Genomic DNA, 144,179 nt, shown 5'->3' with positions numbered 1-144,179 from the left:
GAGATCCGGCCACAGCACTCCAGCCTGGGCGACAGAGGGAGACTCCGTCTCAAAAAAAAAAAAAAAAAAAAAAAAAAAAAAAAAAAAAAGCAATGAAAAAAAAAAACCTCTAATCCCTGAAATGGGATGGTTTCTAGGATATACTGGCAGAAAAAAGCAAGGTATAGTATATGTTACTTTTCATGTGGGAAGGAAGGGGAAATATATGTAAGTACCTGAAAGACAAACCATAGACAAATAAGCAAGATTACTTACAGGAGGAGAAAGAGACTGAGAGAGGAAAGAGATTGAAGCTTACCTATACATATGTCTATTATATATTATAGTTTCAACTTTGGAATTATGGTTTACATATTAGAAAATTAAAAGAAAAAACAGGCTTATAAGGACTGAAATAATGTAAGAAAGCGTTGTGATGGTAGGTGTAAAGGTGACACACAACATCTTATGTTCAAGCCTTTGCATGGAATAATGACTGGGAGGATGTACATTACAATGCTCTGTGGTTGCTTTGAAGAATGGGACTGGGTTTTCTTCTTCTTTCTACTTGCTTATATTTTCAAAATTATCTTTCATGAGTCTGAGTTCACTTAATAATGGTGAAAAATAAGAATGTGTTTTTAAGAAGACATGGTTGTGTTATGCATGAGAAAATCTGGCATTTGTATGGCCCTTTTAGAGTCTGTTCACTCTCATATGTAACCAGCCACTTAATTCTCACAATTCTAACAGGCAGACATTGTCTTTAAAATCAACAAGAAAGAGGCCGGGCGCTGTGGCTCACACCCATAATCCCAGCACTTTGGGAGGCCGAGGCGGGTGGATCACGAGGTCAGGAGATCGACACCATCCTGGCTAACACGGTCAAACCCTGTCTCTACTAAAAACACACAAAAAAATTAGCCAGGCGTGGTGGTGGGTGCCTGCAGTCCCAGCTACTCGGGAGGCTGAGGCAGGAGAATGGCGTGAACCCGGGAGGCAGAGCTTGCAGTGAGCTGAGATTGCGCCACTGCACTCCAGCCTGGGCGATAGAGCGAGACTCTGCCTCAATAAAAAATCAAGAAGAAAGAATAATACTCGAGAATTGGACTCTGCGATCAGTGCTTTTTGCCATGGTTGCTTCCATCATTTTGATGGCCTTTGTTTTGCTCAACTTTGGAGCATCCAGTCTCTTCCTCTGGCCAGAGGTAAGATGACAGTGTCCCAGGAAGAGCCCTGAGAATCCCATGAAAAATCTAAGCAGGTGAGTTTTGAGACACATGCATCATGGAAGACTCAGAATGGCTTTGATAAGCATTATAACCTTCCAGATTAAATAAACCGTCTTCCAACAGAAACCAATCTTTGAGAAACAAAGAGCACAGAAGTAGCCCAAGAAATGTAGCAGCTGCATCCAAAGGAAACCTCATTACAATTTAAAGCACTGGGCATTTTTGACACACGAATCTGGTTATTAATTCTGAAATGGCCCAGGAGCAAATACGATCTGCAACAGTAGAAGTTTCATTCCTTTTACTCTGCAAGTGATGGGATCCACAAAATGTCAACAAGCTGTGAACACGCACACAAAGATGGGAGAGGCAAGGGGAAATGTTCTCACATGTCCAAGGGACAGGAGCCGGGCTCATTCTGGGAACTGAGGGATAAGAGGACAGACCTTCACAAATCCTGCTTAGAGTAGGGTCCCAGAGCTCCGGGGAGAAATGGAAAAGGAATTTTTGACATGTCAGCACTGTGAACATTACTGATTTGAAGAGAGAGACCAAGGGTGCCTCAACCTCTGGGAGCTCTGCCTGGGCAGGAATTGCCTCACCCTCAGCATCTTTTCAATGTTCATTGCCTTGTAAGGTTCATGTTTTGTGAATTGCCTGTTCATATCCCTGGCCCATTTTTTAATATTGGGTTGTCGTTTTTTTTTCTTTTCTTTTTTTTTTTTTGTGACAGGATCTCACTCTGTCACCCAGGCTGGAGTGCAGTGACCGGATCACAGCTCACTGCAGCCTTGACCTCCCAGTTTCCGAGTAACTGGGACCTGGCTAATTTTTGTGCTTTTTATAGAGACAGGATCTCGGCCTGTTGCCCAGGCTGGTCTTGACCTCCTGGACTCAAGTGATCTGCCCTGCCTCAGCCTCCCAAAGTGCTGGGATTACAAGCGTAAACCATGGCGCCCGGCCTGTCCTTTTCTTATTTGTAGAAGTTCTCTATTGTAGCTATTATTCCTCTGTGTAACATGATGTTAAAATAGGGCTCTTTCAGCTTCAATTCTAATCTTCAGTCAGAGCTACTGATATGTTATGTACCAAATACCAAAGTGAGAGTGAGGCTGGCTCTCCCATGCAACATTTATTTATTTATTTTGCCTTTTGACCAGGAAACACATGCAGAATTTACAAAGGAAATTTCAGAAACACACTAGTTCAGTAATTCTTAGACTCCTCAGTCAGATCAAGAATAATTAAAGGGTAAGAGTGTGGAGAGAGAAGAGACATTTCTGAAGAGATTTTGATGGAGAGAAACGTGTTGCTGCACTAAGAGCAGATTCCATCCCCTCTCAGCTTAGGTGGACAGGGTTGCTTTCCCCTTTGCCTGAATCCTAGGGAGAATGGGCTTCTATGACACTACTCAGGAAGCTTGATATGTCTGTCCCTACAGTTGGGGGTCACCATGGACCAGGGTCTGACTCCTGCCTTAGAAACTCAGAGAGCCGGCAGGAAAATGAATTGCTTAGGTGGCAGAGACTGCTGATGTACCAGCAACCTTCCACTCTTGGAGTTCTTCAGGACACAGGATGCATCAGTGTGTCTATGGACAACATGTGAGCAGGCTGGGCGCAGTGCCTGTGGTCCCAGCTATTCAGGAGGCCGAGAGGAGAGGATCGCTTGAGCCTGGAAGGTCGCGGCTGCAGTGAGCCATGATCACACCACTGCACTCAAGTGTGGGCAACCGAACGGGACCCTGTCTCAAAAAATAAAAATATGGGCAGTGTGGCAGAGGGCTGGCATGGGTGGTCTTAGTCCTGTCCAATAGGTCTACTTGAAGGAGCAAAGAGAACCCAGTAGAAAGAAGCTAGAGATGAAGCCCAGTTGGAAGGAAACACAAGCAACCACCCACAATAAAACCCATCTGTCAGAGTCAAGGGAACCGCAGGAAGGAGGTCCCTAGGAAGAGAATTTCCTAAGAGATCATGACAATGCCCATGAAACGACAAAACATGCTTTAAACTCTACCAAGCCCAGAATTCAAAGCCAGGTTATGAGAGGACTTTTCTATCCCATTTGCCATTCCTCTGTTCCTACATCTGGGCCTTGGAAAGACAAAAACTGGGCAGCAGGCTCAAAGTTGGAGGAGTTGAGAGAACCCACAAGAATGAACTAAAGAAAAACACCAAACACCCCCTCCCTGCCACCCACCTGAAGCAGACCTAAGTTGGAGGAGGAAAGAAATTTAGACAGCAAATGAAGTTCATAGTTTTTATTAAGATCTTGGATGGATAATTCAATTTATAAATTGAGACTAGGCTTATGTCTTAAAGTGACTCTAAGATTTATTATCTAAGAATGAATAGAAAAGTCTTGGACCTGCCAGAGTTTTCATCCAGGAGCAAAAAAAGATTATCCCACTGGAAAAAATGGGTTTTTTTTTCCCCTATGGTATTTTTGTTACAGCAACCCACTGAAATTTTTAAAGGAAGCTGGAAACAAAAAAAGAGAAGAAGTTGTGTTTTGGTTCTTCACCAGTGATGCTTGTCCAAAATACTAAAATTCATCTATTATAAATATTTCACCTCTCCTCTCTCTTAGTCTGTCGTCTTTTAACTTATGAATGGTGACTTTTGTCAAAATAAGCTCTATATTTTAATATTAAATGTATTGTTTTCTCATTTTAAAAATATATGAGGCCGGGCGCGGTGGCTCAAGCCTGTAATCCCAGCACTTTGGGAGGCCGAGACGGGCGGATCACGTCAGGAGGTCAGGAGATCGAGACCATCCTAGCTAATACGGTGAAACCCTGTCTCTACTAAAAAATAAAAAAAATTAGCCGGGTGAGGTGGCGGGCGCCTGTAGTCCCAGCTACTCGGGAGGCTGAGGCAGGAGAATGGCATAAACCCGGGAGGCGGAGCTTGCAGTGAGCTGAGATCCGGCCACTGCACTCCAGCCTGGGCGGCAGAGCGAGACTCTGTCTCAAAAAAAAAAAAAAAGAAAAGAAAATATCCATACATATATTTATATTTAAAATGTATATGTATATATTATACATTTGTCTATATCTATATATAAATGTATGTGTATATATTATATATACATATATTTTCTGTGTGTATACATGTTTATACATGTTTATGTGTATACACACATAGAAACATATATGTATATATAATATATACACATGAAAATATATGTATGTATGTGTGTATACATCCATACACATATTTTAAAAAGAAAACAATACATTTAGTATTGAAATATAAAGCTTGTTTTAACAACAGCCACCATCTATAAATTAAGAGACAACAGACTAAGAGAAAGGAGGTGAAATATTTATAATAGATGTATTATATAGAGACAAAATATATTTATATACACATACATGTATTTTTGGAGACAGGTTCTCTGTCTGTCTCCCAGGCTGGCGTGCAGCCGTGCAATCACAGCTCACTGCAGGGTCAACCTCCTGGGCTCAAGTGATACTCCTACCTCAGCCTTCTCAGTAGCTGGGGCCACAAGTGCACATGACTGCGCCTAACTAATATTTTTAAGTTTTTTGTAGAGATAGGGTCTCACTGTGTTGCCCAGGCTGATCTTGAACTCCTGGGCACAAATAATCCTCCTACCTCCCAAAGTGCTGGAATTACAGACATGAGCTACTGTGCCCATCCTCCTATTAAAAATATTTTAAAAGAAATACTGTGCCACTTGGGAGGCTGAGGCAGGATGATTGCTTGAACCCCGAAGGTGGAGGTTGCAGTGAGCCAAGCTTGTGCCACTGTACTCCAGCCTGGGCGACACAGCGAGACTCTGTCTCAAAAAACAAAAACAAAAAACAAACAAAAAAACAGAGAAATACTATGATGGTTAATTTTCTGTGTCAACATGGCTGGGCTAAAGGATGCCCAGATAGCTGGTAAAACATTATCTTTGCGGGTGTTTATGGAGATATTCATATCTGAATCAGCAGACTGAGTAAAGATCATCCTCTCTCATGGGGATGGGCATCATCTAATCTGTTGAGAAACTGAATAGAACACAAAAGCAGAGGAAGGGAAAATTTGCTGTCTCTATGTGAGCTGGACATCTACCTGCCCTTGGACAGCAGAACCCCTGGTTCTCAGACCTTCAGTCCAGACTGAATTATACCACTGGGTTTCTAGGTTCTCCAGTTTGCAAACACAATATCATGGGGCTTCTTGGACTCCAATATCATACGAGCCAATTCTCTAAATAAGTAAATCAATCCTATTGGTCTGTTTTTCTGGAGAACTCTGAATAATACAAATACTTTCCTTTTAATGGTTTTAAAGTTTTGGGCCAGGTGTGGTGGCTCATGCCTGTAATCCCAGCACTTTGACAGGCCAAGGTGGGAGGATTGCTTGAGCCCACTAGTTCAAGCCAGCCTGGGCAACATAGTGAGAACCCACCTCTAAAAATAAAAGTTTTAAAGTTTTGTGTTTTTTTCATGCACAGATGTTTAATTCAGCTGGAATTTGCTTTTTTGTGTATGGTATGGGATAGAGATTTATTTTTATCTTTTTATAGAAAATCAATTTTCCTATTACCATTTATTGAACATCCACCCTTTCCCACTGATCTGACAGAGCATGCCTGTCATATAACAAGATCTTACAATATTTGGGCTCTGTTTTGGGGCTCTTTGTTCTGTTCCACTGATCTATGTGTTTATTCTGCGTCAATATCTACCATTTAAATTACTCTAGACTTATAATGCCTTAATTTCTGGTACTAATTCTTCCTTTTCTGAATTAGGTTTGAATTGTCACAGCTGTTCATCTTCTATATGAATGTAAGAAATGTTTGTCAAAGGGCTATGAAAAAATTTTATTGGGAATTTTTGTTAGGATCACATTGAATTTATAGATCAAATTGGGCAGAATCGCCATTTTGAGATTACTGAATCTTTCCTTTCATAAACGTGGTTTATTTGGTTTTTCTTATGTGACTTTAAATGTATTTTTATAGGTTTTTAAAATGGGAGTTTGCCTTTTATTTCTACGTATCTTATTTGTCTTGTTAATGTGAATGGTCTCTCTCTTATTGTTTATGTTCCTTTTCCTTTTTGAGACAGGGTCTCACTCTGTCACCTAGGCTGGAGTGCAGTGGCACGATCATGGCTCACTGCAGCCTCAACCTTCCCAGGCCCAGGTGATCCTCCCACCTCAGCCTTCTGAGTAGCTGGCACTATAGGTACACACCACTACACCTGGCTAATTTTGGTATTTTTTTTCTGGAGAGGAGATTTCGCCATGTTGTCCAGGCTGGTCTCGAACTCCTGGACTCAAGGGTTCCTCCCACCTTGACCTCCCAAAGTTCTAGGATTACAAACATGAGCCACTGCACCTGGCCTGTTGTTTCTGTTCTAATTGGCTCTTTTTTTTTTTTTTTTGAGACAGAGTCTTACTCTGTCACCCCGGCTGGAGTGCAGTGGCACAATCTCAGCTCACTGTAACCTCTGCCTCCTGGGTTCAAGTGATTCTCCTGCCTCAGTCTCTCTGTGAGACTTTTTTTTTTTTTTTTTTGTATTTTTAGTAGAGACGGGGTTTCACCATGTTGACCAGGCTGGTTTTGAACTCCTGATCTCAAGTGATCTGCCTGCCTCGGCCTCCCAAAGTGCTAGGATTATAGGCGTGAGCCACCATGCCTGGCCTAATTTTTAATTTTTTGTAGAGATGAGGTCTCACTATATTGCCTACACTGGTCTTGCACTCCTGACCTCAAGTGATCCTCCCATCTAGGCCTCCCAAAGTGCTGGGATTACAGGCAGGAGCTACCCTGGCCCCAGCTGCATTTATGTTCTTAAGATTGTACTTTAACTTTCTTTTGTTATACTCTCTTTATCCAGTTTTGATATTAAAGTTACGCTATCTTCACACAAAATAAGCTGAGTAACTGTTTCTCTTTTTCTTTTCTCTGGAACAATCTGCATGATACAAAGGTTACCTTTTTTCAGGGAAAACCGGCCTATAAAACAGTCCAGGCCTAGTAACCTTTGCATGGGCATTTGGGAGGCAGTTTTGAATACCTAGTCAGTTAATTTTATTAGTCTATTCTGGTTTTCTTTTTTTTTTTTTTTTTTTGAGGCGGAGTCTCGCTCTGTCGCCGGGACTGGAGTGCAGTGGCCAGATCTCAGCTCACTGCAAGCTCCGCCTCCCGGGTTCCCGCCATTCTCCTGCCTCAGCCTCCCGAGTAGCTGGGACTACAGGCGCCGCCATCTCGCCCGGCTAGTTTTTGTATTTTTAGTAGAGACGGGGTTTCACCGTGTTAGCCAGGATGGTCTCGATCTCCTGACCTTGTGATCCGCCCGTCTCGGCCTCCCAAAGTGCTGGGATTACAGGCTTGAGCCACCGCGCCCGGCACTATTCTGGTTTTCAATGTTGGTTGGGTCCATTTTGGTAATTTATATTTTCTAGGAAATTATCCATTCCCCTAAGTTTTCAAATTTCTTGGCATAGAATTGTTGATAGCATTGTTTTCATCAGTTGTGCCTGATACAAGGAACAAGAACCCCTGTTTCAATGAAGGGAGCAGGGAGCTTACAAAATTGTTGACAAGGCTAGAGAAGTGAGCTCTAGAAATGACTCCTAGAACAGTCTAGAGCTGTCTAGAAGAGCTGCCAAGTATGGCACCATTAGTAAAGTGGAGCCAGGTGCGATGGCTCTCACCTGTAATCCCAGCACTTTGGGAGGCCGAAGTGGGCAGATTGTGTGAACTCAAGGGTTTGAGACCAGCCTGGGCAACATGGCGAAACCCCATCTCTACTAAAAATACAAAAATTAGCCAGGTGCAGTGGCACACACCTTAGTCCCAGCTACTTGGGAGGCTGAAGTGGGAGGATCGCTTGAGCCCGGGAGGTGGAGGCTGCAGTGAGCTGAGATTGTGCCACTGCACTCCAGCCTGGGCGACAGAGGAAGGCCTCATCTCACTAAAAAAGTAAACAAACAAATAATGGAAAGTAGGGAACCAGATGCTGCCATTGGGACAACTGAGTTCAAGTATACACGGCCATGACTGCAATCCAGGGTCACAAAGCCATGGTTAAAACCACCGCTGACTCTTAAGAGCTGTAACTAGATATGGCACTGCTGATTCCAGCTGCTGTTGAGGCTGCTACAAACAACTCCCCAGACCCTCAAAGCCGGATCCTGGACTCTGAGTTTGGCAGCAAAAAAAGTCAGTCCAAAGTTTTAGGATTATGGCCATTGCTTCCCTTCTTCCAACCAAATGTCACACAGCTGCAGCTAACTAGCAAAATCTGATTCTCACCTAGAAACCTAATTGAAATGCAGTTTTCAGCTTTGTAATCTCTGTAGTTAGGCAAATACCATTGCAGGAGGTAGAAATAACTATCCAGTGCCAATCAACTATATCTAATACGTCTGGAATCACATTTTATAGATCTCTACCATACATACAGTTATGTGCACTCTCTTCACCTAATATTGTCTATCTTTGCTTCCTCTCTTTTTCTCACTTTTGGCAGATGTCTATTTTGTCTTTTCAAAAGACTTTGCTTTTGGTTTTGTTGATTTCTCCTTTGTGTTTGTTTTCTGTTTCATCAATTTGTGATTTTATCTTTATTCATTGGGTTCAGCTTTTTGTTCATTCTGTAGCCCTTTATTTATTTATTTTTTTTTCTGAGACGGAGTCTCACTCTGTCTCCCAGGTTGGAGTGCAGTGGCATGATCTCGGCTTACTGCAGCCTCTGCCTCCCAGTTTCAATCTATTCTCCTGCCTCAGCCTCCTGAGTAGCTGGGATTACAGGTGCCCACCACCACATCTGGCTAACTTTTTCTTTTCTTTCTTTCTTTTTTTTTTTCTTTGAGGTGGAGTCTCACTCTGTCGCCCAGGCTGGAGTGCAGTGGTGCAATCTCGGCTCACAGCAAGCTCCGCCTCCCGGGTTCACGCCATTCTCCTGCCTCAGCCTCCTGAGTAGCTGGGATTACAAGAGCCCGCCACCACACCCGGCTGATTTTATGTATTTTTAGTAGTGACAGGGTTTCACCATGTTAGCCAGGATGGTCTCGATATCCTGACCTCGTGATCCGCCTGCCTCAGCCTCCCAAAGTGCTGGGATTACAGGCATGAGCCACTGTGCCCAGCCTAATTTTTGTATTTTTTAGTAGAGACAGGGTTTCATCATGTTGGCCAGGCTGGTCTTGACCTCCTGACCTCAGGTGATCCACCTGCCTTAGCCTCCCAAAGTGCTGGGATTACAGGCGTGAGCCACCACGCCCGGCTCATTCTCTAGCCTTAAGTTGAGCACTAAATGACATGTTTTCAATATTGTTGTTTACTAGTAACAACACTGCTTTATCTGCATCCCACAATGTTTGATAGTTAGTGTATTTTACAGGGTTTCATTGTCATTCAGTTCCAGATATTTGGTACCTTTCACTGTCCTTTTTTAACGCATTTTTTTTTTTTTTTGAGACGGAGTTTCACTCTTGTTGCCCAGTCTGGAGTGCAATGAAGTGATCTCGGGTCACTGCAACCTCTGCCTCCTGGGTTCAAACAATTCTCCTGCCTCAGCCTCTGGAGTAGCTGCAATTACAGGCATGTGCCACCACACCTGGCTAATTTTGTATTTTTAGTAGAGACGGAGTTTCTTTATGTTGGTCAGGCTGGTCTTGAACTCCCCACCTCAGGTGATCCACCCGCCTCGGCCTCCTAAAGTGCTGGGATTACAGGCGTGAGCCACCGCACCTGGCCTAATGCATTAATTATTAAGAAGTGAGGCAGGCTGGGCATGGTGGCTCATGCCTGTAATCCCAGCACTTTCAGAGGCCAAGGCAGTGGATCACAAGGTCAGGAGTTCAAGACCAGCCTGACCAATATGGTGAAACCCCATCTCTACTAAAAATAAAAAAAAAGTAAGCCGGGTGTGGTAGTACATGCCTGTAATCCCAGATACTCAGGGGGCTGAGACAGGAGAATTGCTTGAACCCATAAGGCAGAGGTGGCAGTGAGCTGAGATCATACCACTGCACTCCAGCCTGGGTGACAGAGTGAGACTCTGTCTTAAAAAAAAAAAAAAAAAAAAAAGAAGGACACTTTTGGTTTACAAACATAGTGTGATTTCTGGGCTTTCATTTTATTGTTGGTTCCTAATTTTATGGCATTGTGATAAGAAACATTCTATGTGATAAAATTTCTTTAATATTTGTAGTCAATACTTTAAAAAAAATTATCTAACTTGCATCAGAGAGTGGTCCACTGTTTAAAAAAAAAAAAAAACTTCACATCATGCTTAATAATAATTCATATTCTCTATTTGTTGGGTACATGTTTCTATACAAATCTACCAGAATACATTTGTCAGTCATCTTTTCAAGTCATTAATATCATTGTTTTTATCTGCTTGATCTTTTTTTTTGAGACAGAGTCTTGCTCTGTCACCCAGGCTGGAGTGCAGTGGTGCTTGTGGCTCACTGCAGCTTCAACCTCTTGAATTCAAGCAATCCTCCCACCTCAGCCTCCTGAGTAACTTGAACTACAGAGGAGCACCACCACACCCAGCTAAGATTTTTAGAGGTGGGGCTTTACCATGTTGCCCAGGCTGGTCTCAAACTCTTGGACTCAAGTCATGCTTGAGTCCACTGCTATCACGCTGGCTGCAGTAGGGAGACGCGGCCAGGGCTGCTCACTCTGTGGAGTCAGCGACAAGTGGGAGCCCCACCTCTTCTGAACTGGTGGGGTGGGAGCTCCCCAGGTGCCGCCACAACCATCCAAGTTGTGGCTATGGACCCAGGCCTCCTGCTCCTCCAGGGAGCCCTGCTTGGGGGGCAGCTGCAGACCCAGGCCTCCCTGTGCTCTTGCGGGGGCCAGGAGCAAGCAGGAGCCCTGCCCTCCCTGGTGCAGCTTCAGACCCAGGCCTCCATGGAGCAGGCAGGAACCCCATCCCCCCTCAACTTGGGCAGCTGCAGCCACCCAAGCTGTGGCTGCGGACCAAGGCATCCCTGCACTCTTGGGGGCCCAGAAAGCCCCACCTGACCATGCAGGCTCGGAAATGCCTGCTCCCACTGCCTGACTTCTCCCTGCTGTTGGTGCCCACGCCAATCTCAGAGCAAAGCTAGGGCAAAAACAGCCAGATGTACACATGCCCAGGGCAGTGCTGACACACCAGTCCCCTGCCACCTTGGCCCCCTCTGGACTTTGGGTGCCTATGAGCGTGGGAGGGAAGCCAAACGGGGGCTGAGGATAGCTCAGCACTGGCTTGCAGAAGCCCCTTGGCAGGAACAGCCTGGGCGCCATGAACAGCAGCAGGAGGCAAGACAGGCTCCTGGGTGGAAGAGGGTGAGTCCCCGGTGAGGCCCCACCTTCAGGCCATGTAGGGCCTGAAGGCTAGGGGCTGGGCTGCCTGTCCCGCAGATCGGAGTGGGAACTTGTGGTGCCTTTTCTGGGCCCGCTCATGGCTGCTCATGGAGCAATTAGTGTGCACTTCCTCCCCTCGGAGGCCCATAAAAGCCCAGGTTCAGCTAGAGCTGGACAGACCTCAGGATGACCAGCTGCAGAGAGGAGCTACCCACTCCAGGGCCTCCTTTCTGCTGACAGCTGCAGAGATTTTAGGACAACCTACCTGCAGAGAGGAGCTTACCACCCCAGGTCTCCTCTTTGCTAGGAGCTGAACACTTGTTGGGACACCCTGGCTGCAGAAAGAAGCTGCCCCCTGTGGTAGACTAAGCTGTTCTAGTGCTCAATAAAGCTCCTCTTCATCTTGCTCACCCTCCACTTGTCTGCGTACCTTATTCTTCCTGGTTGCAGGACAAGAACTCGGGACCATGGAATGGTGGGCTAAAAGAGCTGTAACACAAACAGGGCTGAAGCATGCCCCTCGCTCACCATGTTGCTGGTGAACAGAAGGAGAGAAGAGCTGCAGCCTTTTGATGAGCCCAGATCTGGGAGCTCCCTGAGCTAGGGATGTGACTCCCTCTTTGGGGCCCTGCTGTTTCTGGCATCTCCAAGCTTCTGAATGCTTGTTCCCCGATGCAAGCCATAGAAGCTGCTTATGGTGCACCTGGCCCGGCCACAGCCTCACACAGAGCCAGTGCCTGTGCCAGCACCTGGAGCTGCCCACCCCGCTGCAGCAGCCAGCATGTCTGACTGTGTGCAGTGGCCAGACCCCACAGTCACTCACACGTCCCTTGCCATTCCATGTCTGGCTTGCTCTTGGCAAGTGTGGGACCCAGGCCGGTAGCATGAACCAAACGCAGCCTGCCAGGCCAAGTGGGTGAAATGAATCCAGCAGGCCTGAGCAAAACTTGGGGAAAGGTACTACCGGCCACAGAGGTTTCCTGCCAGAAAAACGACACCCCAAATATCCTATAATTGCCACCACCCAAATCAGTCTCCCTCTATGCTGGAAATACAGGCATGAGCTACCATGCCTGGTGATCTTTTTTTAATTAAAAATTGTTTTTCAAATATTTTTAATAGATAATCCATTCAAAGCATTTTTTAAGGCTGGGCGAGTTGGCTTACCCCTATATTCCCAGCACTTTGAGAGGCTGAGGCATGAGGATTGCTTGAGCTCAGGAGTTCGAGACCAGCACGGGCAACATGGTGAAACCTGTCTCTACAAAAACGTACAAAAATTAGCCAGGTATGGTGGTGTGCACCTGTAGCCCCAGCTACTTGGGAGGCTGAGGTGGAAGGATTGTTTGAGTCCAGGAGGCAGAGGTTGCAGTGAGCCGTGATTGTGCCACACCACTTCAGCCTGGGTGACAGAGTTCCTGTCTCAAAAAAAAAAAAAAAAATTTTTTTTAAATTATACAGTGAAAAAGCTTGCTCCCACCCTGTCTCCTTAAACCCAATGCATCCCACTCCCAGGTAACCTCTACTCTGCCCTAGTAATACTTATTTGGCTATAATGTGATTGGCAACTGACTTTTGGTCTCCTAGCCAGCCAGCTGCCTACACTCATTGCAGTCACTTCATGAAGCTTACAGTAATGTGATCACATAATTTACACCACTCGATTTTTGGGCCCCACTTAGAACTTGTGGGTTTCATAATCAAATATGAATCTATATTTATTTTCCCACACCCTTCCCACACAAAAGGTGGCATACTATATATACTGATGTGTACCTAGCTTTCTCCATTCAATAATATTTCTTGGAGATCTTGCCATGGGTAGATAAAGAGCTTCCTACTTCTTTATTGTGGTTACCTAGTATTCCATTGTTGAATGTCTCAGATGTTATTCACTTGGTCATATTTTAGGAGCAATCAGATTATTTACAATCTTTTCTATTATATACAATGCACAATGAATAACCTCATACGTATGTCAATTCACACATGTGTGGGTATATCTGTGGTATAAATTATCAGAAGTGGTATTGCTTGATCAAGGGATACATGCATTTGTAATTCTGACAAAAATTGCCAAATTGAATTCTAGAGAGGTTGAAACAATTTATACTCCCATCCAGTTTTCCCCAAAGCTCTACCTATGGAGTATATTATTAAACTTTTGAATTTTTGACAATTTGATAGGTGAAAAATGGTACCTCAGTCTAGATTGAAATTGCTTTTCTCTTATTGTGAAAGGATGTTGAGTATATTTTCATGTACTTAAGGGACTTTATATTTTCTGTGTAAAACTGTCTGTTCATATGCTTTGCTCATTTTTCTATTTGTTTGTTGATTCTTGTTTTATTGATTATTGATCATAAGCTCTTTTATTTTTCAAAAAAAATTTTTAAGCTTTTATATAAATTAGGGGGCCTGGTCCTTTAGGATGGAGTTCCAAGTTGTTTTTTTTTTCCCTAAGCTTTTCATTTGTCTTTTGACTTTGCTTCCTTCTTTCTTTCTGCAATGCAAAACTGTACAGTCAAGGCTGGAAAGTAAAGAAGGAATTTTACTTTATGCCAAGTAAAGAAGGAATTCTCCTATGTTTCTTTCTAGTACTTTTATGGTTTTATGTTGTACATTTATCTTTCACCTTTAACCACTAGGAGTTTTTCTGGTGTATGCGTTGCAGGAGCCAATTTCTTTTTCCAGGTAACTTCCTGATTGTTTCAATACATTTTATTGAGTAGTCTATCTTTTATTCACTGATCTGAGATAGTCCTCTTAACATATATAGATATTTTCTCATGCGTTTTAATCTTTTTTATTTTCTATTCTGTTTTATTGATATGTCTGTTCATTGATCAATGTTCAATTGAGGGCTGACTGTTTTAAGATCTGGTAGGCCCAGTTCCCTTTCATTGATTTACTTTTTTCAATTTTATCCTCACCATTCTTGTTTATTTTTCCATAGGAATATTAGAATCAGCACATCTAGTTCTAAACAAGTATTATCAGCATTTTTTTTTTTTTTTTTTTTGAGGCGGAGTCTCGCTCTGTCGCCCGGACTGGAGTGCAGTGGCCGGATCTCAGCTCACTGCAAGCTCCGCCTCCCGGGTTTACGCCATTCTCCTGCCTCAGCCTCCCGAGTAGCTGGGACTACAGGCGCCCGCCATCTCGCCCGGCTAGTTTTTGTATTTTTAGTAGAGACGGGGTTTCACCGTGTTAGCCAGGATGGTCTCGATCTCCTGACCTCGTGATCCGCCCGTCTCGGCCTCGCAAAGTGCTGGGATTACAGGCTTGAGCCACCGCGCCCGGCGTATTATCAGCATTTTTATTGCTCCTACATTACATTTATAAATTAAGTTAGGGAATTGAAATCTTTATGAGGCTTAGCCTTCTGATTCAAGCACATGCAAAGTTTTTCCATTTGTTCAGGTCTCCTTTAGTGTCCCTCAGTGCTATTTTTTAAGTTTTCTTCATAAAGATCTTATACTTTTTTTTTTTTTTTTGAGAGAGAGCGCCTTACTCTGCCACCCAGGCTGGAGTGCAGTGGCATGATCCCAGCTCACTACAACCTCCACCTCTAGGGTTCAGGCAATTCTCGTGCCTCAGTCTCCCTAGTAGCTGGGATTACAGGTGTGTACCACCACTCCCAGCTAATTTTTGTATATTTAGTAGAGATAGGGTTTTGCCATGTTGGCTAGGCTGGTCTTGAACTCCTGGTATCAAGTGATCTGCCTGCCTCGGTCTCCCAAAGTGCTGGAATTACAGGCATGAGCCACTGTGCCCAACCAGGTCTTACACATTTTTCATTAAACTGATTCCTAGTTATTTGTACTTACTACCATCAATTGGTGCTCGACCTTCATTCTCATCTACTTCTCTGTTCTCTACTAAAATACAAGGCTGAAAGGCAAATCATCATCATCATCATCATCATCTTTCCCAGACTATGTGACAGCGAATTCTAGGTATGTTTTAGCTTTGATGAATCAAACACATACATACAAGAGCAGGAAGATGGAAAAGACGTGCAGCCCCTTGTCCTCCTGCTGTGACGGCTGGCAAGCCAGGTTGAATTGACTGCTCTTGGACTCAATATTCCAGTGTCTAGTCACTACCTTTGTGGATATGAGAAGATTGTGGTGGCAGCAGCAGTGACCGCTTCCTAACATCTGAATTACAGCTATGATGATATGACTTTGAAATCATGAATCCCATGACAGTCCTCAACTTTATGTATCTTCTAAAATTTTATCTAACACTCATAGAATACATACTAGCTGCCAGAAACTGTTATAAGCAATTTTTCAAAATTATATATGTGAAGACTTAAACTAATTCCAGGCCTAATGATATTGGAAGCAGCTAATTCCCCATCTTCTTTTGTACTTGAAATTCTTGGAGTGACTTTGGTTTCCTAAACTGATTCAAGATTCTTTAGTGTCACTATTACACTACTAGGGTCACCTTCTGTCATTATACCTTATGTTTGTGTGTGTAAAAACAGACATCAATTTTTAGATAGTGTGTTAAAATCTCCCATTATGATTGTAAATTTGTCCAGTTCTATTAGGTTTGTTTTATATATTTGAAAGCTTTTATTGGATATAAAGAAATGCATGATTCTTATTTCTTGGTAGACTGTTTATCTTCCTGTGAGATAAAATAACCTTTGTGCATATTTCTGCTTAAATGTTATTTGGCCTGATCACATTATTTTATCATTTATATTATACTATAATATTGTCACACCAACTTTCTTTATACTAGTAATTCAGAATTTTGTTTGTTAAGAAAGAGACACATTCACACGGTTCAAAATTTAAAAGGGTACTCAGTGATGTTTTCCTCTCACACCTCACTCTCAGCTCCCCTGTTTTCTTCCCTACTGGCATCTGAAACACCTTTTTCCATTCCTTTACTTTTAATTACTATGTCACATTTTTTAGAAATGTTTCTTCCTTTTTTATTTATTTTTATTTATTTTAGAGATGAAGTCTCACTCTGTCACCCATGCTAGAGTGCATGCACGCTGGAATGCACTCATGCTGGAGTACAGTGGTGCAATCATAGTTCACTGCAGCTTTTAACCCCAGGGCTCAACTCCTGCATAGTTCACTGTGGCCTTTAATTCCTGGGCTCCTACCTTAACCTCCCAAGTAGCTAAGACTACAGGTGTGTGCCACCATGCCTGGGTAATTCATTTTAATTTTAATTTTTAAAGACAGGGTCTCACTACATTGCCTAGGCTGGTCTCAAACTCCTGCGCTCAAGCAATCCTCCCTCCTCAGCCTCCTGAGTAGCTGAGATTATAGCCAAGGAGTGTTTCTCATAAATAGTAGTTTTAAAATCCAGTCAGAGTCTCTGCTTTTAATAGAGGAATTTAATATCCATATACTAATAGTGATCACAGATATACTTGGATATAGATTTTCCATCTTGTTTTTTCTATTTACTGTTCTTTTTTTATTGCATTTTTCTTTCTCTCTTGCATTCTACCAGATTGATAAAATTTCCTTTATTCCATTTTTCTTCTTCTAATGATTAAGAAGTTATATATTCTATTTCTAGTCTTCTAATCATATCACTTACATTTTAAACATTTTATTTTGTATTTGTATTAGTCTGTTCTCACACTGCTATAAAGAACTACCCAAGACTGGGTGATTTATAAAGGAAAGAGGCTTAATGGACTCACAGTTCCATAGGAGGGAGGCCTCAGGAAACTTAAAATCATGCGGAAGGGGAAGCAAACATGTCCTTCTTCACATGGCAACAGCAAGGAGAAGTGTCCAGCAAAAGGGGGGAAAGCCCCTTATAAAACCATCAGATTTCATAAGAACTCACTATCGTGAAAACAGTATGAAGGTAACCATGCCCATGATTACATTACCTCCCACTGGGTCCCTCCCATGACACATGGGGATTATGGGCACTATAATTCAAGATGAGAGTTGGGTGGGGACACAGCCAAACCATATCAGTATTTTTCCAGCAAAGTCTAAAGCTAACCAGTATTTCAAGTGTTCTGAACAAAACAATGATCTTAACATTCTTTAGCTTTCTTCTGAAATATCTCCCTGTTTTTGGCCTAGAATGTAATTATCAGCTTGCCTTTAAATACACACACAAAAACTGTTGTTGTTGTTGTTGTTATTATAATTATTATTTTATTTAAGGTTTGTCAATATGTTTTACCAATTTCTCTTTTTCACCTTTTCTTGTGGCATCATGCTCTTTCCTTTTGGATTCGTTTTTCTTCTAGCTGAAGCAGTTTTTAGTTGTCCTTTCAGTGAAGGTCTGTTGGTAGTAAGTTCTTTTGGTCCTTGTGTGTGTTACAATATCTCTATTATGCATACACTATTGACAGTTTAGCTGAGTATGAAATTCAAAGTTCAAATTATTTTTTCTCAGTACTCTGAAGGTGTTATTTCATTGTTTTTTGGCAATGATTTGTGCTAAAAATAAGCATACTGTTATTATGATTGTCATTCCTTTGTAGATAATCTGTCTTTACCTCCTGGTAGCTTTTAAGAGGATTCTCTTTATTTCCAATATTTTGTCATTTCACTGCAATGTTCTAAATGTACTTTACTTTCTTTTTCTTTTTTATTTTTGTGCAATCTGTCTCAGCATTTAGTGGTTTCAACCTGATAATTTGTGCCCTTTTTAAATGCTGAAAAATTCTTAGCTATTCTATCTTCAAATATTGCTGTCTTCACTCTATTATTTCCTTCTAGGAAACCCTCGTTTATGTAGGCTAAAATGTCTCAATCTATCCTCCATGATATCAACTGATTACCTTTTTGTTCTGTACTCTAAGAGCTGTCTTCAGTTCCATCTTCCAGCTTACTAATTCTCTCTTCAAATATGTCCAGCCTAGGAATTTTAAATATCAACGACTATCTTTTTCACATCTACCTGTTCTTGTTTCACTGCCTCTTGATCTTACTTCACTGATACCAGTTCATCTGTTATCTTTAAACATTTTAAGTATACTTTTTATTTTAATGTCTTTTGGATGGGCCTATTATTTATATTTCTTGATATAAATTCTCCTATTTGTTGGATTTGTAGATTTTCCTTAATAGGGCTGAACCTCCTCAAATACTTTGTAATTTATGTTTGAGAGCTTATCTTGGGAGATTTTTCCTTGTGCCCTTTCCTATTAAGTGATTTCTGTGGTGCTGTGTTCCATCCTAAGCAGGTACAGGGATCTGAGCTGGCCCCCACATTAGGGCTCAGAGGTGTTGCCCCATTTAGATAGCACAATTCCAGATCATGCACTACCTTATAGTGAGGTCTCATATGTATAGATGTTTCCCTTCCTCCATGGCCATAGACAAATGTCTTATTTCTGGTTATAACCCTATAGTAACTGTATTATTGCTCCCAAATAATCACTGCCCCTTCCTATAGGAGGAATGTATTTTCTCATCCCAGTAACGTCAGGCCAGGTTATATGACTAGCTTTAGGAGTCTCATGCTTCCATGATTTTTTCCTCTGATACAGAACAGCAACATACCAGGTAAGGGCATATCTTTCATCCTGGATCCTAAAATGAAGAGGATGTGGCACAGAATTGTGGCCAACCTGTAAAAGACATGTAACATGAACCAGAAATAGACCTTTGTAGTTGTAAGGCATTAAGACTTGGAAGTTGTTAGTTACTGCTGCATAACTTAGTCCAAAGTCTGACATAAACTTTAAGCCATCTATATAAAAATACAATTTAGGCACTCCAGCCTGGGTGACAGAGTAGACTTTGTCTCAAAAAAAAAAAAAAAAAAAAAACACCCTACTTGGCCATAAAAAAGTCACAGCAATGTGGATAAACCTGAAAGACATTACGTTAAGTGAAATAAGCCATGCATGGAAAGGCAAATATTACATGGTCTTACTGACTGTAGAATCTATAACACTGTCCTCATAGAAGTAGAGAGTAGAGGCTGGGCACAGTGGCTCATGGCTACAATCTGAGTACTTTGGGAAGTCGATGTGGGTGGATCACTTGAGGTCAGGAGTTCAAGGTTAGGCTGGCCAACATGGTGAAACTCCATCTCTACTAAAAGTACAAAAATTAGCTGGGTGTGGTGGCATGCATCTGTAATCCCAGCTGATTGGGGTCCTGGCACGGTGGCTCACGCCTGTAATCCCAGCACTTTGGGATGCAGAGGTGGGCAGATCACTTGCGGTCACGAGTTGGAGAACAGCCTGGCCAACATGGTGAAACCCGATCTCTACTAAAAATACAAAAATTAGCCAAGCATGGTGGTGGGTGCCTGTAATCCCAGCTGCCTGGGAGGCTGAGGCAGGAGAATCATTTGAACCTGTGCAGTAGAGGTTGCAGTGAGCCGAGGTTGCATCACTGCTCTCCAGCCCGGGCGACAGAGCAAGACTCCATCTCAAAAAATTTAAAAAAATTTTTTTTTTTTGCGTTTAAAAAATATTTGCATTTTTATCATAGTATTTATCATTTGTAAGTATGTGGTTGGGGAAAGGTTTGGAGACAGGGTGTCATTCTGTCACCTGGGCTGGAGTGCAGTAGCATGATTATGGCTTACTGGGGCCTTGACCTCCCAGGCTCAAGTGATTCTCCGCCTCAGCCTCCCAAGTTGCTGGGACCACAGGCATGCGCTAACACACCTGGCTAATTTTTGTATTTTTTCTGGAGACAGGGGTGTCGCTATGTTGCCCAGGCTGGTCTCGAAATCCTGGGCTTAAGTGATCTGCCCATCTCAGCCTCCCAAAGTGCTGGGACTACAGGCGTGAGCCACCATTTGTGTTTATAGAATAGTATAGAAAATTACAGGCTCACTGTTCTTTTTTTGCATAGTAAAATATCCTGACACCAAGTCAGGCATGGTGGCTAACACCTGTAATCAGCACTTTGGGAGGCGGAGGCAGGCAGATCATGAGGTCAAGAGTTTGAGACCAGCCTGGCCAGCATGGTGAAACCCTGTCTCTACTAAAAAATACAAAAATTAACCAGGCATGGTGGCGTGCACCTGTAGGCCAAGCTATTCAGGAGGCTGAGGCAGGAGAATCACTTGAATCCAGGAGGTAGAGGTTGCAGTGAGCCGAGATTACACCACTGCACTCTAGCCTGGGTGACAGAGCAAGACTCCATCTCAAAATAAATAAATAAATAAATAAATAAATAAATAAATAAATAAAGCATGTAGAATTTCATTCCATTTTAAGGCTAATAATATTCCATTGTATATATAGACCACATTTTGTTTATCCATTCATCTGTTTATGGACATTTGGGTTGTTTCCACATTTCAGCTACTGTCACTGTGCTTTTCTTGATCTAGAAGTAGCCAAAAACATACTATTAGAGAAAAAATACTGCACAATAAACCACAACCAGTGGGTGCCTGTTGAGTTCAATCTGGAATGAGGAAAACTTTTACTCTTCATTTTGTATGTTTCTTTATTATTTAAATTTGTTACAACAATTTTTATGTAATATTTAAAACTAGTAAAGAGTTTTTAAAATAAATGCTTCCTTTTGATCAGAAGAGAGATGCTCAAGAGAGATAATGAATCACTGCAAATGTGTGGGTTTAAGGTTTTTTGTGGTTAAAAACATGTATCATAAACTTAACCATCTTAACTATTTTGAAGTGTGCACACAAATGTGTTTTTAAAATTATTAGGAAAAACCTGGGGAGGCTCCACTGGTAGTCAGCCAGCCACAGAATCACCATAAATGAAGAGCAGTTATTAAAAATTAAAATCACACCACAGGAAGCTGCATATGACCAAATGAGACTCTTGCACATAATATTCACTTTTTCTTCCTTTAATTACCTTAGTCTTCCACATCAGATTTTATGGCTCATAGTGATTAATGATTATTAGTAATAACAGTCCTTTTTGAACAAAGCTGAAGCTTATCCCAGCAGTGCATTCTCTGAGTCTAAATATGATTAAGAATGTACTAAATTTCTGCCTCATTTCAGTAGTAAAATGTTACCCTTGCGTAACTGCTCTTAGTTTTTAACTGAAAATGCTACTGTGTGTTTTAGCTGTTCAAACTGTGTAATGTTTCTGACAGGCCTGTGGAAGTTCTCATGTGCTGCTCTTTCCCAGGTGGTTAGAATAAAGCTCAGATGGTATTTCTTTTTTTTTTTTTTTTTTTTTTTTTTGAGATAGAGTCTTACTCTGTCGCACCCAGGCTGGAGTGCAGTGGTGCAATTTCGGCTCACTGCAACCTCTGCCTCCTGGGTTCAAGTGATTCTCCCCACTCAGCCTCCCAAGTAGCTGGGATTACAGGCACCTGCCACCACGCCCGGCTAATTTTCTGTATTTTTAGTTAAAGAGATGCAGTTTCGCCGTGTTGGTCAGGCTGGTCTTGAACTCCTGACCTCAGGTGATCTGCCCGCCTTGGCCTCCCAAAGTGCTGGGATTAACAGGCGTTAGCCACCATGCCGGGCCCTCAAATGGTATTTCTTAATATCCTTGCAAAAGGCTAGACTTAAGGAAGTGGAAACTTGGAATCAAAGTTTGCTAAACCAGGGCTGGAAAGCCCAACCTTAGCACTCAGCTACTCAATACAGCTTGAATTTTCAGCCTTCTGATTAAAAGTAAGATCACCTACTTATTTCATGTTCTGGCTCTGCAGACATAACTTCGACAGAATAAAAGAACTATCCAAGACTGACAAACAGCAGCAATGAGGAGAAAACAGGTCATGCGCATCAGGGTTAAATCGCAGAACTGATTTCAAGGCCGGCACTACTAGCAAGAGAGCAGCGACTGCCGGTCAGTCTGTTTTTTTGTCGTTGTTGTTTTGTTTTTTTGTTTTTTTTTTGAGACGGAGTCTTGCTCTGTAGCCCAGGCTGGATTTGGAGTGCAGTGGCGCGATCTCGGCTCACTGCAAGCTCCACCTCCCGGGTTCCCGCCATTCTCCTGCCTCAGCTTCCCGAGTAGCTGGGACCACAGGCGCCCGCCACCGTGCCCGGCTAATTTTTTTGTATTTTTAGTAGAGACGGGGTTTCACCGTGGTCTCGATCTCCTGACCTTGTGATCCACTCGCCTCGGCCTTCCAAAGTGCTGGGATTACAGGCGTGAGCCACCGCGCCTGGTCTAGCCGGTCAGTCTGTAACCAGAGATTTCCACACTACTATCTGCATAGTCTACATAAAATGAGGACTGGGCTGGGCGCGGGGGCTCATGCCTGTAATCCCAGCACTTTGGGAGGCTGAGGCGGGCGGATCACCTGAGGTCAGGAGCTCCAGGCCAGCCTGGCCAACATGGTGAAACCCCATCTCTACTAAAAATACAAAAATTAGCCAGGCGTGGTGGCGGGTGCCTATAATCCCAGCTACTCGGGAGGCTGAGGCAGGAGAATTGCTTTAACCTGGGAGGCGGAGGTTGCAATGAGACGAGATCACATCATTGAACTCCAGTCTAGGTGACAAGAGTGAAAAGAGCGAAACTCCGTCTCAAAAAAAAAAATAAAAATAAAATAAAAGAGGACTGTGTTAGAATATCTATGTTTGAATTGCAGCTGTGCTACAAAGAGCTAGTATGCTTTTGGACAAGTTACTTAACTAACCTGAGACAGTTTCTTCATCTGTAAGAGGGGGTTAATAATAACTACCTTACAGAATTAATGCAAAGACTATGCAATATCACGTGAGTGGAAGTGCACTAGAGAGGCTAGTCATCACTGCCCTTCCTCAACCTCCTTGGCACCTGATTCAGATTCCAACAGGGGGCCAGGCGAGGTGGCTCACTCCTGTAATCCCAGCACTTTAGGAGGCCGAAGCAGGTGGATCACCTGAAGTCAGGATTTTGAGACCAGCCTGACCAACATGATGAAACCCCATCTCTACTAAAAATACAAAATTAGCCAGGCATGGTGGCACATGCCTGTAATCCCAGCTACTCGGGAGGCTGAGGCAAGAGAATCACTTGAACCCAGGAGGCAGAGGTTGCAGTGAGCCGAGATTGTGCCACTGCACTCCAACCTGGGTAACAAGAGCAAAACTCTGTCTCAAAAAAAAGAAAAAAAAAAAAAAAGACTCCAACAGGGCCAATATTCACAGTGACAAATCATTCTGACCTCTCCAACAACCTATCGGTTTAGATATTTTGACCATTTAAAAAAATTGAATTGACCAATTTTTTCAATCTAAGTTCCAGGTTGGATCCTTAGCCTAGACCACCCACCGCTCAAATGTATGTTGTTAGAAACAAAAAGGGCAGTTTTATGAGTAAGAATGAATCACCATAAAACGACAGGCTACCACACAAAAATGACTCAATGAGAGCAGAACACAAATCATGAAACAGTAGTATAAACTGATCTCATTTTTGAGATGTTTTATCTTGATATACAGATATATTCACAGAGAAAAAGCACAAAAGGAAATATGCCAAAATGATAAAAATGATTACTTGAATTTATGTGTTCATTCAACATTTACTGAGCAACAATTATGTGCTGGCCTCTGTGCTAAGTGTTGGGGACACAGTAATTAATCACACATATACGGCTGCTGTTCTAGTAAAGCATTTATAATTCAGAAGTGACAATAATAAAGAAAGATCAATAGGATGAGAGAAGATGAACCTTATCTATTACAGGGTTCAGTCAACAAGGCCCCAAGAAAGGAACATTTAAACTAAGACCTAAAGGATAAGCAGGAATGAGTCAAACAGCAGAGCAGGATCGCGGGAATAGCATGACAGATTACTTTTATTTTCTTCTTTTTGATTATCTATAATTTATTTTTTCTTAATGAACAAGAGTTCTTATTGTTCTTTTGGTAATATCTTCCTACTCTAAGGCCTAATATGTTTTCTGATCATACCAAAGGTTTCAGTCAATTTCTCAGTGTTTATTTGGGGCCAGCTGTGGGCCCCATACCCTTCTAGCCACTAGGAGTTGCAAATGGAGAACAGAGCAAAATATCTCAGAATTTTAGAATTGGGGGGAAAACCCAGAGAAAACATCAACAAATTATCTTAGTCAAGAAACAGACCCAGAGAGACGAAGCATTTTATCCAGGACCACAGCACAAGAGCAGTCAGCCCTACACAATGGTCAAATGCTTTAACAAGTTTGTTTTCTGTTTCCTCCTTAAACTACCAATCCAATATGTGGTTTTTTTTTAAGCTGGTTGGTTAGTAACTAAAAGTGATTTTAACATATAGTCATTGGTAACCAAGATGCTGTTACAAAAGACACAGTGAGAAGCCATTGTTCATCTGTTGCATTAATAAAATAATTTAATCAGGTAAAAGCCAATGTTTATGAGGGTGTGGTAAAACCGACAGTATCAGACATTACCGATTGCTACGGCTTGAATTTGTCCCCCGAAGTACATGTGCTGGAAAGTTAATCCTCAGTGTAACAGTGTTGAGAGGTGGGACCTTTAAGGGGTGATTAGGACATGAGGGATCTGCCCTCATGCATGGATTAATGCTGTTATCTTGACAGTGGTTTTCTAATAAAAGGATGAGCTTGGCTTCTCTTCCCTCTCTCTCTCTCTTGCCCATGCCTTCTGCCAGGTTATGATACAGCTAGAAGGCCCTCACCAGAGGGCTTGAGGGCCTTCAATCTTGGACTTCCCAGCCTCCAGAGCGGTAAGGCAAATAAGCTTCTATTGTTCACAGATTACCCTGTCTGTGGTATTCTGTTATAGCAAGAAAGAACGAACTAAGACACTGACAATACTCCGAATCAGTACATCCCAACTTAAAACCCGTGTGATAATGTATTTCAAAAGCCATAAAAATGATAGGACTCTTTGGTACATTTCTGTGACTCTTATCCTAAAGAAATAGATAACTTCTGGTGTACCTAAAGGCAGACAATTAAAAGTAATGGCTATGGGGTCTCTACAGTAGGAGGAAAGAGCTCAGAGTTTAATATGGATGATGTTTATATTTCCAACATATTTATAGCCATAGTTATGAAGAAGCCTGTAACCTGCATCTGCACCCTAAGCCACCAGAATGGCTTTCTCCAAAGCCCCCATAAGCACCTAGTTGCTGAATCCAGTGAACATCTGACTGTGAGGAGGCATTTAACGCCCCACCTCCTTGTTGGGTCCCTCAACCTCCTTTCCTCCTCTTATACAGTTTGGTGGTCTCCAGGGACCAAGCCTAGGTTACTTCCTCCATTCCCTCAACACTCTTACAGAGGGATTTTTCATATCTTTTTCCAAACTAGCTTCCACTTCCATCTACAAGCCAAGGATTCCAAAATCCTGACCATTTGGACCACTCTAAACAGAACCTCTCCCCAGTGCACAAAGCCACCAGTCAGCTTGATATTTCCATTTGGATACTTCCCAGGCTCCTCAAATCATCAAATCTACAATGGAACTCTTTCCCCCCAAAAGCTGCTCTCTTTCTATCTCTCTCTCATCATTGCTACTGAAACCACTCCCATCGCTTCCTCTTACTTGAATGATAACCACAGCAATTCCCTAATAGGTCGCACTGTCCCCAGTCTCTCTCCACCCCTGACACAGCCGACAGAGTAATCTTCCTTAAGCACAAACCCTGTCATTCCTGACTTAGGTCCTTCAATGGCTCTCTGCCTGCAGGGTGAAGCCCACCTTCTTGGCTGGTACATGAGATTTTTCCTAATCTGACCTCTGCCCACCCAACAGCACCCCTCACACACTCTCTTGTCTCTGCACTTACCCAACCAAGTGCAACTGCCAAAACATGCCACTTTCTCTTGCTTTGGTACATGCTGAACCCTGTAAGTGTCACAGATCGTCAAGGGTCTGTCTCCCTAAACCGAATTTAAGAATCACTCCTCTAGGAAGCCTTCCTTGACTCCTGAACTTTCTTCTGCAATCTCACAGCATCTATTTCACAACCTTTACCCTACCTGTAAATGTCTTCAATGTTTTATTACTGGTCACTTTCCCCAAGAGCTCTTTATGAATGGGGAGTGTACCTTCCACATGTGTGGCTAGAGCCTCGCACAGTGGGAAGTGAGGTGAAAGGAAAAAAAAAAGCAGATGATGACAGTAACTTATTACAATGACAGGGAAGTATGTACTTATTTTTTCCTCTCCCTGTTTTCCATATTGTCTAGTATGTGGATTATACTATTTTGATACATTTTAAAAAATGAATTCACTTTGAAGATATGTCCAATCTCTCCAAGCTAGCTCCAATAAAATAACTTACTGCCCATGTAAAGTCAACTTCAAGATCCTCTTTCCCCAGAGCCTTTAGGCTCAAGACCCTCACCTCAAGCTTTACTAATCCAGGATTCTACTTTCCACAAATCCTTCAGGATTCTACTTTCTGCAAAGTAAAAAGGCTTATTTCAACATTTTCTGCAGACAGAACAACCACCCACACACCAAAAAATTCCTTGGCCTTGAAAAGGTTACATTGCTCCTGTAGCTGAGTGCCAAAACTCATTTTTGGCCAAACATTCGTCAGAACCTCACTGTATTCACAGCCTGAACACAAAAAAATGAGGTGCTCCAACAACCTTGCCACAGATTTATAGGGGACAGAGATGATGGGACTTCTGACTGATATATCCATCACCTTGTCAGCTTAAGACATCAATGAAAGATGGGGGTTGGGGAAAGACTATGAAAATTCCCCCTCCATCCCTTTTAAAAAAAAAATACCCAAAACATTAATTATCTTCTCAGGTATCCAAAAGTTCAACCATGCACACTGGCTTTTAATTCTTTTACATTTGTGAAAATAATCCAACCACATAATGTTCAGTCTGACATTTGCTATTATTTTTCCCTAAAAGAAAACAAAAACCTGATTAGTTCCAAAAATAAAATATAAAGAAGAACTCAGATGAGAAGCAAACCCTGTGGCTTAGAAACCATTGCTCTGATTAACAGCACATAAGTGTTACCTGACGAATGGGTTCCTGTCTTAAATGCAATTATCACAAATTTCTTGTGATTCCCCACTGTTTTTATGGTTTATGCCCAGCTCTCAAAGCAACAACTTTAATAGCAATAAATCAAAGAAAACCTCTTCTCGGTACCTGGGCCGACTGCTTCACGTCTCAGTCAGCAGAGACGCCAAAGGGAAATGCAGGGCCCTGGCTCCACAGCTATCCAGGAAGGTACCTACTTCTCCGCCCTCAGAAGTCCTTGCATCCATCTCTGAAAGGGTGAATTTCACAGTTAACTCCATCGACAGGGCCTGCTGCGACAATCAGGACAAGAAGGGCCTCTGTCCTCAGGAAACCCCCTCCTGGCGCTGTGGGCCTGCTTCCCGGGGATGCAGCCGCCATGCTGTTGGTAGGGGCCACACAAGGTACTTCCGGCAGGGCGGAAGCGCCACCGGGTCAAGGGGTCTGGGGGCAGCTGCTCCACCGCTGGGCCACTGTCACGCAAGAATATTCAATCAGCCAGCCCGGCCAACATGGCGAAAATCTGACTCTACTAAAAAAAAAAAAATTAGCCGGGCGTGGTGGCGCGCCTGTAGTCCCAGCTACTGGAGAGGTTGAGGCACGAAAATCACTTGAACCCGGGAGGCAGAGGCTGCAGTGAGTCAAGGTCCCGCCACTGCACTCCAGCCTGGGCGACAGAGCGAGACTCCGTCTCAAAAAAAAAAAAAAAAAATCAAATCAGGAATTACTTCCTCCAGGAAGTGGGGGTTCGGGGTGTAGAGTTCAGGCAGAAGAGAAATGGAGGGATGATGGGCAGTGGGAGGAGGGTCATGTCCTCTTTTTACTAGGAGAACTGAAAGGGGCTGGCAGGCATCTTTGTAACTGAGAATATACTATAAACAAGCAGTAGTATTTAGAAGGTATAATTTCCAAGATTTTTATTCAACTCAACATGTACTACGTGCCTATGGGTACCCATCATCATCACCTGGAAACTTGCCTCCCGTTGATTAATTATATTCTTACCACGGAGAAGAAGAATAATTAAAAGGGAGGAAAAATAGAATATGAAAGCAGGTCAAAGAAGATCAAATGACTGATTCAAGGCCACCTGACCAACAGAGACATTGTCACCTCCAGGAGACACCTTTATGCTTCATTCACCAGTAATTTATTGCAAAGTGAAGTTTTGGTTCAGAACAAAAGGGAAGTAAGTCCACTAAGAATGAACTACTGTACACAGATTAACGAAGCTGATGCAACAGATAGTAGCATGTATTTAGTATCAGCTGTACGTGGTTCTCAAAGTCAAAATTTATTAACTATTCAAATGTTCAAGCTGTACAGACTTTTTTCAGATGTGCATACAACATACTTATAACAAAGTTAATTTTTATAAAATATTATTTCCTTAAGAACTGAAGATGCTAAAAAGCTCCAACCACAAATTAATCAAATATTTGATGCCCATTTAAAGATACTATTAAAGATCTGACAAATACTAAGTAACACAGCTGAATGAGGGAAGTTATGACCCAAATGACTGCATACTTTAATAATCCCATGTTAAAATAGAAAACGTCACATAAATTGAGCTGATTTGAAATCTTTTTATTAGAAAATAAAAGCTATGTCCATTTAAACCATCATTCCTAAAACAGCTACCAAACAATATAATTATTACCATAAATCCCAAATGATAATACAATCTTTTCTATCCACATTATCTTCCCCATTGGTTGATACAGTACATCTGATCCTTCCATGACATATACAATGGCCATTAAGGATGACAGTTAACAGTAGTTATGTATATACAGTGAAAATACTAAAACTGACCACACACACAATTAAATAACTACTCTCATTGAGGATAGGGTCAATAAAAATAGTGGTTAAAACCAATACATATTTTATCTGTTCAATCACTTGCTGTCTTTAGCAGTAAAAGTCAAACAACACACACGTATTAATTTTTTCCATAAAATCTTTACATGTTGAAAACACTTTTTAATCCAGGTACAGATAATTAACAATGAAAAGACATTTCATCTTCTTTCTTACATCCAGGGACTTTATCAGACTTGCATTCACTAGGTGCACAGAAAGAGCAGTAACTGAAAAGGCAATTTGACCATAAACTGTTTGCAAGACAGAAGTGTTCTATTTTAAGGCAAGTATCTTTATCACACACATACATAGCAATTTATCCATTGATTAATTTTATCATATGACAGTATCAACCAAGAAACTGAGGTATAACTTTACTCAGTATAAGTACAAATGTCAGAAAATGTAGACATTCTCAATGTACTTAATATATTTTACCCATAACTAGAGAACTCTTCTCAAAGTTCTTATATGCACAGAAATAACCAAGATTCTCAATTCTAGAAAAAATACTAGAAATTAAATACTCTAATATCTTTGCATAAGGCTCTCCATATAAGGCTACCTTTGATATAAGGCTACTTCGACGTATTTTCTGAAAATAGCAAAAATGTGCACCAAAATTCAAGGTATTCTGAAACTAAAGAACGAGATCTTGGTCTCGCGAGGGATAGTCACGTTGTTAGTTTATTGATCGAACTTAAACTTAAGCTAAAAATCAAATTTAAAATGCATCAAATAAAAACGTTTCCTGACAGGGAGCGCTGGCTCATGCCTGTAATCCTAGCACTTTGGGAGGCTGGGGCAGGTGGCTTTGCTTGAGCCCAGGAGTTTGAGACCACCCTGGGCAACATGGCGAAACCCTGTCTCTATAAAAAAATGCAAAAATTAGCTGGGTGTCATGGCATGTGCCTGTAGTCCCAGCTACTTGGGAGGGTGAGGTGGGAGGATCACTTGAGCCCAGGAGGCTGAGGCTGCAGTGAGCCATTATCCAGCCACTGGACTCAAGCCTGGCATCAGAGTGAGATCCTGTCTCAAAAAAAAAAAAAATTATTTCAACATAAAACTGAACTATCATTGTATAAAAGTGGTTGAATGCATAAGATACTTTTTAGTGCAAAACAGACATACATTATTCTTTACATCAATAAATAGAATATAATCCATAACTTGGTATTCATAATATATGTTAAAAATCTACATTCTGTTACCTTTACAAAAGTAAACCTGTTCTTCACTTTCAAGTTAAAAATGGCCTAAAAGTTTATCTTTGGAGATTTCAAGTCAATGGCTTTCTAAAATGAAGGATAATACAAATCTAAGTCATAGACCATTTGGTACATTAACATGTAAGCCATCAGTTTGGGGCCCTAAAAGGAAAAAATAATTAACTACTACAAAAAGCAGAAAAAATGTACTCCAGATTTATGCTCTAGTCCAAAGACTTATAGTGTCTATGTATTTTTAATTATTGAATTGTCTGATGCAATGACATTCAGTGCTAACTGAATTCACATTCAAAATATTTTCCTTAAAATGAAAATAGAAAGTATTCATCATCCCATATATGAACTATTAACAAGGTAGATTTTGTTTTTAAGTTTAGCCAAGGCATGGTGGTTCGCGTCTGTAATCCCAGCATTTTGGGAGGCCGAGGCAGGTGGCTCATTTGAGGTCAGGAGTTCGAGACCAGCCTGGCCAACATGGTGAAACCCCATCTCTATTAAAAATACAAAAATTAGACAGACGATAGTGGCGCACGCCTATTATCTCAGCTACTCAGGAGGCTGAAGCAGGAGAATCGCCTGAGCCTGGGAGGCAGAGGTTGCGGTGAGCCAAGATTGTGCCACTGCCCTCCAGTTTGGGTGAAAGAGACCCTGTCTCAAAAAAAAACAAAAGAAAAGAAAAAGTTTGACAATTACTGCACTCATTTCCTCTACCAAACTCTCAGTGACATTAAGAGAAAAAAACTCTAATTATTTTCACCTAATAATTTAATCAAGTACTCTAGGAAAATGTTCTTCTAATGGGAAGTTTGGTAGGAATTGCTTATTACATTTCCAAATTAGATCAAAAGAAGGGAAACAAAAGGGGATTCAAAAAGACTAGCTAGCTTAATAAATCATAACAATAAACATTTAAACAGCTGCATACTAAGTAACCAGAAAGATCCACAACTCAAATACCACTTCCACAGTGATGTCAGGTGTCACCTGGTTGTGGGATCTCCTGCTGATTCCTGCAGAAACAGGCACGAGGCTGGGTGTGGTGGCTTGTGCCTATAATCCCAGCACTTTGGGAGGCTAAGGTGGGCAGATCACTTGAGGTCAGGAGTTCAAAACCAGCCTGGCCAACATGGTGAAACCCCATCTCTACTAAAAATACAAAAATCAGCCAGGTGTAGTGGTGCACTCTTGTAATCTCAGCTACTTGGGAGGCTGAGGGAGGAGGACCACTTGAACCCAGGATGGGGAGGTAGCAGTGAGCCAAGATCATGCCACTGCACTCCAGCCTGGGCGACAGAACAAGACTCCATCTCAAAAAGAAAAAAAAAAAAAAAGAAAAGAAAAAGTTTGACAATTACTGCACTCATTTCCTCTACCAAACTCTCAGTGACATTAAGAGAAAAAAACTCTAATTATTTTCACCTAATAATTTAATCAAGTACTCTAGGAAAATGTTCTTCTAATGGGAAGTTTGGTAGGAATTGCTTATTACATTTCCAAATTAGATCAAAAGAAGGGAAACAAAAGGGGATTCAAAAAGACTAGCTAGCTTAATAAATCATAACAATAAACATTTAAACAGCTGCATACTAAGTAACCAGAAAGATCCACAACTCAAATACCACTTCCACAGTGATGTCAGGTGTCACCTGGTTGTGGGATCTCCTGCTGATTCCTGCAGAAACAGGCACGAGGCTGGGTGTGGTGGCTTGTGCCTATAATCCCAGCACTTTGGGAGGCTAAGGTGGGCAGATCACTTGAGGTCAGGAGTTCAAAACCAGCCTGGCCAACATGGTGAAACCCCATCTCTACTAAAAATACAAAAATCAGCCAGGTGTAGTGGTGCACTCTTGTAATCTCAGCTACTTGGGAGGCTGAGGGAGGAGGACCACTTGAACCCAGGATGGGGAGGTAGCAGTGAGCCAAGATCATGCCACTGCACTCCAGCCTGGGCGACAGAACAAGACTCCATCTCAAAAAGAAAAAAAAAAAAAAACAGGCAAGAAGCAGCCTCATGTGCCAATCTCACAGAGTTGCTCCTTTGCAAAAATGTCCTAACAGTTGGGGGAAGAATGTGGTATAAGGGGAGAGGAACTCTAAATGTAAATACCAAGATAGATGCTCCTTTATTTGAAGATATCTAGAAATCTGCTTATTTAGTAATTAGCTGAACATGCCAATGACTTCAATTCAAACACTTACCCTTCTAGAGACTGTCACAAATCAGCCATGGCCTCTGCCCACAGAACGATTCATTTTTGTTATAACTGTGACTAATCCCAACAACAATTAGAGCTTACAGTAAAATTCATTTTCTACTCTTGAGTATACCAGACAGGTCAATCACTGTGACATCTAAGTACTTGCTACTTCCTTCTCATCATGTCGAATCAGCAAAATTTCATTTACATGGTGGGCCAGGGTGTGACTCTGCACAAAGTCTTTGTGGACCATGGGATGGTACTTCCAACACTTCCTTCTAAAAGAAACTGCCCTGCCCACAGCAATCACCTCACCCAAAAAAACTGCTTCCCCCAGGGCAGGGAGCCTAGCTTATAAAACCTCTCCCCAACCCAGGTGATGGTAAGACTCAGCTAATGCTACTCTGGAATCTGAAGATGGAAAGTACAAAGAGAACCAACCAGTGGACCTCAAGTAGAGAAGATATGGGAAAAGAAGAGATACAATGCAGGTGAGAGTGATGCCAGACCCTGAGAGGGAGGAGGAAAGAGAACAGAACCACCAGACTCAGCCAGGCAGCTGCTCTTGTGTCCTTACAATAATCACTCCACTACCTCCAGTGACCCGTATTTTCCTGTAACTACTGAGTCTATAAATACAGAGAGAATGATACATTTTTGAGAGACTGCTGGCTATAATTTTTTTTTCTCTAAGCAAATTTTATTAAGATAACCAACTAGGGGGGCGGACACAGTGGCTCATGCCTGTAATTCCAGCACTTTGGGTGGCCAAGGCAGGCAGATCACTTGAGTTCAGGAGTTCAAGACCAGCCTGGGCAACACAGTGAGACCTCATCTCTACAAAAATTTTAAAAAATTAGCTGAGTGTCATGGTGCACGCCTGTAGTCCTAGCTGCTTGGGAGGCTGAGGTGGTAGGATTGCTTGAGCCCAGGAGGTTGAGGCTACAATGAGCTATGATCGTGCCACTGCACTCCAGCCTGCAACAGAGACTGTCTTAAAATTAAATAAATAAATAAGCTAACCAACCAGGATCAGAGGTTTATTTTCAAAATACTTAAAAATATTAAGCATAGGCCGGGCGCGGTGGCTCAAGCCTGTAATCCTAGCACTTTGGGAGGCTGAGACGGGCGGATCACGAGGTCAGGAGATCAAGACCATCCTGGCTAACCCGGTGAAACCCCGTCTCTACTAAAAATACAAAAAACTAGCTGGGCGAGGTGGCGGGCGCCTGTAGTCCCAGCTACTCCGGAGGCTGAGGCAGGAGAATGGCGTGAACCCGGGAGGCGGAGCTTGCAGTGAGCTGAGATCCGGCCACTGCACTCCAGCCTGGGCGACAGAGCAAGACTCCGTCTCAAAAATATATATATATATATAAAGCATATTAAGCAGGCCAGGTAAGGTGGCTCATGCCTGTAATCCCAGCATTTTGAGAGGCCAAGGCAGGAAGATCACCTGGGCCCAGGAGTTTGAGTCCAGCCTGGGCAACATAGTTAGCCCTTGTCTGTACAAAAAAAAATAAAAATTAGCCAGGTGTGGTGGTATGCACCTGTAGTCCTAGCTACCTGGGAAGTTGAGGTGGGAGGATCACTTGAGCCCAGATGGTCGAGGCTGCAGTGAGTCATCATCATGCTGCTGCACTCTAGCCTGGGCCACCATGTGAGATTCTGTTTCAAAAAAACAAAACAAATAAAAAAAACCAAACCAAAAAAAGTATTAAGCAAAAATAAAAGACTGATTTTTAGGCCAGGAGTGGTGGCTCACACATGTAATCCCAGAACTTTGGGAGGCTAAAGTGGGCGGATCGCTTGAGGCCAGGAGTTTGAGACCAGCCTGACCAACATGGTGAAACCCCATCTCTACTAAAATTTTAAAAATTAGCTGGGTGTACACACACCTGTAATCCCAACTGCTCGGGAGGCTAAGACACGAAAATCACTTGAGCTGGGAGGCAGAGGTTGCCGTGAGCCAAGATCATGCCACTATACTCCAGCCTGGGCAGACAAAGCGAAACCCTGTCTCAAAAAAAAAAAAAAAAAAGAATTATAAAACATTAATACATTTTTTATGAAAAAGTTGCTATAATTTTCATTACTCTATAAATTTTAGGAGCTATAGCCATTACTCAAACAGCCAATGACTAATAATTGGGGATCCTGCTATTCCTAAGAATAGGTGTTATGAATAGCACTGAATACATTTATTTTACAGTTATGACAAAGTACATCTCTCTTTGAAAGCCTTTTTTTCCCTGAACATTTTAAATAAATATGTAACATTAAAAATGTAGTGTGCCCAAAATCTTAGATCATAACTCCGTTAGGTTGGATATACACATTTGCATTGAAGATTAATATTTGCCTAGAACATTCACAAGATTTATTTAAAATGTGGCCATTAACCAAAGGCCTTTGGGGCATATGTACAAAATTAGAGAACTGTAAGTATTCAGTCAAAAACTACATTAGAAATATTACTCAAGCCGGGCGCGGTGGCTCAAGCCTGTAATCCCAGCACTTTGGGAGGCCGAGACGGGCGGATCACGAGGTCAGGAGATCGAGACCATCCTGGCTAACACGGTGAAACCCCGTCTCTACTAAAAATACAAAAAACTAGCTGGGCGAGGTGGCGGGCGCCTGTAGTCCCAGCTACTCGGGAGGTTGAGGCAGGAGAATGGCGTGAACCCGGGAGGTGGAGCTTGCAGTGAGCTGAGATCCGGCCACTGCACTCCAGCCTGGGCGACAGAGCAAGACTCCGTCTCAAAAAAAAAAGAAATATTATTCATGAAAAAATGTCAGTGGGGCTCTATCTAAGAAAAGTTAGTCAAAACCAGAAAACTCACAAGTGAGCTTCCAACCATTTGAGGAAATGTTGCTTACAGATAATATTAAGTTTTTCCTCCACTGATTTTAGTAACATAATTCCCTAAAGGAATTTCACAATGATTACACACATCATGATGAATTACATTTAAAAATGTGGGCTTAGGGCTGGGCATAGTGGTTTCTGCCTTTACCCCAACACTTTGGGAGGCCAAGGTGGGTGGATCACCTGAGGTCATGAGTTCAAGACCAGCCTGGTCAACATGGCAAAACCCCATCACTAATACAAATACAGAAAATTAGCTAGGTGTGGTGGCGCATGCCTGTAATCCCAGCTACTCGGGAGGCTGAGGCAGGAGAATCGCTTGAACCCGAGAGGCGGAGGTTACAGTGAGCCAAGATAATGCCATTGCACTCCAGCCTGGGTGACAGAGCAAGACTCTGTCCAAAAAAAAAAAAATCTGGGCTTAGTATTAGTGTAAAGGACCCTCAGAATGGGTCTTTCAAGGGCTTTTTACAGGATCTCTCAGAGCATATTTGTCAGGGCGAAGCCAGTTGATAGTCATCTCTGTATACCCCACAGTGCCCAGCACAGAAGTGACACTTGTTAGGCAAATGCTCCTGCTTTGTGCACACAAAGGATTAAAATTCAACAACAACAACAGCAACAAGAAAACTCAAAACTTTTCCTAGGGCAATGCTGAAGGTTAATGAACCATCAAGTCTTGTTTTTGGAATACCTCCTCCATCCCAGTAATTCAGTGGTACTTGTGCTTACTGTAAGTACTATGGAAAGATAGGATTAAACACTGTTAGGAAATCTAGTTCCCAGAAATTCAGAGCTGTTTGTCAGCTCTTCTCCCAAAATATTCACAAGATAGGTAAAGGAAGAGAACTAAAAGAACTCTAACATTGACAATTCAAGGACACAGAGGCACCTTGTATCCACAACCTCCAGCATTCTCCAAGGATCTTGAAATAACTGAGTTTGAGAAGCATGAGGTCAGGTAATAAAGAGGCACTACAACAAACCAACCAACAGAAGCAAGTAATCTTTTATCTCTCATGTCTCTGTGTCTCTGTATCTTTAGGCAAGTGAACACAAACTGAAATTAACTTGGGTTAATGAAGAGAAACAGTTTAATGAACTTAGAAACCATTAAATATATACCAATTGAAGAACTGTTTAAAAACCATCAACAAGTACTTCTATGGCTTTGACTTGGTAAATCTGTTGTAGAGATTTTAAAACTCACTTCAACAAAATGTATTTCCTGATATAGACAGTACAACAACTCAACTCACCAAGTCTGTCCATTTCTTCATTAAAACTCAGAATCCAATATGCTTTTATGATAAAAACACTCAACAAACCAAGGATAGAAGGATACTTCCTCAACCAAGTAAAGGGAATCTATGGAAAAACCCACAACTAACATCATACCTAGCAATGAAGGACTGGAATTTTTCCCCCGAGATCAGGAATAAGGCCAAGATGTCCACTTCTATTTGACATTGTACTGTAAGTTCTAACTGGGGCAATTAGAAGAGAAAGAAGTAAGATACCCAGATTGAAAAGAAAGAAATAAAATTATCTCCAGTTGCAGATGGCATGATCTTATATATAGAAAACCCTAAAGAATCCTTAAATAACTATTAGAGCTAATAAAGCGTTCAACAAGTATGATGGTTAATTTTAGGTGTCAACTTGACTAGATTATGGAATAGCTAGAGAACAGGTAAATTAAATTATTACTGCTGGGTGTATCTGTGAGGGTGTTTCCAGAGATTGGTGTGTGAGTCGGTGGGCTGAGTGGGGAAGATCTACCATCAATGTGGGCAGGCACCATCCAGTTGGTAGAAGGGCCGGGGTGGTGGCTAATGTCTGTAATTTCAGCATTTTGGGAGGTCAAGGTGGGCCTATCACTTGAGGTCAGGAGTTCGAGACCAGCCTGGCCAACATGGTGAAACCCTGTCTCTACTAAAAATACAAAAGTTAGCCAGGCGTGGTAGCACACCCCTGTAATCCCAGTGACTTGAGAGGCTGAGGCAGGAGAATCACTTGAACCTGAGAGGTGGGGTTGCAGTGAGCTGTGATGGTGCCACTGCACTCCAGCCTGGGTGACAGAGCAGAACTCCATCTCAAAACAAAACAAAACAAAACAAAAAAACAATTGGCTGAAGGACCAGACAGAACAAAAAAGACAAAAGGTAATTTCTGTTCTTTCCCTTAGAGCTGGGGACACTCTTCTCCTACCCTTGCACATCAGAATTCCAGGCTCTCTGGCTTTTGGACTGCAGTAACAAAAATAAAATACTTGGGTAAGTTAAACCAAACAAATGCAAGATTTGTACACTGAAAACTATAAAACATTGTTGAAAGAAATTAAAGAAGACTTAAGTGAATCGAAAGGCACCTCATACTCATAGATTAGAAGACAATATGAATAAGATGCTACTACTCTAATTTATCTACAGATTCAATATATTCACTACCAAAATTCCAACTAAATTTTTTTGCAGAAATGGACACACCAATCCTAAAATTCCTAGAGTAATATAAGGAATGGCCAGGCACTATAGCCTACACCTGTAATCCCAATACTTTGGGATGCTAAGGTGGAAGGATTGCTTGGGCCCAGGAGTTCAAAACCAGCCCGAGCAACACAGGGAGACCCATCTCTACAAAAAAAATTTTTTTTAATTAGCTAGACATGGTGGTACATGCTTGTGCTTCCAGCTGCTCAGGAGGCTGAGATGGGAAGATCCTTTGAGCCCAGGAAGAGGTTGATGTTGTGGTGAGCTGTGATCGCAGTACTGCACTCCAGCCTGGGCTGGAGTGAGACACTGTCTCAAAAAAAAAAAAAAAGAGAGAGAGAGAGAAAGAAAAAAGATAATAAAAAAGAAACAAAGAAACGTAATGGACCCGGAATAGCCAAAATAATTTTTAAAATGGAATTGCTTGAACCTAGGAGACAGAGGTTGCAGTGAGCTGAGATCACACTGCTGCACTCCAGCCTAGGCAACAAGAGTGAAACTCCATCTCAAAAAAAAAAAAAAAAAAAAAAGGAAGAGAGACTCATACCTCCTGATTTCCAAACTTACTACAAAGACAACACAATCTTTTGTGTTGTTCTGGCATAAAAATCGACACACAGATCACTAGAATAGAATTGAGAGTCTAGAAATAAACCCACACATCTATGGTCAGTTGATTTTTGACAAAAGTGCCAATACCATTACATGGGGAAAGACTGATCTTTTCAACAACTGGATATCTACATGCAAAAAATAAATAAATAAAACTGGACTCCTACTTCATAACATATACAAAAATTAACTCACAATGTATCAGAGACCTAAAGACAGGCATTAACACTATAAAACTCTTTAAAGAAAACAGGGCCGGGCACAGTGGCTCACACCTGTAATCCCAGTACTTTGGGAGGCCAAGGGGGGTGGATCACCTGAAGTCAGGAGTTTGAAACCAGCCTGGCCAACATAGTGAAACCCTGTCTCTACTAAAAATACAAAAATTAGCCAGGCATGGTGGCACATGCCTGTAATCCCAGCTACTCAGGAGGCTGTGGCAGGAGAATCGCTTGAACCTGGGAGGCAGAGTTTGCAGTGAGCCGAGATCGCACCATTGCACTGCACTCCAGCCTGGGCGACAAGAGCAAAACTTCATCTCAAAAAATAAAATAAAATAAAATTCTTAAGAAAACACATGGAGTAAATCTTCATGACCTTTAGTTTATTAGACATGACATCAGAAGCAAGAGACAAGAGAAAAAACAGATAAATTGGGCAACATCAAAATTCAAAACGTGTGCTGCAAATGATACATACCACTAAGAGAGTGAAAAGACAACCCTCAGAATAAGAGAAAATATTTGCAAATCGTATATTTGATAAAGATCTAGTATCCAGAATAAACAACTCTTAAAATCCAGCAAATTTTTTAAAAACCTATATTTTTAAAGGCAAAGGGTTTAAACGTAGACATTTCTCCAAAGAATAGATGAAAAGACGACCAAGAGCATTAGTCATTAGGCAAATGCAAGTCATAACCGCGGGGAGATAACCATTTCATACCCACTGTGATGGCTATTATTTTTAAAAAGGAAAATAACAAGAGTTGGGGACGATGTGGAGAAACTGGAACCCTCACACATTGCTGGTGGGAATCAAATTGCTCAGCTGCTTTGGAAAACAGTTTGGCAGCTCCTCAAAAAGTTAAACATTAGCATCTAACCTGGCAATTCCATTCCTAGGTTTATATCCAAGAGAAAAAGAAACCCTATGTCCACATGATAATTTGTACATGAATGTCATAGCAGCATTATTCATAACAGTCAAAAAGTAGAAAGAAGACAAGTATCCATCAACTTATGCATGGATAAACAAAATGCAATCTACCTATACAAGGAAATATTATTCAGTCATAAAAAGGAATTATGTACTGATACATGCTACAACATGGATGAACCTTGAAAACATGACACGAGGTGAAAGAAGGCAGACACAAAAGGTCGGCCACATATCATATGACTCCATTTATATGAAATGTCCAGAACAGGCAAATCTACAGAGACAGAAAGTAGATTAGTGGTTGCCAGGGGATGGGTGGAGTGGAAATGGGTAGTGACTGCTAATGGGCACAGGGTACATGAAAATGTTCTGGAGTTAGATAGTGGTGATGGTTATATAGCTCTATAAATATATTAAAAACCACAGAACTGTACATTTTAAGATAACAAATTTTATGGCGTATGAATTATATCTCATTTTTTTTAAAAAAACACGCATTGTTAGGACCACCCCATATTTATTTAGTTCCACTTTTAAACTTCCCTAAAAACTCTTCCTAGATAGACTAAAGCTTGTCTACAGAGCCACAGTGCCAACAACACTGACTGGTCAAGGTAGTCATGTACCCAAGAACTACCCTCATTTCTTTCTCTGGCCACTCAGTTGCCTCTTGGCATGGTGAAGACATGCTTAACACTCACTTGTGGGATTAAACAGAATAGAGTGTGAGTCGCTGAACTGAGAAAGGGCAAAGCAGAAAAGAGCTAGAACAGGGAATAAAAAGAAGGTATCCATCTATCATCCCAGCTACCCCTTAGAAAACTTTTGTGAGGACCATAAAAACCACACTTTCTCAGTTGACAAAATTCCTCATCCTTAGGTCAAACATTATAATTCCTCAAATCTGATTTTACACATACTGGCTTTTTAATAAAATCTGATTCTGTTTTGACCCTTACACAAGAATGCCCTTCTCAAAAGAACTTGCTCTTTGATACATGCATGAAAAATGAAATTTTTTAAAAATTTTCTTTAGGGGATGATTGATAACACAACAGAGTTCCTGTACATATCTATCATTGTATAAAATATGGAGACATTTATAACCGGTTTTTCCCATACGAATGTCTAGAAACTCACCTATTACATGAAGTGGGGTGTACCTAATTATTTCTTACATGCCATACTGTTCCTATCTCTACCTCGTACTACAGCACAAAAAGATGCATACATAAAAAATACATTTAAGAAAAAGACACACAAATATTTGTGTGCCCAGTTTCTGATCTTTTTAAACAGGGTTAACTGGGAATCTAATAAAAAGTGGTTTTCATTAAATTAATATAAGTCAAATCTTAGAAAGAAAGCAACCATGACCCATCATTCTAACTTTAAAACTAGAAAATTTATATGATTTGTATTTTTATTGTTTTTAAGAGCCTTCTAAATGGTAAGAACTACTGAAAAAAAAATATAGGTAAGAGATTAAGCAGTTTATCTCAACAAAACATCTGAAGTTTCCACCTCTGTCCTAGGAACAAAAATAAACAACCTTCACATAGATCTGAAAGCTAAGCCTTACACAGATCTTATGATTTCCATTTTACTTCAGAGTATACAGTATAAAAGCCTGGGTATGGTTTAATTATTTTATTTTATTTTTTTTTGCCAAACAGCACTGACCTAGGTATGGTTTTAAAAAATAAATATGTGGGCCAGGTGCGCCGACTAACTCCTGTAATCCCAGCACTTTGGGAGGCTGAGGTAGAGACCACCTGAGGTCAGGAGATCGAGACCAGCCTGGCCAACACGGCAAAACCCCGTCTCTACTAAAAATACAAAAATTAGCAGGGCATGATGGTGGGCACCTGTAATCTCAGCTACTTGGGAGGCTGAGGCAAGAGAATTGTTTGAACCCAGGAGGTGGAGGTTGTAGTGAGCTGAGATTGCACCATTGCACTCCAGCCTGAGCAACAAGAGTGAAACTCTGTCTCCAAAAAAAAAAAAAAGTGTATCACTGCGATCACATAATAAACGTTCCACTTTTATCACAGCTCAGAATTTGTAACTATAAATATTACTCTCTACTAAGAAAGTAAAATTATCTTGTCCTCTATATTGTAGAGAAAGACAGCATGGAATTCCATCAGAGTTATAAGATCGAGGTTGTAATATGCAGTTGAAAAACAATACCTAAATGGAACAAATCATCAAATATTACTACAGCAAATGTCATTGCTTGAGCCCAGGAGTTTGAGACCAGCCTGAGTAACATAAGGAGACCCCGTCTCTACTACAAAACAAAAACAAACCAATACACACTACAAACCGCCTCCACTCTGTCATGGGCAGAACTATAGAATTATTTCCAAATAACACAAATAACTGAAGTGGGGGTGATCCTATCTAATATAAAATTATGGGAAATTTTAGTTTTAGTTTTAATACAGTGCTGCATAAATAAGTACACCAAAGCACTACTTCAGATATAAATAACATAGAATCACTTACTCTTGGTAGGTGAAAGCCAAATAACATTCTCCCTTCACTTTCATGTACTAAATGTTATTATTACATTTGGTACAGTCTTGTTGATATTTTAAAAGATAAACCAAAGAATTCCCACCAAAGCTACTTAAAATGTATTTGTTTAAATTACAGCATAAATGCAGATTATCAAGTTCAATTTTCTAAGCAAATAATAGTAAGCTGACAACTGAGCTTATGCTGATGGTCAAAAGGTCCAGTACTTATTGAGAATATTTGGAAGATACAGAAAAATCTGAAAGTTTGGGCATATGTTAACCACAGAATGGGACAATATAATCATGCTTCTGGATGACATTTAACAAATTTATGGAAGGCCTCACTGCAAATGAGGCAGTAAATCATTAGTCTACTTTCAGAGGCAGAACTGATATGCCCAGGCCTCTGAGTGCAGATGGGCTCTGGAAAACCAGGAAGTGAAACACCGTATGAAAAAACGCTGAACAAACAGAGAAGTAAATGGATGCAACCTTTCCTGACCAAAATGGAACTTTCCAGAACATTCCATTAAAGCTTCAACCCATGTTACTTGACATTTCTCAGCCTGGTTCTGAGAATGCCCTAAATAATGCAGTGACAACTATCAAATACCTGTACTTATTTGTATACATGTGGATGGGTGCACAACTATAAGGTAATTTTTAAAATTCTACAGAAAATCTGAGTTCCTTATGCATTTGTCTCAAGCCCTCCTTCTTGACATCTAAGGCTTCTAAAAGCAATATATATCTCTTTTATATTTTTATCATAAAAATAAACTATCAATTATATATTATTGTACATATATAATTTTTTTTGAGAGAGAGTTTCCCTCTGTCACCCATGCTGGAGTACAGTGGCATGATCTCAGCTCACTGGAACCGCCACCTCCCAGGTTCAAGTGATTCTCATGCCTCAACCTTCTGCGTAGCTGGGATTACATTCATGTGTCATCAAGCCTGACTAATTTTTTGTATTTTTAGTAGAGACAGGGTTTCGCTACGTTGGCCAGGCTGGTTTTGAACTCCTGACCTCAAGTGATCCACCCACCTTGGCCTCCCAAACTGCTGGGATTACAGGCATTAGCCACCATGCCCGGCAAAATAATTGCTTCTTAATTCAAACTTAAAAAAAAAAGAAAGAAAGAAACAAAGAAAAATAAAAAGAAAACACATGGGGAACGCCAAAGCCCTAAAGAAAAATTTTTCTTTTTTTTTTTTTTTTTTTTTTTTTTGAGACGGAGTCTTGCTCTGCCGCCCAGGCTGGAGTGCAGTGGCCGGCTTTCAGCTCACTGCAAGCTCCGCCTCCCGGGTTCACGCCATTCTCCTGTCTCAGCCTCCCAAGTAGCTGGGACTACAGGCGCCCGCCTCGTCGCCCGGCTAGTTTTTGTATTTTTAGTAGAGACGGGGTTTCACCGTATTAGCCAGGATGGTCTCGATCTCCTGACCTTGTGATCCGCCCGTCTCGGCCTCCCAAAGTGCTGGGATTACAGGCTTGAGCCACCGCGCCCGGCCTCTTTTTTTTTTTTTTTTTTTTTGAGATAGACTTCCACTTTTATCACCCAGGGTGGAGTACAAAGGCACGATCTCGGCTCACTGCAACCTCTGCCTCCCTGGTTCAAGTGATTCTCCTGCCTCAGCCTCCCAAGTAGCTGGGATTACAGGCACCACGATGCCCAACTAGTTTTTGTATTTTTAGTAGAGATGTTTTCACCATGTTGGCCAGGCTGGTCTCAAACTCCTGACCTCAGGTGATCCACCTGCCTCAGCCTCCCAAAGTGGTGGGATTACAGACTTGAGTCACCATGCCCGGCCGAGAAAATATTTTTAAAAGAAATCTTCCATGCCTTCCGAAGTTACAAAATTCTTAAAGGAAGTATATCCAGAGTACTAAGCCAAAAGTCTGGAAATCAAGCTTCTGGGACCTGACCTGACACTAGAGTGACCATGGCTAAATTACAACCCACTGGGAGCAGAGTTCCCTGGTTGCTAACATTTGGATTGGACAAAAGGCATACAACTGGGCCAAAATAGACCAGAAGGTTTCCACAACCCCCTTAGTTCCAACTTCCTATGACCCTATAAAATGATTAGACTATATTTGATTGAATTGTATATTGCACACCATAAGGGAATGTACATTTATGAAGAGTCAGAGGACTCGAAATATTCTATGACACTATGCATTAAGTTTGGAGCTACACAGCTGAATAGTAATACAGGGCTAGGAGCTTTCAATGTTTTATTTTTCATTTCTATGGAAAAGAGGTGAAGTGGACAGAAGGGATGTCTGAAATTCTATCCTGAGGCTTTAATATTTCAAATATTGTTTTGCATCTTTTTGTCCGTTTTCTTTAAAAAAAAAAAAAAAAGGAAAAAGGAAAATAAGCTGCTATTAGCAAATACCAAGCCAACAGGGAAAATTCTCCCAACACCAACATCCAAATTAACCCCATCTCCACCTCTTCCAGATCACAGGACATCTGGACAAAGGTTTAAAAGTATTTGACTTATTGACAGCCATTGTGGAAATAACTTTTCAGAAAGTACGAACCTACAAATGGGTAGTTATAAGTAACTAAAAAAACCAAGAACAAATGCAACTGTTTCAATTAGCAACAATGACAATACAGTAAAAAAAGTCTTGAATTTGTTCACTTTCTAATGTATTCCCTAATTTTGTTTTTGTAATCCTAAAAATCCCATTTTAGAGAATACAAAACAAGTTACAGACTAGATCAAGTCATGTAAATTCAGGTGTGGTAAAATCAGATTAAAGATTAAGAGACTAGGGCTTTTTTCCTCTTTGGGTATTTTAATTTAGGATAATGTCTGACTTACTGGTACCAATATAGATATTAATGAAAACATTTCTGCCACGAAGACTGAGTTATAAGAGATGTCTGTAAGTACAGCTAAGAAAGAAGTGATACTTAATGGTTTTGTTTAAAAAGCAGCAACAGGCCAGGCACAGTGTCTCATGCCCATAATCCCAGAGCTTTGGGAGGCTGAGGTGGGAGGAATGCTTGAGGCCAGGAGTTTGAGGCCAGCCTGGGCAACATAGTGAGACCCCTATCTCTACAAAAAAAATAAAAATACAAAAATTAACCAGCATGGTGATGCACACCTATAGTCCTAGCAACTTGGGAGGCTGGGGTGGGAGGACTGCTTAAGCCGAGGAGTTGGAGACTGCAGTGAGCTATGATCACACCACTGCACTCCAGCCTGGTCAACCAAGCAGAACTCTGTCTCTAGAAAAAAATAAATAGATAAATAGTGATAAAAGTAGTAACACTTTGGGAAAGTTACAAGAAAATGCTGTTCCTAAAAAAATATAACATCCATGAAGACAAAACCCTAATACATATTTTTTCATTTATGAATGAACTACTCTATCACGTCTCATCGTCTCCTTATAAATGGGTAGCTTCACTGCCACTAGCATTTATCCAACATGCTTCTTTATGAAAATCGGTCCTGTGGAAAGTCTGGAATCACCAACAAGAGATTTTACACTTGTTACCTAAGGGTAGCATGAAATCTGTGTGTGTATTTGCACATGTACATGCCATATATATATATATATATATATACACACACACATACATATATATATATAAAACTATAGATGTATGCTTCTCCTTGTCTCTTCACACAGAAGTTTCTCCCCCCAAATCAGTCAACTGTTTGTGCCCAAGTCTGTAACAGACACTGTCGGGGATATAAAGGTGTATGCATGAGAGAGGATCCCAGCTCTCAAGACAGTTATAATTTACTTGGGAAGATAGGACATATTCACATAAAGTGGTACCAGTACCAGTAAAATTGATGGATATCATATTTTTATTAGTAATATGGAGGTGCTGTCATCTGCACATTGTTTGCATGAACCACAAAGCTTTAATCCAAATAGGTAAGAAAAAATAAATCCATGCCATTTATTTCAATTATATTAGAATACAATAAATATACAATAAATAATCGAATTTCTTTTGAGTATGTAAGAAATAGCATACCAGCAGTAGTAGGGAAGATAAGGCAAGATATTTAATGGCCAAAGTATTACATAAGCTTAGGAAAGGAAATTAAGGAAAAGAAAACAGTTTTGCTATTATTACCTCAGCATGACAATGACAAAGAAGTGTGATTTTCCAGGCTTTTCTCAGAACCCAGAGGTGTGTGAAGATTAAACTGCTAGGCTAGGTTTCTGGAGATCCAGGTGTTAGCCCTGACTCCTTCACAATTATATCCTCTCCTGCCCTGATTTTCTATCTGTAATAGTTGAGGTCTGAACTAGATGATGGCTACAATTCCTTTACTGAACACTTCTGGTAACCCTTTATTTGATAAATATATCCAGGTCCTTCATCCTACCCACCACTTCCCAATCCCTGTCTTCTCTACCCCTGACAAAATTACTGTGTACAACATTCAATTTTTTATGAATCTGTCACTAATTATTTGTGTTTATATATACACTAACTTCTTTATGGTAACTGGCTGAAAAAGTGAAATTCTAATTCCTATTGCTAAAATTTAGTTACTAAACAATCATCACTTTTACATTATCTAGTCCTAATAATCTAGCCAGATTAACATGGAGTATTAGTCAATATTCTTACAAGAAGGGTTTTTCTGTAGCTGTGATTCACAATGGTTAAAGATCAGATCAAATAATTATGTATCCATTGCTTTTACTGGCTTAAAATTGACTTAGGTACACAGCAACTAAGAGTACAGTAATATTTAATTTCTTCCTTTTATGACAATCCAGTGACAACACATAAGTATGACTTTGGTACTAAAAGGTTATATAAATATCCTTTCATCTGGTAAGTCTTATTAAACCTCTAGTGTTTGGGGGAAGAAGTTAAGAGAAGAAGAGATTGTAATATTGAGTCATCTCAAATTATTCCTATTATAATTTTTATGTTGGAAGTAGTCTTGTTTGGACATCTAAATATTAGGACAGTTATCACCTAGGAACAGCAACGAATTCAAATATTATCCAATAAGATGCTAAACAACACAAGCTCTCATTAATTCTTAAATACCTTTTGAGTCATTTCAGTAAAGAGATAAATCCAAAATGGAAAAGGGAGAACATACTCAAGCTTCCATGAAGCTGCACAGTAAGGTGAATAATTGGCACAAAAATAAAGCAAAGAATTGAGAAGTATGCTGGAAAAGTCTTTCAAATACTATTCTTGCTTATATCTAGCTCTATTATACAGTTTAAATTTTGGCCAAATTTTTAAAGTATTTGTTAAACAGTTCCTGCATGTGACATATGTTTCCAGGATACTTCTGACATTGATATGAGAAATTATAAAACATTTAGAAATGAAAATGTTACTCTCAAACAAAAAACACTGTAAGTTCCAAGCTTCTTCTGAATTCATAAGATGGAAAAACATTTGGAAAATTGTACCTTTCTGTTTTAAAATGTTCAAATAAGGTATTTTTAAAAAATATGTAATCATTCAAGGAAATGGGAAAACAAGTCCAAATAAAACCAGGTCCTAAAGTTTACTCTAGGAGTCATTATTCTTCCTTTGCAGTCTCAATTCTATTTACTCCATAATAAGTAAACTGTTTTATCCCTTCGGCTGGGAAGGATAATTTCTACCCTACCAAGATGATGACAATGCCACTGCAGTGCTCACCCAGCAAAAAACACATAAATATGAAGTAGCATCAGGTCTTTCTATGAAGTGTATGCAAGAATTGATTTGCAATGCATTAATTCAGGAATTCAGCAGAGAGGCTCCTACTATACCTAGCAGATCTAAACTTGAGCTCATGATAACACTGCACAAAGCTATGGTAGATAAAAGTGATAGGTAATGCCAATAGAACAATTCCACTGACAACACAAACTCCTCCAAGAATTCTTCCAGGCACTGTGATAGGATACATATCTCCATAGCCAACTGTAGTCATAGAGATAATCACCCACCAGCAGGCAGCGGGAATGCTGGTGAAGTCCTTGTTGGATGTTTCCAGGTCCAGCCCATGTTCAAGAAGCTGAGAAAGTGCACTAAAGATTGCCATGGCAACACAAATGAAGACAAGTAACATAACCATCTCTCGGTAGCAACGTTTGAGAGTCAAACCGAGTGTCTGAAGACCAATGAAGTGACGGGCAAGCTTAATCACCCAAAAAATCCTCATCATTCTAAGTACCCTCAAGGTGACTCCAGCCCTCTGGAGTTGAGAGTTCTCGCCTGTAAACACTGTCATCAACACGGAGATGTAATACGGCGTGATTGCCAGTAAATCTATGATGTTCAGGGGTCTCTTGACAAACTCACACTTGTTTTTGGAGACAATGAACCTCACGATGCACTCCGCAGTGAACCAACCTATGCAGATAGCTTCAATTATCCTGTCAAGAGAACAAAAGAAGAATTGATCATTTTATTTTTAAGCATTTTAATAGCTCTTAGATTTCTTCAGATAGTACTACACTGACATACTAATTCAGTTATTTTTCCAGAAAACATAAAGAACAGACAATGTTACCAACATCATCAGATCACCAGGACACACGCAACAGAACAACAAATCAATTCAGATGAAAATTAAAGGCCGGGCGTGGTGGCTCAAGCCTGTAATCCTGGCACTTTGGGAGGCCGAGACGGGTGGATCACGAGGTCGGGAGATCGAGACCATCCTGGCTAACATGGTGAAACCCCGTCTCTACTAAAAAATACAAAAAACTAGCCGGGCGCGGTGGCGGGCGCCTATAGTCCCAGCTACAAGGAGGCTGAGGCAGGAGAATAGCATAAACCCGGGAGGCGGAGCTTGCAGTGAGCTGAGATCCGGCCACTGCACTTCAGCCTAGGCGACAGAGCGAGACTCCTTTTCAAAAAAAAAAAAAAAAAAGGAAATTAAGGCCAGGTGCAGTGGCTCACGTGGGTAATCCCAGGTCTTTGGAAGGCTGAGGTGGGTGAATTGCTTGTGCCCAAGAGTTCGAGACCAACCTGGGCACCACAGCAAAACCCCATCTCTACAAAAAAAATACAAAAATCAGCCGGGTGTGGTAACACACAACTGTAGTACCACCTACTTCAGAGGCTGATGTGGGAGGATCACCTGAGCCTGGGAAAGTCAAGGCCAGAGTGAGCCATGACTGTGCCACTGCACTCCAGCCAGGGTGACAGAAAGAGACCCTGTCTCAAAAATTAAAAAAAAAAAAAATTGAACTTGATAAAGTTCTTACTTCTATGCTGCAATACTATTAAAATTATTTTTTTACTTGCCACTAATACTTATAAAAAATATCTCTCTTATTTGGTAGTTTGAAATTAACTTATCCTTAGTTGGCCGCAACATGAAATTTAACTTACTCTTGTAGGACAGTGGTTCTCGGCTGTGATACCAGTTCTGAGGTGGATTGGAAGGGCATTATTCCCACAGAATGTGGACACATCTAAGTTTTTTGATGGGCTATTTCTTGGTAACTCACAGTCAATGCAAGATCATTTCCTAAAATGTGAATCTTCCTTCCCTTCCAATAGGCTTGTATGGGAGACACTGGCAGTGAGCAAGTTTATGGGGTACTGGGTGAGTGCCCTCACCAGGAACACACCAGGTCACAACCATTCTAAAAAGGCTCCCAGCAGAAACAAGGCCAAGGACTCCCACATTGGAGCAAAATGGCCACTAGGATTTTCCCAAAGACCACAACTACTTTGTCTTCCATCATCATTTTTACACAGCACATATTTTAAAAAGACTACATTTTACCTAGAGCAATATTTACCAGCCTTTCTGCATTACTGCATGCACTGAAAATAATTGCATGTATACAGCACACTGAAGTTAAGGGTAGGATTCCTTTTTTTTGAGACGAAGTCTCACGCTGTCACCCAGGCTGGAGTGCAGTGGCGCCATCTCAGCTCACTGCAACCTCTGCCTCCCAGGTTCAAGTAGTTCTCCTGCCTCAGCCTCTCCAGTAGCTGGGACTACAGGTGTCGGCCACCATGGCTGGCTAAATTTTGTATTTGTAGTAAAGATGGAGTTTCACCATGTTGGCCAGGCTGGTCTCGAACTCCTTACCTCAGGTAATCTGCCCACCTCAGCCTCCCAAAGTGCCAGGATTACAGCCATGAGCCACCACACCCAGCCAATGGGTAGGATTCTTGAAGAAGCCAGCATCCTGGGAGCTCTAGGCCCACACACGCCAAAGCTGAGAAATCAAGTTTCAACACCTCTGGCCCTGTGAGTGGTAATCTGAAGGTAATTTTAAATTTAATTAACATTTTAAAATTTTTTGTTCTTTTAATTGAGATGGAGTCTCACTCTGTCACCCAGGCTGCAGTGCAGTGGCAGGATCTCGGCTCACTGCAACCTCTGCCACCCGGGTTCAAGCAATTCTCGTGCCTCAGCCTCCCAAGTAGCTAGGACTACAGGCACGTGCCACCAACCCCAGCTAATTTTTTTATATTTTTAGTAGAGACGGGTTTTCACCATGTTGGCCAGGCTGGTCTTGGACTTCTGACCTCAAGTGATCCGCCCACCTCAGCCTCCCAAAGTGCTGGAATTACAGGCATGAGCCACTATGCCGAACCCAAAATTTTTTAAATTCTGAATTAAAAGTTATAATTATTATACCATCACTTGTTTTTCTCCACATAATTCTTTCTCACCACTAACTTAAACCCAAACATTAGAAGTACAATGGAGAGAGAAGAAAACTGGAGTAAGTGGGAGGAGAGCAGGTGGGGCAACATTTTGAAAAGAATTACTCAAAGTGCATTCCACAGAACACAATTGGTACTTGATGTTACTCATAGAAATGAATAAATACAATTAACCATGTTTCCCTATTGTAGGGCTTTACAGGGCTGTAAAGATTAACTTTATTTATTAACTTTTATTTTCTGAATAGGTATTCACATTCACATGGTTTAAATCACATGATTTTGGCCAGGCGCGGTGGCTCACACCCGTAATCCCAGCACTTTGGGAGGCCGAGGTGGGAGGATCACAAGGTCAGGAGATCGAGACCATCCTGGCTAACATGGTGAAACCCCATCTCTACTAAAAATACAAAAAATTAGCTGGGCGTGGTGGCGGGCGCCCGTAGTCCCAGCTACTCGGGAGGCTGAGGCAGGACAATGGCGTGAACCTGGGAGGGGGAGCTTGCATTCAGCCGAGATTGCGCCACTGCACTCCAGCCTGGGCAACAAGCGAGACTCCATCTCAAAAAAAAAATTAATTAATTAATTAATTAATCACATGATTTAAAAAAAAAAAGAGTATAGAAAGAAAAGTCTCAGGCCGGGCATAGTGGCTCATACTTGTAATCCCAGCACTTTGGGAGGCTGAGGTGGGAGAATTGCTTGAGCCCAGGAGTTCAAGACCAGCCTGGGAAACATAGTGAGGCCTCCTCTCTACAAAAAAATGAGGCAGGAGGATTGCTTGAGCTCAGGAGGTTGAGGCTGCAGTGAGTCATGACCACACTACTGCACTCCCACCTGTGTGACAGACAGCATACCTTCCTCACAAAAAAAAAAAAAAAAGGAAGGGGAAGGGAAAAGTCTCACGTCTCACCCTATTTCAGCCACCCAGTTCCCCGCCCTGGAGTCAACAAATATCATCACTTTCTTATGCATCTTTTTGGAGCTATTTGATGTATGTACAAACAAACAAAAATTTTTTACTTATGTGTGTATATGTATGTACATACACGTATAGATATACAGATACATATGGTCCCTCATTTCTTAAACATGGTGACACTGAATGTACTGTGATTTATTTAACCAGTCCACCAGATGAACATTAACAATGATGCAATGAATATTCTTTTTTTTTTTTTTTTTTTGAAACAGGGTCTTACTCCTGTCAACCATGCTGGAGTTCAGGGGCACCACCACAGCTCACTGCAGCCTCGAACGCCTAGGCTCAAGTGATCCTCCCACCTCAGCCTCCCAAGTAGCTGGGACTAAGGCACGTACCACCACACCTGGCTAATTTACTTTTTTTTTTTTTTTTTTTACTTTTTATAAAGATGGGGTCTTGCTATGTTGCCTAGAATGGTCTTGAACTCCTGGGCTCAAGTGATCTGCCCACCTTGGCCTTCCAAAGCACTGGAGTTACAGGCATAAGCCCAGCCAATGCAATGAATACCTTTATTTGTATATCATTTTATTTGTATATCATGTATATCAAGAGCAGATATATAAATCTGAGACTTGAAATTACTGGATCAAAGAAGACACATATGTGTTTGTAATTTTGATAGATCTTGCCAAGCTACCCCTACAGAGACAGGCAATGCATAGGAGTGTCTATTCCCCACGGCCTCACTAATGTAAAGTATTGTTGAACTTGGAGATCTCTGCCACTCTGAGAGATGAAAAGTGCTAACTTATTTTGAGGGATGTTGAGCATCTTTGCACATGTTTAAAGGGCCTGCTCTGTAATCTGTCTGTATCCTTTGCTCACAAAGGCTTTAATCTGCTTAGAAACAGTAGGAATATCCTTCAGAGTTTCAGGCCAGGACTACTGTTCCTTGAAATACCAGTTTTGGGAAATGATTCCAGAGCCTTTGCCTATAAATTTCTTGGTAACAGGGTTTCACAAACTATAGCCTGGGGTCTAAATCCTGCCCACTTCCCACTTTTTTTTTTTTTTTTTTTTGTATGGCACACAACCTAAGAATGGTTCCTAATTTTTTTCCCCCACTGGTTTGAAATGGTGGCTTTTATCATACATTAAATTACCAATCATACCTAAGTAAAATTCTGGATTTTCCACTTTCCAGAGTGTAAAGTTTAAACTTCACTCAGGTATATCTGATCAATCCATTCTATCTTATACTATGCTACTGTCAATCTTCATTACAGTTGACCCCTGAATAACATGGGTTTGATCACAAGGATCCACTTATAGGCAGTTTTTCAACTAAATGTGACCAAAAATACAGTATTCGCAGGAAGTAAAACACGCTTATACAGATGGCCAATTTTTCTTTTTATTATTATTATTATTATTATACTTTAAGTTCTAGGGTACATGTGCATAACGTGCAGGTTTGTTACATATGTATACTTGTGCCATGTTGGTGTGCTGCACCCATCAACTCGTCAGCACCCATCAACTCGTCGTTTACATCAGGTATAACTCCCAATGCAATCCCTCCCCCCTCCCCTCCCCATGATAGGCCCCAGTGTGTGATGTTCCCCTTCCTGAGTCCAAGTGATCTCATTGTTCAGTTCCCACCTGTGAGTGAGAACATGCGGTGTTTGGTTTTCTCTTCTTGTGATAGTTTGCTAAGAATGATGGTTTCCAGCTGCATCCATGTCCCTACAAAGGACACAAACTCATCCTTTTTTATGGCTGCATAGTATTCCATGGTGTATATGTGCCACATTTTCTTAATCCAGTCTGTCACAGATGGACATTTGGGTTGATTCCAAGTCTTTGCTATTGTGAATAGTGCCGCAATAAACATACGTGTGCATGTGTCTTTATAGCAGCATGATTTATGATCCTTTGGGTACATACCCAGTAATGGGATGGCTGGGTCATATGGTACATCTAGTTCTAGATCCTTGAGGAATCGCCATACTGTTTTCCATAGTGGTTGAACTAGTTTACAATCCCACCAACAGTGTAAAAGTGTTCCTATTTCTCCACATCCTCTCCAGCACCTATTGTTTCCTGACTTTTTAATGATTGCCATTCTAACTGGTGTGAGATGGTAACTCATTGTGGTTTTGATTTGCATTTCTCTGATGGCCAGTGATGATGAGCATTTTTTCATGTGTCTGTTGGCTGTATGAATGTCTTCTTTTGAGAAATGTCTGTTCATATCCTTTGCCCACTTTTTGATGGTTTTTTTTTTTTTTCTTGTAAATTTGTTTGAGTTCTTTGTAGGTTCTGGATATTAGCCCTTTGCCAGATGAGTAGATTGCAAAAATTTTCTCCCATTCTTTAGGTTGCCTGTTCACTCTGATGGTAGTTTCTTTTGCTGTGCAGAAGCTCTTTAGTTTAATGAGATCCCATTTGTCAATTTTGGCTTTTGCTGCCGTTGCTTTTGGTATTTTAGACATGAAGTCCTTGCCCATGCCTATGTCCTGAATGGTACTACCTAGGTTTTCTTCTAGGGTTTTTATGGTATTAGGTCTAACATTTAAGTCTCTAATCCATCTTGAATTAATCTTCGTATAAGGAGTAAGGAAAGGATCCAGTTTCAGCTTTCTACTTATGGCTAGCCAATTTTCCCAGCACCATTTATTAAATAGGGAATCCTTTCCCCATTTCTTGTTTCTCTCAGGTTTGTCAAAGATCAGACGGCTGTAGATGTGTGGTATTATTTCTGAGGACTCTGTTCTGTTCCATTGGTCTATATATCTGTTTTGGTACCAGTACCATGCTGTTTTGGTTACTGTAGCCTTGTAGTATAGTTTGAAGTCAGGTACTGTGATGCCTCCAGCTTTGTTCTTTTGACTTAGGATTGTCTTGGCAATGCGGGCTCTTTTTTAGTTCCATATGAACTTTAAAGCAGTTTTTTCCAATTCTGTGAAGAAAGTCATTGGTAGCTTGATGGGGATGACATTGAATCTATAAATAACCTTGGGCAGTATGGCCATTTTCACGATATTGATTCTTCCTATCCATGAGCATGGTATGTTCTTCCATTTGTTTGTGTCCTCTTTTATTTCACTGAGGAGTGGTTTGTAGTTCTCCTTGAAAAGGTCCTTTACATCCCTTGTAAGTTGGATTCCTAGGTATTTTATTCTCTTTAAAGCAACTGTGAATGGAAGTTCATTCCTGATTTGGCTCTCTGTCTGTTACTGGTGTATAAGAATGCTTGTGATATTTGCACATTAATTTTGTATCCTGAGACTTTGCTGAAGTTGCTTATCAGCTTAAGGAGATTTTGGGCTGAGACAATGGGGTTTTCTAAATATACAATCATGTCATCTGCAAATAGGGACAATTTGACTTCTTCTTTTCCTAACTGAATACCCTTGATTTCTTTCTCTTGCTTGATTGCCCTAGCCAATTTTTCATATACTTGGGTTTCCCATGGCCCACTGAGGGACTTGAGTATGTACAGATTTTGGTATATGTGGGGGGTCCTGGAACCAACATCCTATGTGTACCGAGAAATGAGTGTACTTTGTTTTGATGTCCAGTTGAATGTATCACTCACTTGTGTTCTTCCTTTTCCAGATTGTCCTGGTTATTCATAAGCACTTGCTCCTCCAACATGAATTTTATTTTTTCATATTTTTTAATGATGGGGGAAAAAAGAAATCTAAAAAATTACATTTTTTATGACGTGTACAAATTATATAAAATTTGAATTTCAGTGGCCATAAATAAAGTTTTATTGGAACACAGCTATGCTCACTCATTTACACACTGTCGATGGCAGTTTTCACGGCAAAGTTGAGTAGTCATGACAGAGACCATATAGCTCTGCAAAACCTAAAGTACTTAATATCATTGAAAAAAAAAAAAAAGTCTGCTGTTGTGTTAAGCCACTGAGATTTCTTTTTTATTTTATTTTATTTTTTTGAGACAGGGTCTTACTGTCGCCCAGACCGGAGCACAGTGGTGCGATGTCAGCTCACTGCAACCTCCACCTCCTGGACTCAAGCAATTCTCCTGCCTCAGCTTCCCAAGTAGCTGCGATTACAGGTGCACACCACCACACCTGGCTAAGTTTTGTATTTTTAGGAGAGATGAGGTTTCATCATGTTGGCCAGGCTGGTCTTGAACCCCCGGCCTCAAGTTATCCACCTGCCTTGGCCTCCCAAAGTGCTAGAATTAAAGGCCTGAGTCACCGCACCCAGTCTGGGATTTCTCAATTGGTTGCTATCCTAGGTAGTAAACTGGTAAATATAGTAGGTAGTAGTAAGATGTGCACTTAAAAGGGATTGCAGGAGCGCACAGCAGTGATAATAATAGTTTCCTTAGATTGGCTTGTGGGTAAGATGTACCAGTTCTCCAGCTAACATACTCTGTCTCTTCTCTAGCCAGACACAAGCAAGGGCACTGGGCTTGACGTCAGAGGCTCTGTGCTCTTTCCATTCTGAAGGACAAGCCTCACCATCAAGAGGCAGATTTATACAGATCTTCTAAGGACCTTCTCAGTTCTAAAATCCCAAGATTCTATTAATTTCAGAAGAGTAAAAATGTCAATTGTGCCAAAAATACCAGAACATTTTCTGTCTAATTATTTCCAGCAGCAGCCAAAGTTGTTAAGACTAAGAAGGAGGAAATCCAAATGGTGTGGAAGAATCCCTCAGTAAGGGAATTTCAAAGAAGTAAGCTCGTCTGTAATGAGGTCCTCAGGGTTCTGCCTGCCCACACCCTAGGTCAGATGCAGTTTATTCAGAATTCCACGCCAAAGGGATGAATCAGTGAGAAACCCCAGGCATCACTTTCACCTTCAGTTACACCAAGGCAGTCTCTAGCAACAAACACCACCAAGCCTGCCAAAATTCCTCATGTTTCCAAATGGCACTCTCACCAATGCCACCACTGACAACTGCTGAAAAACTGAGTACTGTTCACTGAGCACAAGAGCAAACAACTGGGTACTCCCGGAGGTTATTTCTGTAAAATTAAACAGGAAAAAAGAAACTAAAGATACTGAGACATCACATTCCTTTGAAGCCCATTCTGATTTCTTCTGAAGTTCAAACATCTAGATGTTGATGAATGTACGCCTAATAAAAATATTCATCACTGAATGATGCCTTTCAGTTGAGCACTATGCCACTATGCCAAACACTTTACAGATATCATCTCGTCTGATCCCTTTCAAGAAGTCTACGAAATATGCATTTCCCCTAGTATCTCCACATTACAGATGACAGCATCGAGGCTGAAAGGTTAGGCACTTTTCCAAGATCACACAACTAAGAAGCTGCAATTACACAGGTAACGAAACTCCCATCTATAAGGTTTTAAAGCTACAAGGAACATTTGGAAATGCAAATGATTTTATGACAATATCCATTGTTAAGATTAAATGGGACCTGGCACAGTGGTTCACACCTGTAATCCCAGCACTTTGGGAGGCCAAGGTGGACGGATCACTTGAGGTCAGGAGTTCCAGACCAGCCTGGCCAACATGGTGAAACACTGTCTCTACCAAAAATACAAAAATTAGCTGGGTGTGGTGGCGGACGCCTGTAATCCCAGCTACTCGGGAGACTGAGGCAGGCGAATTGCTTGAATTTAGAAGGCAGAGGTCACAGTGAGCTGAGATAGTACAGCTGCACTCCAATCTGGGTGACAGAGCAAGACTCCAACTCAAAAAAAAAAAAAAAAGATTAAATGATATTATATGTCAATCATTTGGTCTCCAGGGTTTACATTAGAACAGCATTTTTTGTGTGTGTGCCAGGGGCAGTGACACACACCTGTAATCTCAGTACTTTCGGAGGCTGAAGTGGCAGGACTGCTTGAGCCCAGGAGTTTAAGACCAACCTGGACAACAAAGCAAGACCTCGTCTCTACTACAAATAATGTTTTAAAATTAGCAGGGGGCCAGGCACAGTGGCTCATGCCTGTAATCCCAGCACTTTGGGGGGCTGAGGCAGGTGGATCACCTGAGGTCAGGAGTTCGAGACCATCCTGACCAACATGGAGAAACCCCATCTCTACTAAAAATACAAAATTAGCCGGGCATGGTGGCATATGCCTATAATCCCAGCTACTATGGAGGCTGAGGCAGGAGAATTGCTTGAACCTGGGAGGCAGAGGTTGTGGTGAGCCGAGCTCGTGCCATTGCACTCCAGCCTGGGCAACAAGAGTGAAACTCTGTCTCAAAAAAAAAAAAGAGTTAATGTACAGGATATACAAAGAATTCCTGCAACTCAGTAACAACAAAAAAAATCAACCCAATTAAAAAATGGGCAAAGGATTTTTTAGATTAATTTTTTAAATTTTCATGGGTGCATAGTAGGTGTATATATTTATGGGTTACATGAAATATCTTGATACAGGCATGCAATGCATAATAATCACATCAGGGTAAATGGGGTGGTAAAAATATATATATATATATATTTTTTTTTAAGAGACAGAATTTTGCTCTGTCACCCATGCTAGAGCACAGTGGTGCAGTCATAGCTCCCTGCAGCCTAAAATTCACCTCCGGCATTTATCCTTTGTGTTACAAACAATCCAGTTATACTTTCTTAGTTATTTTGAAACGTAAGATTAAATTATTTTTTTACTACAGTCACCCTGTTGTGCTAGCAAATACCAGGTCTTACTCATTCTTTCTAACTATTTTTTTGTAACCATTAACCATACCCACTTCCCCACCACCACTGCTACCGGTCTAAGCCTCTGGTAACCATCCTTCTACTCTCTACATTCATGAGTTCAATTGTTTTCATTTTTAGCTCCCGCAAATAAGTGAGAACACAAGAAGTTTGTCTTTCTGTGCCTGATTTATTTCACTTAACAAAATGACCTCCAGTTCCATCCATGTTGTTGCACATGGCAGGACCTCATTCTTTTTTATGGCTGAATAGTACTCCATTGTGTATATGTACCACATTTTCTTTATACATTCATCTGGGTTTGTGTGTGTGTGTGTGTGTGTGTGTGTGTTTTGTTTTGAGATGGGGTCTTGCTCTGTCATCCAGGCTAGAGTGCAGTGGTATGATCAAGACTCGCTGCAACCTGCGCCTCCAGGGTTCAAGTGATTCTCTTGCCTCAGCCTCCTGAGTAGCTGGGACTACAGGTGCATGCTACCATGCCTGGTTAATTTTTGTATTTTTAGTAGAGATGAGGTTTCGCCATGTTGGCCAAGCTGGTCTCGAACTCCTGACCTCAGGCGATCCGCCTGCCTCAGCCTCCCAAAATGCTGGGATTACAGGCATGGGCCACCATGCCCGGCCGCATTCATTTGTTGATGGCACTTACGTTGCTTCCAAATCTTGGCTAACATGAATAGTGCTGCAACAAACATGGGAGTGCACGCATCTTTCTGATATGCTGATTTCCTTTCTGTTGGGTAAACACCCACTCAACAGTGGGATTGCTGGATCATATGGTAGCTCTATTTTCAGTTTTTTAAGGAACCTCCAAACTGTTCTCCATAGTGGTTGTACTAATTTACATTTCCACTAACAGTATACGAGGGATCCCTTTTCTCCACATCCTCGCCAGCATTTGTTATTGTCTGTCTTTTGGATGAAAGCCATTTTAACTAGAGTAAGATGATATTTCATTGTAGTTTTGATTTGCACTTCTCTGATGATCAATGATGCTGAGCACCTTTTCCATATACCTGTTTGCCATTCGTATGTCTTCTTTTGAGAAATATCTGTTCAGATTTTTTGCCCATTTTTAAATCAATTTATTAGATATTTTTCCTATAGAGTTGTCTGAGCTCCTTATATGTTCTGGTTTTTAATCCCTTGTCAGATGGGTAGTTTGCAAATATTTTCTCCCATTCTGTGGGTTGTATCTTCACTTTGTTGATTCTTTCCTTTGCTGTGAAGAAGCTTCTTAATTAGGTGTGATCCCATTTGTTCACTTTTGCTTTGGTTGCCTGTGCTGGTGGGATATTGCTCAAGAAATCTTTGCCTACTCCAACGTCCTGGAGATTTTCCCCAATGTTTTTGTGTAGTAGTTTCATAGTTTGAGGTCTTAGATTTATGTCATTAATCCAGTTTGGTTTGTTTTTTTTTTTTTTTTTGAGACGGAGTCTCGCTGTGTCACCCAGGCTGGAGTGCAGTGGCCGGATCTCAGCTCACTGCAAGCTCCGCCTCCCGGGTTCACGTCATTCTCCCGCCTCAGCCTCCCGAGTAGCTGGGACGACAGGCGCCCGCCACCTCGCCTGGCTAGTTTTTTGTATTTTTTAGTAGAGACGGGGTTTCACTGTGTTAGCCAGGATGGTCTCGATCTCCTGACCTCGTGATCCACCCGTCTCGGCCTCCCAAAGTGCTGGGATTACAGGCTTGAGCCACCGGCCTGATTTGTTTTTCTTTATATAGTGAGATAAAGGGTCTAGTGTCTTTTGCATATGGATGTCCAGTTTTCCCAGCACCATTTATTTAAGAGACTGTCCTGGACAAAGGATTTGATATTTCTCAAAAGTTAATAAGGCTGATGAGCATATGAAAAGATGCTCAACATTATTAATCATCAGAGAAATGCAAATCAGAACCACAATGAGGTATCACCTTACACCTACAGGATGACTACTATACAAAAAAAAAAAAAATCACACCAGAAAAGCACAAGTGTCTACAGCACTGTTGGTAGGATTGTAAAAGGGTGCCTCCACTATGCAAAACAGTATGGAGGTTCCTCAAAAAATTAAAAATAGAAATATCACATGCTGCAGTAATCACTCTTCTGGGTATATATCCAAAACAAATGAAAGCAGGGTGTTAAAGAAATATTTGCACACCCACGTTCACAAATACAAAGGAAGCATTACTGACAATAGTTAAGATGTGGAAGCAATCTAAATGTCCACTGACAAAAGAATAAAGAAAATGGGAATATAGCTGGGCGTGGTGGCTCATTTCCCAGCACTTTGGGAGGCTGAGGTGGGTGGATCACCTGAGGTCAAGGAGTTCAAGACCAGCCTGGACAACATGGCAAAACCCTATCTCTACTAAAAATATATATATATAAAATATATATGGAATTCGTTGGGCATGGTGGCATGCACCTGTAATTCCAGCTACTTGGGAGGCTGAGGCAGGAGAATTGCTTGAATCGGGAGGCAAAGGTTGCAGTGAGCCAACAGTGCACCCCTGCACTCCAGCCTGGGTGACAGAGCAAGACTCTGTCACACACACACACAGAAAACAACACAGAAATATATATATATAATGGAATATTATTCAGCCTTAAAAAGAGAGAAAATTGGCTGGGTGCGGTGGCTCACACCTGTAATCCCAGCACTTTGGGAGGCCAAGGCGGGTGGATCATGAGGTCAGGAGATTGAGACCATCCTGGTTAACACGGTGAAATCCCGTCTCTCCTAAAAATACAAAAAAAAAAAAAAAATAGCCGGGCGTGGTGGTGGGCGGCTGTAGTCCCAGGTACTCGGGAGGCTGAGGCAGGAGGTGTCAACCCAGGAAGCAGAGCTTGCAGTGAGCAGAGATCGCACCACTGCACTCCAGCCTGGGCGACAGAGCGACAACTCCATCTCAAAAAAAAAAGAGAGAGAAAATCAATCTGGGTGCGGTGGCTCATGCCTGTAATCCTAGCACTTTGGGAGGCTGAGGCGGGCAGATCACCTGAGGTAAGGAGTTCGAGACCAGCCTGGCCAACATGGTGAAACCTCATCTCTACTAAAAGTACAAAAATTAGCCAGGTGTGGTGGTGGGTGTCTATAATCCAAGCTACTCGGGAGGCTGAGGCAGGAGAATCACTTGAACTGGGGAGGCAGAGGTTGCAGTGAGCCGAAATCGTGCCATTGTACTCCAGCCTGGATGAAAGAGCAAGACTCCATGTCAACAAAAAACAAAAAACCAAAAAAAAAAAAAAAGGAAATCCTGTTATATGGATGAATCTTGAGGACATTACGTTAAGTGAAATATGCCAGTCACAAAAAGACAAATACTATGTGATTCCACTTACATGAGGTATCTAAAGTAGTCAAATTCACAGAAACAGAAAGTAAGATAGTAGTTACAGGCAGTTGGGAAAAGGTAAAAGAAAAGAGTGGTTTGATGGGTACAAAGCTTCAGATTTGCAAGATGAAAAAGCTCTGAAGATCTGTTTCATAACAATATGAATATATTATACTTAACACCACTAAACGGTATACTTAAAAATGGTTAAGATGGCAAATTTTATATTATGTGTATTTTACTACAATTTTAAAGAGCAAACATATGAGCAGTGGTGGAATTCAAATCTATGCCCCCAAGGAGGCTAAAGCCTTAATACACAACGTTTTTATTTTTTATGTTCTTTATATTTTGTAGAGCTGAAGTCTCGCTATGTTGCTCAGGCTGGTCTTAAACTCCTGGCCTCCCAAAGTGCTAGAGGCTACACACATGAGCCACCATACTCAGCACGTTAGACTGCTCAGCCACACCACCCATGGGGTCAATGGAAAAACAAAAACAAAGACAGTGCTTTGACATTAATTAATTTTTGACTTACATTCTGCTTTACCTCAGAAGAATTAAAGGAGACTGTTCCTGTCATTAATACCAAACAGAACCTGATTAAAATTTAATATTACAAGGACAACTATGAAAATTAATACACAAAACAGCTGTGGCTGGCTCCAATGGTTCATGTCTGTAATCCCAACATTTTGGGAGGCCAAGGCAGGAGAATTGCTTGAGCCCAGGAGATCTTGGAATATGGTGAGATCTCATAATATAGTCAGATCTCATCTCTACTAAAAATTTTCAAAAAATTAGCCAGCGTGGGGCATGTGCCTGTAGTCCAGTTACTTGGGAGGCTGAGGTGGGAGGATCACTTGGGCCCAGCAGCTTGAGGCTGCAGTGAGCTATGACTGTACCATTATACTCCAGACTAGGCAACAGACCAAAATCCTGTCTCTTGAAAAAAACAAAAATAAAAAATAAAAAAATTATATATGTGTGTATATATATATATATATATGCGCACAGCTGAAAGCTGAATCTGAATAGCTGACTGGAAAAAGCTAAATGAATTACACAAGCAATAGGCCAACACAGAAAACCACCTAAAGTAATATACGTGTATTTATTATATACCTATACTATGTGCATATATAATTATAATACATTTAAAATAATATATAGTATATTTTAAATATAGTACAATATCACAATGTATAAGGATATAAAATAAGGAAATGTTATATGAATCCAAACCCCAATAATTTTGTTACTTATTAATTATATTTACACTGGAATAGAATTTTAAGATAAAACTTAACAGTTTTGGCAGGGAAAAATGAAATGTATTTATAACTTCTTTGAAGCCATAAATATTAACACACCAGTATAAGATGAAAGGCATAGACTGCAATCATTTTTTAAGTCCTCCAAAAATAATACGGCCAGGTACAGTGGCTCACACCTGTTAAGCCCAGCACTTTAAGAGGCCAAGGCAGGAGGATCACTTGAGCTTAGTAGTTCAAAGATCAGTCTGGGCAACATGTCAAAACCCTCTCTCTACAAAAAATACAAAAACTAGCCAGGCATGATGGTGCGTGCCTGCAGTCCCAGTTACTTGGGAGGCTGAGGAGGCGCACCTGAGCCCAGGGTTGCAGTGAGCCATGATCACACCACTATATTCCAGCCTAAGCAAGAGTAAGACCAGTCTCAAAAAACAACAACAACAAAAAAGATTGTGACCATTATTATTATTACTACAAACCATCTCTGAGCTCAGAGTCTTCCATTTACAAAAGGAGTTCAGTTCAAGTCCAATTTAAAAACATTCTAAAAGAAAGTAAAAAGTATGCCCAACTAGAAAAGCAATCACCACAATCGAGTCAGCAGCAGCTTAAATCAGCCTTAACAACCCCAGGAGTGCCACAAAAGGAAAAGTTACCCTTCTTACCCGAAGCCTTCGGATTTAAATGTACAAAGCATTTCCAATCACATTTCTAACAGGCATGTACAATGTAATAACACGAAGCACAATAAAAATTTCCGACAAGCTGCACATCAACAGCCACTTCATTACCTAGAGTCTTTCATGTCCTTATAAGAGTTTTTCTCCACAACAATTGGTTAAATGGGAGAAAAAAAAGTAGGGTTTTTTGAAAGAAGAAAACGTGATTTTTTTCTTACACACTTTAATTATCTTACACAGAAAAAATCTATACCATTCATACCTCTTTATCTTCCAACCTAGATCAATAATAAATTAAAACACATAATTGAACACTTATTCAAGTTCCAAACATCTTTCTATACATTTACATACTAATTCATTTAATTCTCACAACTGTATGCAATAGGTTCTGTTATGATCCCCACCTACAAATGAGGAAACTAAGCTAAAGAGAAGTAACTAGCGGCCAAGTGCAGTAGCTCATGCCTGTAATCCCAACACTTTGGGAGGCCAAGAACAGCAGACTGCTTGAGCCCACGAGTTCAAGACCAGCCTGGGCAATGTGACGAAACTCCATCTCTGCAAAATTCAGAAAAAAAAAAATTAGCCAAGCATGGGGGCACGCGCCTGTACTCCCAGCAACCTGGGAGGCCAAGGTAAAAGGGTTCCTTGAGCCCGGGAAGGTTGAAGCTAAAGTGAGCTGTGATTGTGCCACTGCACTCCAGCTGGGCGACACAGAGACTGTGTCTCAAAAAAAAAGAGAGAAGTAACTAAACCATGTCACACAGATAATAAATGACAGGTTAATAATATTTACAAGGCTGGCCAGGCACAGTGGCTCATGCCTATAATCCTAGCACTTTGGGAGGCCGAGGCAAGCAAATCACACACACACACACAAGGCTGGGCACAGTGGCTCATGCCTGTGATCCCAACACTTTGGGAGGCCAAGGCAGGAGGATCACTTGGGCCCAGGAGTTCGAGGCTGCAGTGAGCTATGATCACACCACTGCACTCCAGCCTGGGCAACAGAGTGAGACTCTTCTCTGTAAAAAAAAAAAATGTACAAAGCTAGCTGTGGTGGCACGCACCTGTAGTCTCCCAGCTACCTGAGAGACTGAGGAAGGAAGATCACTTGAGCTCAGGCTTCAAAACCGGCCTGAGCAATATAGTGAAACCCCTCATCTCAATATATAAATAAATAAATTTTAAACAAACAAAATACATGTACTCACTGACTAAGTCATACCTTGAATCACGCCTGGGATTCATGGATGTCCCTATATAGCTACAGTCAATGTGTGTGTTAATTTTTACATTCCTCACTTGATACCACTTTGTTTCCTGATGCTCACGTTTGGATGGCCATTTCATTAGGACATGTGGCAGGACAAGGATAATGATGAATGAAAAGTTCACTCTCTCAAAGTCATTGGGATTGGCCACAGAGAGCTGGGCTCCTCCCACAGTTTTTAAGGGGCTGCTATTATTCTGTGGGATTTCTTTTCTTCCTGCAATCGCCTCCACCTTTGCTTTTCTCACTTTCCCTTAGCACACAGGAATAGGGGGCTATCACCCTTGCCTGAGGAATCTGGTTTCTGCCTCCTAAACACAGTTTACCCTCTGTGGTTTCTCTGTCCTCTGTTTTGGCAACAGAGGTACCAGATCCACATTCTCTCTTTATTGGGAAACAGGGACTGATGACCGTCTACAAAGAAACAACCAAGTTTCTGACTGCAACTGCAAAGACAACAATACCTGTCCTGCTAAGACACGGGCTATCCATCATACATAAATCTCCACCAAAGTGTGTTTCTGTGAAAAATTACAGGCAATTACTACAAATAACCTTTATCTTCTCCAACTCCTTTTGGCATAATTCAATATTCAACCCAAATACATGACTTAAGTGCATCCTAGTGTCTGCAGTGTAGCCTGAGGTACTGTCTTGCAAGGAGCTCTGTCCCGCTAGTGTCAGTTTGTAGAGACAGACTCTAAAACCTCAGAAAGAAGCAACATAGGAGACCTCATTACTTAAAAAAAAAAAAAAAAAGAAGAACCTCAGGAAGAAACAGTTTTGATATTATGTCATTGTGGTAGGCTTCTGTTTCTTAAACTTTTAGAGATGAAGAACTGAGACCATTCAACATACGAGAGAAGACAGAATGGCCGGACGCCTGAAATCCCAGCACTTTGGGAGGCCAAGGTGGGTGGATTACCTGAGGTCAGGAGTTCGAGACAAGCCCAACCAACATGGTGAAACCCCGACTCTACTAAAAATACAAAATTAGCTGGGCGTGGTGGCACGTGCCTGTAACCCCAGATACTCGGGAGGCTTAGGCAGGAGAATCGCTTGAACCCGGAATGTGGAGGTTACAGTGAGCCAAGATCGCGCCATTGCACTCCAGACTGGGCAACAAGAGCAAAACTCCGTCTCAAAAAAAGAGAGAGAGAGAGAAGACAGAATGGTATTATGGTATTATGACCCCCCAAATACCCAGCCCCATTCACCATCGGCCCAAAGCCAGTTCCGCCCTGCTCCACACCCTCATCTACTTCCGTCATGTCTTATTTTGAAATAAATCTCAGATTGTGCATTTATCCCAGAATCCTTTCTCACCCTCCCTGCCTGGCAAGTCAACTAATGTGCACTAAGGAGGCAAGAAATGTACATGGCTTCAGTCTGAGTCTCCTGAGACAGGTCACTTGTAGCCAGGATGATGCAATGTCCTGGAGTCAGGATGTGATGACATATTAACTTGGATGTGGCTGTAAGCCCATGGAGCCCATTAATTCATTCATCATGCAACAAAGCTCATGAGTGAGTGCCTACTGTATGTCAGGCCACAGAGAGGTGTATAAAGATAAATTAAAGATAGAACTTAAGCATAGTTATGTAAGATGTCATCAGCCGGGTGCAGTGGCTCACGCCTGTAATCCCAGCACTTTGGGAGGATGAGGCAGGCAGATCAAGAGGTCAGGAGATGGAGATCATCCTGGCTAACACGGTGAAACCCTGTCTCTACTAAAAACACAAAAAATTAGCCAGGCATTGTGGTGGACACCTGTAGTCCCAGCTACTCAGGAGGCTGAGGTGGGAGAATGGTGTGAACCTGGGAGGTGGAGCTTGCAGTGAGCCAAGATTGCACCTCTGCACTCCAGCTGGGCAATAGAGCAAGACCCATCTCAAAAAAAAAAAAAAAAAAAAAGATGTTATCACTGGGGAAACCAGATGAAGGGTAAAACCGAACTCTCTGTGCTATTTTTGCAACTTCTTGTGAGTGTAAAACTATTTCAAGCCAGGCAAAGTGGCTCACATCTGTAATCCCAGCACTTTGGGAGGCTGAGGTGGGAGGACTTCTTGAAGCCAGGAGTACGAGACCAGCATGGACAACATAGCAAGACCCCCATCTCTACAAAAAAAAAATAGCAGGCATGATAGCACATGCCTATAGCCCTAGCTACTCAGGAGGTGGGAGAATTGCCTGTACCCAGGAGTTTGAGGCTGCAGTGAGTCATGATTGTACCACTGCATTCCAGCCTGGGCAACAAAGCAAGACTCTGTCTCTAAATATAAATAGGTAAATTAATTAATTAATAATTGTTAAATCATTTCAAAATAAAAGGATTTTAAAAAGAAGATAAAACAGACTGAAAGTTTGCAACGCAGCAAAGGGTAAGATATACCCTCCCTAACAACAAACCTATCCTTAAAAACTCAAAAATAGAATGTAGAAAGTAATAAAAGCTATAATTGATGTGTATTAAGTTCAGAAGAAGGTAAGTTTTTCTTCATCTGGGAGATGACGGAAGGCTTCTTTGAGAAAGTGGCAGTTTAATTTGGCATGGAAAGACCAGCACAAGCAAAATCAGCAAAGTGCCAGATACCTGATGAAGTGAAAGCAATTACATTTAAAAAGTTAACAAAACAAAACACGGATGTGAGCAGATGCCCTACATAGATTAAACAGGTGCGCGACACTGGGCCACTGCCCAGAGTTTTAGGCTTCCCCTAAATGGAAAGGCAAGTGAAGAAAACAAAAGCCACCTCGAAATCTCTTACTATAAAAAATGGCCACTCTGACTATTCCTTTGATTTTCTTAACTGATAAAAAGGTAGACATCATCTTCTAGGAGCTAATTTACATAAAGAATTTCATCCATCCCATGTATCAGTGTTCGTGTTCATCACCCTCTAATAGAGGGCTTGGGTTGAACCCGCTCCATGGACAAATCAGAGGTATTTCTGTGTGTGCCTTGCCTGAGGCTCTTGAGAGTCAGAGACATCATCTCTTTCTGACTGACCCAGAAATCAGGATGCACTTCTCTTCACCAGAGCCAGGGAGTGTTTTTTCAGAAGACCACCCTACTGTAGGGGACATATACATACAGGCAAAGGGATCAAAAATCTGTGGTTCTGACACTCACTGCTAAAAACTTTCCAGAGATGAGAGCAGCAGAAACTCAGGCCTGACATCACCAGTGGTCCCCAGCCCCACACTCTCCACTCTGGGTGGGCCCCCTTAATCTTCAGGTGCCACGATCCCTTCCTGCACCTTCACCACTACCCCAGCATACAAGTATTTGCTTAAATAATGCTACAAGAAGACCAATCTCAATAATCTATTCCTATTCCATATATGACTACCACGTGGGTTCTATTCCTTTTTTATTTAACTGGCAATTCATTAGTAAAAGAATTATGAGGCCGGGCGCGGTGGCTCAAGCCTGTAATCCCAGCACTTTGGGAGGCCGAGATGGGCGGATCACGAGGTCAGGAGATCGAGACCATCCTGGCTAACACGGTGAAACCCCGTCTCTACTAAAAATACAAAAACTAGCTGGGCGAGGTGGCGGGCGCCTGTAGTCCCAGCTACTCGGGAGGCTGAGGCAGGAGAATGGCGTAAACCCAGGAGGCGGAGCTTGCAGTGAGCTGAGATCTGGCCACTGCACTCCAGTCCGGGCGACAGAGTGAGACTCCGCCTCAAAAAAAAAAAAAAAAAAAAAAAAGAATTATGAGACTGGAAAGGATATCAAGATCTACCTCTTCAAACAAGATCACCTTACAAAAAGTGATAACAATTCTTTTATTTAATAGTATTTACCATTTTTGCTTCAAGATAGTTTTTATCTACGGAACAACTTGGGAAGATGAATTTCAACAAATGATATTTTTAATTTTTTGAGGTTTCAATATTTTATTCAAGTTTTATTTTAAGTGATGTTAATTACAGCACTTGAAGGGGAGGATCTAATTCCACACAATATGAAAGACTCTAAAATGTACCCATTAAACTGCTAAAAAATAAATTGAGTGGTGAGAATGCAACAGAAGTCCAATTTAGATTCTAAGTGTTGTCACCATGTGATTACAATCACACAACCTATCCCCAGCTTACAGCTAGAGCTCCTGGAAGCTATTTCATACCCTGGTGCGAGGGCAAAAAAGCACAACACAAGAAGGAATTCAGTACTGAATTACTGGCTTCATCAGATCCAGCCTCTCCACCCCAAAATGGTACAACAGAAGCAGCTGTCATGCCCTGCAGACCTTTTGGTATAAGAGAGGTGATGAAGGACTGGGATGGAAACAGGTCATGAAGATCTGTCTAAAAAGGTCCCTTAACCGGGTGCGGGGGCTCACATCTGTAATCCCAGCACTTCCGATCACTTGAGGTCAGGAGTTAGAGAACAGCCTGGTCAACATGTTTAAACCCCGTCTCTACTAAAAATACAAAAATTAGCAGGGCATGGTGGCATGTGTCTGTAATCTTAGCTACTGGAGAGGCTGAGGCACAAGAATCACTTGAACCCAGGAGGCGGAGGTTGCAGTGAGTTGAAATCACAGCACTGCACTCCAGCCTGGGCGACAGAGTGAGACTCTGTCTCAAAAATAAATAAATAAATAAAATAAAAACGTCTTTGTCAGGTGAATTTGTACACACCATGATGCAATGAGCCTCTCATCAACTGGGGTTAGGAAACCAAGGTTCAATTATCAGAAAGTTAGAGTTTCATTCATTTATTCAATACAAATTTACAAAGTGCCTATACATAATCAGCTTCCACTTGCAGCCATTTCTAGATTTTTTTAAAACCTGGCATCTCTAGAAGGGCTACCAAATTCCCCCCAAGTCTACAGCTAAAAGGACCTTCTTTTGGAATTGGGTTTCTTCTGTATCTCTGAAAAGGTAGCACTCGTTTTGAATCATCTTTAACCTGGAGGTCTAGCATGAAATTTAGCAATACTTGCATCTCAGATATATGTTAAAAGATACATTAAATTCTGATGGTAGCTATACTGCAAAATAGTTAAAATTAAACAACTGTACAGTATTCATTTGTGCTTGAAATTCTAGTTCTAGACCAAGCTCATAGCCACCAGCATCGACGTTCTTGCCATCCAGCTGAGCTGACAGCATCAGCTTGATACTTGGCTTTATGATCTGAGTCTATCCTAAATCTGTCAGGCTAGGGTTGTACACTTTAGCCAAGAAGCAGGCATCAGGGTCCATCTGATACTTGCCTGCTGTTCTGAAGTGAGTGTTACTATTTCCTGATGTCCAGGCAAGCTTAACAGCAGTCTCTAACTTCTTATTCACCTCTGGGAAATAGAGGTGCCAAACTCTGCCCAGTCATTCACATAAGTATGAAGCTGGAATTCATCAGTCTTGTAGCCAAGAGTAAAGTTCCTCTGGGTCTCTTAAAACTCTGTGGTCTCTGGCCGGGCGCGGTGGCTCAAGCCTGTAATCCCAGCACTTTGGGAGGCTGAGACGGGTGGATCACGAGGTCAGGAGATCGAGACCATCCTGGCTAACACGGTGAAACCCCATCTCTACTAAAAAATACAAAAAAACTAGCCGGGCGAGGTGGCGGGTGCCTGTAGTCCCAGCTACTCGGGAGGCTAAGGCAGGAGAATGGTGTGAACCCAGGAGGCGGAGCTTGCAGTCAGTGGAGATCGCGCCACTACACTCCAGCCTGGGCGACAGAGCGAGACTCCTTCTCAAAAAAAAAAAAAAAAAACTCTGTGGTCTCAAAATTCATCCAGTAGCCAGCCAGTCAGCCCTCATTACCCAGCACTACAGCACCCCAGATTGAAGGTCCAGCGATGTCGAAATCCACAGTGCAACCCAGGTTGACACGCTCCTGCCTATAGCGGGTTTTGATTTTAGCATTTTTCCCCCCAGTGTTCGGTGAGAAGTGATGAATCGAAGGTCAGCTTCAGTCCACATGCAAGCTGATCCTCCATGCAATCTTGGTGCCCAGCGCGTGGTGTTTCATTTCTCCGTAATCGTCAGGCCATATCTGGTCCATCTGTACTTGGTTCGCAGGCTGCCAGTCATCTTGGTGGCCTCAGTGTTGGGCTGAGCCTGAGTCTGTAAATTCCAACCCATTCTCAGATTTTGTTTTCAAATCAAATTTTATTAAGCCAAATCCATAGCTCTTGGTGAACACATCCCTGGCAGATTTGCCAAGTTCAGCTTACGTGGGAGGCATAACCATCTTCTGCTCAGAGGCGGTGGCAGCGGGCTCAGTGGTGGCGGCGGGCTTGGTGGTGGCTGCAGCGGGGGCTGCCTCAACAAATGACATTTTTGAAAAGTGAGATAGTTCATGCTGATATCATTATTTGCTATTTCCTAACCACAGGTAACTAATTTGTCCAGTGCTCAACTCAGATTATTTTTACTTAACTAGGTACTCACTGCAAACATCAGGACAATGATACTTGTACGCTCAAAAAGTTTCCAATATGCACATTAAAACAAGTTGCCCAGGTTGGTCTAGAACTGCTGGCCTCAAGTGATCCACCCGCCTTGGCCTCCCAAAGTGCTCGGATTACAGACCATGAGCCACTGAGCCCAGCCAAAACAAAAGATTTAATCAAAGTAGGGATATTTCAAAGTATCTAGCCTATAAGGTCTTCCTGAAACAATAAGCTAAGTGTTTTAGTCTACAGTCATGAATACAAAAATATTCGCAGTACTAAAAGCAGCAATACTCAAATAATCCTAGTACTGAGGTATTGCTGACTCCTAACTCTCCACAGATAAGAGCTAAAATTCATGAGTTATCTTCCAAGGCTTCAGATCTGCCACTCTCCGCCTTGTACCATCTGCTCCAACTAATGGAAAGTAACACAGTCCCCAGTCTTCTCATGCCTCTTGCCTTTGCACATCTACCCTCCCTTCTTGGCCAACATCAACCAGGCCTTCGAGTCTGAGCTCAAGCATCACCACCCCAGGGAATCCTTATCTTAGGTCCACTAGCATGGCTGAGTTTCTCCCTGGTGTTCCTACAGCAACCAGTGCTTATCTCTAGCAGTGCACATAGCACATCGTGTAGTGGTTGTACATTTAGCTGTCTGTCTCTCCAGCTAGGAAGCAAGTGGGGCTGTGTGTCTTTAAAAAAACAAAAACAAGCGGCCGGGCGCGGTGGCTCAAGCCTGTAATCCCAGCACTTTGGGAGGCCGAGACGGGCGGATCACGAGGTCAGGAGATCGAGACCATCCTGGCTAACATGGTGAAACCCCGTCTCTACTAAAAAATACAAAAAAAAACTAGCCGGGCAAGGTGGCGGGCGCCTGTAGTCCCAGCTGCTCGGGAGGCTGAGGCAGGAGAATGGCGTGAACCCAGGAGGCAGAGCTTGCAGTGAGCTGAGATCCGGCCACTGCACTCCAGCCTGGGTGACAGAGCGAGACTCCGTCTCAAAAAATAAAAAATAAAAAATAAAAATAAAAAAATAAAAAACAACAACAACAACAACAAAACACTATATTGCCTAATCATGGCACTTAAGAGGTACTCAGAAAATACGTTGTTGGACTAAATTAATGGTACAATAAATTTTATCGTTAGAGAGTTCAACTGTTTTATCAGTCTAATGGAATATTTAGGACAAAATGATATATTTGGTGTACAGATTTAAAAAATAACAATTAGAGATAACGCATTACTATCCTTATTTCATACCACACACAAAAATTAATGAGTGTAGTACTAAATGTAAAAGTGAAAACTTTAAGATTTTATTTTTAAGACTATTTAATTTAGGCCGGGCGCGGTGGCTCAAGCCTGTAATCCCAGCACTTTGGGAGGCCGAGACGGGCGGATCACGAGGTCAGGAGATCGAGACCATCCTGGCTAACACGGTGAAACCCCGTCTCTACTAAAAAATACAAAAAATTAGCCGGGCGAGATGGCGGCGCCTGTAGTCCCAGCTACTCGGGAGGCTGAGGCGAGAGAATGGCGTAAACCCGGGAGGCGGAGCTTGCAGTGAGCTGAGATCCGGCCACTGCACTCCAGCCTGGGCGACAGAGCGAGACTCCGCCTCAAAAAAAAAAAAAAAAAAAAAAAGACTATTTAATTTATTTCCTTTTTCCTTCCTTCCTTCTTTCCTTCCTTCCTTCCCTTCTTCTTCTTCCTCTTTTCCTTTCCTTCTTTCTTTCTTTCTTTCTCTTTTTTTGAAACAGGGTTTGGCTCTGTTGCTCAGGCTGGAGTGCAGTGGCACGATCACGGCTCACTGCAGCCTCTACCTCTCAGGCTCAGGTGATCCTCCCACCTCAGCCTCCCAAGTAGCTGGGAATACAGGTGTGCACCATCACACCCAATTAGTTTTTGTATTTTTAGTGGAGATGGGATTTTGCCACGTTGCCCAGGCTGGTCTTGAACTCCTGGGCTCAAGTGATCCACCTACCTCAGCCTCCCAAAGTGCTGGGATTACAGGAGTGAGCCATTGTGCTCAACCTATAAAGATTTTAGAAGAAAACATAGGAGTAATGTTTGTGACTAAGAAAGTAGGCAAACTTTTTTATATACAGCACAAAGAGTAGTAATCATGAAGGAAAATACTGATAAATTAGACTTCACCAAAATTTAAAACTTTAGTATAGTAAAAGACACCACTGGCCGGGCGCGGTGGCTCAAGCCTGTAATCCCAGCACTTTGGGAGGCCGAGACGGGCGGATCACGAGGTCAGGAGATCGAGACCATCCTGGCTGACACGGTGAAACCTCGTCTCTACTAAAAAAATGCAAAAACTAGCCGGGCGAGGTGGCGGGCGCCCGTAGTCCCAGCTACTCGGGAGGCTGAGGCAGGAGAATGGCGTAAATCCGGGAGGCGGAGCTTGCAGTGAGCTGAGATCCGGCCACTGCACTCCAGCCCGGGCGACAGAGCGAGACTCCGCCTCAAAAAAAAAAAAAAAAAAAGACACCACTAAGAAAATGAATAGGCAAACCAGAAATTAGAGGAAAATATTCACAACATATTTATCTGACAAAGGACTAGTATTCAGATTGTACAAAGAACTCCTAAAACTCAATAGCAAAAATAACCCATTTTTTAAAAAAATAGGCTATGTGGACAAACATTTCACATAATAAATTATGTAAAAAGCCAGTAAGCTAATGAAAACAACGATCAACTCTTTGCCATCAGAGAAATTAAAACCACAATGAGATATTACTACACTCCAGACAGAATAACTAAAATTTGCAAACCCAGTAACACCGAGTTTGTGAAGTAACTGAAACCGTATATAGTCATACACCACATAAAGACATTTCTGTCAACAATGGATCATATGTATGACAGTAGTTCCATGAGATTATAATACTGCATTTTTACTATACCTTTTCTCTGTTTAGGTATGTTTAAATACACAAATAGGCCAGGCACAATGGCTCACACCTGTAATCCCAACACCTTGGGAGGCCAAGATAGGCAGATCATCTGAGGTCAGGAGTTCGAGACCAGCCTGGTCAACATGGTGAAATCCTGTCTCTAACAACAATACAAAAATTACTCAGGTGTGGTGGTGCCTGCCTGTAATCTCAGCTACTCGTGAGGCTGAGGCAGAAGAATCATTTGAAATCAGGAGGCAAAGGTTGCAGTGAGCCAAGATCGTGTACCACTGCACTCCAGCCTCAGTGACAGAGACTCTGTCTCAAAAAAAAAAAGAAATACAATACACAAGTATTTACCACTGTGTTATAACTGCCTATAGTATTCAGTAGATTCTGCATAAGTTCGTGGCCTAGGAGCAACAGGCTACACCATACAGCCTAAGTGGTGAGGTATGTAGCAGGCAGTACCATCTAGGTTTGTGTGAGGATGCTCTACAATGTTCACAGAACAAGGAAATCTCCTAAGCATCTCCCGACGTTATGCGACTGTATACTCTTGGTGGGAGTACAGAATGGTAGATTGGTACAAAAGTTAATTGTGGTTTTTGCCATGAGGATTAGTGGCAAAAACCGCAAATACTTTTCCCTTTTTTTTTGAGACAGAGTCTCGCTCTGTCACCCAGGCTGGAGTGCAGTGGCACGATCTCAGCTCACTGCAACCTCCGCCACCTGGGTTCAAGTGATTCTCCTGCCTCAGCCTCCTTAGTAGCTGGGATTACAGGCATCCACCACCATGTCTGGCTAATTTTTGTATTTTTAGTAGAGACAGAGTTTCAACACGTTGGCCGGGCTGGTCTCCAACTCCTGACCTCAGGTGATCCGCCTGCCTCGGCCTCCTAAGGTGCTGAGATTACAGGCATAAGCCACTGCGCCCAGCCAAAAACAGACCTTTTATAAAAATATAAAAATACATTAAACCACTCCGTGAAGATAAATGCTAAAATTTAGGTGAAATGGAAAATTTCCCAGAAAAATGAATCAGACCAAAATTTGCAGTTTTTGAATAACTGGAAAAACTGAATGGTCCTACAATCATGAAAAAAATTGAATTTACACTTTGACATCTATTCACCAAAAGATGCACACCAGGTCTAGATGATTTTACAGGCAAGTTCTATCAAATACCAAGCATGAATAACCCCTATTTTATATAACACTATCCCAAATAATTTAAAAAGCAGTCACCAGCTCATTTTAAAAAGTCAGTGAAAGGCCAGGCGCAGCAGCTCACGCCTGTAATCCCAGCACTTTGGGAGGCCAAGGTGGGCGGATAACTTGAGGTCAGGAGTGCAAGACCAGCCTGGCCAACATGGTGAAAACCAGTCTCTACTAAAAATACAAAAATGAGCCAGGCATGGTGGCACATGCCTGTAATCCCAGCTACTCGGGAGGCTGAGGCAGAAGAATGACTTGAATCCAGGAGGTGGAGGTTACAGTGAACTAAAATCATGCCACTGCACTCCAGCCTGGGTGACAGAGTGAGACTCTGTCTCAAAAAAAAAAAAAAAAAAAAAAAAAAGCGAAAGCATGGCCAGGTGTGATGGCTGTAATCCCAGCACTTTGGGAGGCCAAGGCAGGCAGACTGCTTGAGCCCAGGAGTTCAAGACCAGCCTGGACAACATAGCAAAACTCTTGTCTCTTCAAAAAATACAAAAATTAGCCAGGCATGGTAGCATGCACCTGTAGTCCTAGCTACTGGGGAGCTAAGATGGGAGGATCACCTGAGCCTAGAGAGGTTGACGCTGCAGTGAGCCATTATCATGCCACTGCACACCAGCCTGGGTGACAGAATGAGACCCTGTCTCAAAAAATAAATAAATAAATAAATAAATAAATAAGTTACTGAAATCTTGATACCAAACCCAGACAGTATAAGAGAGAAAAACTGTAGGCCAATCTCACTTAGAAACACAGATGCAAAAATTCTACATAAATTAGCAAATGTGATCCAAAAATGCATTTTAAAATAAAAATAAAAAGACAAGAATGCCAGCTGTCACCATTTCTCATCAGTACAACTCTAGAGGGTTTAACCACTGCAACAAGACAAAAGTATTATAAAAGTTGCAAAGACCGTCTTTATTTCCAGATAGTATCACTGTCTACATTACAACAAAAACAGAACCTTTGAATTATTAGAATAAATGAAAAGTACAGGTGCTCTTTGACATACAATGAAGTTAAATTCCAATAAACTCATCATAAAATCAAAAAATCTTAAATTGAACCATCATAAACTAGGAACAGTCTATACTGCTACAAGTAAGATGAAGGTACAAAATCAACTGTACAGCTGTATCAGCAAAAGGCAGAAATTGTAATTTTTATAAAGGATATAATTAGCAATAGCAACACAAGTTATAAGGCACCTAGATATAAATCTAACAAAAGATATAAAATAATTTTTAGATGAAAATCATAAAACTTTATTGAAAGACATTAAAGAATAGTGGAGTAAGTGGAATTATATACTATGTTCATGGATAATAAAACTAAATAATGTAAAAATGCCAACTCTCAGGCTGGGCACAGTGTCTCACGCCTGTAATATCAGCACTTTGGGAGGCTGAGGTGGGTGGATCACGAGGTCAGGAGTTTAAGACCAACCTGGCCAAGATGGTGAAACCCCGTCTCTACTAAAAATACAAAACAAAAAAAGCTGGGCGTGGTCGCAGGTGCCTGCAATCTCAACTACTTGGGAGGCTGAGGCAGACAATTGCTTGAACCTGGGAGGTGGAGGTTTCAGTGAGCCAACATTGTGCCACTGCACTACAGCCTGGGCGACAGAGCGAGACTCCATCTCAAAAAAACAAAAAAGCCAACTCTCCAAATTAATCCATAAATTTAATGCAAAAAATTTTAGTGTAATGTGATCAAAATTCCCAAGAAGGTTTTCATGGAAATTAATAAGCTGATTGTATTTCAGTAATTAAGACAGTATAGTGTTGATGCTGGAATTAATAGGGATGGTGGGCTGGGCCCGGTGGCTCACACCTGTAATCCCAGCACCCTGGCAGGCCGAGCCGGCTGGATCACCTGAGGTCAGAAGTTGGAGACCAGCCTGACCAACATGGGGAAACCCTGTCTCTACTAAAAATACAAAAATTAGCCAGGCGTGGTGGTGCGCACCTGTAATCCCACTCACTCAGGAGGCTGAGGCAGAAGAATCACTTGAACCCAGGAGGCAGAGGTTGCAGTGAGCCAAGATCGCGCCATTGCACTCCAGCCTGGGTAACAAAGCAAGACTCTGTCTCAAAAAAAAAAAAAAAAAAAATCACAGGATAGTGGACCTAGAAGTAGATCCACATGCCCAAAGAAACAAGATATATGGCAAATAAGGCTCTTCAGATTAGTGAAGTACATACTGGACTATTCTGTAGTGCTGAGGAAAGTGTTATCCACATGAATAAAATTAAATTCCTCACATAAATAATTATAGGCTCAATTTGAAATGTAAAAGTAAATTATTTATAAATATATTTAAAACTTGAAAGAAAACATAAAAGAATCTTTATGATCTTGGAGACAATATTGGATGTTTTCTCAGATAAGTTAAAAGTCACACCAATCATAAAGAAAACAATTGATAAATTTGTCTGTTAAAATGTACAGCTTCTTCCTTTTGCCGCTTGACTGCTGCCATCATGGGTCGCATGCACGCTCCCAGGAAGGGCCTGTCCCAGTTGGCTCTGCCCTATTTCTGCAGCATCACCACTTGGCTGAAGCTAACATCTGATGAAATGAAGGAGACTTAAAAACTGGCCAACAAGGCCTGACTCCTTCACAAATCAGTGTGATCCGGAGGGACTCACATGGTGTTGCACAAGTACATTTTGTGAAAGGCAATAAAATCTTAAGAATTCTTAAGTCCACAGTGAGCTGAGATCCGGTCACTGCACTCCAGCCTGGGCGACAGAGCGAGACTCCGTCTCAGAAAAAAAAAAGAATTCTTAAGTCCAAAGGACTTGCTCCTCATCTCCCTGAAGATCTCTACCATTTAATTAAAAAAGCAGTCACTGTTCAAAAGCATCTTGAGAGGAACAGAAAGGATAAGGATGCTAAATTCTGTCTGATTCTGAGTTTGATTCACCATTTGGCTTGATATTATAAGACAAAGCAAGTCCTCCCTCCCAATTGGAAATATGAGTCATCTACAGTCTCTGTCCTCGTCGCATAAATTTGTCTATGTACTCAAGCAATAAAATAACTGTTTAAATTTTTTAAAAATGTACAGATTCTATAAGCCTCAAAACACCATAAACAAAGTTAAAATACCAGCCACAGTCAGAAAGATATTTGCAGTCAGGCATGGTAGCTCATGCCTGTAATCCAGACACTTCGAGGTCAGTACAGGAGGACTGCAGGAGTTCGAGACCAGCCTGGGCAACACAGTAAGACCCTGTTTCTACAGATATTTTAAAATAAATAAATAAAAGAAGATATCTGCAATGTACAATCAGTACCTAGGATGTATAATCAACCATTAAGAAAAAGAAAAGTCAGGATCAGGCGCGGTGGCTCACAACTGTAATCCCAGCACTTTGGGAGGCTGAGGCAGGCAGATGGCTTGAGCCCAGGAGTTTGAAACCAGCCTGGGCAACATAGTGGGACCCTGTCTCTACAAAAAAAAAAATACAAAAATTAGCCAGGCGTGGTTGCGTATGTCTGTAGTCCCAGGTACTCAGGAGGCTGACGTGGGAGGCTGAGGCTGCAGTGAGCCATGGTCACATCACTGCACTCCAGCCTGGGCAACAGAGCAAGACCTTGTCTCAAAACAAAAAAAAAAAGTGGGAGGGGGCCAGGTAGGGTGGCTCTCACACCTGTAATCCCAGCGCTTTGGGAGGCAAAAGTGGAAAGATCGCTTGACGATCGAGATCAGCCTGGGCAACACAGTGAGATCCTAACTCTACAAAAAATGTTTAAATTAGCCAGGAGTGGTGGTAAATGCCTGTAGCACCAGCTACTTGGAAAGCTGAGGCTAGAGGATCACTTGAGCCCAGGGCTTCAAGGCTGCAGCGAGCTATGATCATGCCACTGCACTTCAGTCTGGGCAACAGAGTGAGACTGTCTCAAAAAAAGTGTGTGTATATATATATATATATATATGTATACACACACACACACATTCACACACAAATTTGGACACAAATGTCTATAGTAGTCATAATAATCAAAAAGTAAAAACAATACAAATATTCAACTGATGAATGGGTAAACAAAATGTTGTATAACCATACAATAAATTATTATCCAATCATAAAATGAATGAAATACCACATGGATGAATCTTGATAATAAACTAAGTGAAAGTAGCCAGACACAAAAGGATCCATGTTGTATAACTGTATTCATATGAAATGTCCAGAATAGGCAAAGCCATGGAGATAGATAGCAGATGGTTGTCAGGGTATGCGAGGAAGGGGAACAGGGTATGACTACTAACAAGTAGGTTTCTTTTTGGGGTGATGAAAATGCTCTGGAATACTGATGATAGTTGTACAATGTAGTGCATATCATAAAAGCCACCAAATTACATACATGAAATGGTAAATTTTGTTATGTGAATTATATCTCGAATTTTAAAAAAGGAATAGACAATACAAACAACATGCAGACAAATGTTTTTAAACATTATGCTGATCAAATGAAGCCAGACATGAGGCTGGGTGCAGTGGCTCATGCCTGTAATCCTAGCACTTTGGGAGACTGAAGTGGGAGAATTGCTTTAGTCCAGGAGGTTGAGGCTGCAGTGAGCCATGACTGCACCACTGCACTCCAGCCTAAGTGACACAGCAAGACCCTGTATCTCAAAAAAAAAGAAAAAAGCAAGATATATTTCATATCTACCAGATTAGCAAAGTGTTAAAGTCTGACGACATGTAGAAATGGCAAGGATATTGAGCAACAGGACTTCTACTCACTACTGTTAAGAATATAAATCAGAACTACTCTGGAGAGCTATTTAGCAATATCGAGGAGAGATGTGCATACTTTTCAATACAGCAACTCCAATCCTAGGTAGATGCATTAAAGAAAGTCTCCTACATGTGCACTCAGACATGAACAAAATTATCCATTGCAGCACTACAGTAATAGCAAAATTTCTATGAACAAAAGAACAAATAAATCAATGCCCACCACATTACAGTTAAAATGCAAGGGCTACAGCCATAGAAATCAAACATGAACATGAAGTTGAACTAAAAAGGCAAGCTGCGGACTCCATTGATTATACCATTTATAAAAACAGTTTATGTAAAACAATGCTATATTTTGAGTACATAATCATGTATTAAATGTATTCTTAAGTATATGGGAATAACATCAAAGTCAGGAGAGTGTCACTTTCTGTGGAAAATGAAGGGATTTCAGTGGGAAAGAGGTACTTAGTACCTTGAGTACCATGAGTCCTTTTGAGACAAGGACTCATGCTGTCGCCCAGGTTGGAATGCACTGGCACGATCTCGGCCCACTGCAACCTCTGCCTCTTGGGTTCCCGCGATTCTCCCACCTCAGCCTCCCCAGTAGCTGGGACTACAGGCATGTGCCAACACACCCGGCTAATTTTTGTATTTTTTGGTAAAGACAGAGTTTCACCATGTTGCCTAGGCTGGTCTCAAACTATTGACCTCAGGTGATCCACCCGCCTCGGTCTCATCTCCCAAAGTGCTGGGATTACAGACTCAACGATATTTTTTGAGACGGAGTCTTGCTCTGTCGCCCAGGATGGACTGGAGTGGTGCAATCTCGGCTCACTGCAAGCTCCGCTTCCTGGGTTCATGCCATTCTCCTGCTTCAGTCTCCCGAGTAGCTGGGACTACAGGCACCCACCACCACGCCTAGCTAATTTTTTTGTATTTTTTAGTAGAGACGGGGTTTCACCGTGTTAGCTAGGATAGTCTCCATCTCCTGACCTCTTGATCTGCCCACCTCAGCCTCCCAAAGTGCTTGATTACAGGCGTGAGCCACCGCGCCCAGCCCTCAACGATATTTGTAATGTTCTGTTTCTTGAATTGGGTAATGGGTAAACAGGTGTTCATTGTGTTATCATCTATTGTTTTTTATATGCCTGAAAGACTTTATAATGACTTTTATGCATAATTTCCTCTTCTACCTTTGTAAAACATGTGTTGGGTTTTTTTTGTTTTTTTTTCCGTTGTTGTTTTGAGACAGAGTCTTACTCTGTGTCTCACTCTGTCTCCCAGGCTGGAGTTCAGAGGCGCGATCTCAGCTCACCACAACCCCGGCCTCCCAGGTTCAAGTGATTCTCCTGCCTCAGCCTCCTGAGTAGCTGGGACTATAGGCACGCACCACCATGCCTGACTAATTTTTGTATTTTTAGTAAAGATGGGTTTTCACCATGTTGGCCAGGCTGGTCTCTAACTCCTGACCTCAAGTGATCTGCCTGCCTCAGCCTCCCAAAGTGCCGGGATTACAGGAGTGAGCCAGCATGCCTGGCTGTAAAGCATATGTTTCCTTTATTTCACAGATTGATTTGTTCTGCTTCTTAGGTTTTTGATAGATGTAGTCAAGAAAAACACATTTTGATTGGCATAAGGAATTCGGTTTTTAAATGTTTAAATTTTGCTTTATTTTCAATACTTATATTAGAAAAAAATCTTCAGAGCATTTGCTGTAATGGCTTAGCACCAACATTTAAGTAAATTATTCAGGTTAGGCCGGGCGTGGTGGCACATACCTTTAATCCCACCACTTTGGGAGGCAGAGGCGGCTGGATCACTTGAGGTCAGGAGTTCGAGACCAGCCTGGCCAACATGGTGAAACCCCGTCTCTACTAAAAATACAAAACTTAGCTGGGTGTGGTGGCACACACCTGCAGTCCCAGCTATTTGGGAGGCTGAGGCAGGAGAATTGCTTGAACCCGGGAGGCAGAGGTTGCAGTGAGCCAAGATCACACCACTGTACTCCAGCCTGGGGAACAGAGCGAGACTCTTTCTGAAAAAAAAAAAAAATTATACAGGTTGATTGAGAAATAGGGACAATTTGTTTAAAAAGACCATTGTATATCGTACTGTCAGCTAATAAAACTTAATTTTGGCCGGGCGCGGTGGCTCAAGCCTATAATCCCAGCACTTTGGGAGGCCGAGACGGGCGGATCACGAGGTCAGGAGATCGAGACCATCCTGGCTAACACAGTGAAACCCTGTCTCTACTAAAAAATACAAAAAACTAGCCAGGCGAGGTGGCGGCGCCTGTAGTCCCAGCTACTCGGGAGGCTGAGGCAGGAGAATGGTGTGCACCCGGGAGGCGGAGCTTGCAGTGAGCTGAGATCCGGCCACAGTACTCCAGCTTGGGTGACAGAGCGAGACTCCGTCTCAAAAAAAAAAAAAAAAACTTAATTTTTATCTTTCTAAGGGCTGAAAAATTATGCTTTTTCACTTACTTGGTTCCAAAATGACATATATAACAATAAGTATCAATTAAAGCCAATTTGGCCCTTAATTTGATCCTTGAGATGTGACTCAAAGTTCCCCACACATCATTACAAAGATGGAGCTGCTGCTGCACAAAAAGAAATGGAGTGTCTGGGCTGGGCGTGGTGGCTCATGCCTGTAATCCCAGCACTCTGGGAGGCCGAGGTGGGTGGATCGTGAGGTCGGGAGTTCGAGACCAGCCTGGCCAACATAGTGAAACTCCATCTCTACTAAAAATACAAAGATTAGCTGGGTGTGGAGACCCGTGCCTGTAATCCAGATACTTGGGAGGCTGAGGCAGGAGAATCGCTTAAACCCAGGAGGTGGAGGTTGCAGTGAGCTGAGATCATGCCATTGCACTCCAGCCTGGGCGACAGGGCAAGACTCCATCTCAAAAAAAAAAAAAGAAGAAGAAATGGAGTTTCTGCCGGGCATGGTGGCTCACACCTGTAATCCCAGCACTTTGGGAGGCCAAGATCAGTGGATGACCAGAGATCAGGAGCTCGAGACCAGCCTGACCAACAGGACAAAATCCCATCTCTACTAAAAATACAAAAAAAAAAAAAGTAGCCAAGAATGGTGGCATGCACCTGTAATCCCAGCTACTTGGGAGGCTAAGGCAGGAGAATCACATAAACCCTGAAGGCAGAGGTTGCAGCGAGCCAAGATCGCATGATTACATTCCAGCCTGGGCAACAAGAGCAAAATTCTGTCTGAAAAAAAAAAAAAGGCTGCGTGCAGTGGCTCACATCTATAATCCTAGCACTTTGCGGAGCCAAGGTGGGTGGATCATGAGGTCAGAAGTTAGAGACTAGCCTGGCCAATATAGTGAAACCCTGTCTCTACTGAAAATACAAAAATTAGCTGGGCATGGTGGTGCGCACCTGTAGTCCCAGCTACTCAGGAGGCTGAGGCAGGAGAATCGCTTCAACCCAGAAGGCAGAGGTTGCAATGAACCAAGATCACACCACTGTACTCCAGCCTGGGCGACCGAGCGACACTCCATCTGAAAAAAAACAAAAAAGAAAAAAAGAAATGGAGTTTCCGCCAAGCACACAAGCTCTGTGATCTGACCTGGGCCAATTCCCCTTGGCCACATTAAGTCAGTCACTGGACTTCTCTATCACCTTGCCTGTAACCTAAGATACTAATAACCTAAGAGGGTTTTGTATGAATCAGGCAATTTATATCACTGGTGGGCATGAGTGGGGAGTGCCAAAATATTTATTTCACCTACTCCCATCAACACACATAAGGAACTGTGCACAATGCAAAGGTGCTCACAAGATGGCATGTAGACTGTGGTATTACTGTTTCAGAGAGTTTCATTTAAATGGAAAAAAATGGAGGTGTTTCCATTTTTCTTCCAAATGCATTATTATACCATATTATGCAAACATATCCTTAGGGATCACAAATAATGACTCATTATAAGTAAACGAATAAAGGGGTGGATAAAATTCTGCCATGAAGTCTCTTATAAGAATTTTATAAAAGTCAAAATCTTGGCCGGGCGCGGTGGCTCAAGCCTGTAATCCAGCACTTTGGGAGGCCGAGACGGCAGATCACGAGGTCAGGAGATCGAGACCATCCTGGCTAACACGGTAAAACCCCGTCTCTACTAAAAATACAAAAACTAGCCGGGCGAGGTGGCAGGCGCCTGTAGTCCCAGCTATGGGAGGCTGAGGCAGGAGAATGGCGTAAACCCGGGAGGCGGAGCTTGCAGTGAGCTGAGATCTGGCCACTGCACTCCAGCCTGGGCGACAGAGCGAGACTCCGTCTCAAAAAAAAAAAAAAGTAGCCAAGAATGGTGGCATGCACCTGTAATCCCAGCTACTTGGGAGGCTAAGGCAGGAGAATCACATAAACCCTGAAGGCAGAGGTTGCAGCGAGCCAAGATCGCATGATTACATTCCAGCCTGGGCAACAAGAGCAAAATTCTGTCTGAAAAAAAAAAAAGGCTGCGTGCAGTGGCTCACATCTATAATCCTAGCACTTTGCGGAGCCAAGGTGGGTGGATCATGAGGTCAGAAGTTAGAGACTAGCCTGGCCAATATAGTGAAACCCTGTCTCTACTGAAAATACAAAAATTAGCTGGGCATGGTGGTGCGCACCTGTAGTCCCAGCTACTCAGGAGGCTGAGGCAGGAGAATCGCTTCAACCCAGAAGGCAGAGGTTGCAATGAACCAAGATCACACCACTGTACTCCAGCCTGGGCGACCGAGCGACACTCCATCTGAAAAAAAACAAAAAAGAAAAAAAGAAATGGAGTTTCCGCCAAGCACACAAGCTCTGTGATCTGACCTGGGCCAATTCCCCTTGGCCACATTAAGTCAGTCACTGGACTTCTCTATCACCTTGCCTGTAACCTAAGATACTAATAACCTAAGAGGGTTTTGTATGAATCAGGCAATTTATATCACTGGTGGGCATGAGTGGGGAGTGCCAAAATATTTATTTCACCTACTCCCATCAACACACATAAGGAACTGTGCACAATGCAAAGGTGCTCACAAGATGGCATGTAGACTGTGGTATTACTGTTTCAGAGAGTTTCATTTAAATGGAAAAAAATGGAGGTGTTTCCATTTTTCTTCCAAATGCATTATTATACCATATTATGCAAACATATCCTTAGGGATCACAAATAATGACTCATTATAAGTAAACGAATAAAGGGGTGGATAAAATTCTGCCATGAAGTCTCTTATAAGAATTTTATAAAAGTCAAAATCTTGGCCGGGCGTGGTGGCTCAAGCCTGTAATCCCAGCACTTTGGGAGGCCGAGACGGCAGATCACGAGGTCAGGAGATCGAGACCATCCTGGCTAACACGGTAAAACCCCGTCTCTACTAAAAAATACAAAAACTAGCCGGGCGAGGTGGCAGGCGCCTGTAGTCCCAGCTATGGGAGGCTGAGGCAGGAGAATGGCGTAAACCCGGGAGGCGGAGCTTGCAGTGAGCTGAGATCTGGCCACTGCACTCCAGCCTGGGCGACAGAGCGAGACTCCGTCTCAAAAAAAAAAAAAAAAAAAGTCAAAATCTTAATGCTGGCTGGGCACAGTGGCTCACGCCTGTAATTGCAGCACTTTGGGAGGCTGAGGTGGGTGGATCACTTGAGGTCAGGACTTTGAGACCACTCTGGCTAACGTGGCAAAACCTCGTCTCTAATAAAAACACAAAAATTAGCCAGGTGTGGTGGCATGCACCTGTAGTCCCAGCTACTCGGGAGGCTGAGGCACAAGAATCGCTAGAACCCAGGAGGTGGAGGTTGCAGTGAGCCAAGACTGCACCACTGCACTCCAGCCTGGGCGACAGAGCAAGACCCTGTCTCAAAAAAAAAAAAAAAAAAAAAAAGCTTAATGTTATCTCCAGGCTTTTCAATACTATTATCTAGGGTTTAAATGCTTCCTTGGTATACTGTCCCCACCTATAAAGCTAGAGTTACTTAACATGTCAATTGGGGAGCTGCTGCCCAACCTGATGCCCCCTTGCTGACCATCCTTATCTTCTGACTCTTGGTGACACTATTTTGACTTAGTGACCTATAGTAGTGGGATTCCACAGCCCTTTAGTGTGCTATAGCCCTGGCTATAGCACACTAAAGGCACAGTGGTCTCCAAACTTTCTGCTGATCCCTGAAAGAATTTAGAAAAACTATGTATCCTGTACATTTTTATTCTGTATATTGCAAAGGATGCAAATTCTGACAAATGCAACATTTAAAAAATCAAACTGCAGTGGCTCAGGCCTGTAATCTCAGCACTTTGGAAGGCCAAGTCAGGCGGATCATGAGGTCAGGAGATCGAGACCATCCTGGCTAACACCGTGAAACCCCATCTCTACTAAAAATACAAAAAATTAGCCAGGCATGGTGGTGGGCGCCTGTAGTCCTAGCTACTTGGGAGGCTGAGGCAGGAAAATGGCATGAACCCGGGAGGCGGAGCTTGCAGTGAGCCGAGATCGCACCACTGCACTCCAGCCTGGGCAACAGAGCAAGATTCCATCTCAATCAATCAATCAATCAATAAAACTGGCTGGCTGCGGTGGCTCATGCCTGTAATCCTGGCACTTTGGGAGGCCGAGGAGGGCAGATCATGAGGTCAGGAATTCGAGACCAGCCTGGCCAACATGGTGAAACCTCATCTCTGCTAAAAATACAAAAATTAGTCGGGTGTGGTGGCATGCACCTGTAATCCCAGCTACTGGGGAGGCTGAGGCAGGAGAATTGCTTGACTCCAGGAGGCAGAGATTGCAGTAAGCCGAGATTGTGCCATTGCACTCCAGCTCTGGGCAGCAGAGCAAGACTTCATCTTAGGGGGGGAAAAAACTGTTTGGCCAGGCATGGTGGCTCATGCCTGTAATCCCAGTACTTTGGGAGGCTGAGGTGGGTGGATCACCTGAGATCAGGAGTTCAAGACCAGCCTGGCCAACGTGGTGAAACCCGTCTCTACTAAAAATACAAAAATTAGCTGGGTGTTGTGGTACATGCCTGTAATCCCAGCTACTCGGGAGGCTGAGGCACAAGAATTGCTTGAACCCAGGAGGCAGAGGTTGCAGTGAGCCAAGAGGGCGCCACTACACTCCAGCCTGGCAATAGAGCAAGACTCCATCTCAAAAGAAAAAATAAATAAATATATTTTTAAAACTGTTTTGAATCCAAATGTTATGTTTCGATATACCTACCAACTCTAATTTTTAAAAATATATACTAATCTTTAACAGAAAATTTACATTGCTACTTTTTCTCATATACTTTGTATTTCCATTCTGCTTCCCCCACTTAATTTTGTCCTGATACATTTTTTAAACATTTGTCAAATTTTACCAAATCTCACACTTAAGTTTTATACACTACATATAATTTTCACCTAAAAATTTTTGTTGTAAAACAAAAAGAGAATTAAATATGGACAAATTAAAGAGAACACATAAAGCGGAATTCTTTTGTTCTGATGAATCCTTTGAAAGCAATAGGTTTGGGAGGAGCCAGCCTGCCTTACTCCAGTGGCAGCTGACCCAATGTACATGGATTTTTGCAAACTAATCATAATTAGACCAGGCTACATAAGGGCAAGGAAGCCACTTATTTTCTCTCTTCTCATCATTGTGTCCTTAGCACACAGTACACAGGTGTTCAGTATATTTGCTGAACAAACTTCTACAACCGAGGTTTAAAAGGACCTACTATATTTTTATACTTGAAATTTTGTAAACACCCCATTACCTTTCTCTGCAACAACAACAAAAAAAATAGGCTTACAATTTAACTGTTTTAAAATTTCCTGTGCTACTGGGTGCAGTGTAGTCCCAGCTACTTGAGAGGTTGAGGCGGGAGGATAGCTTGAGCCAGGAGTTTGGTGATACAGTGAGTTATGATCATACTACTGTACTCCAGCCTGAGTGACAGAGCAAGCCTCTGTGTCTTTTTTCTTTTTTTCTTTCCTTTTTTTTTTTTTTGAGATGGAGTCTTGCTCTGTCACCCAGGCTGGAGGAGTGCAGTGGTGCGATCTCAGCTCACTGCAACCTCCCTCTCCCAGGTTCAAGTGATTCTCGTGCTTCAGCCTCCTGGGTAGCTGGGATAAGAGGTGCACACCATTATACTTGGCTAATGTTTTCATTTTTTTCTGTAGACACGGGTTTTCGCCAGTTGGCCAGGCTGGTCTCGAACTCCTGGCCTGAAGTGATCTGCCCACCTCAGCCTCCCAAAGATCTGGGATTACAGACATGAGCTGCTGTGCCCGGTCTGAGACTCTGTCCCTTAAAAAAAAAAAAAAAAAAATTCCTGTGGCTGTAAATTGTGTCAAATTTTTTCATTAAGTTACCACTCCAAGTATTAATAGGATGTAATTGATCAAAACATGAATATTACAAAATTCAGTATAAAATTAACAAAATAGGGCCAATTGCACTGGCTCAGCCTATAATCCCAGCACTTAAGGAGGCCAAGGTGGGTGAATCACCTGAGGTCAGGAGTTTCTGAGACTAGCCTGACCAACATGGTGAAACCCCATCTCTACCAAAAATACAAAATTAGCCAGGTGTGGTGGCACATGCCTATAATCCCAGCTACTTGGGAGGCTGAGGCAGAAGAATCACTTGAACCTGGGAGGCGGAGGTTGCAGTAAGCTGAGATCGTGCCATTGCACCCCAGCCTGGGCAATAAGAGTGAAACTCCGTCTCATATAATAATAATAATAATAAATAAAACAGTAAAATTCTATTGAAACCATTTGTAAATAAAATAAGTACAGTTTTTTAAAACATTTGCAATTATTCATGTCTCTTCATCCATTACAAATTTTACAACCAGGCTGGGCAGTGACTCAAACCTGTTATCCCAGCACTTTGGGAAGCCAAGGTAGGACGATCGCTTGAACTCAGGAGTTCGAGACCAGCCTGGGCAACAAAGAGAAACCCAGTCTCTACAAAAAAAAAAAATACAAAAACTTAGCCAGGTACAGTGGCACAGGCCTGGAATCTCAGCTACTTGAGAGGCTGAGGTGGGAGGATTGCCTGAGACCAGGAGGTTGAGGCTGCCTTAGGCTGAGATCATGCCACTGTACTCCATCCTGGACCACAGAGCGAGATCCTTCTCAATAAAAATTTTAAAAAACAAAAAGTTTTGAGACAGAATCTTGCTCTATCACCCAGGCTAGAGTGCAGTGGCACAATCTCAGCTCACTGCAACCTCTACCTCCTGGGTTCAAGAGATTCTCATGCCTAAGCCTCCCAAGTAGCTGGGGTTATAGGGGCACACCACCATGCCTGGCTAATTTTTTTTGTATTTTTAGTAGAGATGGGGTTTCACCATGTTGGCCAGGCTGGTCTCAAACTCCTGGCCCCAAGTGATCTGCCAGCCTCAGCCTCCCAAAGCGCTGGGATTACAGGTGTGAGCCACCATGCCTGGACAAAATAAAACATTTTTAAAAAGTAAAGAACTGATAATGATATAACTTTGCAATAGAATTTGTTGCCCATTATTAGAGTCATTCACTTTCACACTTCTTCAAAAGTACTGCTTAAAAAAAAATCCTTAGATCAAAAGGATTCCAGTGACTTCTAAATACACTAGTTACTCTTCTGCTTAAAGGCAGAAAGGGATGACACATTAAAATACTTCAATACAAATTTTTCAATACTATATATATACACACCCACATACATATATACATATATATATATATATATATATATTTTTTTTTTTTTTTAGATGTAGTCTTGCTCTGTCACCCAGGCTGAAGTGCAGTGGCGCAGAGGCGCAATCTTGACTCACTGCAACCTCCGCCTCCCGAGTTCACGCCATTCTCCTGCCTCAGCCTCCCAAGCAGTTGGTCAATACAACATTTTTATTAAATATTTGTGTCGGGGTTGGGCACGGTGGCTCAGGCCTGTAATCCCAGCACTTTGGGAGGCCGAGGTTGGCAGATCACCTAAGGTCAGGAGTTCGAGACTAGCCTGGCCAACATGGCGAAACTCTGTCTCTACTAAAAATATAAAAATTAGCCGAGCATGGTAAGCCGACATGGGATTACCTGTCTGTAATCCCAGCTACTAGGGAGGCTGAGGCCAGAGAATCGTTTGAACCCGGCAGGCGAAAGTTGCAGTGAGCCGAGATCGCGCCACTGCACTCCAGCCTGGGTAACAAAGCAAGACTCTGTCTCAAAAAATACATCTATATATATTTTGAGTTATCTCTTTCACACGCATCCCACAGGGTTTTATACCCTGAGACAGCGCACCTCAGTAAGGTTCTGGATGAGTGAGAGGAGTGCTTTTCGTTTGTAAAGTGAGAGTTGGAATTGTGAAAAGAGAACCTGGAGCCTTTACCACAGGCACGTTCTGAGGCCTGCTTGTTTTATAGGTGTCCACATTGAAGTTGAGGACTTGGAAACTGGTGCCTTTAAAACCATGGTTCTCAAGCCGGGCACCGTGGCTCACGCCTGTAATCCCAGCATTTTGGGAGGCCAGGGCAGGCAGATCACAAGGTCAGGGGATCGAGACCATCCTGGTTAACATGGTGAAACCCTGTCTCTACTGAAAATACAAAAAAAAATCAACCGGGCATGGTGGCGGGTGCCTGTAGTCCCAGCTACTCGAGAGGCTGAGGCAGGAGAATGGCGTGAACCCGGGAGGCAGAGGTTGCAGTGAGCTGAGATCGCACCACTGCACTCCATCCAGCCTGGGTGACAGAGCAAGACTCTGTCCATAAAAAAAAAAAAAAAAAAGGTTCTCAAATTTTTGGGGCTCAGGACCCCTTTACACTCAACAATTCCTAAGGATTGAAAGCAGCTTTTCCTTTATGTAATTTACATTTGTCAATATTTATCATATTATATATTAAAATAGAATTTTTTTTAGATGGGGTCTCACTACGTTGCCCAGGCTAGAGTGCAATGTCACCTTCACGGCTCACTGCAGCCTTGACCTCCCAGGCTCAAGCAATTCTCCCACTTCAGCCTCCTGGGTAGCTGGAACTACAAGAGCACATCACCATGCCTAGCTAATTTTCTTAATTTGTAGAGAAGAGGTCTCATCATATTGCCCAGGCTGGTCTTGAACTCCTGGGTTCAAGTGATCCTCCCACCTGGGCCTCCCAAAATGCTGGGATTACAGGTCTGAGTCACCACACCTAGCCTGTCAAAGGCATTCTTAGATAAAGCTAAAAAAAAAAAAAAATTGAGTACATGGTAGTGGAGGATATAAAAACTAACAGTTTGGTGTCACTCAAATGACATGACCTCAGAAGCCCTTCTGGGACACCCCAGGCTGTGTTAGTTCTGTCCCCCACCTGCAGTCCCTTCCACAGTGGCACCATCTCACCTTCTCTCATGGATGGCTCTATGGCTACTTGAGGGCAAGGGTCCCATCTTGGTTATGCTTCACGAGTTACTGGGTAATATTAACACATATAACTCGCTTCCTTTCTTAAAGTGTACATCCCAGTTTCTTTCATATAAAATCATAAACTTTTAATATATTACTAAAACAGCTGTTCCTGATTTAATACAGGTTGAGTATCTCTTCTAACATGTTTGGGACTAGAATTATTTCAGAGTTTGAATTTTTTTTTGGAATATTTGCATGATAGCACTTGGGTATTCCAAATTTGAAATCCAAAATGTTCCAATGAGCATTTCCTTTGAGTATCACGTCAGCACTAAAAAAGTTTCAGATTTTGGCATGTTTTGGGTTTTCAGATTTGGGATGCTCAATACGTAGGACCTATCTCCTGAATCCCACTTTTGATCACCCATTGCCTCCCCAGCCACCAGATTTACTAAGTCGGAGTCAAGGACAGCTAAACTTTCTTTATCTAGGATAGATACAAAGAAAAAAGCACTTACTACAACCCAGAAGTACCTTGCCATCTCACAATCAGCTCCAAGTAGTGAATCCCGGTATTATCCAAGGTGGAGCTCAGGCATGAATATCGTCATGTAAGAGTGGAATAGCCAGGCTCAGCGACTCACACCTGTAATCCCAACACTTTGGGAGGCCAAGGTGGGCAAATCCCTTGAGCTGGGGAGTTCGAGACCAGTTCCGGACAACTGAGCATAACCTCATCTCTACAAAAATTCAAAAAAATTAGCTGGGCATAGTGGTGCATGCTTGTAGTCCCAGCTACTTGAAGGGCTGAGGCGGGAGGGTCGCTTGAGCTCGGTAGGTTGAGGCTGCAGTGAGCCAAGATAGCACCACTGCACTTCAGTCTGGGTGACAAAATGAGACTCTGTCTCAAAAAAAGAAAAAAGAAAGAAAGAGAGAAAGAAGGCCGGGCGCGGTGGCTCAAGCCTGTAATCCCAGCACTTTGGGAGGCCGAGACGGGCGGATCAGGAGGTCAGGAGATCGAGACCATCCTGGCTAACACGGTGAAACCCCGTCTCTACTAAAAAGTGCAAAAAACTAGCCGGGCGAGGTGACGGACGCCTGTAGTCCCAGCTACTCGGGAGGGTGAGGCAGGAGAATGGCGTAAACCTGGGAGGCGGAGCTTGCAGTGAGCTGAGATCCGGCCACTGCACTCCAGCCTGGGTGACAGAGCGAGACTCCGTCTCAAAAAAAAAAAAAAAAAGAAAGAGAGAAAGAAAAAGAAAGAAAGAGGGAAGGAAGGCAGGAAAAGAAAAGAGAAAAGAAAGGAAGAAGGAAAGAATAGAAAAGAAAAGAAAGGGAGTGGTATAAATGAGTATTAAGCATCTCTGAAATTAACACAAATCAGCCAGGTGGGGTGACTCACACCTGTAATCCCAGCACTTCAGGAGGCCAAGGTGGGCAAATCACTTGAGGCCAGGAGTTTGAGACCTGCCTGGGCAACATGGCGAAACCCTGTCTCTACTAAAAATAACAAAAATTAGTCAGGCGTGTTGGCACATGTCTGTAACCCCACCTACTCGGGAGGCTGAGGCACAAGAATCACTTGAACCCAAGAGGTAGAGGTTGCAGTGAGCCGAAATTGCACCACTACACCCCAGCCTAAACAGAGCAAGACCCTGTCTCAAATTAAAACAAACAAACAAACAAACAAAAACACACACAGACCGTCCTTAACTTCTAAATACTTGATTTCCCACACCAACCATAAAAGCCCCTTTTCTACCAAAACTATCATGATCAAATAATAAGTTCTAATAATTGCTTAGTACTTTGGGGAAACAACACTCTGTAAGTCAAGGTGGCCCCCAGTGGGATCCAAGCGCATTTAGCATGGGTGGTTAGAAGACAAGAATCAGGCATCACTTCCTGAACCTGGAAGCCACCAAATAACACAGGTACTCTGATTATCCCCATCTTACAGACAAGCAAACTCAGCCTTAGGGAAGGAGCATGCCTGAGGTCCTGCAGCTAGACAGTGGTAAAGTGTAAGTCCAGGCCTGGGCGGCACCACCATTCTAAATCAGGGGTTGGCAAATGTTTCCTATAAAGGGCCAGATAGTAAATGTTTTAGGATTTTCAGGCCATACAGTTTCTATTGCAACTACCCACCTCTGCCAAAGTAGTAGGAAAGCTGCCATAAACAATATGTAAAAGAATGAGTATGGCTATGTTCCAATAAAACTTTATTTATGGACACTAAAGTTTGAATGTCATGTAATGTTCACAAGTCATAAAATATTCTTCTTTCGATTTTTTTTCAACAATTACAAAATGTAAAAACCATAACTACTCGTAAGGCTGAGACAGGAAGAGCCTTTAAGCTCGAGTTCAAGAGCAGCCTAGGCAGCATATTGAGACCCCCGTCTTAAAAAAAAAAAAAAAAAAGGAAAATCCTCTTTTTTTCTTTGAGATGGAGTCTTGCTCTGTTGCCCGGGCTAGAGTGCAGTGGCATGATCTTGGCCCACTGCAACTTCCGCCTGGGTTCAAGCAATTCTTGTGCCTCAGTCTCCCTAGTAGCTGGGATTACAGGCATGCACCACCATGCCCAGTTAATTTTTGTATTTTTAGTAGAGACAGGGTTTTGCCATGTTAGCCAGGCTCCTCTCGAACTTCTGACCTCAGGTGATCTGCCCGCCTCAGCCTCCCAAAGTGCTGGGATTTCAGGCGTGAGTCACCACACCCCTCCAAAATCCATTATTTCTTACTTCAGGGGCTGCACAAAAACCAGGCAGTGGGCCTGAGTTCGTCTGCAGGTTCTAGTCTGCCCACCCCAGCTCCAGACTCCCACTGGTCCTGCAACAAAGTGTGTGGGGGATGAGTAGAGACCCTTGTCATACCATGAGGCCAGAGGCTCACTTGGCTGATTACAACAATATCTTTACCCAGAAAAACGGAAACCCTGACACCACAGCCTGGACCAACAGGACCTTTAGCTGCCCGAACCCAGGACTCAAGGAAGTCCTTGACCATCCAGGAGAAACCAAATACCAGTACCAGAGGCTTTGTGAGCTAGCCAAGAAACCCCCCTGCATCTTACTGCAGTCCTAACTGGCCTCACTGGCTCCACCCTTGCAGGACCCTGGAATCTACACTCCACATGCAGACCAAAGTGATCTTTTAAAATTAAGCCAAATTCTCTCTTCTCCTCAAAATCCACATTCAGATGTAAATCCAAAATCCTTACCAAATGGCAAAAAGAACACAATCAAACCTAAATCCTTTTAGTCGGTGCATCTATAAGGTGCTTCATGAGCTACACGCCCCTGCCTTCCCCCCCAATTCCCCACAATTCTCACCTCTCTCGGTTTCCTTCCTGTTGCTCCAATTGACCAAAGACATGTCTGCCTCGGGGATTGGTTTGTGCTTCCTCTTCTCTATGCTTAAAACTCTCTCACCCAGCTATCTTCCCAGGTGCCTCCTGCATCCCTCCAAGACCTAATTCAGGCATCACCTATCACCGAGGCCTTTCCTAATCATGGCACACACTTACACTCTGCACGCCCCTTATTCTAACCTATTACTTCCTAACACTTATCACCCTTGGTTTTTCTTGTTGTTGCTGTTTTTCTCTAATCCCATGAAAGATAAATTACATTGTGTTTTTTCTTTTGAGATGGGATCTCACTATGTTGCCCAGGCTGGCTTCAAACTCCTGGACTCAAACAAACTTCCTACCTCAGCCTCCCAAACAGCTGGGACTACAGTGTTACGGACGTATTAGAATAGGTGGTCATTGAAAGCAAGGACTTTGTTTTATTCACTGCTATATCCCCAACACCTAGAACAGTCCTAAATACATAATCGTTGCTCAGTAAATATTTGTTGAATTTAATGAATACATGAATAGGGAGCCATAAAACCAACTTGCAATTGATTTTTAAAAATAGAACCTACAGATCGGGCTTAGTGGTTCATGCCTATAATCCCAATGCTTTGGGAGGCCAAGGCAGGAGAATTGCTTGAGGCCAGGAGTTCCAGACCAGAATGGAAACATAGAGAGACCCTGTCTCTACAAAAAAAAAAAAATGTAAAAATTAGCCAGGCAGTAGGCTGGGTGCAGTGGCTCACACCTGTAATCCCAGCACTTTGGGAGGCCAAGGTAGGTGGATCACGAGGTCAGGAGTTTGAGACCAGCCTAGGCAACATGGTGAAATCCTGTCTCTACTAAAAATACAAAAATTAGCCGGGTCTGGGCATGGTGGTACACGCCTGTAATCCCAGCTACTCGGGAGGCTGAGGCACAAGAATCGCTTGAACCCAGGAGGCTGAGGTTGCAGTGAGCCAAGATTACACCACTACACTCCAGCCTGGGCAACTGAGCGAGACTTCATCTCAAAAAAAAAAAAAAAAAAAGGAAAAAAAACACTGAGGGTGGTGATGGTTGCACAATCTGGTAAAAATATCCCAAAAACCACTGAATTTTATGGTATGTGAATTTTATCTCAATAAAGCTATTCTAGGCCAGGCGCAGTGGCTGACACCTGTAATCCCAACACTTTGGGAGACGGAGGTACATGGATCACTCAAGTCCAGGAGTTCAAGACCAGCCAGGGCAACATAGCAAGATCCCATCTCTACAAAAAATACAAAAATTAGCCAGGCATGGTGTTGTGTGCCTGTAGTCCCAGCTACTTGGGAGGCTAAGGTGGGAGGATCGCCAGAGCCAGGGAGGCAGAGATTGCAGTGAGAGGAGATCATACCACTACACTCCAGCCTGGGTGACAGAGCAAGACCCTGTCTCTAAAAAAATAAAAATAAAAAAACAGCTGTTCTATTTTTTAATTATGTTATTTCCAGATGTTTGCTATTAAATGTGCTATTAAGTGTGTTATTAATTAATATAGGACCCTATTCATTACTAACTGCATATGATGATGGCTATTATTATTAATAAAGAATAGTTCTGACTTTCATATTTTAGAGGGAAATTTGGCAGTATCTATCAAAAAATGTTTAAAGCACAATCCTTTTAACTCAGCTATTTTCCACTTTGGAATTTAGCCTAAATATATATTCACACCAATTTGCAAGGATATATGGAAAAGATTGTGCTCTGCGCCAATGTTTGCCCTTTTGAAAAATTAGTATCAAACTAAACATTTCTCAGCAGAGTAGGTGGGGGCATGGGAATCAGAGCCCAGGGCGCCACTGACCCACTATGTGAGTCTGGACATATTGGATAAACTACCTAAATCTCAGGCATAAAACTGGGTAACAGCACTACTTCATAGGACTGTAATGAGACTCAGATGACAAAACACATGTCAGTATTCAATAAATATTGACTGTTACAATCTTTACTATTATCATCAGAAGAGACATTTATTAAATGAATTATGGCCCATCCATGCAATGGAGTCCCATACAAATATTTACAGAATGGGGGAGATTGATAAGAACTAATATGAAAATAGTTTCTTTTCTTTCTTTCTTTTCGAGACAGGGTCTTGCTCTGTCACCCAAGCTGGAGAGCACTGCCGTTATCACGGCTCACTGCAGCCTCAACCTTCCGGACTCAAGTGACCCTCCTACCTCAGACTCCTGAGTAGCTGGAATTACAGGAGCACGTCACCACACCCGGCTAAATTTTGTAGAGATGGGATTTTGCCATGTTGCCCAGGCTGGTCTCGAACTCCTGAGCTCAAGTGATCCTCTCGCCTCAGGCGTCCCAAAGTGCCAGGACTACAGGCCTAAGCCTCCGCTCCTCGCATGAAAAGAGTTTCAAAATGTATCATTAAGTAAAAAAGGCCAATTGCTGAACAAGATCATAGAATAATCCCAATTATATATTTAAAAGAGAAAATCTGACTGGGCGCTGTGGCTCATGCCTGTAATCCTAGCACTTGGGAGGCCGAAGCAGGTGGATCACCTGAGGTCAGGAGTTTGAGACCAACATGGCCAACATGGTGAAACTCCGTCTCTACTAAAAATACAAAAATTAGCTGGACATGGTGGTGCATGCCTGTAGTCCCAGCTACTCGGGAGGCTGAGGCAGGAGAACTGCTTGAACCCGGGAGGCAGAGATTGCAGTGAGCCAAGGTCATGCACTCCAGCCTGGCAACAGAGCGAGACTCCGTCTGAATAAATAAATAAATAGCGGCCGGGCGCGGTGGCTCAAGCCTGTAATCCCAGCACTTTGGGAGGCCGAGACGGGCGGATCACGAGGTCAGGAGATCAAGACCATCCTGGCTAACACGGTGAAACCCCGTCTCTACTAAAAAGTACAAAAAACGAGCGGGCGAGGTGGCGGGCGCCTGTAGTCCCAGCTACTCGGGAGGCTGAGGCAGGAGAATGGCGTAAACCCGGGAGGCGGAGCTTGCAGTGAGCTGAGATCCGGCCACTGCACTCCAGCCCGGGCGACAGAGCGAGACTCCGTCTCAAAAAAAAAAAAAATAAATAAATAAATAAATAAATAATAAAAGAGAAAATCTGTATGTGTACATATATGTAATTGTATACACTTGCATGTGTTTGTGTGTGTGTGTACATGCACATGTGTTAATATTAATATATGTTAATATGTTAATGGAAAGTTTCTCAAAGAATACCCAGAAACTGGGTGATGGGATTGAAGAGACGGGGCAAGTTAACTTTTCACATTTTAACACTTTTTTTTCAAATGAAGAAAGTGTTACTTTTACAAATATAGCCGGGCGCGGTGGCTCAAGCCTGTAATCCCAGCACTTTGGGAGGCCGAGACGGGCGGATCATGAGATCAGGAGATCGAGACCATCCTGGCTAACACGGTGAACCCCCGTCTCCACTAAAAATACAAAAAACTAGCCGGGCGAAGTGGCAGGCACCTGTAGTCCCAGCTACTCCGGAGGCTGAGGCAGGAGAATGGCGGGAACCCGGGAGGCGGAGCTTGCAGTGAGCTGAGATCCAGCCACTGCACTCCAGCCCAGGCGACAGAGCAAGACTCCGTCTCAAAAAAAAAAAAAAAAATTTTACAAATATAAAAAGAATAATGTTGAAAGTAACTTGCTTACCAAAAGGTAGGGGGAAAAAAGCACTTTGGTTAGAGAAAGGGCACTGACAAAAGAAAGTTTCCACTGAATTCCAAAATTGGCAGCAGCCTGTACACATTAAAAGAAACAGTCTACTGTGAAAGAACAGAATTTAACTCAGGTTCTGGGTTATGTTGAATCCTATCAGAGATCTAGTAATTACTGACTTCTGAAAATATCCACCTTATCTGCACAGTAAAAGCACTAAGACTTTCATCTTCAGTTTCAAATATTACTTTTTATTTTTAAATACTTAAAACCTATTGGATTTATACAGTATTGAACTGAAAGGCGATCGAAATAATATAATTGAAATTTAAATTACCATCACCTGGTGTTTCACTTTGATCATTTAATTCTTTTTAACTGAGGATTAAAATAACACTACAAGAAATTTTAACATTTTTAAAATCTCCTCAAATTCTCACCACCACAACACAAAGCAATACCAATTAAAGATCAAATTTCAACATGAAGCGACTTTTAGAAAAAAATTTCTAAAGAGCAGATCAAAATTACAGCAAGACTTTGCCTGCTAAAGAGCTCAGCTCAGACTGACTGAGGGGACAAAGTCTAGGCAAAAGGGACCAAAAAATAAAAGGGGCCACTACTTTATAACTGACCTTTCAGAAGTCACAGCTTCTCAAAGGCAGCCAGCAAAGAGCATCTTTTTGTTCGTTTGTTTGTTTTGAGACAGAGTCTCGGAGTCTCGCTCTGTCGCCCAGGCTGGAGTGCAGTGGTGCAATCTGGGCTCACTGCAAGCTCCGCCTCCTGGGTTCACGCCATTCTCCCGCCTCAGCCTCCCGAGAAGCTGGGACTACAGGCACCCGCCAAATTTTGTTTTTGTATTTTTAGCAGAGACGGGGTTTCACCGTGTTAGCCAGGATAGTCTCAATCTCCTGACCTCGTGATCCACCCACCTCGGCCTCCCAGAGTGCTGGGATTACAGGCATGAGCCACCATGCCCGGCAAATGCTTAGTCATTTTAAAAAACAACTTGTCTATATGTTAAAATGCCAAAAAGTACATTAATCTCATTGGCAGTGTCAGAATAATATTCAGATGTTACTAGAAGGCAAACTGCCTGAAAAATCTAGTTTATCTTAATAATCAGACAAAACATTAAGAACATCACCATTCTAAGATTAATTAGTTACTAGAATTGTTTATCAACGGAGATTGTGAATGTGTTCACTATTATCTTTAAGAGCTGAGACAGTCCTCTCAATGTTAGAATGTCTACGATCCTTCTCCCACCAACATGCTGGAGATCCCTCTTCCAGAGTCTCCTCCCCACAATATCCCCAAATGGGAAGCAGATCCTGTAGAAAAAGAACTGGGGCCGGGCGCGGTGGCTCAAGCCTGTAATCCCAGCACTTTGGGAGGCCGAGACGGGCGGATCACGAGGTCAGGAGATCGAGACCATCCTGGCTAACACGGTGAAACCCCATCTCTACTAAAAAATACAAAAAACTAGCCAGGCGAGGTGGCAGGCGCCTGTAGTCCCAGCTTACTCGGGAGGCTGAGGCAGGAGAATGGCGTAAACCCGGAGGCGGAGCTTGCAGTGAGCTGAGATCTGGCCACTACACTCCAGCCTGGGCGACAGAGCAAGACTCTGTCTCAAAAAAAAAAAAAAAAAAAGAACTGGAATAATTCAGGCTTATTGTGTGTGAGTCAAAGTAGTCAAGCGAGAGGGACCCCAAATGGCCTATAGGCCCTAGCACAGCTTCACACAATAAATATCTCACACACTCTCCTAGTCCTGGTAGGCGAGCTGTCATTAATGACAGTAACACCCACATAATTCACCTGAATCCAGTCACTTCTCACTGTCTCCACTGCTATTCCCTTAGATCAAGGTCCACATGCTCTCAGCTGCCAGGTCTCTCCACATCTACTGTTGACCCTCCCTTCATTCTCTACCCAGTGGTGTTTTTAAAACACGTATCATAGTTTTCCTCTGCTTAAAACCTTCCAAAGGCCTCCCTGTCACACTTGGAAGAAAATCCAAACTCCTTCCCATGGCACATAGGCCCGGCCTGATAGGCCCCATTGCCTTCCAACTTCATCTACCCTTAGAAGAAATGGCCGGGCGCGGTGGCTCAAGCCTGTAATCCCAGCACTTTGGAGGCCGAGACGGGCGGATCACGAGGTCAGGAGATCGAGACCATCCTGGCTAACACGGTGAAACCCCATCTCTACTAAAAAATACAAAAAACTAGCCAGGCGAGGTGGCAGGCGCCTGTAGTCCCAGCTTACTCGGGAGGCTGAGGCAGGAGAATGGCGTAAACCCGGGAGGCGGAGCTTGCAGTGAGCTGAGATCTGGCCACTACACTCCAGCCTGGGCGACAGAGCAAGACTCTGTCTCAAAAAAAAAAAAAAAAAAAAGAACTGGAATAATTCAGGCTTATTGTGTGTGAGTCAAAGTAGTCAAGCGAGAGGGACCCCAAATGGCCTATAGGCCCTAGCACAGCTTCACACAATAAATATCTCACACACTCTCCTAGTCCTGGTAGGCGAGCTGTCATTAATGACAGTAACACCCACATAATTCACCTGAATCCAGTCACTTCTCACTGTCTCCACTGCTATTCCCTTAGATCAAGGTCCACATGCTCTCAGCTGCCAGGTCTCTCCACATCTACTGTTGACCCTCCCTTCATTCTCTACCCAGTGGTGTTTTTAAAACACGTATCATAGTTTTCCTCTGCTTAAAACCTTCCAAAGGCCTCCCTGTCACACTTGGAAGAAAATCCAAACTCCTTCCCATGGCACATAGGCCCGGCCTGATAGGCCCCATTGCCTTCCAACTTCATCTACCCTTAGAAGAAATGGCCGGGCGCGGTGGCTCAAGCCTGTAATCCCAGCACTTTGGGAGGCCGAGATGGGCGGATCACGAGGTCAGGAGATCGAGACCATCCTGGCTAACACGGTGAAACTCCGTCTCTATTGAAAAAAAAAAATACAAAAATCTAGCCGGGCGAGGTGGCGGGCGCCTGTAGTCCCAGCTACTCGGGAGGCTGAGGCAGGAGAATGGCGTAAACCTGGGAGGTGGAGCTTGCAGTGAGCTGAGATCCGGCCACTGCACTCCAGCCTGGGCGACAGAGTGAGACTCCATCTCAAAAAAAAAGAAAAAGAAGAAGAAACTATAGCCCACATGGGCCTTCCTTCTGTCCAGTAGACAAGCCCAGTCCATTGCCATCTCAGTGGCATCTTTGCATTAGCTGCTCCCTCTGCCCAGAACACTCCCTTCCCTCTTCCCAAGGCTGCCCCTTTCTTACACTCAGGACTCAACTCACGTCACCTTTCATAATCTGAAATTCTTCTTATTTGCTTACTGTGCTGTCTGCTACTATCACCACTAACTGCCCAGCTCCATGACAGCAGGAACCCTTTGTAGGAACCTCTGTGCCCATAGTGTCTGGCACAGCACCTGGCATGATCACAGGAGCTCAAGAGTTGATGAATGGTTAGAATTCACAATTATTGGTCGGGCACGGTGGCTCACTCCTGTAATCCCAGCACTTCTGGGAGGCCAAGGCAGGTGGATCATGAGGTCAGGAGTTTGAGACCGGCCTGGCCAATATGGTGAAACCCCATCTCTACTAAAAACACAAAAATTAGCCAGGTGTGGTGGCGGATGCCTGTAATCCCAGCTAGTTGGGAGGTTGAGGCAGGAGAATCACTTGAACCCAGGAGGCAGAGGTTGCAGTGAGCTGAGATTGTGCCACTGCACTCCAGCCTGGGAGCAGGCTTTTGTTTTTGACAGAGTCTCGCTCTGCCGCCCAGGTTGGAGTGCAGTGGTGTGATCTCTGCTCACTGCAAGCTCCACTTCCCAGGTTCACACCATTCTCCTGCCTCAGCCTCCCGAGTAGATAGGACTACAGGCGCCCGCCACCTCGCCCGGCTAATTTTTTATATTTTTTATAGAGACGGAGTTTCACTGTGTTAGCCAGGATGGTCTCGATCTCCTGACCTCATGATCCACCCGCCTCAGCCTCCCAAAGTGCTGGGATTACAGGCATGTGCCACCGTGCCTGGGCCACAATTTTTTTTTAATCATTATGCATTTTTTCTCAACAAATAGATAGTAAAAGTGCAGCTACTATGTTTTAGGCAATTGTAGTTTTCTTTTAATGGGGTCCTAAATTAGAAAACGAAGTATTTGCAACTCATATCATAAAAAGAGCTAATTTCTTTTTTTTTTTTTTTTTTGAGATGGAGTCTTGCTCTGTCACTCAGGCTGGAGTGCAGTGGCATTAGCTCACCTCACTGCAACATTAATTTTTTTTTAATCTTTAAACTAAGAAGAAAGTCATTGACATAATGAGAAAAAGGTACAAATATCTTATTTTTAAAAGCAAGATAAATGACTCCTCAATATATGTAAAGATACAAAATCTTGCTCAAAATAAAACAAATTAAAACTACTGGATACCATTTTTCAGTTTTCAGCACAGTAAAGATCAAATACTTTGTAAGAGTATGCAGAAACATGCTCTCTCCTATATTGCTGGTGGGAGTATAAATTGACACAGTACAATCTTTTTGGAGAGTAGTTTAGAATTATCTGTGAAAATTACAAGTGCATATCTCCTTTGACCCAATGATTTAACTTTCTGGAATGTATCCTATGGATATACCTGCATAAAAGAAATAAAATATATATGAACAGAATAATCACTGTAACATTTCCTACAGACAAGAAATGACATAAATGCATACTGACTATGGGCCATCTCTAAAGTAGAATATTATGAAGCTGCAGAATCAGGGAGATCTTTATAGACTCACATGGAATGATCTCCATGACACATTATTAGTTAAAAAGCAAGTTTCAGGACAGTGTGTATTACACTGGATTTCTGGCTTTTGTAAATATATATAATGTGCTTACATATATATATAAAATGTCTCTGAAATGACAAACCAAAAACTAGTAACTTTGGTTACATCTAGGGAAAAGAACTGAATGGCTGGGAAAATGGAGAAACGCTTAGCTTTGTAGCTTTTAGATTTTGAACCATTCTTATATGATTATTAACGATCTAAACAAATCAATTTAAAAGGATTATCCTCATACATAAAAAGTTATAAATTATTGATTTGGAAGACCTAAGATTTCTTCCAAACTTCCGATTGTGCACTGTGCCAAATGTCAGAGGTTCATAAAAGTAAACCATATTCTTATCTTTATTCCTTTTGTACCATTAAGTACTCGATAAATAATTGTTCCTTGATTTTTTTATTGTTGTTTTGTTTTGAGACAGGGTCTCCCTGCTGCCTAGGCTGGAGTGCAGTTGTGCAATCATAGTTCACTGCAGCCTTCAACTCCTGGGCTCAGGTGATCCTCCCACCTCAGTCTCTGGAGTAGCTGGGACTATAGGCTGTTTCCTGATAGACCTTTTTCTTTTTCTTTTCTTTTTTTTTTTGAGACTGAGTCTCACTTTATCACCCAGGCTGGAGTGCAGTGGCACGATCTCAGCTCGCTGCAACCTCTCCCGCCCTGATACAAGTGATTCTCCTCCCTCAGTCTCCCGAGTAGCTGCAATTACAGGCATCCACCACCACACTCGGCTAATTTTTGTATTTTTAGTAGAGACGGGGTTTCACCATGTTGGCCAGGCTGGTCTTGAACTCCTGACCTCAGGTGATCCACCTGCCAAGCTCAGCCTCCCAAAGAGCTGGAATTATACAGGTGAGTCGCTGAGCTTGGCCTGATAGACCTTTTTCTTACTCCAGCACAGGATTCTGTCTGCTTCAACTGAGAGTTCTGGCAACTAAAGCCCACTGCTTGACCCCAAACAGCCTTTTTTTTTTTTTTTTTGAGACAGAGTCTCTCTGTCACCCAGACTGGAGTGCAATGGTGCCATCTTGGCTTACTGCAACCTCCCCCTCCCAGGTTCAAGTGATTCTCCCACCTCAGCCTCCCAAGTAGCTGGGATTACAGGCACCCACCATCATGCCCAGCTAATTTTTGTAGAGACGGGGTTTCACCACGTTGGCCAGGTTGGCCTTGAACTCCTGACCTCAGGTGATCCACCTCCCTCGGCCTCCCAAAATGCTGGGATTACAGGCGTGAGCCACCATGCCCGGCCCCAAACAGTATGTATTTTATTCTATTCTATTCTATATTCTATTTTATTCGATTTCATTTTATTTTATTTTTGAGATGGAGTTTCGCTCTTTTTGCCCAGGCTGGAGTGCAATGGTGCGATCTCAGCTCACCACAATCTCCGCCTCCCTAGTTCAAGGAATTCTGCCGCAGCCTCCTGGATAGCTGGGATTACAGGCATGCGCCACCACCCCAGCTAATTTTGTATTTTTAGTAGACATGGGGTTTCTCCATGTTGGTCAGGCTGGTCTTGAACTCCCGACCTCAGGTGATCCACCTGCCTCGGCCTCCCAAAGTGCTGGGATTACAGGCGTGAGCCACCACACCCAGCTACCAAACATCATTTTAAACTACACAATAGAAGATATAGTTCTGGAAAGTTATGTTTTGAAATGTTATATACACAATAGACACTTACGGTTCCTGAATAGCAATTTTGTGGTAGTGGAGAAATGGAGGAGAAATGACAACTCTGGCAAGTACTAAGAATTATTTCCTAGTATTTCAGCTGGGCACAGTGGCTCACACCTGTAATCCCAACATTTCGGGAGACTAAGACGGTAGGATTGCTTGAAGCCAGGAATTCAAGACAGGTCTGGGCAATACAGTAAGACCCCATCTCGAACTCCTGACCTTGTGATCCGCCCACCTCGGCCTCCCAAAGTGCTGGGACTACAGGCATGAGCCACCGCGCGTGGCCTGTAAGACCCCATCTCTACAAAAAATGTTCTTGGCCGGGCGCGGTGGCTCAAGCCTGTAATCCCAGCACTTTGGGAGGCCGAGACGGGTGGATCACGAGGTCAGGAGATCGAGACCATCCTGGCTAACACGGTGAAACCCCGTCTCTACTAAAAATACAAAAACTAGCTGGGCGAGGTGGCGGGCGCCTGTAGTCCCAGCTACTCGGGAGGCTGAGGCAGGAGAATGGCGTAAACCCGGGAGGCGGAGCTTGCAGTGAGCTGAGATCCGGCCACTGCACTCCAGTCCAGGAGACAGAGCGAGACTCCGCCTCAAAAAAAAAAAAAAAAAAATGTTCTTAATTCACGGGGCATGGTGGCTCATGCCTGTGATCCCAGCTGCTCTGGAGGCTGAGGTGGGAGAATCACCTGAGTCCAGGAGTTCTAGGCTGCAGTGGGCTATGATCGCACCACTGCACTCCGGCCTGGGTGACAGAGTTAGATCTCTTCTCAATCAATCAACAAAAATATAAAATAAAAGATGTTTTAATGAGAAACAGTACAAGAGAATTTACCTGCCTTCTAGGGCTTTTTATCTAATCCAGCTTAAGAGCTAGGACATGTTTATATGAAAATATAACCACCATGCTAAGAAGGATATCATAGATGCCAAACAAATAGTACAAATAAGCAATTCCTTAAGGAGTTCAGGAGGAAACATCACATCTACTAGGGCAATCAGTAAACGCTTCAAGAGAGGAATAGAATCTGAACTGGGCTTGATGAATAATCCCATTTCAGCAGCTAGGCATTGCACAGTAAGGGACATTTGTGTGGCTCAGGAACAAGTAAGCAGGCCAGGCTGGACAAATGAAGACTGCAAGAGGCAGGGGATACGCTTAACTCCTGGGAAGTCCACTTCATCAGTCCCTGATGCCTGTGTCCTTCTAATGCCCTGGATTAACTTTGACTCTTCCTGGTATTTTCCCGAGTTGTTGTTTCTCCATTTCTCCACCACCACAAAGCCATCCAAGCTCTCATCCCCTCACTCTGGGAAGATTTCCAACTCATCTTCTTGTGTACAATCTTCCCTGTCTTCAAATCATGGAACACATGCCCCTCATGCACTACTTTATATGCATAATCCATTTACCCCAAACACAAAACTGGCCAAGGGCTAGCCACTGCCTGTAAAATAAAATTATTCCCCCTGGAATTCAAGGCTCACTCCATCACTGGACTCAAGCTTCCACAAACATCATATACAAGTTTCATGCCCATGATGTTCCTTTTATCCTAAAAAAATCTCTTTATTTTGTTCCCAGGCAGGGCGCACATGGTTGTGCAGGTTGCATTAACTAGAATTTATATAAATGACACTGCCTGGCCAGGCGTGGTGGCTCACACCTGTAATCCTAGCACTTTGGAAGGCCTACGCGGGCAGATCACCTGAGGTCAGGAGTTCAAAACCAGCCTGACCAACATGGAGAAAGCCCATCTCTACTAAAAATGCAAAAAATAAAATAAAATAAATGACACTCCCTGCTAGTTTGGGCAGTGCACAACCTCTGCAACCTTCCAACCATGGTTTGTTTCCATCATCCACCACCTTGAAGGCCTTCTCCAAACAACTGAACTCTCAGAAATCAATTGTGCCTCTGATTCCTACATCACCAACTTGACACCAGCTTTTCTTTACAACAGAAAGTTACAATATTTGGAACACCAGCAGTACCTTGAACGTAGCAGATACTCAAAAGATGTTTGCAAACTATGATGGAGTAAGTCAAGAACAGCAGGTATGGCCGGGCGCGGTGGCTCAAGCCTGTAATCCCAGTACTTTGGGAGGCCGAGACGGGCGGATCACGAGGTCAGGAGATCGAGACCATCCTGGCTAATACAGTGAAACCCCGTCTCTACTAAAAAAATACAAAAAACTAGCTGGGCGCAGTGGCGGGTGCCTGTAGTCCCAGCTACTCCAGAGGCTGAGGCAGGAGAATGGCGGGAACCCGGGAGGCGGAGCTTGCAGTGAGCTGAGATCTGGCCACTGCACTCCAGCCTGGGCGACAGACCGAGACTCCGTCTCAAAAAAAAAAAAAAGAACGGTAGGTTGTCATCAAACTGTAAAGAGCCTTGAAGGCCAAGAAAGGAGTTTTGGCTTTATTTGGCAGATGCGAAATATAGTCAAATAATGAGAATGATGTTTTGGAAAGACTAATTTCAGCAACCACAAGCAAGCAGGGTTTTAGCGACTATACTTACAAGTGACAGCTTAAGGGCCCTCTCTGTTGAAGGGCAGAGGGAGCTTCCTCTGTAATAAGCAGCATCCTCATTCAGCCATTCTGCAGTTTATCTGTTTGGTATTGCAGATATTGGTTTTCATATACCTACACTCAGAGAGTGAAGCTAAAACTGGGCCATTAAGCCAAGAAAAACATGCTTTTGCTTGAAATATCTAAGTATCCAGGAAACAGCTCTGACTTGAATAATTATACACATACATAAAATACATATACACAAATAAGCATTACTTTTCTTTTCTCCCTTCACTTATTTTGCAGTCTCCCTCTTTTCCATCTCTGTGTCTTCCCTTTTTTGTTTCTTGTGTTTCTCGCCCTAAAATTACTATCCATTTCTCTCATTTCTTTACAAATGCTTTACATTAATGATCTCCATATGGCCCTTTCCCTCTCCTAAAACACCCTCCCTCCCCCTAAGATTATATTTGAGGTATTTTACTGGTTTTGCTCATATACTGGTTCAGTCAACTCCCTCATTATCTGTACTAATAATAATTCAATTCTCCTGTTTCCTTTGCCAATGTAGCTCAAACCTTCACTAACCTTAGAATTCTACAGTTACTAGAGAAAAAAATTTCAAGACCATTTTCCCAACGACCTCCTTAAAAAAAAAAAAGGCATTTATTTAGGTAAATAAATTAATTTCATTGTATTGTTGGAGTACCAAATAAGTAATTCTTATCTGTAAATTCAAAATCGTTAGAACCTAATTCACTAAACAAAATGAGTTTCCTGATGAATTTCCTTTCAAAGCATGTATCTTGGATTTCAAGTCAAGAAGAAATAATAGACTCTGTGGTACTAGGCAATTTTATTTACTTCTTAGATTTGTATAAAAATCCTGACTCCCTACAGGAAAAATATCATGTAGAAGTAATCCACTGCAATAGCAAGACCGCCATTCCGAACATGTACCTGCCCATCAGGAAAAGATGACAGAGCACAACCTTAAATTTAAAAAGAGAATAGAAGGAGGATCTTAAGACAGTGTCAAACAGATCAACTATAATATGCAGTTTGGGTTTTGTGCCCCAAAAGACTGTCTTCTTTGAAAGTCCACCCTTAGTCTGCTTATTCCTCCCACCAAATATGCTCACTTGTACTAAAAACAGGAGAGTGCTATCACCATTGAAAGGTAAGACAGTCTAAGAAAAGACTGTAATATTTTCCCATTCATCCTAGTAAAGTGAAAAAAAAAAAAAATTACCCAAATACTGTTTTCTGGATTTAGGACACTTCAGAGTTTTCTCTGCTCTCAAGGTAATGGTTTTTTCCCTTCCCATACTACAGACCCTCTGAAAGTCGCAGTGTGAATCTTTGAAACCAAACGGTGGACAAGAGCTTTGCTAACTCCATACTTTGTAGGAAAAGGGGGGAGAAAAGAGCACAGACATTCATTATTGAGGGTCTATCGGTAAATTAACCTCCTTTATAATATAACAATTCCATTACAGCACATACTATGCCGGGGGCACAGTGTATAGAATGTGTGGAGAGTGCACATTTCACCATAACAAGAATTCATCTTTCCAAACACTACCAAAAATTGGCAAATAATTCAAACTGCGCTTAGTTCAAGGCTTAATTGTTGAACCCTAACAATAAAAGTTCAGAAAAATCTAATTAGCAGGTTGCTCTCTGCTCAAAAGTAAACTACAAGGAGAGGACGTTTGTCTATCTCTACACGCCCCTCCCCACGCCTGGGGATTTCGCCCTCAAGAGGTGCGTCTAGTGTAAGGGCCAGACCCCGCTGGTGCCCCGGACAACGCGCTGGGAGTGGGGACCGACCCGTCCCGTAGTTGGCCGCGCCTGGGGCCTCGCTGGGTCGCGCACCCCGCTGGCTCGGTCGCCCGGAGGCGGACAGAACGGAGACGGGACTGACGGACGGGACGGACAGACGCGACAGGACGGACGGGACGGGCAGAGAAGCAGTGCGTCCTACCCGGAGGGCTCCCTCCCAGGGCCGGCGGAGTACCTGCTCCGGTCATCCAGGCTGCGGTTGTCGGCTGCTGCGTTGCGCCAGTCGGGCAACGTGCTGGCGCACAGCACCACCATGGACACGATCACGAACACCACCGACACGCTGGCCAGGATCTGAGCGGCCAGCGACGACGTGGGCTCCTCGAAGGTCCGCCGCATGCGCTCCAGCCAGCGCCTGGAGGGAGCCGCCTCGGCCCCGCCGGGGCGCGCCTCGTCGCGGCCCAGCACGCCCGGCTCGTCCGCTGAGTAGAAGGTGTAGGTGTCGGACATGCGGTCGTCGAGGCGGCGCTGGCAGCAGTACTCGAGGTGCGCGCCCTCTAGGCCCCAGTAGATCATCTCGTTGTAGAAGGAGAGCTCGCACATCCGTGGCGCGAACCGCAACTTACCGTGGCCGCGCACGTAGAGCAGGATGAAGCCGAAGGCCTCCGAGTGCCGGTCGAAGAAGTATTCGTTGCGCTCGCGGTCGTAGTCGTCGCACACCTCGAGCACGTCGCGCTCGGAGCGGCAGCCGTGCAGCCGGCTCACGCGGCGCAGCGGAAAGTCCTTCAGCAGCTCCCGGGACAGCGAGTACCGGGCGCCGCCCACGTTCAGCACCACCGAGGCCGCCCCGCTGCGCCCGAAGGTCATGGCTGGCCGCCCGGGGGACCTTCGGCCCGAGGGCCCCGCTGCAGCTCCCCCGCACAGCCGCCACGCGGGACCTGCCTGTCCGTGGCCGACTGGGGAGCCCGCCGTCGGGGCCCGCGCTCCCTCGGGGCTCCGCTTCTGCCTTCCGCTGGCCCGGGGATCCCTGGGCTCGAGTCTCTCTGGCAACGCAGGCGGCGCTGCTAGCGGCGCGCCCTCCGCCCCACGGTACCTGCGGGTGGCCGGGGAGTCCCCGCCGGTGCCAGCGCTGCGCCCCACCGGCTGGAAACGCGGCTGTGTCCGCGCCGCCGCCCCTCGCGCCCGAGGGCTGCCCACTCCGAGGCCGCGGTGCCCTCTCCCAGGCCGCGGCGCCGACCCCCTGAGGGGTGCGGGCGCCGAAAGGAGGCGCCGCGGCGGGATAGCTCCCCGTCTCCCGCGCTCCCTGAGGCCACGGATCCGGCGGCCGCCCCGCCGCCGTCCAGAGGCAAGAGGCAAAGTGAACGGGTTCGGAGGCGGCGAGGAGCCGGCTCGCGGCGGCGGGGGCGGGGCCTCTGTGCAGTCCTCCTCCTCGCCCGCCCGGCTCCGCGCGCGCGGTTCACCTCCCTCCGCGCCGCCCTCCGCTTCCCGCCCGCGCCCGCACCCGCACCTCCCCGGCTCGCTCGGGCTGGGATTCCCGGGCGCCCCGCCCTGGACCTCGGGCTCCCGGCCTCGTGACGCCGTCCTCCCCCTCCGCTCCCGCCCGTAGTGGCGGGGAGGGGTCCGCAGGGCGGGGGAGCGGGGAGCCCAGCGGCCGGGATGCCTGCTCCCGCGTCCCGCCCCGGGCCATCGGGATGACTTGGGCAGTCCCTAAGGGCCCTTTTAACAGCCCTGGTTCAAAGCCCAGTGTGGACTCGGGTGCGGGGACAGACGGCGTTTGGAGAGCTTTTTCCAGAAACTGTCCGGAGCCCAGCTCGCGTTCTGAGATCGCCCCTAAGGATTTCTCAGGGAAGGCATCCCAGCCACGGCTTTTCCTGCCGACTTTGCTCTTCCTCCCGCCGCGCGGGGCGACCCACGTACCGCGTGCTCCGAGGGCGGTTACACGCCCCAGCCCCCAGCCTTGGTGCCGCCTGCCAGCCCGCGGAGGGGAGCGGCCCCTGACCCGGCCCCCACGTTCTGGGGCGCGTGTCCTGAGAAGGCGCCTACATGTAGCGCGTTTGGACCCTCTCGAGATGCTGCCCTTAGAGTGGTATGAAAGTCTGGGGAGGAACCCCTTGTCACCGGCAAAAACAGCCTTTCGCGTGGTCTTCGTCTGCATCCTCCTTTTCAAAATATCTTGATATCCCCCCGCGCACACCTGACCCGGCTGCAGCACCGGCCCTCCGAACGAGAAGAGCCCCCTGAAGGCTCCGCAGAGCGATCTACCCCGCGCTCTTGTCGGTGCCCAGAGAGTGGGTTCCACTTGGCAGGGATTATTTTAAACTGCTACCAGCAATTCATTCACCTGACACCCGACACCAGCAGTCCAGCCCACCGGAGGCGAGACAGGTGAGTTGTAAGGCGAACTGTGTTAGATGCAAAACAAATACTAGAAGAAAAAAAAATAAGGGTGGGGTAGGGTGAGATGCGGTCATCTGACCACAGGGTAACCTGGCTGGTTAAAGGGAAGGGTTATTCTTTGCCCTCCGCTTTTCATAATTTTGTAAGATTGTCCGGTGCCCGCTAGAGGTCACCAAACGGAGTCCTTTTGCGCTGGTTAAGTGGATTCCTAGTGAAAAGGCAGACAAATGAAAATGTGAGCGCTGTCTCACATAAAATAAAATCACTCTGGGTAGCTTCTTAAAGAATGAAAATCTCTGTGAGTTGTTTATCCCCAGACTTGGATAATTTATTTTAAGAGCACTTAACGTGATTAAAAACTCAAAAACAATTTATTTGCTACTTTAGTATCTACTAAATACTTTGCTATTTAGTATCTATTTTGCTATTTAGTATCTACTAGGTAGATACTGCTACTTTGCTATTTAGTATCTAAGTAGATACTAAACAAGAAAGATATCCGTAAGAAAGTGAGTTTCAAAACAGAACTGGAGGTGCTGATGGCCATGAGTTGGCACAGAGAAAGGGCAAAACATTCCTGGTAGCAAAATCTCGAATGTGGAGGTTTAAAGTCTGTGAAAAGTATAATGCACTTGCCCACTGAAACAATGGAGATCTCAACTGCAGCATTTAGAATGGATCCTATAATCTATGGAATCCCTGGAGGTTTTAATAGCAGAAATGGCTTGATGAAAGCTTTATTTCAGGAAAATGCCTTTGCACTTTGGGTCATTCTAAGGAGAAGGTCATTTCAGTAACCCAGGAGTGGGATCCCCAACCCCATGTCTGTGAGGATGAAGAAGGGTCTGTTCTGAGAAACGCGGAGACCAAGAACTTTTCAGGTCTTGAAGATGGATTTGTTGTAGGACTTGAGGATGGGGAAAAGTTTGCAAATGTGAGCCAGAGATAAGCCTGGCTTCACACCAAGAGCCAATTCATCAGGAAGCTGTTAAAAAATACTTTCTAGAAGCATCACAAGCAATAGAAGACAGAACTATAGTGTCAGTTGTTTGCTCCAACGTTATTATAGGGTTTATTTCCTGTGTTCTCTCTGTAGAATCCTTCTACTGTCTGTTGATTGTACCAGTGGAAGAAATATCTCGTTTTAAATTAAATTTGAGCTTAGAAAACAAATTAATTTGATGACAATACAATGTGTGCCTCCTAGGTATATTTTCATAAGATTTCTCAGATAGGTTTAAATCATTTCATTTGTTTCAAGAGTAATATTTTTATTTGATTTTAATATCACCAACCACTGCTGCAGCAGCAATACCCAAATCATTTTCTTAAACAAAGAAAACAGTGATGCAGAAATGATAGGCTTGTCTCAATATAATCTGGTTTAGAGAGCGTTCTTAAAGCCAATTCTATTCCCTTGTACTTTGAGAAGATAATGTTGTGAATTATTACATCTAAATTCTCTCCTAGACTCGGGATGATATTTAGGCTCTTCATATCTAAACCTTTGGAATGCATTACAATTTAAAGGTAGAATTTTAGAGGTTGAAAGAATCTAGAGGTTTTCTAGTTTCAGAAACTAGGAAAAAAAAAAGAAAAAAAAAGCAAATAATTACTCCCATTTTTTTTCTCCCCTCCGAAGTTACAAAGCTTCAGAGAAGTGGCTGTAACTTGCCCAAGCTACCCCAGCAGCAGCATCCTGGCAGAGGCTAGAATCAGATTTTCTAATGTCGAACTCTGCTCACTGTTTCCAGGGCCTGGATTGCTGCCACAATCTTCTGCCTCATCTCTTTGCACTCCAGTTCTTTCCTGTCTTTATGAATTCTGAGTAAGACTACCAGAGAGCTCTTAGTTCCATCCATTTTCTTTTTTTTTTTTTTTTTTTTTTGAGGCGGAGTCTCGCTCTGTCTCCCGGACTGGAGTGCAGTGGCCGGATCTCAGCTCACTGCAAGCTCCGCCTCCCGGTTTACGCCATTCTCCTGCCTCAGCCTCCCGAGTAGCTGGGACTACAGGCGCCCGCCACCTCGCCCAGCTAGTTTTTGTATTTTTAGTAGAGACGGGGTTCACCGTGTTAGCCAGGATGGTCTCGATCTCCTGACCTCGTGATCCGCCCGTCTCGGCCTCCCAAAGTGCTGGGATTACAGGCTTGAGCCACCGCGCCCGGCCAGTTCCATCCATTTTCATCAGGGCATTCCCGAGTTCAAAAACCTGAAAGGTGACTGGGTGTGGTTGCTCACGCCTGTAATCCCAGCATTTGGAAGGCCAAGGCAGGCAGATCACCCAAGTTCAGGAGTTCAAGACCAGCTTGGCCAACACGGTGAAACCCATCTCTACTAAAAATTCAAAAAATTAGCCAGGCATGGTAGCAGGTGCCTGTAATCCCAGCTACTGGGGAGGCTGAGGCAGGAGATTGAGATTGCTTGAACCTGGGAGTTAGATGTTGTAGTGAGCCAAGATCATGCCATTGCACTCCAGCCTGGGCTACAAGAGCAAAACTCCTCTCGAAACTAGAGGTTAAAAAAAAAAAAAGAAGAAGAAAAAAAACCAGAAAGACCTAAAAGGAGTACATAAAAGTACATAATTAGAAATTGTCTATATAATAAAGTCCAAATTGGCTGGGCGCGGTGGCTCACGCCTGTAATCGGCACTTTGGGAGGCCAAGGCAGGTGGATCATGAAGTCAGGAGTTAAAGACTAGCCTGGCCAAGATGATGACACCCTATCCCTACTAAAAATACAAAAGTTAGCCGGGCGGGGTGGCACGCGCCTGTAATACCAGCTACTCAGGACGCTGAGGCAGGAGAATCGCTTGAACCTGGGAGGCTGAAGTTGCAGTGAGCCAAGTTCACACCACTGCACTTGAGCCTAGGTGATGGAGCGAGACTCCATCTCAAAAAAAAAAAAAGTCCAAATTGTCTATAGGGCTCTCTCTAGACTCAAATCCTGGCTGTATAACTCATTTGCTAAGGCACCTGGAGCCAGTTCCTTAAACCTCATTGATCCTCAGTTTTTCTCCTCCATGGAATGAATACCTACATCCAAAGGGGTAATGAAAAGATCACAAGCTGATGTGAAGGTGGTAGGTAGCTCAGTGCATGACACTGGAACAATCTCACTAGAAAAATCTCACTTCATTTATGCTTCCTATAACCCAAATAAGCCATGCTTATTTCTCATTCCAGGGTTCTAAATAAACACAGATTGGATAAGTGAATTGATTTGTCTAAACATGTGACCAATAACAAAGTAACCTGGGCTGGGCGCGGTGGCTCAAGCCTGTAATCCTAGCACTTTGGGAGGCCCAGACGGGCGGATCACGAGGTCAGGAGATCGAGACCATCCTGGCTAACACGGTGAAACCCCGTCTCTACTAAAAAATACAAAAAAACTAGCCGGGCGAGGTGGCGGGCGCCTGTAGTCCCAGCTACTCCGAAGGCTGAGGCAGGAGAATGGCGTGAACCCGGCAGGCGGAGCTTGCAGTGAGCTGAGATCCAGCCACTGCACTTCAGCCCGGGCGACAGAGCGAGACTCCGTCTCAAAAAAAAAAAACAAAAAACAAAGTAACCTGAAACAAAAAATTCAGTAAAAAGTTGTGACCCTTATACTGCTGACTCTGGCTTGCACACAGATTCCTCCATCCGTTTGCATTGCATAACTGGATGTGTTCGAGGACTCTAAACACCCTGTCTGCCCCAAAGCTTTAGAAACTGAAATACCCTGTGGGTACTACTGTTCCATGCAGCTTAATTATCAACTCGGTCTGCTTTAAAAAGCCCTTGCCCTGCTGATAATTCATATTTTCGATGTTTGTGTTTAAATCAGTTTATTTCTCAGCCTCTGCCGAATCAGTTGGTACTTATAAAAGTCAGCTTTTTGAATGGAAATGTAGCCTTCTAATTTCTCTCATTTTAATAAATAAAAGACTAATGACTTAGCCCACTATGCACAATGACAGCTGTAGAAGATGTTCAAAAGACCACCAGGATGGCTGAATGGCAGAAAAGAGAGCTTTATTGGTGTTATCAGTTTGCAGGCCAGGAAGAGAAAGTCTCCGGTGTGGACTGAAGGTGCTCTGTCTTCAAAGAGGGGAATAACAGGTTGAGTTTTAGGCCTCACAGGGCCTGTATCATACATAATCAGCAGGCTTGGGGGAAAAGCTATACATACTTATGGGGGAGGCGCACACATGTGTAATGGGTACACATATATATAACATACATCGGGATCACTTTGTGATAGGGCTTTAGCATTAAAATGAGGTGGAATTTGGCTCTTTATGTCAACAGGTGAACTATAGGCCACAAAGACAGCTTGTGTGCTGTGTCTGTAAGCTGGCTGAAACTGATTTGAGGTCTGCAGCAGCTCATCAGAAACGAATGTTTGTAATGGCTGTCTATCCAGACAGAGTTGTTGTCATCTGGGTTGTAAACAGAATTGAAAGCTCCTATTTTTAGGGAGTTTAGCCACAGTAATTTAGAAATTTGCCAGTCAAGCTCTGAGCCCTCGACCCATCAGTAACTTGGTTTCCTTATCTTAGAGTCTGTCTTAGTTTATAAAGGGGGCGTATGTTTTGGTCTCTCAGATTACAAAGGTAGAGCTGTAACACAATAGCACTATGAAGTTATCCCAAGATTCAGACGGTAGTCTTGTTTACAGAGCTCTAATACAGGGAGGTATAAGTAAAAATAGAAAAATTTGGCCGGGCATGGTGGCTCACGCCTATAATCCCAGCACTTTGTGAGGCTGAGGCAGGTGGATCACCGGAGGTCAGGAGTTCAAGACCAGCCTGGCCAACGTAGTGAAACCCCATCTGTACTCAAAATACAAAAATTAGCTGGACGTGGTAGTGGGCGCCTGTAATACCAGCTACTTGGGAGGCTGAGGTGGGAGAATCACTTGAACCTGGGAGGTGGAGGTTACAGTGAGCCGAGATCATGCCACTGTGCTCCAGCTTGGGTGACAGAGTGAGACTCCATCTCAAAAAAAAAAAAAAATTAGCTGGGTGTGGTGGCACGTCCCTGTAATCCCGGCTACTCAGGAGACTGAGGCAGGAGAAGCACTTGAAGCCAGGAGTTGGATGCCAGTGCACTCCAGCCTGGTGACAGAGACTCCAGTGCACTCCAGCCTGGTGACAGAGACTCTGTCTCAAAAACAAACAGACAAACAAAAATGAGAGATACAAGAAAAGACGTAAAAGTTCTCAGGTGTCTAAGGCTGAGGCAGGAAATATGTGTAGGGGAGGGGAAAATTTTTTTTCCTCTACCTTCCTAGGTTCTTGGCCTATGGTGCTACAAATTAGACTGACAAAAGTTAAATTAACAATAGAAACACAGTTTATTCACAAGTACAGCATAGCACATTATACAGAGAAAATCAAAGCGTGGTTAGTATCAAAATCAAGGGGATTTATGAAGCTTTTTTTTTTCAGATGGCGTCTCACTCTATCGCCCAGGCTGGAGTGCAGTGGCGCGATCTCGGCTCACTGCAAGTTCTGCCTCCCAGGTTCACGCCATTCTCCTGCCTCAGCCTCCCAAGTAGCTGGGACTACAGGCGCCTACCACCACACCCAGCTAATTTTTTGTATTTTTAGTAGAGATGGGGTTTCACCATGTTAGCCAGGATGGTCTCAATCTCCTGACCTCATGATCTGCCCGCCTCAGCCTCCCAAAGTGCTAGGATTACAGGTGTGAGCCACCGTGCCCGGCCTATATAGCATCTTAACAAAGAATAATAAATTTGCTAGGCAGTGACCAGCTAAAGGAAAAGGGGTTTAGGCTTTTAGGGGTGGCAAACTATGGGAAGGTAAACATATCAGGAAACTAACAGAAGATAAATGTTGTTTTATAAGATGCATTATGCATTATGTAGATTCCTCTGGTGTTATCTCTAGGCTGATGAGAGGCTAGGGTCTCCAGTGGTTAAGAATCTTTCTGCCTTCCTAGTAGAGAAGAGGAGGGCATAATTTTTTTCTTATGTCTGATTCTTCTCAATTGCCTTTAGCTCAAAATAATCCTTATGTCAAAATGGCATATTTTGGGAGGCATATTCTGATCCCCTACATATGGCATGGAGGCCATTATTGTATTGTCAGCCAACCCACTCCTAACACTGTGGCTTCATTAAACTTAACATTTAGATAACATTAAAGTTACCTAACTGAACTTCAGCCCACCTACCCAATGCAGCAAAGTCAAACACTGGCATCGGGATTGCAGTGAGAGAAAGTGAGGCATTTATTGCAGAGTGCCAAGAAAGGAAAATCAGACAGCCCATGCTTAAGACCTGAATTCCCAGCCGGTTGTGGTGGCTTATGCCTGTAATCCCAGCACTTTGGGAGGCCAAGGAATGTGGATCACTTGAGGTCAGGAGTTTGAGACCAGCCTGGGCAACATGGTGAAACCCTGTCTCTATTAAAAATACAAAAATTAGCCAGGCCGGCCGGGCGCGGTGGCTCAAGCCTGTAATCCCAGCACTTTGGGAGGCCGAGACGGGCGGATCACGAGGTCAGGAGATCGAGACCATCCTGGCTAACACGGTGAAACCCCGTCTCTACTAAAAATACAAAAACGAGCCGGGCGAGGTGGCGGGCGCCTGTAGTCCCAGCTACTCGGGAGGCTGAGGCAGGAGAATGGCGTAAACCCGGGAGGCGGAGCTTGCAGTGAGCTGAGATCTGGCCACTGCACTCCAGTCCGGGCGACAGAGCGACACTCCGCCTCAAAAAAAAAAAAAAAAATTAGCCAGGCCTGGTGGCGTATGCTTGTAATCCCAGCTACTCGGGAGGCTGAGGCAAGAGAATCACTTGAACCTGGGAGACAGAGGTTGCAGTGAGCCGAGATCGTGCCACTGCACTCCAGGCTGGGCGATAGAGTGAGACTCTATCTCAAAAATAAAAATTTAAATTTAAATTTTAAAAAGACCCAAATGCCCTGATGGCTTACAGGCAAGAGTTTTTTTTGTTTTTTTCTTTTTTTTGAGATGGAGTCTCACTCTGTCGCCCAGGCTGGAGTGCAGTGGCGCAATCTCGGCTCACTGCAAGCTCTGCCTCCCGGGTTCACGCCATTCTCCTGCCTCAGCCTCCTGAGTAGCTGGGACTACAGGCGCCCGCCACCGCGCCCGGCTAATTTTTTGTATTTTTAGTAGAGACGGGGTTTCACCATGGTCTCGATCTCCTGACCTTGTGATCCGCCCGTCTCGGCCTCCCAAAGTGCTGGGATTAGAGGCTTGAGCCACCGCGCCCGGCCCAGGCAAGAGTTTTTAAAGGCAGGAAGGCAGAGGTTACAGGCAAAGTCATGAATCAATACATCGAGGCCATACATTGGTTTGACCTGAAAAGGGGGGACATCTCAAAGTGGGGGTGGGGGAATGGCCAACAGGTCATAGATGGATTCAAAGATTTCCTCGATCTCCTGACCTCGTGATCCGCCCGTCTCGGCCTCCCAAAGTGCTGGGATTACAGGCTTGAGCCACCGCGCCTGGCCTCAAAGATTTCCTAATTTGCAATTGATTAAGGAGTTGAAGCTTTGTCTAAAAATTTGGGATCAGCAGAAAAGAATGTTGGCTCTGGCCTGCAGGTGTGGCCTCCTCCAGGACCCTCAGGAATAATTTTAGAACAAAGAATGGCAGTCTGAGTTCAGTTGTTAGTCCCCCATCTGAGGTCTGTGTGCCAGTGGATCTGTTCGGTTGAGGTACGGGTTTCTGAAAAACAACTCAGGGACATATGTGCAGATGTTATCTTTACTTTCTACAGGAAAACAAACATGCTGTGATTCTAACTTCCTTAGCTTTTATTGTTATTGGAAAGGGGTCCCAATCCAGCCGAGTGTGGTGGCTCACACCTGTAATCCCAGCACTTTGGGAGGCCGAGGCAGCAAGATCACCTGAGTTCAGGAGTTTGAGACTAGCCTGGCCAATATGGCGAAACCCCATCTCTACTAAAAATACAAAATTAGCCAGTGTGGTGGCACATGCCCGTAATCCCAGCTACCCAGGAGGCTGAGGCAGGAGAATCACTTGAACTCTGGAGGCAGAGGTTGCGGTAAGCCAAGATCGCGTCATTGCTCTCCAGCCTGGGCAACAAGAACGAAACTCTGTCTCAAAAAAAAAAAAAAAAAATACAAAAATTAGCCAGGTGTGGTGGCAGGTGCCTGTAATCCCAGCTACTCGGGAGGCTGAGGCAGGAGAATCACTTGAACCGGGAGGCAGAGGTTGCAGTGAGCTGAGATCGCACCACTGCAATCCAGCCTGGGAGACGGGGCAAGACTCTGTCTCAAATAAATACATAAATAAATAAATAATTTTTAAAAAAGGAAAGGGGTCCCAATCCAGACCCCAAGAGAGCGTTCTTGGATCTCACACAAGAAAGAATTGGAGGCAAGTCCATAGAGTAAAATGAAAGCAAGTTTGTTAGAGAAGTAAAGGATTAAAGAATGGCTACTCCTTAGACAGAGCAGCTGCTCCCAAAGGCTGCTGGTTGCCCATTTTTATGGTTATTTCTTGATGATATGCTAAACAAGGGGTGGATTATTCATGACTCCCCTTTTTAGACCATATAGGGTAACTTTCTGACATTGCCATGGCATTTGCAAACTGTCATGGTGCTGGTGGGAGTGTAGCACTGAGGACTACCAGAGATCACCTCGTCACCATCTTAGTTTTGGTGGGATTTGGCCAGCTTCTTTACTGCAAGCTGTTTTATCAGCAAGGTCTTTATGACCTGTATCTTGTGCTGACCTCCTATCTCAACCTGTGACTAAGAATGCCTAACGATCTGGGAAGGTAGCCCATTAGATCTCAGTCTTATTTTACCTAGCTCCTATTTATTCAAGATGGAGTTTCCCTGGTTCAAACACCTCTGACATTTTAAGCTGCTATACCTTCTTGTTTCTCAGGTTGTTTATTTACTTCTCAGGGCTAGCTAGGTGACTGGAATTTACCCTGAAGGAGTTCAAGAATTTCATTTTATTTCTTTTTTTTTTTTTTTTTGAGACGGAGTCTCGCTCTGTCGCCCGGGCTGGAGTGCAGTGGCCGGATCTCAGCTCACTGCAAGCTCCGCCTCCCGGGTTTACCGCCATTCTCCTGCCTCAGCCTCCCGAGTAGCTGGGACTACAGGCGCCCGCCACCTCGCCTGGCTAGTTTTTTGTATTTTTAGTAGAGACGGGGTTTCACAGTGTTAGCCAGGATGGTCTCTATCTCCTGACCTCGTGATCCGCCGTCTCGGCCTCCCAAAGTGCTGGGATTACAGGCTTGAGCCACCGCGCCCGGCCTTCATTTTATTTCTATGCTTTGAGGTGGAGGGTGCCCAGCAGGCCCCTAAGAGGGGCTCCTGTTCCTTCTCATGCCCTCAAAGCTGGGTGTGGTAGTGTATACCTGTAGTCTCAGCTGCTCAGGAGGCTCATGCAAGAGCATCCCTTTGGCCCAGGAGTTTGAGACCAGCCTGGGCACCATAACGAGGCCCCATCATTTAAACAAAATGAAAAAAAGGAAAATAAATAAATAAATAAACTGCCGTCAGACCCATCGCACCCCATGAACCACATTCTTTTTTTTTTTTTTTTTTTTTGAGACAGAGTTTCCCTCTTGTCACCCAGGCTGCTGTGTAGTGGTGTGATCTTGGCTCACTGCAACCTCCACCTCCTGGGTTCAAGCAATTCTCCTGCCTCAGCCTTCTGAGCAGCTGGGATTACAGGTGCTTGTCACCACGCTCAGCTAACTTTTTGTATTTTTAGTAGAGATGGGGTTTCACCATGTTGGGCAGGCTGATCTCGAACTCCTGACCTCAAGTGATCCACCTGCCTTGGCCTCCCAAAGTGCTGGGATTACAGGCATGAGCCACCACACCTGGCCATGAACCACATTCTTTTTTTTTTTTTTTTTTTTTGAGTCTATCAAAAGACTTCACTCTGTCGCCCAGGCTGGAGTGTAGTGGTGTGATCTTGGCTCACTACAACCTCCACCTCTCAGGTTCAGGTGATTCTCCTGCCTCAGCCTCCCAAGTAACTGGGATTACAGGTGTGCACCACCATGCCTGGCTAATATTTTGTATTTTTAATAGAGACGGCATTTCGCCATGTTGGTCATGCTGGTCTCAAACTCCTGACCTCAGGTGATCCAGCTGCCTCGGCCTCCCAAAGTGCTGGGATCACAGGGTGAGCCACCACACCCAGCCCCAGGAACTACATTCTTAAAGATGAGAAGCCATCAGAGGGACATGTCACTCCTATGTCACACTTATGACACCATCTCACATCAATCTCCTTGCTTTTTCTTCTCTTCTGCTCCAGGACCCTTTAAGCCTTTTTTTTTTTTTTGTAGAGATGTGGTCTCCCTATGTTGCCCAGGCTGGTCTTGAACTCCTGGGTTCAAGCAGTTCTCCAACCTCATCTTCCTAAAGTGCTGGGATTACAGGTGTGAGCTACCACAATTGGCCCCTTTCTGCTCTTATTCAAGCAAAAGAAACACTCTCTTCCTTAAATTTCCAGCTTTGCGAAGCTCGCTATATAACCATTAACAGCAAAAACAGGCCGGGCGCGGTGGCTCAAGCCTGTAATCCCAGCACTTTGGGAGGCCGAGACGGGCGGATCACAAGGTCAGGAGAGCGAGACCATCCTGGCTAACACGGTGAAACCCTGTCTCTACTAAAAGATACAAAAACTAGCCGGGCGAGGTGGCTGGCGCCTGTAGTCCCAGCTACTCCGGAGGCTGAGGTAGGAGAATGGCGTAAAGCCGGGAGGCGGAGCTTGCAGTGAGCTGAGATCCGGCCACTGCACTCCAGCCTGGGAGACAGAGCCAGACTCCGTCTCAAAAAAAAAAAAAAAAAAAAAAAAAAAAAACAGCAAAAACATTTGTGGTGCCATTATAGGAACAGCCTCTCTTTGTAATCTTCACCCCAGCGTCACTCCAGTCATGCTGCCCTGTTGAACTGGGATGACCCTTCTCCCCATCACCACTCTGAGGACCTTGCTCCATACGATGGCTAAGCCCTTCTAGGAGGCACCATGCACTCTGCTGCCCACAAAAACACTGTTATTATTACTCCCATTGTACAGATGAAGAAATGAGGCTTCAAGAGATGAGATGGGGTCGGGCGTGGTGACTCACACCTGTAATCCTCACCTGTAATTACTCACACCTGTAATTCACCTCCAAGGTGAATCACACTTTGGGAGGCTGAGGTGGGTGGATCACGAGGTCAGGAGATCAAGACCATCCTGGCTAACACGGTGAAACCCCATCTCTACTAAAAATACAAAACGTTAGCCCAGCATGGTGGTGGGCTCCTGTAGTCCCAGCTACTCGGGAGGCTGACGCAGGAGAATCGCTTGAGGCTGGGAGGTGGAGCTTGCAGTGAGCCGAGATCACGCCACCGCATTCCAGCCTGGGAGACAGAGCGAGACTCCACCTCAAAAAAAATAAAAAGAGAGATGAGATGACTCGCCTAAGGTCCCAAAGCTAACTAGTAAGTGCCAGAACCAATACTGAAACCCACAGACTGTGCAGGCTGTCTTGCCTCCCATGCTGGCTCAGCACCACCTCTCCTCTCTACCAAGCACTAAGCACCTCCCTGGAGGGAGGAACCAGTTAGGTGATGCCAGAGGAAGCAATCAGATAAATCTAGAATGCTGATCATTATACAAGATAATTAGTCTTCCAAAAGCCACTTTCATATCATGAAATATTTAAGAGAAGATCATATAATGTCTGATATGTACTTCAGAACAACCAAGAGCAAGGGCAAGTGGGTGCAAATATAGATGAAACGAGATTGGCCACGAATTGATAAGTTTTTTTTTTTTGAGATGGAATCTTGCTCTGTTGCCCAGGTTGGAGTACAATGGCATGATCTCAGCTCACTGCAGCTTCCATCTCCCAGGTTCAAGTGATTCGCCTGCCTTAGCATCCCAAGTAGCTGGGATTTCAGGTGCCTCAAACTCTTCACCTCAAATGATCTGTCTGTCTCGGCCTCCCAAAGTGCTAGGATTACAGGCATGAGCCATCGCACCCAGCCCCCTCAAATTGATAATTATTCAAGCTGGATAATGGGGTTCATTTTATTAATCTCTCCACTTTTATGTATATTTGAAATTGTCCGTAATAAAAAAGTAAAGCCCAGTATAGTGGCTCACGCCTGTAATCCTAGATCTTTGGGAGGCTGAGGCAGGAGAATTGTTTGAACCCAGGAGTTCAAGACCAGCCTGGGCACCATAGTAAGACCCTGTCTCTACTAAAAATAGTTTTTAAAAAATTATCTGCGTGTGGTGGTACTCAATGCCTGTGATCCCAGCCACTCAGGATGCTGAGGTGGGAGGATCACTTGAGCCCAGGAGGTCGAGGCTGCAATGAGCCATGGTCATGTCACTGCACTCCAGCATGGGCAACAGAGTGAGACCCTGTCTCAAATATTATATATAATATATTTTTTAAGTAAAAATAAAATTTTAGCACCTTGGACTTCATTTAAGCTTATTTTCGAATGCCGATTGTGATTCCATAGTTCCTTCAGATTGGATCTGAAAATAGAGAGGTGTAGGCGGGGAGTAAGGGATTGGAGACTAATTGACTTACTTTTATTTATTTATTTAGTATTCTCTTTTGATACGGAGTCTTGCTCTGTTTTCCAGGCTGGAGTACAGTGGCGTGATCTTGGCTTACTACAACCTCCATCTCCCGGGTTCAAGTGATTCTTGTGCCTTAGCCTCCCAAGTAGCTGGGACTACAGGCACAGACCACCACACCCAGCTAATTTTTGTAAATTTAGTAGTGATGGGTTTCACCATGTTGGCCAGGCTGGTCTGAAACTCCTGACCTCGAGTGATCCGGCCGTCTTGACTTCCCAAAGTGCTGGGATTACAGGTGTGAGCCACTGCGCCTGGCCTGTTTTATTTTTTTGAGACAAGGTCTCACTCTATCTCCTGAACTGGAGTACAGTGGTGCAATTATAGCTCACTGTAACCTCGAACTCCTAGGCTCAAGTGGCTTCCTCTCTCTTCAGCCTCCTGAGTAGCTGGGGTAGCATGCATGATCACGCCTGGCTAATGTTTTAATTTTTTGTAGAGACAAGGTCTCACTATGTTGCTCAGGTTAGTTGCCAGCTCCTGGGCTCAAGCAGTCTTCCCACCTCAACCTCCCAGTGCTGGGACTGCAGGCGTGAGCCACTGCTGATGGTCTTGCTCTGTCTCCCAGGCTATAGTACAGTGGCACAATCACAGCTTACTGTGGCCTTGACCTCCTAAGCTCAAGCAATCCTCCCTCCTCAGCCTCCCAAGTAGCTGAGACTATAGGCATGCATGACCACACCCAGCTAATGTCTTTTTTTTTTTTTTTTTTATAGAGATAGGGTCTCACTATGTTGCCCAGGCTGGTCTCAAACTCCTGGCCTCATGCAGTCCTCCCACCTCAGCCTCCCAAAGTGTTGGGATTACAGGCGTGAGCCACTGTGCTTGGCTGAGAATAAGATTTCTGAAAAAGATACATAAAATAGTTATGAGTGGTTATTTCTTGGTCGAGGGACTAGGAATATTAGGTTAGACATGAGACCTATCTTTTGTGGTTATTATAAACCTTTCTTTTTTTAACTGTATGAAAAGATTATGTTTTTTTTTTTTTTTTTTTTTTTGAGGCGGAGTCTAGCTTGTCGCCCGGACTGGAGTGCAGTGGCCGGATCTCAGCTCACTGCAAGCTCGTCTCCAGGTTTACGCCATTTCTCCTGCCTCAGCCTCCTGAGTAGCTGGGATACAGGCGCCCGCCACCTCGCCGGCTAGTTTTGTATTTTTAGTAGAGATGGGGTTGCACGTGTTAGCCAGGATGGTCTCGATCTCCTACCTCGTGATCCGCCCGTCTCGGCCTCCCAAAGTTGGGATTACAGGCTTGAGCCACCGCACCGGGCCTAAAAGATTATGTTTTCAATGAAAGAAAAAAAAAGAAAGAAAACTAGGTCAGGTGTCGTGGCTCACACCTGTAATCCCAACACTTTGGGAGGCTGAGGTAGGAGGATTGCTTGAGCCCAGAAGTTCAACACCAGCCTGAGCAATATAGTGAGACCCCATTTCTACAGAAAACTTAAAAAATTAGCCAAGCGGCCGGGCGCGGTGGCTCAAGCCTGTAATCCCAGCACTTTGGGAGGCCGAGATGGGCGGATCACGAGGTCAGGAGATCGAGACCATCCTGGCTAATACGGTGAAACCCCATCTCTACTAAAAAATACAAAAAAAAACTAGCCGGGCGATGAGGCTGGCGCCTGTAGTCCCAGCTACTCGGGAGGCTGAGACAGGAGAATGGCGTGAACCCGGGAGGCGGAGCTTGCAGTGAGCTAAGAGCCGGCCACTGCACTCCAGCCTGGGTGACAGAGCAAGACTCCGTCTCAAAAAAAAAAAAAAAAAAAAAAAAAAAAAATTAGCCAAGCATGGGGGCGCGCACCTGTAGTCCCAGCTACTCCAGAGGCTGAGGTGGGGTGATGACTTGAGCCCAGGAGGCAGAAGTTGCAGTGACAGAGGTTGCAGTGGGTTGAGATCTCAATGCTACCTTCCGGCCTGAGCAATGGGGTGAGAGTCTGTCTCAGAAAAAAAAAAAAGAAAGAAACCTAGTTAAGAAAAAGTCTGAGCGTGTAGCATTCTACCAGATTACCTCTTTTTCCTGTGGCCCATTCTTGCTGGTTCCTGCATCCCGTCTTCTGAGTTACACCTGGGCCAGGCTTGGCATCTGCTGTTCCCTCTGCCTAGAGCACGAACACATTGTCCCAGAGCATTAGGTGACTCATTCCTTCTTGTCAGTCAAGTCTCGGTTCAGATGTCAATTCCTTAGAGAGTCTTTCTCCAGCCACACACTTCTAGCATATAAACCTATTTTTTTCTTTCCCTTACCCTATTTTTAAAAATCTAACTTGTCCAAACCCACAGAATCTCCAACACCAAAAGTGAACCCTATATATGAACTATAGACTTATTTTTTTCTTTTTCTTTGAGACAGTCTTGCTTTGCCACCCAGGCTGGAGTGCAGTGGCACCATCTCGGCTCACTGCAGCCTCGACCTCCTGGGCTCAAGTGATCCTCCCACCTCAGCCCCCTGAGCATCTGGGACTACAGGCATGTGACACTATGCCCTGCTAATTTTGTTTATCTTGTATGTTGTATGTATTATATTATATACATATTATATATAATTATATATTATAAATTATTACAATTATAAATTAAATGCATATAATATATATTTATGTTGTATATATTATATATATGCAACATATATACTATACAACATTTATTTGTTGGGGGAAAGGAGTTATACATCTCTGTACCTTCCTTTTGATTTCGCTGTGAACCTAAAACTGCTCTAAAAAATAAAGTCTATTTTTTAAAAATCACCTTGCTTATTCACCTGTTACTTGTTTTTGTTGTTGTTGTTGTTGTTGAGATGGAGTCTCGCTGTGTTGCCCAGGATGGAGTGCAGTGGCACCATCTTGGCTCACTGCAACCTCCACCTCCCGGGTTCTAGCAACTCCCTTGCCTCAGCCTCCCTCAAGTAGCTGAGACTACAGGCGTCTGCCACCAAGCCCAGTGAATTTTTGTATTTTTAGTAGAAACGGGGTTTCACCAAGCTGGTCTTGAACTCCTGACCTCAAGAGATCCACCTCCCTCAGCCTCCCAAAGTGCTAGGATTACAGGTTCAAGCTACTGCACCCGGCCTCACCTGTCATTTATCATCTGTCTCCCAAAAGATACTGTTCACTTCCTTTGAGAGCAAGGACTCTGGGGTCGGTTCACACCAATACTCCCAGTTCCTGGAACGCTGCCTGACTCCTTGTAGAAGCTCAGTACCTATTTGTTGGCCGGGTATGGTGGCTCACACCTGTAATCTCAGCACTTTGGGAGGCCAAGGTTGGTGGCTTGCTTGAACCCAGGTGTTTGAGACCAGTATGGGCAACATGGCAAAACCCTGTTTCTACTAAAAAATGCAAAAATTAGCCAGGTGTGATGGCATGAGCCTGTAATCCTGGCTACTTGGGAGGCTGAGGTGGAAGGTTCAATTAAGCCTGGGAGGTTGAGGCTGCAGTGAGCCGTGATCATACCACTGCACTTTAGTCTGGGCAATACAGTTAGACTGTCGCAAAAAAAAAGAAAAAAGAAAAAAAAGTCAAATAAAGGAATAAATAAATACTACTGCTGATTTAAATGCTGTTCTCTGACTGCTGAACTGGCTGTATTAATGTATACTATATAGTGAGGCTGGAATTGACCAGCTTAGGAAATCTAGGCTTTTTCTGAAAAACCACGTCAGTTTTCTTAAATGGTTAGCATTCTGGTAGAGAAGGTCTTGGCACTGCTTTCCCCCCATACCTGCCGTGTCTGCCAGCTTCCCGTGTTTAAAAGCACTGCAGAGCTGGGCACAGTGGCTCATGCCTGTAATCCCAGCACTTTGGGGGGCCAAGGGGGGGGTGGATCACTTGAGGCCAGGAGTTCAAGATCAGCCTGGCTAACATGGTGGAACCCCATCTCTACTAAAAATACAAAAATTAGCTGAGCATGGTGGCACAGGCCTATAATCCCAGCTACTCGGGAGGGTGAGGCAGGAGAATTGCTTGAACCCAGAAGGCAGAGGTTGCAGTAAGCTGAAATGGCACCACTGCTCTCCAGCCTGGGTGACAGAGCAAGACTCTGTCTCAGAAAAAGAAAAAGAAAGCACAGCAGAAATCCTCATTTAGCAGGCCCCAATCCTGGGTCAGTGAGTACCCCTATTATTCCTTACCTAGCAGATGCTTTAGTCAGAAAAGTTCTTGAGATCAGCTCCCATCATGTCTGGGTCCCCGCCTTCACCCATTCTGTCCCTGGTGGAAGGAGAAAATGTGAAAGCAGACCAGGACCTACAAGAAAAGAACTGTCCACTATTGAATTGAACACTTCAAATGGGCAAATTGTGAATTTTATCTCAATGACGCTGTCATGGAACAAAATAACTGCTTCTTTCCTGTAGTGTCTTGGCTTAGGAACTATAGAAAATATGGGGGAAAAAAATGTAGAAGGCTGTTGCCCTGAGGGTAGATTGACATCTCTCATACCCAACTGTTTGATTGGGTGCTGGAGATCAGGGGAAGAAGCTTTCCAGCAAAGCAAGCCTTGAGCCCAGACAGGAAGGAAGTGGGAGAGCCAGGCAGAGAGAGGGGGATGCCCCCACTCTGACCCTTATCACATCACAGGACAAATTCAAACAGCTGGGCAAGGATTCTGCTCAGAAGAAAAATCAAAGACACTTTCAAACTGAATGAACGTTCCCCACTGTGTTCTATCCATTCTACAAGGAGGAGAGCTCCCTTTACCAACATTAATGAGCCAAAATTAACTAGTTTAGGAGCTAGCTTTCAAAAACACCTGCTGTTCCTACCCTTCTGTCCCTCTAACAATCTATTTCCCAACCCCGCAATCCTAGCCCTCCTCCCACTATGTTCAGTGCTGCTATTTATGCCTTAGAGGAAAGACTGGGACTGGGTTTGACTGAAGTGAAGTGTATGGCATTCCTGGAAATGATCTTCTCATTGTAGATGCAACCAAAATAGCATTGACTCCACACTTAATAATTGATATACTCTTCAACAGTAATTGCATTTTTCTCCAAAGTGCAGGATTTAAAATACTTTTTCTCCAGTTCTTAACTGGAGATAAAATGATCCAGTTCTGGTGTGTGTGATCTCATTACCTATGTAAAAAAAAAAACAAAAAACAAAAACAACTCAGGCATTTGCCTCAGTTTACTCTGAGATACATGTTCTCACAGGTTGCAAAAATTATGCCGGGCACGGTGGTTCACACCTTGTAACCCCAGCATTTTGGGAGGCCAAGGTGGGTGGATCACTTGAGGTTAGGAGTTTGAGACCAGCTGCAGCAACATGATGAAACCCCATCTCTACTAAAAATACAAAATTAGCTGGGCATGGTGATGCGTGCCTGTAATCCCAGCTACTTGGGAGGCTGAGGCAGGAGAATCGCTTGAACCTGGGAGGCAGAGGTTACAGTGAGCTGAGATCACACCACTGCACTCCAGCCTGGGCAACAAGAGTGAAACTCCGTCTCAAAAAAAAAATAATAATAATTATAATAATATTTTCTGTGGAAACTTAAGAAGTATAGCAATCTGGAAGATTGGGAGGGGTTTTTTTTTTTTTCTTTTTTCTTTGTTTTTATTTTTGTACTAGAGATCAACCTCAACTTGATGATTGGCAGTTTTTGAAAGTGGTTTGGAGAAGATGCAATTAGGTTGGTGTAAGCCTGTCTCAGGCCTGCGTTTGAAAAAAGAACCTATGGCTCAGCCAAAAATGATGAGATGAGTGCCCACTGGAGCTTTCCCAGTTTTTCGAGATTCCACTTCCAGTGCTGTAACTCCATGCTGCCGTGTGGCCAAGCAGCAGCAGGTCCTCTCCCCAGAAGAGAACCTTCCTCTGACTGCAGGAATGTTACCCTCTGCTTAACATTTGCTAGTACTCTATGTCTTCCAAGTAGGTTTTTCCTTTCCAGAGGAAAGTAATCACAAACAAAAATCTTTATAGCAAAGGACACTGAGAAGCTTTTTATCCCCTTTCACTAGCTTCTATTGTGATAGATGAAACTGCAAGGACAATTAGAGCAAATGTCAGTGTAAATCTCCAAAGAAAGAAGAAAATAAGCTTACCAAGTTTCCTTTGATGATGCCAAGAAGATATTTTCTCCTCTAGATAACAGTGTGTATTTAATTTAGACCATGTCAAGGGATTAGAAAACACTCAACCACTGTACCAGTGGTCTACCTCAATAGCAACAGATACTTATGGAAAGGGAGAAATTGTATATAACTTCTATTGATTTGGCATTAGTTAAGACTTTCAATTTATAGTTCTTTGTGCTTTCAGCCTAGTCACCAACTCAAGAATGACATTTATTTTCTATATAAACATTATGAGACATCCTCTACTTATAGGACCCTTGAGAAAACTCCAATTTTAATGGCACCAATCAAACCATCCATCAATTCTCCCAGACTGTGAAAATGCAAGGTCTGGCCGGGCGCGGTGGCTCAAGCCTGTAATCCCAGCACTTTGGGAGGCCGAGACGGGCGGATCACAAGGTCAGGAGTTCGAGACCATCCTGGCTAACACGGTGAAACCCCGTCTCTACTAAAAAATACAAAAAGCTAGCCGGGCGAGGTGGCGGGCGCCTGTAGTCCCAGCTACTCGGGAGGCTGAGGCAGGAGAATGGCGGTAAACCCGAGAGGCGGAGCTTGCAGTGATCTGAGATCCGGCCACTGCACTCCAGCCTGGGTGACACAGCGAGACTCCGTCTCAAAAAAAAAAAAAAAAAAAGAAAAGAAAATGCAAGGTCTACAAGTAATATTGCCACTTAATTTAAATCAGTCCCCATGGCATCCCCTATAAAAATGTTCACTCTGCCTTAAATTGCTAACTTGCTAAATAACCAACTGGCATAGGAGAGGCTAGTGTTTCTGGTTACCCATGCAGGGGAAACCCCATTTCATCTTTGTGTTAGCAAGCCCCTTGTTACATGTTTAAGGTACTTTTTGGATATTAAACTGTAGTGATTTATTCTGCAAAACCTGTTGTGGTTGGAGGGAGTGTGAGGGGAATGAAATGAGCATTACTTGGGATACCTGGTCCCTGTTCAGGTTGGGACTGAGAAAGGATTCAACAATCATTGGGGTGGGTAGGTCAGCCTTTTCAGTTTGACAAATATCCTTGGAACTTAAACAAAACAAAAAACTTCCAGAGAGGACCACTAGGAGGTGCTGGGAAGAAAGGGCAACGACTTCACCCAGGAAAAGGGGTAGACTCCAAGTGAAGAAGGGACAGACTCCATGTTAAAGCCTCCTGGCCAATCGTGAGGCTACATCTAAACCTAGCAAGAGACCCAGCTCCATGGAATAGTATAACCAGGCTTATCAAGACCCTCAGAAGTAGGCTTTGGCCAGCCACCTAGAACAGAGAAAAGGATAGAACCTCCAGGACAGAGAGAGACAAACACCAGGAAGGACGTTTGGAAAACTAGACCCACTTGTCCTGAAGTCCAGAGTGCTGGAGTCAGTGAGCCAGGAATGAGGGAAAATCGAAAGGGCCAGGGAAGTGCAGGACTGCCACGCCTCCCAGGATGGCCTGAGAGGCAAGCGGGCTCACACCTAGGAAAGCCCTGGAAGGATTTCAGACTCCCATGAAACCCAGCAATGCTGGCCCCCCGTGCCACCTCAAATTGAGACAGACATGAGAGCTTAAAGAATCTCAAGTCTAGGCCGGGCGCGGTGGCTCAAGCCTGTAATCCCAGCACTTTGGAAGGCCGAGACGGGCGGATCACGAGGTCAGGAGATCGAGACCATCCTGGCTAACACGGTGAAACCCCGTCTCTACTAAAAATACAAAAACTAGCCGGGCGAGGTGGTGGGCGCCTGTAGTCCCAGCTACTCGGGAGGCTGAGGCAGGAGAATGGCGTAAACCTGGGAGACGGAGCTTGCAGTGAGCTGAGATCCGGCCACTGCACTCCAGTCCGGGCGACAGAGCGAGACTCCGCCTCAAAAAAAAAAAAAAAAAAGAATCTCAAGTCTAGGCTGCGCGTGGTGGCTCATGCCTGTAATCCTAGCACTCTGGGAGGCCAAGGTGGGTGGATCACCTGAGGTCAGGAGTTCAAGACCAGCCTGGTCACCATAGTGAAACCCCATCTTTACTAAAAATATAAAAATTAGCCAGGCATGCCGGTGTGCACCTGTGGTCCCACCTACTTGGGAGGCTGAGGCAGGAGAATCCTTTGAACCTGGGAGGCAGAAGTTGCAGTGAGCCGAGATCGCGCCACTGCACCCCAACCTGGGCGATGGAGTGGACTGTGCCTCAAAAAAAAAAAAAAAGAAGAAGAATCCCAAGTCTGCAGTATGAAAACTGGGCAAATCAGAGTTATCTAAGGACAAGAAAATTGTGCTTTGTTAGCTCACTTTATATGACGCTTATAAAAATATATATACTTTTAAAATATTTTTCTTTCTTATTATGTGTGTGCGGTTTTTTGTTTGTTTATTTTGAGATAGAGTCTCACTTCATCACCCAGGCTGGAGTGCAGGGGCACAAGCTGGAGACTCACTGCAACCTACACCTCCAGGATTCAAGCAGTTATTCTGCCTCAGCCTCCTGAGTAGCTGGGATTATAGGCGCCCACCACAATATCCAGCTAATTTTTGTATTTTTAATAGAGATGGGGGTTCGCCATGTTGGCCAAGCTGGTCTCAAACTCTTGACCTCAAGTGATCTGCCTGCCTCAGCCTCCTCCCAAAGTGCTGGGATTACAGGCATAAACTCAGCCTCTTTTTTTTTTTTTTTGAAACAGGGTCTCACTGTTGCCCAGACTGGAGTACAGCACTGCAATCTTAAATCACTGCATCCTCAGACTTCTGGGATCAAGTGATCCTCCCACCTCAGCCTCCTGAGTAGCTGGGACTACAGGCATGCACCACCATGCCTGGTTAATTTATTTTTATTTTTTTATTTTTTTTTTTTTTTTTTTTTTTTATTTTATTTTATTTTTTTTTTTTTTTGAGAGGGAGTCTCGCTCTGTCGCCCAGGCTAGAGTGCAGTGGCCGGATCTCAGCTCACTGCAAGCTCCACCTCCCGGGTTCACGCCATTCTCCTGCCTCAGCCTCCCGAGTAGCTGGGACTACAGGCGCCCACCACCTCGCCCGGCTAGTTTTTTGTATTTTTTAGTAGAGACGGGGTTTCACCGTGTTAGCCAGGATGGTCTCGATCTCCTGACCTTGTGATCCGCCCGTCTCGGCCTCCCAAAGTGCTGGGATTACAGGCTTGAGCCACCGCGCCCGGCCAATTTTTTTTTTATTTTTTATAGAGATGAGGTTCCCACTATGTTGCCCAGGCTTATATCAAGCTCTTAGTCTCAAGCGATCATCCTGCCTTGACCTCCCAAAGCGCTGGGATTACAGGCATTGACCCACTATGCCTGGCCTAAACTTTTATATTTTTCTTTGGATATGTATGCCTGTGTTTATTTTATTTTATTTTATTTTTTGAGACAGAGTCTCACTCTGTCGTGCCCAGGCTGGAGTGCATTGGTGCGATCTCGGCTCACTGCAACCTCTGCGTCCTGGGTTCAAGCAGTTCTCCTGCCTCAGCCTCCTGAGTAGCTGGGATTACAGGTGCCCACCACCACATCTGGCTAATTTTTGTATTTTTAGTAGAGACAGGATTTCCCCATGTTAGCCAGGCTGGTCTCAAACTCCTGACCTCAGGTGATCTGCCCACCTCAGCCTCCCAAAGTGCTGGGAATACAGGCGTGAGCCAGTGTGCCCAGCCTATTTATTTTTTGAGATGGTGTCTATGCTGTCCAAGCTGGTCTTGAACTCCTGGGCTCAAACAATCCTCCCACTTCGCTTCCTGAGTAGGTGGGATTGTAGGCATGTGCCACTGCATGCAACTTCTGAGTTTATTTTTGTATTTTATATTTTATGTTTTATTTTTTTGAGATGGAGTCTCGCTCTCTCTCCCAGGCTGGAGTGCAGTGGTATGATCTTGGCTTACTGCAACCTCTGCCTCCTGGGTTCAAGCGATTTTCCTGCCTCAGCCTTCTGAGTAGCTGGGATTACAGGTGTGCACCACCACACTTGGCTAATTTTTGTATTTTTAGTAGAGTTGGAGTTTCACCATGTTGGACAGGCTGGTCTCGAACTCCTGACCTCATGATTCACCCACCTCAGCCTCCCAAAGTGCTGGATTACAGGCGTGAACTACCGTGCCCAGCCACTTCAGTGTTTATGTTATGTTATGTTATGTTACGTAACGTTATGTTATGTTATGTTATTTGAGACAAAGTCTTGTCATGTCACCCAGGCTGTAGTGCAGTGGCGTGATCTCGGCTCACTGCAAACTCTGCCTCCCGGGTCCACGCCATTCTCTTGCCTCAGCCTCCCGTGTGGCTGGGACTACAGGCGCCCACCACCACGCCCAGCTAATTTTTTGTATTTTTAGTAGAGATGGGATTTCACCGTGTTAGCCAGGATGGTTTCAGTCTCCTGACCTCGTGATCTCACCTCAGCCTCCCAAAGTGCTGGGATTACCGGCGTGAGCCGCCACTCCCAGCCCAGTGTTTATTTTAAAAGCTGTTTCTGTAAAAGCTCAGTCTATATTTGTTAAAGTAAAGGGAAAGGGATTTTTGACCACACTTGGACTTTAGGTTGGCAAGAGTAGAGATAAATTATAAAAAATACCAGAAATACTGCTCCGTTTTCCTTGGATCTAGGCTTTTTATTAAGCACAGAAAATGGATACATCTTCACGAAACTCAAGCTTTTCTGCTAAAGGTCCCAACCCATCTCAGTTCCATAGGTGTCCAGGTTACTCCTTTTCTCCTTCCCCAACAGTGGTTTTACAGAATTCTAATGTTCACAGGCTTATAAACCCAAGGCAACTGTTATATAGTTTTATTGTACAAAATGGCAATACCCTGCATTAGGAAAGAAGGAAATGGCTCACCGACAGGAACTTAGGTCTAGACTTGGAACTATTGAGGAATCTAGTGGTGACAAGCCCTGCACACAGTTCAGCCAACGCCTGTTTAAGCAGCTTTGAATATATAGAGAAAGCAAAGACCTGGGCAACATAGGGAGACCTCATCCCTACAGATGAATGACTATTAAAGTATGCAAAGAAGTTAGGAAACCAAAATAGAAACAAAAGTAGGCGTGTGCAAAAGTATAGTATGCTTTACCTTGGGTCAGGAAATAAGCATGAAAATGGAGTATCTGCCAGCTGTGGCGGCTCACGCCTGTCATCACAACACTTTGAAAGGCCATGAAGGGAGGAATACTTAAGCCCAGGAGTTCAAGACCAGCATGGGCAACATAGCGAGACCCTGTCTCTATAAAAAATAAAAAAATTGGCCAGGTGTGGTGGCTCACGCCTGTAAACCCAGCACTTTGGGAGGCCGAGGGAGGCAGATCACCTGAGGTCAGGAGTTTGAGACCAGCCTGACCAAGGTGGAGAAACCCTGTCTCTACTAAAAATACAAAAATAAGCCGGGCATGGTGGCGCATGCCTGTAATTCCAGGTACTCAGGAGGCTGAGGCAGAAGAATCGCTTGAACCCGGGAGGTGGAGGTTGCAGTGAGCCAAGATCACGCCATTGTACTTCAGCCTTGGGGACGAGTGAAATTCCATCTCAAAAAATTAAATAAATAAATAAATAATTAGGCTCATGCCTGTAATCCCAGCACTTTGGGAGGCCATGGCAGGTGGATCACCTAAGGTCAGGAAGTCAAGATTGGCCAGGCCAACATGGTGAAACTCCATCTCTACTAAAAATACAAAAAACGAGCCGAGTGTGGTGGCACATGCCTGTAATCCCAGCTACTCAGGCGATAAGGCAGGAGAATCGCTTCAATCCGGGAGGTGGAGGTTGCAGTGAGCTGAGATCGCGCCATTGCACTCCAGCCTTGGGGACAAGAGCAAAATTCCGCCTCAAAAAAAAAAAAAAAAAATTAGGCCAGGCATGGTGGCTCATGCCTGTAATATCCTAGCACTTTGGGAGGCCAAGGCAGGTTGATCACCTGAGGTCAAGAGTTTGAGACCAGCTTGGCCAACATGGTGAAATCCTGTCTCTACTAAAAATACAAAAAGTAGCCATGCGTGGTGACGGGCACCTGTAATTCCAGCTACTCTAGGAGACTGAGGCAGAAGAATTGCTTGAACCCAGGAGTCAGAGGTTGCAGTGAGCTGAGATCATACCACTGCACTCTAGCCTGCGCAACAGAGTGAGACTCTGTCTCAAAAACAAAAAAAGAAAAAAGAAAAGAAAATACAGTTGAGGCTGGAAATGGTGGCTTATGCCTGTAATCCCAGCACTTTGGGAGGCTTAGGTGGGCGGATCACCTGAGGTCAGGAATTCAAGACCAGCTTGACCAACATGGTGAAACCCCTCCTCTACCGAAATACAAAAAATTAGCCAGACTTGGTGGCGGGTGCCTCCCAGATACTTGGGAGGCTAAGGGAGGAGTATCGCTTGAACCCGGGAAGCAGAGGTTGCAGTGAGCTGAGATTGCACCACTGCACTCCAGACTGGGAGACAAAGTGAAACTCCATCTCAAAAAAAAGAGAAGAGAAGAGAAGAGGAGAAGAAAAGAGAAAGAAAAGAAAATACAGTTGAGTTGCATGCACTGAGCACCTGGATCTTGGCTTTAATACAATCCTCCAATAAAAGGAACCAGGGCTCCTTGGAGAAATAAACTAAATCTAGGACTAGAGTAGGAAATATACAAGATGAACTTAGAGTGTCTTATAGTGCCCAAAAGTAAGGAAATGTTCAAACAGACAAACAAATAAAACAATGATTGGGAAATGTCAAAGCCACAGAGGAACCAACCGAAAAAGCTTCATATGGCCAAAGCTAGAGCAATTTGAATAACAAAGTAGTCTTGCGTTGTAAGCCAAAGCAGAAAGTAAATATCCAGAAGTCTATACTTACAGAAAAAAGAAAGACTAAATAAATAAATGGGAAGAAAAGACAAATCTCCATGCAGAATAATTCCAAATCATTGATGTACATATTCCACCCTGAAGGAGGTTATGAAGGATCATAACTCCATACTCCTGAAGTGTAGATTGCTCATAATGACTTCCTTCCAAAGAATACAGTATAGGCCAGGTGTAGTGGCTTACTCCTATAATCCCAACACTTTGGGAGGCTGAGGCGAGAGGATTCCTTATGGCTTACTCCTGAAATCCCAACACTTTGGGAGGCTGAGACAGGAGCCCAGGAGTTCAAGACCAACCTGGGCAACATGGGGAGACCTCATCCCTACAAATAATTTTTTTTTTTTTTTTTTTTTTTGAGACGGAGTCTTGCTCTGCCACCCAGGCTGGAGTGCAGTGGCGGGATCTCAGCTCACTGCAAGCTCCGCCTCCCGGGTTTACGCCATTCTCCTGCCTCAGCCTCCCGAGTAGCTGGGACTACAGGCGCCCGCCTCGTTGCCCGGCTAGTTTTTGTATTTTTAAGTAGAGACAGGGTTTCACCATATTAGCCAGGATGGTCTCGATCTCCTGACCTCGTGATCCGCCCGTCTCGGCCTCCCAAAGTGCTGGGATTACAGGCTTGAGCCACCGCGCCCGGCCATCCCTACAAATAATTTAAAAATTAGCCAGGCATGGTGGGACGAGGCTGTTGCCCACGCTACTTGGGAGGCTGAGGCGGGAGGATCACCTGAGCCTTTGAGGTTGAAGCTGCAGTGAGCCATGACTGTGTCACTGTACTCTAGCTTGAGTGACAGAGTGAGACCCTCTCTCAAAACACACACACACACGAATATAGTATGGAAAGGTAGGGGGAAGAGTGACTTTACAGTGGAGAAACCTGGGAAACTACCCCAGTCAGTTGATCAAGGTCATCATCAACAATGATCAGTCATGTTGATCACATGTACCCTTGATATGATGTGATAAGAATGGCACTTTACCTCTGTGGTCTTCCCCCTAAAATCTCACAACCCCAGTCTGATTATGAGAAAAACATCAGACAAATCCCAATAGAGGGACATTCTACAAAATACTTGATCAGTACTCCTCAAAACTGTCAAGGTTATTAAAAAAAAAAAAAACAAGGAAAGAGCCAGGCGCAGTAGCTCACAACTGTGATGCCAGCACTTTGGGAGTCTTAGGTGGGCAGATCACCTGAGGTCAGGAGTTCAAGACCAGCCTGGCCAACATGGTGAAACCCCCTCTCTACAAAAAATACAAAAAGTAGCTGGGCGTGATGGCACATGCCTGTAGTCCCAGCTACTTGGGAGACTGAAGCAGGAGAATCGCTTGAACCTGGGAGACAGAGGTTGCAGTGACCCCAGATGGCACCACTACAGCCTGGGTGATGAGTGAGACTCTGTCTTAAAAAAAAAAAAAAAAAACCAAGGAAAGAGCCAGACATGATGGAATGCACCTTAGTCCCAGCTACTCAGAGGCTGAGGATGGCTTGAGCCCAGGAATTTGAGACCAGCCTGGGCAACATAATGATACCTTCATCTGTACAAATAAAAATTCTTTTTTTTTTTTTTTTTTTTTGAGGCGGAGTCTCGCTCTGCCGCCCAGGCTGGAGTGCAGTGGCCGGATCACAGCTCACTGCAAGCTCCGCCTCCCGGGTTCACGCCATTCTCCTGCCTCAGCCTCCCAAGTAGCTGGGACTACAGGCGCCCGCCATCTCGCCCGGCTAGTTTTTTGTATTTTTTAGTAGAGACGGGGTTTCACCATATTAGCCAGGATGGTCTCGATCTGCTGACCTCGTGATCCACCCGTCTCGGCCTCCCAAAGTGCTGGGATTACAGGCTTGAGCCACCGCGCCCGGCCCAAATAAAAATTCTTTTAAAAATTAACCAGGGCCGGATATGGTGGCTCACACCTGTAATCCCAGCACTTCGGGAGGTCGAGGCAGGTGAACTCCTGAGCTCAGGAGTTCAAGACCATCCTGTGCAACATGGTGAAACCCTGTCTCAACTAAACAATTAGCCAGGCGTGGTGGTGAATGCCTGTAATCCCAGCTACTCAGGAGACTGAGGTGGGAGGATGGCTTGCGCTGAGGAGGTGGAGGTTGCAGTGAGCTGAGATCACGCTGCTGTACTCCAGCCTGGGTGATAAGAGCCAGACTTTGTCTCAAAAAAAGTAAATAAATAAAGCGATTGAGTTCAAGGAAAACTTAAACACAATTTAGGGTAGCAGGCTCATGACAGGTCTTAAAGAAGAATGGTAAATGTCCTAGAGCCATTTTCAGCAGTAGTTGCCCTATGGAACTGAGTGTGCCTCAGTCTCCCTTAATGCTCTGCTCCTGCCTCTGTGCTGCAGTCTAAGTGTTTGTGTTCCAAACCCTGCACCTGTAGGTCCTCTCTAGATCTCCCATCCTTTTCCAATTGCCCAGAGGACCTCTCCACCTGAACATTCCACAGGTACCACAAAATCAATTTCTCCCAGAGCAAACCAATGACCCTCTTTATTTCCTGTCTTGTTGAATTGTACCACCATCCACCTGCTTCGGTTGTGCCCAGCTTCATGCTTCAAGATGCTGCCCCCATAAGCATAAGAGAGCAGTGGGGTGTAATGAGCAGGCTTCCCAGGATTGCTTCCTTGGTGCCTTATGAATCATTTATACCTTTTCCCATCTCAGGTCATCCATTATTGGCTCTCACTCATTCTTTTGTTCCTCCTTTTTTTTTTTCTTTTTGAGACAGGGTCTCACTCTGTTGTCCAGGCTGGAGTCCAGTGGCCTGATCATGAACCTGCTAGGTTCAGGTGATCCTCCCACCTCAACCTCCCAAGTAGCTGGGACTACAGTTGCGCACTATCACACCCAGCTAATTTTTGTATTTTTTGTAGAGACAGGGTCTCCCTATGTTGCCCGGGCTGGTCTCAAACTCCTAGCCTCAAGTGATTCTCCTGCCTTGTCCTCCCAAAGTGCTGGAATTACAGGTGTGAGCCACCACACCCAGCCTGGTTCCTTTTCCATCTAGCCTCTCCACCCCAGTGGAGCTCCCTACCGCTGGCCTCAAGTTCTTGACTTTGATAGATATCTCTTTCCTCTCTCCTGGCATCTCTTAGAACTGACAAATGGCAAACCCCTTGTTGGCATCACATCTCTGGGGCTTCCTGTGGTAGGCAGCCTGTAAGGTGACCCCAGTGACTTCTTGTGTAATCACCTCCCCTTGAGTGGGGACTGGACCTAGTGACTCACTTCTAACGAATAAAATACAGCAAAAGGGATGGGATATCACTTCCAAGATTTGGTTACAAAAGCCTGTGGCTTCCATCTTGGGCATATCTGTTGCTCTCTTCTTGGCTTACTCTGAGGGGAGCCAGCTGCCATGTCGTGAGCTGCTTTTTAGAGAGGCCTATGCAGAAAGGAACTGACGTCTCTGGCCAGCAATCAGAGTGGACCTGAGGCCTGCCAACAGCCACGTGAGTGAGCCTGGAGGCAGACCCCGCCCCATCAGCCTAGTGATGATTGCAGCCTTGTGAGAGACCCTAAGCCAGGGGCAACCAGCTAAGCTGCACCCAGATTCCTAACCACAGGAACTAAGACAGTAACTATTGTCTTAAGTCATTAAGTTTTGGGGTAATTTATCACATAACATTAGATAACTAATACCTCCTAAACCCTTGTACAACCTTCATGGGCAACTCAAACTGGGTGTCGCACAATGTTACACATGGATTTCAATATTATTACACAAGGCCGTGGACCCAGGGGCAAACAGAAAGGAAGGGGTGGCTCTCAAGATAGGCAGAGATCTTTCCTCTCATTCATTCAAGCCAGTTTGAGAAGCCCTTTGTCAGACTGGCTAATCTAGGCTGGATAGTGTCCAGATAATTGCCCCTGAATCTTTCTCTTTTTTTGAGAGGGAGTCTCGCTCTGTTACCCAGGCTGGAGTGCAGTGTCGCAATCTCTGCTTACTGCAAGCTCCGCCTCCCGGGTTCACGCCATTCTCCTGCCTCAGCCTCCCAAGTAGCTGGGACTACAGGCACTCGTCACCACGCCCGGCTAATTTTTTTTGTTTGTTTTTAGAAACAGGGTCTCACTGTATTGCCCAGGTTCGTCTCGAACTCCTGGGCTCAAGAGATCCTCCCATCTCAGGCCTCCCAGAGTGCTAGAATACAGGCATGGGCCATCACACTCAGCCTAAAGATGAACTTCTCATCAGTGTTTATCCTAAAGGGGCTTTTAGTTCAATGTATATTCCTTGAACTTAGCCTCACAGTTCTGAATATCAGTTGACTTCACTGCCACCGTGAGGTTGGATATCTAGATGCCTCCCAAATCCACTCTCCCTTTCTTCCTGAGTGAGGAAGCAGTTATAGCAAGGCTGCATGTCCTGGGCAATCTTTGGGTAAGGTATGGCCAAGTACTAAGTCCTCACGATTGGCAAGAGAGTGGCAGTGAGATGAGGCCCTTAACTGAACTGCATGTTCTCATCAGGGTCTCTTCCCTGCTGTGGAAACCTGAATAAGGCAACGATCCAGGCTCAACCAGGAAGATGAAGAAGAAAGAGCTACAAGAAGAAGAAACCTGACCCCTCAGTGACTTCAAGAGCAGAGCTACCTGCCGACCTAGACGCTCATCTCAGTTGCTGTGTGAGAGAGAAATCAGCTTTTGTTCTTTAAGCCACCACATTCTGAAATTCTCTTTGAAACAGTAACTTATGGCTGGGTGCGGTGGCGCATGCTTATAACTCCAGCACTTTGAGAGGCCGAGGAGGTAGGATCACTTCAGCCCAGGAGTTTGAGACCAGTTTGGGCAACGTGGCGAAACCTTGTCTCTAACAAAACAAAAACAGAACAAATAGCTGGGTGTGGTGGTGCATGCCTATAGCCCCAGCTACTTGGGGTGCTGAGATGGGAGGATCACTTGAGCCTGGGTTGTCAAGGCTGCAGTGGGCCATGATCGCACCATTGCACTCCAACCTGGGTGAAAGAGCCAGACCTTGTTTCTAAAATAAATAAATAAATAAATAAAGCAAGCAAGCAAGCAAGCAAGCAACAGACTGGAATAGAATATTTTTTAAAAAGAAAAAAAAAAAAAACAGTAACTTAACAAACCCTCTCTCCCAAACAACTAATATAATTGCCTCTCCAGAAACAGAGACAATGTGTTGTCATGACCTGGGGAGCCATCCTAGCAAACATCTTCAGCCAGTGTATGCTGATCCTAACAAAGGGGACCGTGGTTCTAGATTGGAAACTCCTCAAGCCATTGAAGACACAAAGTAGTTCCTGAGCTTTGTACACTATTCCCCTGGTATAGTTCCTCTCTTTCCACGCCACTCCCTTTGATTGACCTCCTGAAAAAGAGCATATGTTCAGCTTCAATGGTTGCAACCATTATTATTATTATTTATTATTATTATTTATTTTTATTTATTTATTTATTTTTTGAGACAGAGTCTCGCTCTGTCGCCCAGGTTGGAGTGCAGTGGCGCGATCTCCGCTCACTGCAAGCTCCGCCTCCCAGGTTCACGCCATTCTCCTGCCTCAGCCTCCCTAGAACCTGGGACTACAGGCACCCACCACCGCGCCCAGCTAATTTTTTTGTATTTTTAGTAGAGACGGGGTTTCACCGTGTTCACCAGGATGGTCTCGATCTCCTGATCTTGTGATCCACCCGCCTCAGCCTCCCAAAGTCCTGGGATTACAGGCATGAGCCACCGCCCCTGGCCACAGCCATTATTTTTTTTTTTTTTTTTTTTTTTTTTTTGAGATGGAGTCTCACTCTGTGACCCAGGCTGGAGTGCAGTGGCGCGATCTGAGCTCGCTGCAAGCTGCGCCTCACAGTTTCACACCTTTCTCCTGCCTCAGCCTCTCGAGTAGCTGGAACTACAGTCGCCCGCCACCACGCCCGGCTAGTTTTTTTGTTTTTGTATGTTTTAGTAGAGACGGGGTTTCGCCGTGTTAGCCAGGAGGTTCTTGATCTCCTGACCTCGTGATCCGCCCGTCTCAGTCTCAAAGTGCTGGGATTACAGGCTTGAGCTACCACACCCCACCAGTTGCAACCATTATTTGGGGGAAGTGTAAGACCATCTTCATCCCTGTGTTGCTCTTCACATACCCTGGCCCAAGATTCATGCCAAAGACAGATGCTCTTAATCTTGGGGTGATGCTTCTTTGTCTGAGAACCTGAAAACACTAGGGCCCTAAAGCTTTGTGTTTTGACGCTGGTGGAAGAGAACAAAAACCTATCTGGCATCCCCAAAAAAAAGAAAAAAAGAGGCACCTGCAGTAAGGCCACCTTCCAGGCCTGAAGGCCATTCTGGCAGGGACCCGATACTCCATGACCACACAGTTGAATTACCAAGGGTGAAGTACCTGTGGGTCTCTTGAGAGTTGAGAGGCGTGGTAGGTACAGCAAGTTTGTTCCTTCAGCACTTCAATTTATTTTTCTTCTCTTTTTTTTTTTTTTTTGAATTTTGAGTTTTGGGTTTTGCTTTGTTGCCCAGGCTGGGGTGCAGTGGTACGATCTCAGCTCACTGCAACCTTCACCTCCCAGGTTCAAGCAATTCTCGTGCCTCAGCCTCCTGAGTAGCTGGGATTACGGGCCC

The 144,179-nt window shown here is 43.8% G+C and overlaps 2 protein-coding genes, 1 non-coding gene and 2 pseudogenes across 4 annotated transcripts; 3 read left to right on the top strand and 2 right to left on the bottom strand.

The window, feature by feature from the left end:
• The first annotated feature begins 44,615 nt into the window (after positions 1-44,615).
• On the top strand, positions 44,616-44,675 carry LOC117063159. The gene has a single exon (XR_004428773.1). It is a non-coding gene; the product is annotated as a small nucleolar RNA SNORD75 (small nucleolar RNA).
• Positions 44,676-46,189: 1,514 nt separating this feature from the next.
• On the bottom strand, positions 46,190-111,061 carry KCNG3 (potassium voltage-gated channel modifier subfamily G member 3). Of its 2 annotated transcripts, none has more exons than XM_033175890.1 (2): positions 109,944-111,061; positions 46,190-48,752 (listed from the first exon to the last, which is right to left on the bottom strand). In XM_033175890.1, exons 1-2 carry the CDS (start codon positions 110,573-110,575, stop codon positions 48,107-48,109), a joined length of 1,278 nt encoding a protein of 425 aa, XP_033031781.1. In that variant the 5' UTR covers positions 110,576-111,061; the 3' UTR covers positions 46,190-48,106. The 2 variants fall into 2 exon arrangements, with proteins under 2 accessions (XP_033031781.1, XP_033031782.1); XM_033175891.1 differs by having other exon boundaries at positions 109,911-110,575.
• On the bottom strand, positions 69,893-71,389 carry LOC117062411 (annotated as a pseudogene).
• LOC117062410 lies at positions 78,168-78,744 on the top strand (annotated as a pseudogene).
• Positions 110,574-142,368, top strand: LOC117062409 (translation initiation factor IF-2-like). The gene is made up of 2 exons (XM_033175893.1): positions 110,574-112,093; positions 142,064-142,368. Exon 1 carries the CDS (start codon positions 110,574-110,576, stop codon positions 111,312-111,314), a length of 741 nt encoding a protein of 246 aa, XP_033031784.1. The 3' UTR covers positions 111,315-112,093; positions 142,064-142,368.
• The last annotated feature ends 1,811 nt before the right edge of the window (positions 142,369-144,179 follow it).

The sequence above is a fragment of the Trachypithecus francoisi genome, unplaced genomic scaffold (genome assembly GCF_009764315.1).
Source record: "Trachypithecus francoisi isolate TF-2019V2 unplaced genomic scaffold, Tfra_2.0 Lachesis_group17, whole genome shotgun sequence".
Lineage (NCBI taxonomy): Eukaryota > Metazoa > Chordata > Mammalia > Primates > Cercopithecidae > Trachypithecus > Trachypithecus francoisi.
The sequence above is the reverse complement of the archived record's forward strand: the minus strand, read 5'-3'. Positions and strand labels throughout refer to the sequence as shown.

Coding starts and splice junctions, on each gene's coding strand:
- LOC117062409 (XM_033175893.1), top strand. CDS start 110,574: ATGGCTGGCCGCCCGGGGGACCTTCGGCCCGAGGGCCCCGCTGCAGCT.
- KCNG3 (XM_033175891.1), bottom strand. CDS start 110,575: ATGACCTTCGGGCGCAGCGGGGCGGCCTCGGTGGTGCTGAACGTGGGC. Junction 48,753..109,910: donor CCTGGGAGGGAGCCCTCCGG/GTAGGACGCACT, acceptor TTCTCTTGACAG/GATAATTGAAGCTATCTGCA.